The sequence below is a fragment of the Dryobates pubescens genome, assembly GCF_014839835.1.
Source record: "Dryobates pubescens isolate bDryPub1 chromosome 41 unlocalized genomic scaffold, bDryPub1.pri SUPER_41_unloc_1, whole genome shotgun sequence".
In the NCBI taxonomy this organism is placed as follows: Eukaryota; Metazoa; Chordata; class Aves; order Piciformes; family Picidae; genus Dryobates; species Dryobates pubescens.
Window position 1 is genome coordinate 487,931 of NW_026530685.1, and position 127,872 is coordinate 615,802.

The 127,872-nt window shown below is 67.1% G+C and overlaps 14 protein-coding genes across 23 annotated transcripts in view; 6 read left to right on the forward strand and 8 right to left on the reverse strand.

The window, feature by feature from the left end:
• EFNA3 (ephrin A3) overlaps window positions 1-7,247 on the reverse strand; it is a 9,946-nt gene extending 2,699 nt beyond the window's left edge. The window contains exon 1 of the mRNA XM_054179140.1: window positions 7,064-7,247. Within this exon, the coding sequence (XP_054035115.1) occupies window positions 7,064-7,173 (110 nt within the window). The 5' untranslated portion in view covers window positions 7,174-7,247. The remainder of the gene's footprint in view (window positions 1-7,063) is intronic.
• Window positions 7,248-17,923: 10,676 nt separating this feature from the next.
• EFNA4 (ephrin A4) lies at window positions 17,924-22,803 on the reverse strand. Its single transcript, XM_054179148.1, has 6 exons — window positions 22,676-22,803; window positions 19,716-20,008; window positions 18,960-19,028; window positions 18,742-18,801; window positions 18,403-18,663; window positions 17,924-18,298 (listed from the first exon to the last, which is right to left on the reverse strand). Exons 1-5 carry the CDS (start codon window positions 22,786-22,788, stop codon window positions 18,575-18,577), a joined length of 624 nt encoding a protein of 207 aa, XP_054035123.1. The 5' UTR covers window positions 22,789-22,803; the 3' UTR covers window positions 17,924-18,298; window positions 18,403-18,574.
• A 1,432-nt stretch (window positions 22,804-24,235) lies between these two features.
• On the reverse strand, window positions 24,236-32,206 carry ADAM15 (ADAM metallopeptidase domain 15). The gene is made up of 25 exons (XM_054179170.1): window positions 32,008-32,206; window positions 31,183-31,286; window positions 30,432-30,508; window positions 30,093-30,171; window positions 29,928-30,004; window positions 29,606-29,783; window positions 29,470-29,532; window positions 29,317-29,385; window positions 29,040-29,209; window positions 28,867-28,951; window positions 28,650-28,798; window positions 28,378-28,555; window positions 28,121-28,213; window positions 27,810-28,005; window positions 27,629-27,737; window positions 27,399-27,549; window positions 27,254-27,331; window positions 27,064-27,175; window positions 26,798-26,936; window positions 26,148-26,201; window positions 25,772-25,877; window positions 25,249-25,317; window positions 24,883-24,954; window positions 24,605-24,726; window positions 24,236-24,308 (listed from the first exon to the last, which is right to left on the reverse strand). Exons 1-25 carry the CDS (start codon window positions 32,087-32,089, stop codon window positions 24,266-24,268), a joined length of 2,655 nt encoding a protein of 884 aa, XP_054035145.1. The 5' UTR covers window positions 32,090-32,206; the 3' UTR covers window positions 24,236-24,265.
• A 729-nt stretch (window positions 32,207-32,935) lies between these two features.
• Window positions 32,936-38,713, reverse strand: DCST1 (DC-STAMP domain containing 1). The gene is made up of 15 exons (XM_054179132.1): window positions 38,647-38,713; window positions 38,435-38,560; window positions 38,054-38,182; window positions 37,825-37,964; window positions 37,539-37,716; window positions 37,193-37,336; window positions 36,928-37,049; window positions 36,690-36,847; window positions 36,363-36,462; window positions 35,091-35,186; window positions 34,156-34,282; window positions 33,800-33,916; window positions 33,524-33,666; window positions 33,308-33,421; window positions 32,936-33,181 (listed from the first exon to the last, which is right to left on the reverse strand). The coding sequence occupies exons 1-15, from the start codon at window positions 38,711-38,713 to the stop codon at window positions 32,936-32,938; spliced, it is 2,007 nt and encodes a 668-aa protein (XP_054035107.1).
• A 168-nt stretch (window positions 38,714-38,881) lies between these two features.
• DCST2 (DC-STAMP domain containing 2) lies at window positions 38,882-43,193 on the forward strand. The gene is made up of 15 exons (XM_054179133.1): window positions 38,882-39,179; window positions 39,278-39,448; window positions 39,655-39,756; window positions 39,856-40,050; window positions 40,155-40,220; window positions 40,338-40,551; window positions 40,651-40,808; window positions 41,324-41,488; window positions 41,600-41,767; window positions 41,866-41,966; window positions 42,045-42,178; window positions 42,307-42,419; window positions 42,520-42,613; window positions 42,720-42,959; window positions 43,049-43,193. The coding sequence occupies exons 1-15, from the start codon at window positions 38,882-38,884 to the stop codon at window positions 43,146-43,148; spliced, it is 2,319 nt and encodes a 772-aa protein (XP_054035108.1). The 3' UTR covers window positions 43,149-43,193.
• A 939-nt stretch (window positions 43,194-44,132) lies between these two features.
• ZBTB7B (zinc finger and BTB domain containing 7B) lies at window positions 44,133-59,935 on the reverse strand. 5 transcript variants are annotated; one of them, XM_054179174.1, is made up of 3 exons: window positions 59,718-59,935; window positions 46,224-47,227; window positions 44,133-45,385 (listed from the first exon to the last, which is right to left on the reverse strand). In XM_054179174.1, exons 2-3 carry the CDS (start codon window positions 47,216-47,218, stop codon window positions 44,962-44,964), a joined length of 1,419 nt encoding a protein of 472 aa, XP_054035149.1. In that variant the 5' UTR covers window positions 47,219-47,227; window positions 59,718-59,935; the 3' UTR covers window positions 44,133-44,961. The 5 variants fall into 5 exon arrangements, with proteins under 5 accessions (XP_054035149.1, XP_054035147.1, XP_054035146.1 ...); XM_054179172.1 differs by lacking the exon at window positions 59,718-59,935 and adding an exon at window positions 57,797-57,880; XM_054179171.1 differs by lacking the exon at window positions 59,718-59,935 and adding an exon at window positions 56,028-56,101.
• Window positions 59,936-60,967: 1,032 nt separating this feature from the next.
• LOC128899593 (mothers against decapentaplegic homolog 6-like) lies at window positions 60,968-63,558 on the reverse strand. The gene is made up of 4 exons (XM_054179151.1): window positions 63,457-63,558; window positions 62,677-63,078; window positions 62,422-62,535; window positions 60,968-61,517 (listed from the first exon to the last, which is right to left on the reverse strand). The coding sequence occupies exons 2-4, from the start codon at window positions 63,056-63,058 to the stop codon at window positions 60,982-60,984; spliced, it is 1,032 nt and encodes a 343-aa protein (XP_054035126.1). The 5' UTR covers window positions 63,059-63,078; window positions 63,457-63,558; the 3' UTR covers window positions 60,968-60,981.
• A 2,360-nt stretch (window positions 63,559-65,918) lies between these two features.
• On the reverse strand, window positions 65,919-69,520 carry FLAD1 (flavin adenine dinucleotide synthetase 1). The gene is made up of 7 exons (XM_054179176.1): window positions 69,371-69,520; window positions 68,492-69,251; window positions 67,916-68,063; window positions 67,625-67,723; window positions 67,341-67,530; window positions 66,893-66,966; window positions 65,919-66,096 (listed from the first exon to the last, which is right to left on the reverse strand). The coding sequence occupies exons 1-7, from the start codon at window positions 69,518-69,520 to the stop codon at window positions 65,961-65,963; spliced, it is 1,557 nt and encodes a 518-aa protein (XP_054035151.1). The 3' UTR covers window positions 65,919-65,960.
• A 437-nt stretch (window positions 69,521-69,957) lies between these two features.
• On the reverse strand, window positions 69,958-71,130 carry CKS1B (CDC28 protein kinase regulatory subunit 1B). Its single transcript, XM_054179122.1, has 3 exons — window positions 71,023-71,130; window positions 70,228-70,355; window positions 69,958-70,155 (listed from the first exon to the last, which is right to left on the reverse strand). The coding sequence occupies exons 1-3, from the start codon at window positions 71,079-71,081 to the stop codon at window positions 70,103-70,105; spliced, it is 240 nt and encodes a 79-aa protein (XP_054035097.1). The 5' UTR covers window positions 71,082-71,130; the 3' UTR covers window positions 69,958-70,102.
• A 155-nt stretch (window positions 71,131-71,285) lies between these two features.
• SHC1 (SHC adaptor protein 1) lies at window positions 71,286-82,090 on the forward strand. 5 transcript variants are annotated; one of them, XM_054179119.1, is made up of 14 exons: window positions 71,286-71,472; window positions 73,485-73,565; window positions 77,298-77,459; window positions 77,540-77,610; window positions 77,927-77,990; window positions 78,210-78,329; window positions 78,752-78,805; window positions 78,898-78,949; window positions 79,169-79,295; window positions 79,426-79,594; window positions 79,782-79,842; window positions 79,958-80,125; window positions 80,690-80,952; window positions 81,596-82,090. In XM_054179119.1, exons 2-14 carry the CDS (start codon window positions 73,554-73,556, stop codon window positions 81,722-81,724), a joined length of 1,452 nt encoding a protein of 483 aa, XP_054035094.1. In that variant the 5' UTR covers window positions 71,286-71,472; window positions 73,485-73,553; the 3' UTR covers window positions 81,725-82,090. The 5 variants fall into 5 exon arrangements, with proteins under 5 accessions (XP_054035094.1, XP_054035096.1, XP_054035095.1 ...); XM_054179121.1 differs by lacking the exon at window positions 73,485-73,565; XM_054179120.1 differs by lacking the exon at window positions 71,286-71,472 and having other exon boundaries at window positions 73,337-73,565; window positions 79,961-80,125.
• Window positions 82,091-82,870: 780 nt separating this feature from the next.
• On the forward strand, window positions 82,871-84,472 carry PYGO2 (pygopus family PHD finger 2). Of its 2 annotated transcripts, XM_054179153.1 has the most exons (3): window positions 82,872-83,089; window positions 83,177-83,226; window positions 83,326-84,472. In XM_054179153.1, exons 1-3 carry the CDS (start codon window positions 82,966-82,968, stop codon window positions 84,403-84,405), a joined length of 1,254 nt encoding a protein of 417 aa, XP_054035128.1. In that variant the 5' UTR covers window positions 82,872-82,965; the 3' UTR covers window positions 84,406-84,472. The 2 variants fall into 2 exon arrangements, with proteins under 2 accessions (XP_054035127.1, XP_054035128.1); XM_054179152.1 differs by having other exon boundaries at window positions 82,871-83,226.
• A 1,302-nt stretch (window positions 84,473-85,774) lies between these two features.
• Window positions 85,775-88,796, forward strand: PBXIP1 (PBX homeobox interacting protein 1). Its single transcript, XM_054179134.1, has 8 exons — window positions 85,775-86,084; window positions 86,213-86,315; window positions 86,461-86,961; window positions 87,045-87,068; window positions 87,158-87,231; window positions 87,326-87,451; window positions 87,544-88,538; window positions 88,642-88,796. The coding sequence occupies exons 1-8, from the start codon at window positions 86,025-86,027 to the stop codon at window positions 88,697-88,699; spliced, it is 1,941 nt and encodes a 646-aa protein (XP_054035109.1). The 5' UTR covers window positions 85,775-86,024; the 3' UTR covers window positions 88,700-88,796.
• Window positions 88,797-89,401: 605 nt separating this feature from the next.
• Window positions 89,402-91,222, forward strand: PMVK (phosphomevalonate kinase). The gene is made up of 5 exons (XM_054179161.1): window positions 89,402-89,505; window positions 89,907-89,970; window positions 90,347-90,499; window positions 90,610-90,739; window positions 91,049-91,222. The coding sequence occupies exons 1-5, from the start codon at window positions 89,423-89,425 to the stop codon at window positions 91,183-91,185; spliced, it is 567 nt and encodes a 188-aa protein (XP_054035136.1). The 5' UTR covers window positions 89,402-89,422; the 3' UTR covers window positions 91,186-91,222.
• Window positions 91,223-92,252: 1,030 nt separating this feature from the next.
• On the forward strand, window positions 92,253-110,694 carry KCNN3 (potassium calcium-activated channel subfamily N member 3). Its single transcript, XM_054179166.1, has 8 exons — window positions 92,253-93,106; window positions 96,089-96,184; window positions 100,336-100,754; window positions 105,779-105,920; window positions 107,940-108,050; window positions 109,060-109,187; window positions 109,310-109,379; window positions 110,292-110,694. The coding sequence occupies exons 1-8, from the start codon at window positions 92,378-92,380 to the stop codon at window positions 110,586-110,588; spliced, it is 1,992 nt and encodes a 663-aa protein (XP_054035141.1). The 5' UTR covers window positions 92,253-92,377; the 3' UTR covers window positions 110,589-110,694.
• The last annotated feature ends 17,178 nt before the right edge of the window (window positions 110,695-127,872 follow it).

A 127,872-nucleotide genomic window follows, 5' to 3' on the forward strand; every position in this document is an offset into this window, starting at 1 on the left:
GCCGTAAAGGTTGGCCCTGGGGGAGCCTCATTTACATTGATTAGGAGCAGCAATCCCCTCAGATCCACTCAGGAGAGGCTCCGCTGGCTCCTAATCCGCGCCCGGTGGAAATCCCGGCCGCGGTAATCCTCACTGCCGGGCTGACCCCACTGCTCCTGCCAATTAATTACGAGCCAACGCTGCCAAGCACCGGCTTTGCACCGAGCTACTGTGGCAGCGCCCACCCTGACCGGACCTCGCTCCTGTGTGCAAGCCCCCACCCCCCCGCCAAGTCTCGCTGCTTTGGGGGTCCCTCACCTGGCTCCCCCAGGACATGGACGCAGCACCCTGCCTGGGCTCACCCGAGGTGGACTGCTCCAGCTCGGGGTCCCTCTCCCCACCTTGTCAAGGCAAATCTGGGCTCAGGAGTCCCTGACCCGGCGCTCTGGACGTACCTGCCCTGCCCCAATGCCCTGCCCGCGGTGAAGTCGGCTCCCTGGGTCTCCCTGGCAGGGCAGGCAGTGGGCAGGACAGAGGGTGCGGACACCCCACCTCACACAACCGCCCCTGGCGCTGTTTGGGGAGCCCTGGCATCCTGCCAGGGCCCGTGGTACCCCAGTACACATCATTCCAGAAGCTAGGCTCCAAGAGAGAGACCCAAAGGGGCACCCAGTGTCTGCTGGGAAAGGGGGACCCCAGCAGCGCTGCCTCTCCACTCGGGCTCGCTGTGGCCAGCAGGGGCCGTGGAGGGCCTACAGCAAACGTCGTCACCCGCGGGGCAGGGAGCACAGCCCCACATGGCACCTCCCTTGATGCGCAGCCGCTATTCCCTGGCCCATCCCAGAGCCCGCTGGCCACCGGGCAGCTCCCTCCACCAGCAAGGTGCTGAGGCAGCCACCCTTGCTCCGCGGGGCGCCGGGACCTTTCATCTTCCTCCTTTGATGTGGTTGGAAGAAGGGGGAGAAAAAAAAGCTTATTATTAAAGAAATGGCCCGGAGGAGAAAATTGCAATTAACTCCGTGCAGGACGCAGGGCTGGGACGCCAGCGTGCCCCGAGCCAGCTGCCCCAAAGCAGGGTGGGTGCTGGCAGCTGGTGCTTGCCATGGCCGGGTTGTGGCTGTGCCAGGGGGAGAGAGGGACTGGGGGAAGCACGTTCCCCCGATTCGGCCCTGGGTTTCTGCATCAGCGGGAGTGATGCCAAGGGAAACCCTGTACTGAGGTGCCAGGGAGCTGTAACTCCCCACTTGCCCCTGTGGCACTTATCACTGAGGCATGCACACACCCCCTCGGGACCCCGTACTGGTGCTCGTTAAGGAGTGTGGCTCCTGATAAACAGCCTCACTAACGACCTCTGCCCCACACGGCACCAAGGTGTCCCCCTTGGGCTGGGGCACACCAGCACCAGGGGAGCCCAGGTACTGTGATGGTCTCCCCATGGCAGCGAACCTCACCGGCACCGCTGGTGGGCGGGACTGGAGAACAGCGCCAAGCGGGTAGAGCCATGGTGCCACCGTGGCCCAGGGCACATCCAGGGACCTCTGTTAGCAACCTCAACCACAACACTGCTGTGTCCTGGCCACGCTCAGCTCCTGCACCGTGGCTGCCAGTCCCATGGGTGCAGAGCAGCACCCCACACAGCTGCATGTCCCCGAATCCCAGCAATCCTGATGTTGTCACTGGAGTGCCCTGGGCTCTATTTGTGGCACCACCTGGGAGGGCAGGCCAGGCAGAGCCGAGTGCCCGGCCCAGCCCCAGCTAGGGGACCCACGGGCCCCTTTTCAGGTGCGAGGATGGGAACACACCCGGAGTGAGGGTCTCAGCCGCTTTTTGTCACTGACACACATTGCAGAGCGGGCAAGGGCTGCCCAGTCCCTATCTGCTCCCACAGCTGCCAGAAAACCTCAGCGGTAGGTGCCATGGGTCAGGACAGACCCTCCAGGCGCGGTGCAGCCGGCGGGGCACGGCAGGCTCCGGCAGTGCCCGAAGGGTTAAGTGCAGGAGCAGAACGGGCAGCATCACTTCTGCACGACTGCATTTTTAGAGCAGGGCTTTGAAAAGCAGTGGTACCTTCCAGCAGCCTGTCGGCTCTGGGCAGATGGATGTCCCCCTGGCAGAACTGTCCCAAGCACAGGCTGGGCTCCGTGCCCACCGTCCCCGCACCGGCGGGACCCCGACTACCTGGCAAGCCGCAGCCACTGGTGAGCTGGGCGGCTGTTCTGCTCCCATCTGCTGTGATAAATCTGGGCTGAACGCCGCACGCTCACTCAGGCACTGCTCGGGAGCGCCTGGTGCACTGCAGCACGCCCCGGCAGCAGCCCAGACCCCCGCCTAGACCCCCGGGCTGCGGGGACTTGTCCCTGCGTAGAGGCTTGAAGAGTGGCATAGCTGGAGCGGAGCTCAGCATCCCACGTTGGCAGCGCCATCGGTGAGGACAGGAGCAATCAGAAGGAATCCCCCGGTGCGGCTGATTGCATGGTGCCCCCCAACACCGGGTTCCAGGGTGGACACCACCCCCTAGCACTGACGGATCCTTTGTTTGGCTCGGGCAGCTTCGCCCTTTCGGCACATCCGGGGCCATCGATCAGCCAGGGAACAAAAAAAGTGCCACCGGTTTGTTCGGCTCCTTCCACGGGGATGGGGTGCCACGAGGGGTGAAGGCGTTAGGGATCGCCGTGGTCAGTCAGCTCCGATGGGCAGAGGGACAGACAGAGCGCCCGCCTGCACCCACCGCTCGCCGCTGGGGGAGACTGGTGGCTCAGCCTGGGCACCCCCCGCCCCCTACCCCGTGCCAACCCTCCCCACGCAGGCAGCGCTGCACAGTCACGGCACCCAGACGGCCTCGCACACGCGCGCTGGCTCGGCAGACAGCGCCAGCGACGCAGCCCACGCACACGGGTGGCACAGTACGGCTCCCCCCTTCCCTCCTACCCCAGCACCCCCCTCTCCCCCCCAAATTCCCTTGGTGCAGCCGCAAGGTGCGGGCGCAGAAGGCATCGCCGGCACACGGTGTCTCCGGGGGCCACCTCCCCGCTCGGTGCACCGGAGCTCCTGGGGAGACGTGGGGCTGCTCCCTGGGGACACGGTGGCAGGAGAAGTCACTGTGGTGCCACGAGGCAGCACCCACCTCGAGGTGGTTGGCACGGCCTCGCTCGAGCACCCCGGGATCCCCAGAAGAGATGCCCCGGCTCCCCCGTCCCCATCGACAGCCTGGCGATCCCTTTAATCCCGCTAAAGCCCCGGACCTTCCCGCTTTGCTAACAAGATCAATGAGGTTTCTAATTGGGTTTTAATTAAACCATCAATCTGCAACCAGTGACTCAATTACCAGCCCGGGCAGGAGCGGGTGGCCCCGGCCCTGTTGCACCCCGGGACAACTTCCGCACCCCGACGCCGTGGCCCCTTCTCCCACGGGAACCTCGTGGGCCCCGGTCACGCTGCCGGGGCTCGGTGCCGCCCAGCGCGGTGACTCACAGGGCAAGGCACCCCCTGCCCCCAGGGCAGCAGCTCCAGCCAGCGCTGCAGCCAGCACCCATGGGTGACTGGGGGCTCTGTGCCCCACAGGGACCCATCTGGGGGGCACAGCTGTGGGAGAGGTGGGGGGGCAGAGCTCCTCAGCCCACCTAAGAACTCTGCAGGCAGTGAGGTTGGGTAATTAGCTGCTGAGAGATGTAATCACCACCTTCCCCAACCCGGCAGGGCAGGGAACTGCCCCTGGTCGGGTAAGGGCAGGGAACTGCCCCTTGCCCTGCAGCACCTCCTGCTGAATGCCCCTGGGACCCACTGGGGTGGGAGCATCCCTCCTGCCACAGGTGATGCCATCCCCAGCCTCGCAGGTGCCAGATGTGATGCAGGGATCTGGCCGGGCACAGCGCCGGTGTCAGGGTCTGGCATCCACGGAGGACTCAGAAACCTGGGCACCCCCAGCCCCACCCCCCGGCGGGCACAGAGCACAGCTGTGGCTGCTTTCCCGAGTGAGAGGCTCCCCCCAGGAGAGGAGGGGAGTGCTCTCGAGAGCCTGCTCCAGCTCTGGCTGCCTGGAACACAAAGTCAGCCAGATAAAAGCTGTCGTGAAGAGGGCGACCGTGGTGGCAGTGCCGGCGGCTGGGGGGGGACCTCGCGGGATGCTGGGCACTCCCTGCATACAGGTGGGCTCTGACACGCCTGCCTCAGCCAGGCACCAGCTTCTCAGGTGCTCCCTTCTCACAGCCACTCTGCTCTGCCCTCTCCACAGCCCTGGGCACCCCGAGGCCTCAGGCATCAGCACTGCCAGTCCCCACACTGGAGCCAGGCATGCAGCGTGTGACCTCTGTGTGTCACTCCAACCTGTTCTGGGGGGCTCCCAGGGGCAAGAGTGGCATCAGCCATGTCAGGCCGATGCTAGGGGACGAAATGCTGCCTCCACCTTGGCATCCAGAACACCCTGCGGGAAGATGGCACCCTGCATGCATTGGCACACTGAGGCCCGAGCTGGGGACACCTGTAGGAGCCCCTGGCCACAAACCATAGGGCCCCACAGGGGTGCATCCTTCCCTCCTGAATGCCAGCACTAGGTGGCAACCCTCGACCTTCATCCTGTGCCACCAAGCCTGTTCCCGGCAGGACTTGGGCGTGGAGGGAAAGGACCAGCCAGGGATTGTCCTGTGCCCCCAGGGCTCGCCGGCTGCCACCAGTGGAGCTGATGGGACAGGCAGGGAGCGCAGCCGGATCAACCCGGCCGAGCAGGAGCAGGCACCTCCGGTGCCCTGAGCCTCTGACACCACCTCTAAGCTTCTCCCGGGGCTTTGCCATCAGCACCTTCCACCTGCTGCAGGAGGGGTGCCCTGCTCACTCCGTGGCACTCCTGCCCCCTCCCTCCCCCGCCCAGCACCACCACCGTGGTGACTTGAGGAGCATTGCCATGTGCCCAAGAGGGATGAGCCACCACCAGCTCACGCTCCCCGAAGCAATACCAAGACCCTAGGTGCTGTGGTTGGGCTCCGCAGGGCAGCCCCTCGCCCTCTCCTCCTTCGCCAGGGTGCCCAGGGCGACGCAATACACGCCTGGGGGTGCCTGTCGCAGCTCTGCCAGGAGCAGCCCCCAGCTGAGCCCTCCAGCATCCCACCCCTCCCCGGAGAGCCCCAGGGGGGCCGTGCAGGGCTTGTTTATTGCTCTGATTGCAGCGGGGTTGCTGGGATTTGCAGGCTGCGGCCCAGGGAGCCCTAATTCCCCCCATAATTTATCTAATCCAGACACTTTGCCGCGCGGCTATAATTGCGGCCGAGCTGCCGCACTGCCTAACAATAAATATCAGCTCCGGGAGTCCCTGGGACACGTCTCTGCCGCAGCCGCCCCCACCGTGCGCCGCCCGTGCCCTGAGCTGGACGCTCGGAGCCGCGCCAGAGACGCGTGCGCAGCGGGCACGGGCGTCTGGCTGCGACACCCCCCCGGCTTGGGCACGGTGGGCACATGGCTGGCACCCCCTCCACCCAGTCCCTGGGGGGGGGTGGGGTGTGGAGGCAGTGCCAGGCTGTGGTACACGGTTGTGAGTGATACGGTGAGGGAGAGGTTGCCCCTTGCTGGTGGTGGCACTTTGGTTGTGACGGGGCGAGGGCGGGGGGCACTGGACTTGCCCCCCTCTCCCCACCTCGAGGTCCTGGCAATGTCACAGCGTGGGGGGCGAGGCTGGTAGGTGAGAGGGGGGGTGCAGCTGGAGGAGGGGGGTGCCGAAGCACAGCGGGGTGAGCCAAGCGCCTCGCCATTGTGCTGCGCCTCGGCACGTCGCACACACGCACGATTTATGGGGCCCAAGCTTCCGCCTGGCGACACAAAACCAATGGGAGGGGGGTGGGGTGGAGGGGCTGCTGGGGACGCTGCTCCCCGGCAAAGGGGTGCAGGGCGGGGGGAACCCGGGGGAGCCCTCACGCCGATGGGTAGCAGGGGATGCTCCGGCTGGGCTCACGTCCTCGCCACACCCCTGTGCGCTCGCCCCGGCGACGGAAGAGGAGCTGGACGCTTGCAGCAGGCACAGCTCCTCGAGCCCCACAGAGGGGTCCCTGGACCCGCCGTGGACTCGCAGCCTCGAGGGGGAGCCCAGCCGTGCCCATCGTCACCCCAAAACCTGTGCAGTGCCCGCTGCCCTCTGGCGCAGCCGTGCCAACCCCAGGTGTGGGTGTCATGCCCCTCACGCCACCGGACAGCCCTCCGTCGGGTGTCCGGGTGTCCGCAGCCCCCGGCACAGACATGAGGGAGGTGTCGGGGGATCACGACCGCCGACCGCCCGAGCTCCCGGTGGCCGTGGGCGCGACAGCAGTTTCCACACCTCTACTCGCAACCCCCGCCTCGCCCCGACAACCCCCACGGGAGCCCTCGGACCCGCCGTCCGCGGCTTCTGCTCCGGAGCTGGCACCGCTGCCCGCCCGAGAGGCGGGGGGGTGGCGGGCACCCGTCGGGCCCCCCCCGCGCCGCGCCGCCGGTGCCGCTCCCGCTCCCAGACAGGCGGGGGGCGCGTCTGGCGGCGGGGTCACCGCAGCGGGACCACCAGCCCTAGCCGGTACCTCGGGAAGGAGGTGGGACACCAGCCGTGCCCTTCCCGTGGCACACGATGCCCACCGCGGAGCGGGTCAGCGCAGATAGGGAGAGAAGAGGCTTGGTTCCCTGTGCCCCCGACCCACCCGCGCCCGCACCGGGAGCCGCCGAGCGCAGCTCCACCGACCCCGCCGGTGCCCGCGCCCCGCCCGGCAGCGCAGCCCCGGGTACCTGCGCCGGTCGGGTCCAAACCCACCCTCGGCTCCGACTCCGCGGGCAGGGCGAGGTGGGGGCAGCAGCACCTACACAGGGGGGGCCCGGCAGCCCCATCCGCACGGGGGCGCCTCGCGGACACCGGCACCGGGGGGTCCCGCAGTCCCGGCGCGCGCGCCCCCGGCCCGGTGTCGGCCCCCCCCCGCCGCTACTGCGCGCATCCTTCAGCGCGATCCCCGGCGCGCTCCCGCCTCGTCCTTTCCTGCGGTTCCCCCCGCCCGGTCCCGGGGACATCAACCCCGCCACACACACAACACCCGCCTCCCGGTGCCGGTATCGGTGCCGGTACCGGCGGCCCCGCACTCACTGCAGGTTGGAGCTGTTCCAATGCACGGCGTGGCGGTTGCCCAGGACCCCCGGCGGTCCCCGGCCCGGCAGCAGCAGCAGCAGCGGGAGCAGGGGCAGGAGCACAGCCATCCTGCCGCCGCCGCGGAGCCCGCCGCGATCCCGATGAATGGAGAACCGAGCCCGGAGCCGCCCGCGCCCCGCGCCCCCGGCGCCCAGCTCCGCCCAGCGCGCGCCCGCCGCCGCCGCCGCGCCCCCGCGCGCACTCCCGACACCGCCCCGGGCCCGCCTGCTCCGGCACCGGCATCGGCACCGCGGAGAGGGGTCGTGCCGGGTTTGGGCTTGAGGGTCCCCAAGGGCGACAACACTGGGGTCGGGTCCCACCAGGATCAGGTGTCACCGGGGCACCACCGGGGCCCCAAGTGAGAGGGGGCACCAGGGTCATGTCCTACTGACATTGGGGTCCCTGTGCGTGGGACCGCTGGGGCTCGGGGCTCGACGAGCCGTGAGTGAGGGCTCAGGGTCCCAGAGGGTCCTTGTGACCCCAGGACAAGTCACAGTAGGGTTTGGCCACCCTGGGAACCAGTGGGAGCCGGTGGAAGGGAGGCCACCGTGCCAGGGCAGCCTGGGTGCTGGAGGGCTACAGCCACAGTTCCAGGCTCTACCACCTGCCCTCTTCTGCCCCAGGAGCCTTCACGTAGCTGAGCACCCACCCATGGGGCTGCTCCCTCGCCCCCTGCCTCATTTCAAGGGTCTGTGGGGCACAGATACCCAGGCAGCTGGCAGTAGCTGTGGGGGTAGTGGGTGCTCCTCAGGTGCCAGTCCCCACCAACTATGTGGGAAGGGATTGAGCTTAGGTGCCAGCTCCAGCCACCCATCCTCGTCAAGATCCCTTAGCAACTACCATGTGGCACCGCCCAGCGTTCCCCGTGTGCCAGGTGATCCCTGCCCCGGCACACGTGTGCAACACACGGGCACGCTCATGGCAGCGCCAAGCATGGAGCTGCCAGGCGGGAGCGCGCCCGAGCACATGCACACACCTCGGGCACCGACCCGGCGAGTCCCTAGGGGCTCTGGCAGCGCCGGCTTTGCTCATGACCCCGGAGATGTGGCAGCCCGAGGAGCCTGCAGACGACAGTGGGAGGCCATGGAAAGCGTGGCCGAGCTGGCGGAGCTGGCCCCGGCTGCCGCCCCAGCCGGCCCCGGCCGCTGCCCGTCCCGATGGGGTGCTGAAGATGGGTCGTTGCCATGCCAAATGCCACGTCCCCGGTGCCCTGCTGTCCCCCACAGCAGTCCCCAAGCCTGGGCTTGGGCTATCTGCTGCCCAGTGCCCAACGCTGGGAGGGTTTTCTGGCTGCCCAAAGCTGCTGCCAGGGAAGCTGCTGGCAAGTGTGGAGCTGCTCTGCTTTCAGGGCCCCTTCTTCGGGCTCCCCATTGCCCCTTTGGACGCGTGCATGCTGCCCCAGCCCATGCAGGGTGGTGGTGGCCAGGCTCTTGCTGACACCCCCCCCCCCCCCCCCCCCCAAGTCATTCTTAGCGCTGTCGAACGTCAGCGATGCCCATGGAAGGGCTGTGCCCCAGCACCCCCTGCCCCCATCCACTCTGGCAGCACCGGGGGCCCAAGCCCTCACCAGATCCCTGCCGGGAAGGGGGAGGGGGCTGGCGGAAGGGCCCGGAGGACCAAAAAAAGCCTCAATTAATTATTCATCCAGAGAAGTGAAGTGGAGAAAACACAACACGTGGAAAAGGGCTCTGGCTGGCCCGGGGTGGGGGGTAGGCAGGCACGGGGGGGGTGGGGGGTGGGTTGCTGGGAGGCAGGAGGGACTTCAGGGGCCGAGGCACCAGGGTGCCAGGGCATGTTGTTGCTGGTGGCGGCAGCAGCTCTCTCCCGGTGTGCCCTGGGGCTGGGGCATCCCGAGGGGGGTGGTTCGCACCTCTGGAAGGGCCCAGCGGCACGGCGCTGCCACCATGGAAACGCTTTGGCTCAGCAAACCCATGGCAACACAACACCTCCACATGGAAACCCCCAGCTCATGGCAACGCACACGCTGCCACCAGCACCTGCACGCCGCTCTGCTCGCTGCGGGGACCCCCACACTGGAGCACCCCAACGTGGGGGCCCACAGCGGAATGCACCCACGGCAGGGGGGGACGGGGACAGAGGGACCCAGGCGGCCAAACCCACCCTGAGCATTGCTATGTGCACCCACGTGTGGGTGCCAGCACCCACCAAGCATCACCCCTTGGGGCTTCAGGATGGGTCCCAGCTGTGGCAGCTGGCACATGGAGGGTTTGGGCTGGGTTTTGCAGACCACGGCAGGAGGTGGTGTCCGTGGTGGGGGCGGGCAGCTGAGTGGCTTTGCTTCCAGGACATGAGAGGCCTCGAGTGCTCCAGGAGAGCTCGGGCATGAGGCAAGGCTGGTTCCTCCCCATTTCTGTAGCCTCTCATCTCCTCCACCCCACGCCTGGCACGCTGAGGGCCAGCAGGTTTCTGCTTTGAAAGCAGAGGGGACCAGAGCAAAGCCCCCCTCGAGTGGCTGCCTGGAGTGCGCAGCTACGAGCAGCAGCCACGCTGGCTGCCATGCCCAAAGCGAGGTGGGGCAGAGGGGTCCATGCCAGCTGCGTGTGCCTGGCAGGGCAGGGGACCCGTTCTGCCCGCCCTGGTTAATATTTAACCGCGGCTTCCTGTGACAGCATGTCGCAACCGCAGAGCAGAGCCGGCATTCAATAAATCATCGCGCCGGGCTGGGAGCCGGGGCGGGGGGGAGGAGCGGGGAGGGGGCCAGCGGCGGAGCAGCGCCCAGCCGAGCGAGAGGGGGAGCCGATAAATAATTCATTAAATAAATAAACATGGCGAGAGAGCTGGGTGGGAGGCAGGAGTGTAACCAAGAAAGGGCTCGGTGAAAACGTGGGCATTAAATATTCACCAGCCACACCTACACGGCCCCAAAGGTGCTGAGCTCAGGGCTCCTGACCCGCCGGTGAGAGCCAGGTGCTGGCACGTCTCCAGCCAGACATGGCAAGAACATGCCAATGACACACGGAGGGGGTGGACAGGGCCGCGAGGAGATGGCACTCGGGTCGAGGCGCAGGTAGCCAGGGCACGTCTGACAGAGCTGAACAGCCCCCCCCCAGCTCCTGCCAGCTCCTCCTGGCAGCACGAATCGGGCAGCCCCACGCAGCCCTGCGCGGGTGCCCGGGCACGCTGCTGCCCCTGGCCAGGGAGCGCGCCCGGCCGGCACGCCCGGAGCAGGCTCCCCGCACGCCGAAGGGCTCGCAGCCGCCCCGCTCCTGGCTGCCCCTTTCCATTTTTATCCCTCTGTCGGTCTTTAAATTTGAATGAAGGCCTCACGGATGGTCGCACCGCGTCAGCGTCTCGGTGAGCATCAGCCAAGCGCCGCCCTGCTGAGGGTGTGGGGTGCTGAGACACCCCCCCCGCCGCTTCCTACATCCGAGGAGAGAGGGGACTCCCAGCCTTGGAAGCATCCCGTGGGACCTCCCGGGGCTGCTTTGTCTCTGGGTTTGGAGCCGTGGCAGCACGAGGCAGGGTTGGGATGTGACACAAGGGAGGTGAGCAGGGGTGGCAGTGCCACCAGGCACCAGCCCACCTCGGCAGTGAGCCACAGGTCCAGGTCAGAGCCACCAGCCACCATCTCACCTCCCCAGTGAGCCACAGGGACAGTCAGTGGCCTCACGCTGTGAGGGGGCCGGAGGTGAGCCCGGCTACTCCGACGGCTATGGGGGCGATCCGTTAATTAGCACCTGAATGGCTTGAGTTAATTGATGCGGAGCTCGATGGCGCAGGATCACAGAGGAGGGTTAATTGCCAGCACAAAGCTGGCCACCAGCAGCCAGGCCACGGCCGCAGGGGGGTGGCTGCCCCGGCTGGCACTGGCGGTACAGAAAGGGCTGTCGGAGGAAATCAGCTTCCTTGTGGAGCTGGCGGATGAAGCCGTGCGTGGCTCTTGGCCCCGGTGCCTGCCAGCTCTGGGCTGGCCTCACGGTGCTGGGACTGCTCCTGCTGCCCAGTGGGGAGGAAGCCGCAGGGTCCCAGCCCTGGGCGCCAGGCGCCTGCTTGACGGAAGCTTGGCTCCGTCGGGCTCTGCTGTGCCAACCACCACCAGCCCTGGGTGGGTGTGGGGGCACCCAGAGGTGCCGGGTGGGAAGTGCTGCCAGCCAGCTCCTCGTGGTTCCCACGGCCCAGCAGCCGTGCTCCCCGCATGCCACCCCAGCTTGTGGCCATGCTGCTAGTGGGTGAACCCCGGGTGGAAACCACACTGCGAGGCACAGGCCAGCACCCACGCACATGCCAGTCTCACCTTGGGCCACCCTGCAGTACCGCGAGAACTGGACTGGGCTGCCAGGCGGTGCCAGGGTCCTGGTTGCCCCCTCTGCTGCACGCTGTGTGCCGGCAGCCCACGCACCGGCGGCAGGGGCTACCTGGCAGGAAGTGCCTGAGTCAGCAGCTGGCACTGGGTGACTCAGCCAGCTCCTCTCCTCTCCTCTCCTCTCCTCCCGCGTGGCAAAGCTCCCTCCTGGCCTCAAGATCACTCCAATATCATCTCCCAGCAGCAGCCCCGGCCTCGCTGGCCCCAGCCCAGCCCCTCCTGCTCCAGCATGGCCACGGCGAGGGTGTGCCGTGGGCGTGAGGGTTGTGCCGGGAGAGAGCCGTCCGACGTGGGCAGGGCGAGCGTGGCGGGGGCTGGCACCCAGCCCCGCTGCAGCATGGCAGCCACAGCTCCCTGGGGAAGGGACAAGGACATGGAGCTGCGTCTGCAGCCACCAGCCTCAGCCCTTGGCTCCCCACTGACCTCATCCCTGTCCACCCTGGAGCCTGGTGCTCTGCTCACCCCAGCCTTGCTGTCTCCTGCACGGTGGTCGGGGGTTGCAGAGGCTGCAGCAGGCACTGTCTGGGGTGCAGGCTACAGCCTGCTGTCCCCCCAGACCTGGGCATGGATCAACAGCAGTGGGCAGAGCAGTGATAGAGAACCAAGCACGGGGCTGATGGCATCTGCAGCCGGGCCACCAGGAGCCATCGGCACCTTGCCCCAATCCCACAGGAGCACCCAAGCATGCAGCAGGTATGGGGACATCGCATCCCAGCTCCACCAAGGCACCCACAGCCCAGACTTGCCCTCACCAGAGCCCTGTCAGAGCCTTGCAGCATCCCCAGGGCTCAGCCCTGCTCAGCTCCAGTGCCATCTGCCCTCTCCAAATGCTGCCTGTGGCTGGGGCATGCCAGCTCGGCTACCGCTGCCCATGCCCAGGGCACCACATGCAGCCTGAGGGTGAGTGCCCAGGGTGTGCACAGGATCATGTGTGCCAGGGCTGTCGCTGTGTACCAGGGCTCCCTGGTGTGTCACCATGGCAGCAGCTGCGTGCACAGTGCCATGACCCTGGCGTGTTTGGGCACAAGGTGGCTCCGTGGTGGTGTCAGGAGAGGTTTGAGAGGCAATGGAGATCTTGGGACTGGGCAGGGAGCTGAGCAGGTTGAACCCAGCACCCATGCTGGTATAAGATGGCAGCGCTGGAGCCTGCCCCGGGGCCGGTGGCAGATCTCTGTGGTGCCCGTTCCCGGTGCCTAAGTGACGTTAATCTGGCCAAGGGGTGACAGGCAGCATCGATATCCTGCTCCTGCCGCACATGGATCACGCTGCAATTAGTGTCTGCGGCCACCGGGACCAGCCAGGAGTGCTGGCAGAGGTGGAAGGGGGTGGGCACACCGAGGGGTGGTGCTGGCAGAGGTGCTGGCACACAGTGGGATACCAGGCTGGGAGTGTTGGGAATAGGTCCCTGCTGTGACCTGCTTCAGGTTGTCCTCATGCTCCTTGCAGGTGACAATGCCAAGGGAACTGCAACACCTCAGTGCCAAGCAAGGACTGGGGATTTGGCACAGGGCTCCAGGGACCAATCTCAGCACCAATCTCAGCAGTGTGAGGCTGCTCCAGCGCTGCCCCAGGGATGTGTGCCATTGCCCACCCACCCTTGGGGACAGCCCATCCCTGTCACAGCCTGGGCGGGAGCCACGGTGGTGGATGACCCACCCCCCACCCCCACCACGAGTGGGCTTGGGGAGAGGTGCCAAGCATGCACGGTGACCGTGCTGCTCTGTGCCCTTGGTGCCAGGCAGAACTGCAGGGAAGCAAACGAGCTAATAAATTGGGGAGGCAGCAGGGGGAGGGGGCTCAGGATGAAGCACGCAGGAGAAGGAGATTTCAGGGCCTGAAATATTCATCAGGTTTGATGCGGTGCCGCTGCCAGGCCGGCCGTGAGTGATGGCACAGGGGTGGGTTTAATAATGCAAAGGCTCAGAGAAGGGCTGGGGGCGCGGGGTGTGGGCAGCCACGGCTCACAGCTTGCCCTGCGGGGACCACGCTGAACGCAGGGCACCCTCTGCAGGGTGCAGCCACCCCAGCCCCCTGCTGCTGGCCAGGCAGTGCCGTGGTGCTGGATGCCCAGCAGGGGACAGAGCAGGTAGCGGTGGCACCACCTGGGCGCAGCCTGGTGCAGCACAAAGAGATCTGATGTGCCCCATGCCTCAGCATCCACCACCGAGAGGGGTGGCAGAGGATCCTGGGCAGCTGCAGTGTCCCTGCAGCCTGGCAGTGGGTGCTTGTTTGCCCTGTCTGGGCTAGGTAGGGCTGGGGGTCCCATGCCCAGCTGCGAGTGTGGTGTGGTGCCCCCTGTGCAGGGGGTTGTGCTGCAGCTGCTTCGTGCTCTCCAGCTAAATAATTCAGAGCATCGATCCGCTCCTGCTGCGCCCACTTCTGGCCACGGGCTGGCCACTGCCCGGCCGTGCCACACTCCTGCCAGCCCCCAGCATCTGCCTGCCCCTGGCCCTGTCCCCAGGCTGGCACCAGCAGAGACGTGAGAGACAGCGGGGGCCCAGGAGTTTGCCTGTGGTGGAGCTGGGCACAGCAGCCCCCTGCCCAACAAAGACAAATGGTGCCCAGCATGGGGCTCTTGTGTGGCTAACGAGGTCTCTGCCAGGGAAGCTTGTTAGCAGCATGGTGATCAAAGGAGCACAGGGCAGCTCAGTGAAGGTGGGTAGCTGGCACAGAGGCAGTGCAGGGCTCCTGGGCTGGGGTCCCTGGCATGAGGAGGGACCCCCCGCCAGCTTCACCCCAAGGACTTACCTCTGTGCTGTGCCTGGGCATCACACCTGCAGCTCCAGCCCTCGATGCCGGGGCCCCTCCATCCTTGGCAGCATCCTCCCAGCCAGACCCATGCCTGGAGGGGGACAGATGGGTGGCCAGGGCTGTGCTCATGGGACACCCAGGGATCCAGAGAGGGTCCCAGCATAGGGCACAGTAAAGCCAGTGCCAGCACCATGGGCCCTTAGTATGCAGCAGGTGCAGGCAGCACTGAGAGCTGGCAGCCGAGCTGTGCTGCTGCTGCTGCAAGGGCAGCTCCTGCCCATCCCAGCGCTGGCACAGCAGGATTATTGTCCATCAGGATTACAGCAGCCTCGGGGCGGGCAGCCCTGCAAAGCTGCTGCTGGCACCCTGGCAGGCACAAGGGCAGGGATGGACAGACACCCAAGACACCATACCCCAGGTGTGCAAAACCCTACCGGTGCCCGGGCTGGCGAGCACACCCCCCCCCCACGCTCCCAGTGCCATCCCCGCGGCGCCAGCGCTGCCCTGGCACCAGGCCAGCGGTGATCAGCGGCGGTGACCTCTGCTGTGACCTGGCGCTGGGACTCGGCCAGCTGAGCCGCAGCTGTGCCCCCCCAGCACCCAGCCCTGGCCCTGCAGGATGCTGGCAGCATGCGATGCCCCCTGCACGCCCGCCGGGTGCCACGCTGGTGCGAGCTGGCACGCCCGGTGCCCGCCGTACCTCATTGCTATGGCAGGTGCGGGCTCGGTGCGTGCCGCTCTGGCTAATTAGCGGCAGGGGGCAGCTCCCTGCGAAGCCCCTGCTGAGTGCTTTGCTAAATGATAACCTTGACGATGCACATCAGCAGGCAGCAGCTGGGAGCCAGCCCTGCTCCGGCCCTGCGCACCCAGCGCTCAGCACCAGCGCAGTGCTGCAGAGCCGCCCGGCTCGGGTGGCACCCTGCTGGGGGGGGGGGTGGCATCCCGCTGGCCCCCGTGATGGGGCAGCAGGACCGAGGCGGGTGATGGGCCCCGTGGTGTGGCACCGATGTGCCAAAGGAGGCAGTGGGCAGTGCCTGGCTGTGCTGTGCATCGTGCCCGGCGCTCGTCTCGCCCAGCGCCGCGCTCCTCGGGGCTCTGCACACGCGTGCCCTCGGCTGGCATGTCCCCTCGGCATGGCGAGCCGGTGGCCCCGTTTCCATGGCGACACGGAGCCATTTCCTATCTCCAGGATGCTCTCGGCAGCTCTAGGGTGGGGGTTGCAGCCGCTGCCCTGCGCCCATGGGAGATGGGCAGGGATGGGCTCCAGTGCCCGGGGGGCAGCCGTGCTCCTCCCATCCAGTTGTCTGGGGGCGCTGCCCGGGCCCCGTGTCCCACCCTGTGTGTCCTGGAATGGCCACAGAACCCAAGCTCACCCCCCAAGCCGGGGTGGTGAGGGGTGTCAGGGTGTGCCAAGGCTCCTGTTCCAGCATGGCTGTAGGTGGGGGGGCCCTGGCAGCACAGACAGAGGGAGAACCCAGTGCCAGGAGCTCTCTTGCACACTTCTGGGCACACCACAGAGCTGGGGGCCAAGTCCCCGGGCTTGTCCCAGTGCCAGGGCGCATCCACGGTGCCCAGCCCAGCAGTCAGCTGGGATAATGTGCCGGGCACAGCCAGGTCATGCCATCAGCTCGCCTCCCACCATGCCGCTGTGCCTCCCGGGCTGTGGGCAGGGTCGGCTGCCCCTTTGCCCCCCTCCTCACCTCAGGGCTGCCTGTTGCCATTCCACATCGGTTTCTGTTCCTGACGATAATTTTTCCTTTCCCACTTTCCGAGGCTTTAACTCCCACCCGCCCGCAGCACCCAGCGCTGCCCCTGTGGGGCACGGCCCCACGGGCTGAGGCCACCGGGACGCCCCCCACCCCCGGCCCCCACCTCCTCCCCCAGCGGGACCTGGATCTCTCGGCAAGCTCTGCAACTCGGTCGGTGTGGGTGGCAGCGGGGAGCCGGGGGTGGGGGCTGGCAGTGGGGCTCGGGGGGAGGGGGGGGGCCGAGGTGGGGAGACTGCGAGACAGAAGGGACGGGGCTAATGGAGCCGATTCCTTTAATAGATTCAATTTCTGCCGCGGCTGGCTGCGGGGCGCGGAGCCATCAATTCGATTCAGGGGCCGGGGAATCTGATTTGGAGCGGCCGTGCCATCAATTAGCTTTTATTGATGGCATTGCTCATTGGAAGTCGATGGGATTTGAAGCCGGCAGCGGCTCCCGCATACCAAGCAACCCCCGTTCAAGGACAGGGCCCCCCGCCACTCCTGGACCTGCCACCCACCCCCGGGGCTCCAGAGGGACACCCCCTTCCCCCCTTAGCCTCACCTGGGAAAGCCTTGGGGAGGGGGTGTGAGGCAGCAAGCTGGGTAGCACCCCAGAATCCCTCCGTGGGGGTCCTGCTGATCACAGCCACCCCAGAATCCCTCCGTGGGGGTCCTGCAGGGCAGCATCGCCCCTGACACCCCTGCGTGGGGGCTCCTTTTGGGGGCTGTCCCTACCCAGCATCTCCAGATGAGGGTCCCTTGGGACACGGTGGCCCCCAGCACCTCACACGACATCCCTTTGGCGTGTGCCCCCCTCCTCAGACGATATCGTGCTCACCTGGGTGGGGGTCCCACAAGGCACAGCCCTCCAGCACCCGCACAACGGGGGGGAGGGGGTGTCGCACAGGGCATGTCCCCCCACGCATACCAGGCAGTCTCTGGGTCCCATTGCGGGCCCCACGGTGGGGCCAGGTCCCACTGCCCACCGTGGTCTGGGGTGCCCCTGCCCGTGAGCGGAGGGGGTGCGGGGTGCAGCGGGGGAAGGGCAGGCAGCAGCGCGGGGGGGGAGGGGCGCGGTCGATGCTTTTTGCTCAGCCTCTTGCCAAGCAGCTTCTCCCGAGAAGCCATAAAACCTGTCTGACGTGCCCAGCACCACTGCGGCAGGCAGCCGGCAACGCCTGGGAGGGGAGGGGGCTGTGGGGGCTTGGCTGCTGCTGGCCCCATGGCGAACTCAGCCCCAGCTGGGCCCCCCATGAGGAGGGGAGTGGGGGTGGGGGGGCGCTGCACCCTGGGGTGAGAGGGGGGACGAACAAACCTCCCACAGCCCTCCCACCCGGGGGGCGAGCCCGGGGCACGATGCTGCAGCTCTGTCCCACGGCTGTGACCCCAGCAGGGACCTGGTTGTGCCATGGGATCGGCCCTGGCAGCAGCCTGGGTACCGCACTGGCACGAGGGTGAAACCCCAGCTGTGCCCCCCCTGCACCCACTCCCCCACCCCACCCCCCGCATCGTGGTGCATCCTCGGGGGGTATGCACCAGGGTGGAGCATCGCTGCCCCACGGGCAGCCCAAGGGCAGTGAGAGAAGAACTATGGTGCCCAGCTGGGGGCTCTGGCTGAGCCACCCACCCCCAACAGCCCCCCGTCCCCCCCCTCCCCTTCACCACGGGCCCATCCCAGGCGCCAGCGGCCGGCCCTGGGTCTTACTGTCAGGTGCTAATTGCGGGCAGCTCGGCTGTAATTAAAGCTCTCCCTGTGACATGAGCTGAGGTCTCAGTATCAAATCGCTGCAATTAAACCCCCCCCGGCCTTAAAGGTTGGGAAGGGAGGCACAGGGACCCCTGGGGGGGGGCTGGGAGGGCGAGCACCCCAGCATCCCTGCGGGGAAGGGGATTTAGGGCAGGTGAGCAAAGGCAGGAGGGGACTGGGGGTGGGTGGGCACAGGCGGGAGGGGGACTGGGGGTGGGTGGGCGCAGGCGGGAGGGGGAATGGGGGCAGCGCGAGGCCAGGGGTGGGGGCTGCACAGCCCAAGGGCGCAGTGATCTTGCAAACACTGTATTGCTCGGCTCAGTCACTACCAGGGGTTAAAACCAAACCGTAGGAGCGTCTTCCCAGAAGACAGATCGGTGTGTCCTCGCCGGAGGACAAGGCAGCGGAGGGGCCAGGCGCCTGCCTCCATCCGGCAGCCCTGCTCCAGGGCCTGGGGGGGAGGGTCCCCGGCCCCCCGGGGTGGGGATTCCATGGGGGAAGGCACTAGATGAGGCGATAGCCCTGGGGCAGCGCAGGCGTCTGCTGAGCTGTGGGGTGCCCAGTGCCAGGGCAGAGCAGCCAGCGGGACCCGTGCCTGGTGATGCCAGAGGGAAGCGAGGTACCTGAGAGGGAGAGAGCCCCATCAGGGGATGATGTGGCACGGCAAGGGGCACCAGCCCCTAGAAGCACCGAGCACAACAGAGCCCCTCATCCACCTCCCCCTCACCTTCCAGCCCAGAGCTCCTGGCCCCAGCTCAGCTTTGAGGAGGTCTGGTGGGTGAGTCATGGCCCAGGGCTGCCCCACAGGCTTGTGGCAGGGGGATGGCAGTGGATGAAGAGTCTGGCAGTGGGCAGCAGGGCAGAGGAGTCTGCGTCCCTGCCGTGGGCAGCGCCGAGGGTCAGATCCAGAGCAGGGCCAGGAGCATGAGTACCAGGCACAGGGTGTGGGGCTGCAGCGGGGCCACGATGCCCCGGGCGGGCACTGCATCTGCCAGGGTAGGAGCAGAGGTCAAGCTGAGCCATCTCCTGGGCTTCCTCCCAACCCCCCTGCCAACCCCATACTCACCCTCTGACCCCCCACGCCCGTGGGGCTGCGAATTGGGAACCTCTGTCGCCGCCTCCGGTGCTGAAACAAACCCCGAGAGTGTCAGCGACCAGTTCCTCCGGGGCACACGATGTCGCCCCCGAGGCCCCGGTACTCCCAGCGGGAACCAGGCAGCCCCACTGGCAGGCGATGGGGAACCCCAGACCCTCGGGGCACAGCCACCCCCGAGCTGGACTCACTCGTGCCTCTGCAGCAGACGGAGACGCGCAGCTTCAGGCAGCGCCCGGCGCTCTCGGGGCTGGGGACAGCTGGGCAGATGCGGAACTCATCAGCGGCTTCCCCCCGCCACAGACCCCCGACGGCCGGGACCCCCCTCCCGCGACGGCCGGGTGGGAGCAGCGCCGGGCTTGGGGCTCCCCCTCCCGGCGGGCTAAGGGGTCGGCACCGCCCGCGTCCCCACCTCGGGGCACCCAGGCTCCCCCGACCCTCCCCCGTGCACCCCAATCTTTGTTGCATCCGGATCCCCGGGTGCAGCTGGACCCTCCCCTCCCATGCACCCCAACCATCCCGACCCCAAGTGCACCCAGACCACCCTGCTCACCCCAACTCTGCTTGCATGAAGAGCCCTGATGAGGCCAGACACCCCCAAACACCCCAACCCCAGCTGCACCCAAATTCTCAGTGCACCCCAACCCCTCCATGCACCCCAACACTCCCTCATGTACCCCAGTCCCTGCGTGCATCCAAACCCTCCCTCCCAGGCACCTCCACTCTGGCTGCATCCAGACCTCCCAGCCCACCCCAACCTCCGCTCCATCCAGAGCCCTGTTGGGGCTGGACCCTTCCCCACATCCTCATCCCAGCTCTGCCCAGACCCTCGCTGCAGCTTCCCATGTGCCCCAAACATGATTCCTGGTGGGACCTCACACCAGCTGCCCCCCCAGCTGACCCTGGCTGACCGCAGCCCCGCTCCGGGGGGTGGGTGGGGGACTCACAGTAGTAGTAGTAGGTCTCCCCCGGCTGGAACTCGAAGCCCAGGGGGAAGGGAGTGAAGCGTTGGATCTTCTCCGAGAAGCGGATGGGACCGAAGGGTGCCCAGGGCCGGTTGCACTCCCAGCGCTTGAAGGCACCTGGGGTCTCGTAGCAGCCTCTGTAGCCCGCCTGGTCCACCATGAAGAGGGTGAAGGTCTCTACCCGGCCGGCGGGCACGGTGCCCTCGTAGTGGGGGCAGTAGATGTCCAGGTAGTCATTGATGGCCACCTGGATGGCGTAGTTGTCCCGCAGGAACCTGCCGGGCAGGGCAAGCTGTAGAGCTGGCACCACCACGAGTGCCGCGGTGCCCCCAGGAGGGACAACACCCCCCACCTCCCTAACCCCCCCCCCCGCTGCCCTGCGCTAGGACAGAGCCAAGATGCTGCCAAAACAGCTGCCAGGCTCCCGCCCGCTCCACACCGGGAGGCATCAGCATGGATTAGCTGCAGACCGCTGGAGCTGAATGAGCTCTGCCGCTGGGGCCGGGGCGGGTCCGAGCGACGCCGGTCGGGGCACAAAGCCCCCCGACCCCAGGCGCCCTCCTCACCGCCCTGGCGCTGATTGGCATCGACACCCCCGTGGGGGTACTTCCTGCACGCCGCCTCCTGCACCGGCATATGCTGGCGGGGGGGCGGCTGGGGAGGGCAGGGGGCACAGGGAGCTCTGCTGGCCGTGGGGGCAGGGGGAGGGGGCCCAGCCTGGGGACCTGCAAGGGCAGGCAACGGAGTCAGCTCATGGCTGTGCGAACAGAGCGTGCGGCCAGGCTGGGGTGGAGTTGGCACCTCTGCGGGCACACACGTGTGCAAACACACACATGTGCAAACACACACGTGTGCAAACACACACGGGAAACCACACACGAGTGCAGACACACACATGTGCAAACACAGAGAGGAAAACACGCAGGAAACCACGCACGAGTGCAGGCACACTTGCATGCAAACACACTTGTGCACACACATGCACACACGTGTGCACACACACACATGCACACACACACATGCACACACACACGTGTGTACATGCTGGGTGCAGCAGCAGCCCTGCTCCCCCCTCCCCAGCCCTGGCAGGGCAGCGACCTCCGCCCTGCGCCCACGTCTGCCAACCGGCCGGATCCTGCCACGGCCTGGGCACATACCAGCCCGGCAGCGCCCTGGCCTCGCTGGCAGCGGCGTGGCAGGGCTGGGACTGCCAAGCTAGCACCTGGCTTGGCAGGGTCACCCTGGCCCGCTGGGGAAGGGGCCGGTGGTAAGACCTTGGCCGGTTCCAGCCCCATCCTCCTGCCCTGACGTGGGCACAGCCCCTGCGCACCCCATGCAGAGTCCTGGCAGCTGTGGCAGAGGCTGCTGCGTTCATCTTGGTGCCAGCAGCTCTATAAGCCAGGAGGGGCACGGGCCCCAACCGCCCCCCACCCAGGCTGGGGGCTCTCTGAGAACAGGACCAGGCACAGGCTCCGGCTGACTCAGCGCATCCCACTGGGCGACGCTGGCCAGGGCGAGCCTGGGCACGGCTGAGGGCTGCCAGGGACGGGGGCCCTGTCTTGACCCTGCAGAGGGCAGAACGCAGCCCTCCCTTTCCGGGGCACCCACGGGTGGTGGCTTCCCACGGTGCTCATCCACAGCTCCCCACTCTCATGGGGAGTAATACAGTGCTGGTGCCCCCCAGCCTGCCGGTGTGTGCCCACCTGTCCCAGTCCCGGTCTGTGGGCCCAGGGCATGAGACCCTTGAGGAAGAGCAGAGACCTCAGACCCCCAGCACAGCTCCCCCCGACCCTGCTCCCCACTCCCACCAGAGCAGGAGCTGCCCAGAGCTGGGAAATACCTAAAATGGAGGAAACCAGGAGAGGGGCTGGGGCCAGCCCCCAACCCAACGATGATTGGCAGAGACTGTGGGCAGCTGCCCTGGCCAGGCAGGGGCTGAGCTGTGCCCAGTGGTCCTTACCAGCAGGGCATCTGCCATGGGAAGCAGCGACCCAGGCAGTGCCACCCACCAGCTTGATGCCACCTGGGCTTGGTACTACAAGGCTGCCCACCAGCCCCAAGCCCAGCAAGGGTACCCAGGCCTTAATGCCACTTGAGGATGCTGAAAGCTCAGTACCACCAAGGCCACCGAGGCTCAGAGCAGGTTGGTACCATCGGGGACTTGGCACCATTGGGAGTGCCCATTGGCTTGGTGCCTCCTAAAGCTTGGTGCCTCTGGGGCTGCCCACCCGCACAGCACCACGCAGGGCTCAGGACCACAAAGCACACGGTGGCTTTGTGCCACTGGGGATGCCCAGGGGCTTGGTACCCCTTGGGGCATGGTACCACTGGGGATGCCCAGTGGCTTGGTACCCCCTGGGGTGTGGTGCCACTGGGGATGCCCAATGGCTTGGTACACCTTGGGGTGTGGTGCTGCTGGGGATGCCCAGTGGCTTGGAACCCCCTGGGGTGTGGTGCCACTGGGGATGCCCAGTGGCTTGGTACCCCGTGGGGCGTGGTGCCACCGGGGATGCCCAATGGCTCAGCACTGCTGAGTGCTCTGCACCATCAGACCTCACCAGCTGGGGAACGCCCAGGGGTGCCCAGTGGCTTGGTGCCACCGGGGATCCTCACCTGCTCACTGCCACCGGGGGCTCGGTACCGCCGGGGATGCCTGCTGGCTCGGTACCACTTGTGGGTACTCACCGGCTCGGTATCCCCCAGAGGCACCCGGTGGCCCGGAACCACAGGGGAGGTACTCACCGGCTCGGTATCACCCGGGTGGGGGGGGCCCGGTAGCACCAGGGCTGCCCGTGGCTCGGTGCCCGCCAGCCCCGCCCCGCCCGGGAACCCACTGCCCGGCCGCCCCGCCCCGCTCCGTTCGTCCCGGCGGCGCGGGCCCGGGGCTCGGCGGGGCCCGGGGCGCACAAAGGCGGCGGGGCCGGCGGGGGAGGCGGCGGTACCTGGGGTTGCTGCTGTTCCAGTGGATGCCGTGGCGGGTTTCGCGCACCGGCGGCGGCGTCGCCCGGAGCAGCGATGCCCAGAGCAGGAGCCCGAGCAGCGGCGCGGGGCGCATGGCTCCGCCGGGGCGGGGGGCGGCGGGGGGCGGCGGCGGCAGCGGCGGAGGCGGCCCGGCCCGGCGGGGCTCGGCACGGCCCGGCCCGCCCCGCCAACTTCGGGCCAATCCGCGCTGCGCCGCCGCCCGGCAACTTCCCCGAGTGCCATTAACCCTTGGGGGGCGGCCCCAATACCGACACCGGCACCCCAGAACCCACGCGGGACTGGGAACGGCACCTCGGAACACCCCCCACGCACCCCCGAGCACCTGGACCGGTACATTCGACATCCACCAGCACCGGAACCGGCAGCCCCGCCCCCAATCCGGCACCCCCGGCACCGAGCCGAAACCCTCCCGGTAGCCCCACCCCAACTCGGCCCCGCCTGGGTACCGTGGACATCGGCAGGCACCGGCACTGCCCGGCACGGCCCGGACACGCGGGACTAGCAGCACCGGGTGGTCCCCGTGCCCACCACACCCCTGGGCGTACACCAGGACCCACCGCCCACCGGTACCGGCCAGGGCCAGCGGAACCGGGAGGGGCAGTGCCGGCCCGTGCACAGGTGGCAGCTCCTGCACACGCGTGTGCACATGTGTGGAGACTCCTGCACGTGTGTGGCACGCGTGGGGCGGCTCCTGCACACACATGTCCGTGTACATGGCTGTTCTTGCACACACGTGTCCGTGGCCATGTCACCTCCTGCGCACACACCTCACGTCCCTGCACACCGCCCTGCACACCGCCCTGCACACGCGTGACACACATATGTGGCACCTCCTGCACATACATGTACTCCTGCCCACGTGAGCTCCCACTCCTGTCCACGTCCCTGTCCCCTGACACATTCCAGTGTCCACCCAGGCCACCTCGCACATGCGTGTCCCTACCCTTGTCCATGTCACCTGCACACACACGTATGTCTGTGTCCCCGCACACGCATGTCCGTGTCACTGTCCCTGCCCGTGCCCACGTGCCCTCACACCCCCCCGTATGTCCCCTGCCCACGATCCCTCACACACAGATGTCTGTCCCTTTCCCACCGCCACGCATCTCCGCCCCTGCCCCTGCCCCGGTCCCGGTCCCGGTCCCCTCCCGCCCGCGCCCACTCCCGTGCCCACGGGCCGGGTCCCGCACGTGCCCATGCCCACGTGGCTCCACGGGAGGTTCCCCCCCCCCCGCCCTCCCTTCCTCGCTCCCCAAGCGGTGGCGTGGCGCAGAGCCCCCGCCAGGGGGCGCAAGAAGGGACAGAGCCACTTCCTGCCACCAGCCAGGACTCGGGGCGGGGGGGGGCCGCAGGGGATGCTGGGAGCTGTAGTTCCGCGGCCTGCGCGATTCCGCCCCTGCCCCGCATCACGACGCCGGTCCCGGTGCCCTGCTCCGGCGGAGGCAGCACCAAGGCAGCTCACAGCCCTTTTATTGACGCTGTACAAGCGGGCGGCGGGGGACCGGCCCGCGGCTGCAAGACGGCTGCGGCGGCGGCGCCGGGCCCGCGGCTCAGGCCTCCCGCGGGGCCTCCTCGGGCGGCGGCGGCGGCGGCCTGCGGAGGGAGAGGAGGGCAGGGATGGGGCCGGGGCCGGCTCGCAGCGCCGCGCTCAGGCTCCCCTGCAGCCTCGGCTGCCCTGCTCGGGATCCCTGTGCCTGCTGGGAGCTCTCTTTGCCCCCACACAGCCTTGCACTCGGCTCTCCCACCCTGGGCCCTGGCTCTGCGCACAGAGGACACCTCCCCTCCCCCCAGCACCCCAACTCTGCTGCCACGTTGCCCCCCTCCACCTGGCACCCCACCCCCCATGCTGGTACACTGTTCTGGACCCCTTCAGGCCTGGCCCTGCTCACCTGGAGGGGATCACCGTGACGTAGGAGTGTCCAGGGGGGGTCTCGCTGTGGCTCTGCGAAGGTCCCAGGGGGTGCAAGGGCAGCGGCCGCTGGGGTGGGGGAGGCTTGGCCAGACCTGGGGGCTGCAGGGGAACTGGGGGGGGTCAGAGCTCCGCTCCGGGTCGAACCCCCCCCCCCCTCCCCCCTCGATGCGTTCAGGGTGGGCTCAAACCATCTCCCATGCCCAGGCTCACACTCTCCTGCCCCACACGCCGGTGCCGCCGCTCTGATGCCATTACCTGAGTGCCTGGCACCATGGGGTCCGCGGGCAGCGGGCGTGTGGGGGGGGGCGGCCTGTCCGGGGGGGCAGCCTGGGCAGAGAGAGCAGGGACAGTGAGACAGCTGCGGGACAGCCAAGACAGCAAGGGGCAGGGGGGGACCAGTGGCCACAGGGACGAACCTCCCCCCAGGCAGGAGGCTTTTAGGGAGGCCGGGGGGGGGGGGGGCAGGGCTTTCCCCCTCGGCAGTGCCAGCTGGCACTGGGCACGGGGAGATGTGCCACAGAGGCCACAGCCCACAGGTCCCCGGGAGCTGGTGCGCAGCCAGACATGCAGCAGGGGCCGGAGAGGTGCTGCCCGGGACCCCCACCCCGGGCCGGGCGTTACCTTGGGAGCAGGGTCCGGCGGGAGGGGCCGGCAGGGTGGGTCGGGCCGGGCTGAGCTGAGGGCAGCCGGCTGCAGAGAGAGGGAGAGGGGGCAGGCAGCCATGCAGCCCCGCAGCGGGGGCAAGCCGTGCAGCATGCGGAGACCCCCCTCCCGCCGCCAAGCACAGACCCCCCCCAGCCGCAGGCAGCTCCAGGACTCAGCCCTGTGCCAGCACCCCCGGCCCGGATGGCCGCTGCAGCCCCCGGCCTGGCACCCATCCTGGAGATGCATGGCCCGCGCTGGGCACCAAAGCGGCGTGGCCCAGGGCTGTGCCAGGCTGCTCCTGGCCCGAGGTGGTGCCACGGAGTCGAACCACCCAGCCCCAGCAGGCAGGGAGGCTGGGAGCTGGTGCCCAGGGATGCCTCCTCAGCACCAACCAGACCGAACCGCGGTCCCCACGGCAACCACCGGCAGTTACCGAGGCGACAGCAGCGCCAGCAGCCCCCTCCCCCCACCCCAGCCGCCTGCTCCCCCTGGCTCTCACCTTGCTGCGGTGCATGGGCTGCAGCTCCGTGGCCTGGCGCCACTGCGGGGGCCGGGGCCGCTCGGGGGGGCCCTGGCTGCCCGACCTGGGCTCCGGTTGGGAGATCCTGCAGAGAAGAGGCAGGATCAGGCCCCCCCCAAGTCTGCTGCAGGCAGGCAAAGGAACCCCAGGGGCAGCAACCGAACCACACCGGCACCAGCGGAAGCCAAGAGAAACGAACCCCTGGGCACCAGGAGAGGCAACACCCTGCAAGCCCAGGGCTGCCCTACACCCCACGGGGGCACTGCCAGGGGAAGAGCGCAGCACCAGGAGGCCTTGCGAAGCAGGATGGCTGAGGGACAGCCCCACGGTGCCCAGGTGCCAGCTGTGACGTTACCCTCTCCGGCCGTCTGGGGGTTCTGGACCCAGGAATGGCACCTGGGGCTCAGCGCTGTGGGGAGAAGAGTTGGGGGCTCAGCCTTGGGGGGGCTGCAGGGGGGCGGCCAGCAGCGGGGAGGGTCCGGGGTGGCATAGGGGCACGTGGGGTGGCATGCCAGGGGCTGCTGCCTATGCTGGGGGAAGATGCACACAGGCACACACACAGACTGGCACCTGCTGGGGGATGTGGGCATGCAGCATAGTGCCTGGGCAGCCTCCACAGGGCACCTGTGCACTGGCACAGGTGTGTGCCCAGCTTGCCCACCCTGCACCGGTGTGCCCACATGCAGGCAGCTCTGGGCACTGCCAGGACACAGGTGATGCACACATGCAGCAGGCAGCCACAGGCACTGCCAGGGCACAGGTGTGTGTCCCCCTTACCCACCCTGCACCGGTGTGCCCACATGCAGGCAGCTCTGGGCACTGCCAGGGCACAGGTGATGCACACATGCAGTAGGCAGCCACGGGCACTGCCATGGCACAGGTGCGTGCCCAGATTACCCACCCTGCACCGGTGTGCCCACATGCAGGCAGCTCTGGGCACTGCCAGGGCACACACATGCACACACAGAGGTGTGTGTGCCACCCGTCCACCACCAGCTTGGTTACCTGTACTGGCAGGAGGTCCTCTTGCTGAGCTGGCAGAGGCGTTTGTGCAGCCCAGCCCGGCGGGCACAGCCCAGCCCCAGCACCAGGGCCAGCCCCAGCAGGGCACTCAGCAGCAAGGCGGTGGGCAGGGCGCTGCCCGCTGCGGAGAGAGAGGCATCAGGGCTCCTCCCCCTTGCTGCACCCCATGCCAGCTCTGGCAGTGCCAGCCACACAAAGCCCCATTCTCTGCCTGGCACTGGCAGCCTCCCTCCTGCCTCTGCCCTCACCTCGCTCCAGGGCAGCAGGGCCGCTGTCCTGGCTGCCCCCCGCGCCAGGGCTCTCGCAGGTCGGGGGTGCCCAGCCCTGCTCACAGTGGCAGTGCCCGTGGTTGTTGCACACCTGAGTGGGTGACACGGAGCCTCAGCACCGCCTGGCAGGTGCCCACCGCCAGCCCCCACCCCTCGGCCTTGTACTCACCCCATGCCCGTGGCATTTGCTGTGGCACTGCTGGTCACCCAGGGCAGAGACATCCTGGCACCGGTGCTGGAGGCACACCTGTAGGGCACAGGGTGTCAGCAGTGGGCAAGGCCCCTGCCCTCTTTCCTGCTGCCCTGCCACTCACCTTGCCAGGGCCACAGGCGGTGCCAGGCAACACCATAGATGCATCACTCACATCCTTGTCCCAGGGCAGAGGGGTCCCTTGGCAGGACCCTTCTGGCGTGTACCCACGTGCATTGGCACGTTGGCACTGCAGCATCCCGCAGCCAGCGTCCCTGCAGAGACAGAGAGGAGGTCAGGAGCAGGGGGCAGAGGGCACAGGGAGGATGGCAAGGGGGAAGTGGCAGCACTCACTGCTGGGTGCAGGCAACGTAGGAGCCATTGGGGAGCTGCCCGCAGTGCCCACGCTCATCCCCGTGCCCGTTCAGCGATGCCATGCAGGAGCTGGAGACAGGGCCAGCACCTGCAGCAGGGGAGCAGCAAAGCTCAGCACCCCCTCCCCAGCCCCCCAGCCCCAGCCCTGGCCCTGCCGTACCTGGCCCCAGCAGCTGCTGGCACTGCCCTTCGTAGGTGGCACAGGCGCCGCCGTAGCAGAGGGCCTGCCCGCTGGCACAGGGCTGCCCGTCCTGCAGGAAGCTGTCAGGTGGGCACAGGGGCGAGAGCCCATCGCAGAACTCGGGCAGGTCACACTCGCCCAGGGGGTCCCGGCAGCGGTGCCCGGCGGGGCGCAGCTGCAGGGGGGGCACAGGCAGATGAGTGGAGAGCGCCCCCCACCCCCCCGAAAGACGACCTACCCCCGGGCAGCGGCTGCGGTGCCAGCACTGCCAGCTGCCCATCCCCACACACCTGGCAGTCCTGGCAGCAGGCGTCCCCCGCGGTGCACTGGGCGCCGGGCATCAGCTGGCAGCTGCTGCTGTTGCAGCAGGGATCGGTGCACTCCTTCCAGCAGAGAGGCAGTGGTGAGCGGCTGGCACCCAGGCGGGTCTGGGACATGGCACCCCTGGCACAGAGCCACGGCACAGGCAGCCCCAGGCCCAATGGTTTGGCTGCTGCGGGGAGCCCCAGCCCACCCAGACCCTCCCGCCCCCTCCCCCGCCCCGTACCATGCTGAGGCCACAGTCACAGCCCTCTCCTGGCTCCAGGAAGTGGTTCCCGCAGCGGGGGGTCCCTGCCAGGCTCCGGGGCGCGGGCACGTTGGAGAGGCACCAGCCCAGCCCCTGGCGCAGGCTGCGCTCCAGGTCCTGCTGGCTGCAGTTGCTGAAGCTCAAGCCGGGAGTCAGCCTGAGGAGCCAGCAAGGGGTCGGTGAGGTGAGAAGGAGGGGGAGGCTCAGCCCCCCAGCCCTCCCCCTCCCCAGAGCCCCGCCTCTGCCCTCACCCCGTGGGCGATGCCATGATGCAGCCGCGGTCCTGCCGGAGGTCGCTGCAGTCGCAGGAGCGCCTGGCACCGTCGTGCCGCATGCCCAGGTTGTGCCCCAGCTGATGTGCCACGGTGGAGGCGACGACCAGGACGCTGATCGAGTGGTCCTGTGGGACAGGGAGGGTCAGGGCAGGCAAGCAGCAGGGGCACAGGGGGCACCACAGGGGGCACTGACCATGCTGACTGCCCCGGAGCGGTTGGAGGAGCACATGGAGGCTTGGGTGGACATCCCCACTAGGACGTCATCGAAGCGGACACCCCTGGCAAGACAGAGGTGCCAGGGTCAGGGTGTGGGGAGGGGCTGCCTGCACACCTCATCCCCTGTCCCCCATCCTGTACCCCACTCACGTGAGGAGCTGGGCATTGTCATGGGGCAGCCTGGGCAGCAGCTCCTCCTGGCGCCAGCGCAGGAACCGCTCCAGCGTAGCCCTGGCACTGCCACCCACCGGGAAGAGGTCTGCCTCGCTCCACACCTCCACTGCCAGCAAGGCCACCCGCACTCCCAGCGGCTGGAAGAACTGGGGAGGGGCACGGGGGATGGCATTAGAGACTCCTGGGACCGTGGCAGTGAGGACACAGCCAAGCTGGCACGGATGGTGCCCAGCAGGTCCGGGCAGCGACTCACCGCATCCACCTGGTTGGCAATTTCCAGGGTCCGGGTGCGGACGCGATGCAGGTCAGGGTAATTCTGGGCCTGGGGGGCACAGGGAGGAGTGTCAAGGGGGCTGGCAGGGGAGCTGGGCAGCCCCTGCAGCTGGCACACCTGCCCAGCACTCACCGCAGCGTGGTCCACCACCATCACCAGCTCCACGAACCTCTGCTCTGCCAGTGCCCGCTTGCCCTGAGGGAGAGAGGGGGTCAGGGAGTGGGCAAGGGGAACCTCCCCCGTGGGACAAGACCCATGGGTGACCTACCCTCTGTGGCCAAGGCAGCTCTGTCTCCTCTGCCACGGGGGGCCCTGGGGGGCCCTGCCCACAGGCCCGTGGTGCCAACCAGACCTCCCGCGGCTGGTAGGCGATGTGCTGCCCTGGGGGGCCGCTGGCATCTGGCTCCAGCCCATAGCTCCTGGTCTCTGACAGCCAAATATGGCCACTGGGAAAAGGGAGAGGAGGCATCAGCGGCGTGGTGGCAGCCAGTGCCAGGCACTGCCAAAGCCAGAGGCTCACCTGAGTGCCAGGCACTGCCAAAGCCAGAGGCTCACCTGAGTGCCAGGCACTGCCAAAGCCAGAGGCTCACCTGAGTCCGGCGCAGGCGCAGAGGCTGGCCCAGGAGCTCGGAAAGCCCTGCACCGTCCCCCGGTAGCAGCAGTGCTCCTGAGGCAGAGAAGGGGCTTCAGGAGGCAGCCCCTTACCGGGGTCAGCTCAGGGACACCACTGAGGGCACCACACGCCTGGCACCTACCTGCTTGCTGGCCTCCTGCGTCACCCTCGTGCCGTTGGGCAGATAGTAGAGCAGTGCCCCGGTGCCCAGCACCAGCTCCCTGCCAGAGGCATTTGTCACCCCCACGGCAGCCATGGGGAGAGAAGGGGAGCAAGGGACCCCCCTCTCCCTGTGCACCAGAGATGGAGAGAGGGTTCCCCCAGCCCCCCCAGCCCCAGCCCCCCACCCCTTGAGCACCGTGGAGATGGAGACGGAGCCCATGGGACCCCCATCTTGCGTGCACCATTCGTGGACACAGGAGTCCTGGGACACCCCCCCACCCCCCACTCCCACCCGGCTCTGCCCCAGCCAGCGACTCACCAGTTTTGCTCCAGCTCCAGCACCAGCTGCGTCCCCTCCAGCTCCAGCAGCACCCGCAGCTGGCTGGGGAACCCCCCCTGCCACAGGCAGCAGTTACAGGAGGCCCCCCCGCCCCAGGGTACCCAACCCTGTGCCAAGCTGCGGCTCCCCTCCCGTCTCCACTCACCCTCTGCGAGACCATGACACCCCCCACCCCCCCCCCGGAGGGTGTCAGGAGACCCGCCTGGCCCTGGCGCGTGCCCGGAGGGAGGGAGGGGGCGGAAGGGATCCCCCTGCCCACCCCACCCCCCCACCCTCACACCCCGCAGGAAGCGTCCCTCCCTCCAGCTCATTGTGCCGGGAAAGGGGAGGGGAGGGGGTTGGACAGAGCCTGGCTCCCCCACCCCCAAGCTGCCCCTTGCGCTTCCTGCCCGGTGCAGCGCGGCGGAAACGTCGGAGAGACTCCCAACAGCCGCGGAGCAGCCGCGGAGCAGCCGGGCCCTTCCGCCAGCCGGGAGCAGGGTGGGTGCCCCTGGCACAGCCAGCGAGCTCCTGGCATCAGGAAAGGTGGGGAAGTGGGTGGGGGGTTTGCTGGGGCCCCTTCCTCAGAAGCTCTGGCTGCTCGCCCCCTCCAGGGATTTGGGCCAGGGGACCTGGGTGCCAGGTTTCGAAGGGGGCAAGGGAAGGGGGGGGGGGGGGTAGGCAGCCCCCAGCCTACTGTCACAAGCCCTTACGTGGCACAGGCACCCCAGGGGCACGGGCAGGAACTCACCTGAGTCACCTGTGCCAGGCTGAGTGTGTGGTCACCCTGCAGGACCTGCGGGGTCACCTGCCAGGAGTGTCCCAGTTCTGCGTGGTGCTGTGGGGAGCTGTCACCTGCACGGGGCACAGAGCTGCTGTCACAGCTTTGTCACACCCCCGTCCCCCACGGACACCCCAGCACACCCCAGACCCCCTCCGGCCACCCCAGCACACCCCGGTGCCCCTTGTCTCCTAGCCCCCTGTCACATTCTTGTCCCCACGGCCACCTGTCACAGCGCAGCACCCCAGGGCCAGGGTCTGGGGTTCTTGGGGGGCGGGGGGAGCAGGACCGAGATCTCCCCCGCTCACCCCGGTAGCTCCCGGTGTGCCCCCGGACGCATTTCCCGGACGCAGCACACAGGGCTGAGTAGGGGTGGGGGGATGCTCGGAGGTGACCCCCGCGGTGGGTGAGGGACAAGGGGAGCGCTCGGTCCCGCCTCGGGATGGACTCCCCGGGGTCCCCTGTCAGGCCTTGCGTCAGCTGCCCAGTGCGGGGACCGGGGCAGGGCTGGGAGGCCCGGCCCGGCTGACTCAGAGCCCCCCCACGCCCCCGCAGTCCTCCCCTCGTCCACCTGGACCCGGCCGCGCTCCCCGGGGCACACCGAGCATCCCCGCGGGGCTGTGATGCCCGGTCCCGTCCCTGGTCCCGATTCACAGACGAGCTGCACGGCTCCCCCCACCCCTCCCCGGTCTCCGAGGGTCCCTTTGCCATGTCCCGAACAGCGGCGAGGAGCGGAACCTCCCCGGGCTGGGGGATCGACGACCCTCCCGGGACACTCCCACCGTCCCCGCTCACCTGCTCCGCTCCAGCTGACTCCGGTACTGGCGGCGAGCAGCAGCGCCGCGGCGAGGAGCAGCCGCCGCGCCCGCGGCCCCATCGCCCTCCCGCAGCCCGAGCGGGGCCCAGCGGCCCCGGGCAGGCGGCTCCCGAGCTGACCCCCCGGCGCTCCCGCCGCGCATGGCCCCGCCGCCACTGCCGCCGCCGCCCGGTCCGACCCGGCCCGGGAGGAGGAACTTCCTGCCCGGCCCCCGCCCGGCTCTGCCGCCCCGCCCCGCCCGGCGCCGGGGAGCTGGGGAACCGGGACGGCCGCGCTTCGGGGGCTGTTCCGTGTGCGCCGGGAACCGGCTTTCCCTGCCCGGTGCGCTGCCCCGGAGACCCCCTCCCTTCCCCGAGAGCGTGGAGCAGGACCCCCGGCTCCTCCATCCTGTGCTCCGGAGTCCCCGGCGGTCAGCACTGAGTACAGCAGAGATCTTCTCCTTGCCCATCCCAGCTCCGGAGACCCCCTCCGCCTTCAGCACCCAGCACGCTGGGGACCCCCAGCTTCCCCATCCCGTGCTCTGGAGACCCCTGCTTGCATTATCCCCTCCAGTGGAGGCCTTCACCCTCATTTCCCCAGGCACCAGACACTCCTGCTTTGCACCAGAGCCCCCCACCTGCAGCCACTCTTCTCACTACCTCCTTCCGTGGAGACCCCTCCCCAGCTCCATTACCCCTATCAAGACCCCTGCTTGCCCCAACCCATAATTCAGAGACCCTTCTGTTCACCATCCCATACAGGAAAGACCCTCCAGTCCCCCACCCTCATCACCCTCGCGTCTCCTTTCACCTCTCTGTGCACCAGAGACCCCCATCCCAAACAATGCACCCCACGGACCCCACTTCAAGCCACGCACGAGTTTGGGGGGGGTCACAGCCTTTATGGTGGGGGGCGGAGGGGGCTCCCTCAGGCCACGTAACTGATGTCCTCCTCGCTGCTGTCCTGGGAGAGGCTGCAGCGCCCGGGGGTGCAAACCAGGCAGATGCCACCTGCCTCCTTCCAGCACGGCCCACAGAACCGAGCCTGGCAGGTGGGTACGGGGCACAGCCGGTCCCGGGGGGTCTCCGCTGCCTCACACACTGTGCACCTCCGCCGCATCCAGCGGCGCAGGCGAGGCCACCGCTGGCAGCACCACTCCAGCGCCGATCTGCCCTGCAGTGGGGAGGCGGGGACGGAGCCCTCTGGGGCTCAGCGGCTACCACGGAGGGGAACAGACCTGGGATTGGGATGGGGCGATGTCCCCAGCCCAACATCCCTGCCCCAGCTCCACATCCTCACCGGTGCTGGCGGCTGCCGTGCCCTCCGGGCGAGTCGCCGCCGCTGCCGCTGGACGAAGTGCTGGCGCTGCCGCAGCAGCTTGTTGTAGAAGTAGAGCACTCGGCTCTTCTCCCGCTGCAGCAGCAAGGAAGGTGAAGGGGGGCGAGGCCAGGGGAACCCCCCAAACCAGCCCCTTGAGCCAGGCTGAGCCGGGCCAAGCCCCCGCCGGCCGCTCACCTTGGGGAAGTAGAAGGCGGCGATGGCGCGGCGCAGGCGGTAGGTATAGACCTGGGCTAGGCAGAGCAGGACCAGCATGGCCATGGGCAGGCAGCTGCTCACATACTGCTGCCTTGTCATGCCCTGGGGCCGTGGCAAGCAGGCTAGGGACAGAGTGACAGCGCTGAGCCCACCTGGGGAAATCCCTGTCCCAACCCCAGGCCCCTCTCGTAGGCAGGTACAGGCAGGGCATAAAGCTTGGGGGAGGGAGGGATTCCGTCTCCTGAAGGGGCTCACCGAGGTTGGAGGTCTCCATCTGGGTGCTGGAGGAGGTGTTGAAGGCCCCAATGGTGCTCCGCAGGAGCTGAGCCATCAGGGATGTGCCTGACACATGCACAGCCAAGTGGTGGCTACCTGTGGGACAGCAGCACACGGGAGGGGGTTGTCGGGCTGGGGATGTGGGTGGAGGGTAGGGGAACAGCCTTGAGCAACTGGGCTGGTGGGAGGTGTCCCTGCCCATGGCAGGGGGCTGGAACTGGAACTCCCAACCCATCCCAGTCTAGGACTCTTTCTGGACACCTCACATTGCTGCAGGGCACAGTGGGGCCGTGGGGTGGGGGCTGCTGCAGGGGGCTGGGGGGAGGGGGGCTCACTGTGGAAGGAGTACTCCACAAAGGAGTGCTTCTGGATGACGTTGAGCATGGTGAAGAGTGTGTGGTCCAGGCCACAGGTGAGCAGGAGGAGCAGCAGGGGTGGGATGCACTCCAGCAGCTCCAGCACCTGTGAGGAGCAGGATCTGTCACAGCCTGACCCCCAGCCCCAGTTCTTCCCCTGTTCCCTCCCCCAACTCCCTGCCAGCCCCTGTCATAGTTTTAGGCTGTGGCTTTCCAATTTTCCACAGATCTTGACCAGAAAGTGGTAGAATGTGAATGAATCCCCACTGGGTGTAAAAAGTTGTAGAGAACAAGAAGGTCTCCCCTGAGCCTCCTCTTCTCCAGGCTAAGCAACCCCAGCTCCCTCAGCCTCTCCTCACAGGGCTGTGCCCCAAACCCCTCCCCAGCTTTGTTGCCCTTCTCTGGACACCTTCCAGCGGCTCAACCTCTTTCCTGAACTGAGGAGCCCAGAGCTGGACACAGGACTCCAGGTGTGGCCTCAGCAGTGCTGAGCACAGGGCAGGATGAGCTCCCTGCTCCTGCTGGCCACACTGTTCCTGATGCAGGCCAGGATGCCCTTGGCCCTCTTGGCCTCCTGGGCACACCGCTGGCTCAAGTACTAAACCCCAATCCTTTGCTCTTCTCTTGCCCCTTTGTGTTCAGGGGTGGCAAGGAGGGGAGCAGGGAAGGGAGCAGCTCCCCTGGGTTTTGGCCGGGGGGGTGGGCTGGGGCTGCTCTTGTGCTGTTTATAAGCTACAGACACCTGTAAATAGATGTCAATATTGTCTGCTTTCTGTATATTCCTTGCGGGTCAGAGTTTTGCTTTCAAATGCAGCTTCGTTGGCTCCCAACCAATTGGGCTGGGCTGGCAATGTAATGCTGGGGGAGGGGGCGCGGGGGCGAGGTGAATTGCTCAACCCAGCACAGCCCCTTACCACGTTCCGCAGCTCGGGCAGCTGCATGGCCAGGCGGCATGGGAAGACCACAGCAGAGACCTCTGAGCGGTGCAGGGGCAGCAGCGTTCGCTTGCGCTAGGGGAGGGAGGTTAGAGAGTTTGAAGGGGGGAACTTCAGGCCTGGTCCCCGGCTGCGAAGGGCTGAAAGCAACATAAATGCCCATCGGAAGCAGAAGGCAAACAATGCCGAGGTCTGTAGGCAGTCATTGGATTGCTAATGGCGATACAGAGCAGAGCCATAAAGAGTTCTTGCTCTCTTTTCTCCTCCTGTCTGCTTGCAACTTTCCTCTCTCTCTCCCTCTCTCTTTTCGGGATCTCTGTTTTGACTCCTGAGGGAGGGAATGGGAAGGAGGGAGGGAGGAGAGGAAGAAACGAGCAGGTCCCGCCCGGGGGGCGGGGGGCTTGATGAGTTTCTGTGTTGCATCTGTCTCTGTTTTCCATCTCTTGGGTATTTTTTTGGTACAGATCCACTGCATTTCGGCTTCGTAGATTTTAGTTTGATTTTTTTTTTAGAGTTTAGTTTGCTCATAAACAGAGTTTAGTTTGCTTTTAAATACAGCTCCGTTTGCTTTCAAATAGAGCTCCGTTTGCTTCCATCCCGAACCGGGCTGCTCTCAGCGATTTGCTTTTGGGGGTAGTTCCTCCGAATTAATTGGGGAGGGTAAGTTCCACTCAGCAGGAGCAGGGCAGCTCAGCACAGCTCCCTGAGACCCCCTTCTGGGGGTGGGGGACTGCCCTCCCCCTCTCCCCTGGAGATCCAAGAAGGATCTGCAGGTGTTGGAGCATGTCCAGAGAAGGGCCACGAGGGTGAGCAGAGGGCTGGAGCTGCTCTGCTATGGAGACAGACTGAGAGAGTTGGGGTTGTGCAGGCTGGAGAGGAGAAGGCTCCCAGGAGACCTTCTGGTGGCCTTCCAGTGTCTGCAGGGGGCTACAAGAAAGCTGGGGAGGGACTTCTTAGGGTGTCAGGGAGTGACAGGGCTGGGGAGAATGGAGCAAAACTAGAAGTGGGGAGATTCAGACTGGATGTTAGGAAGAAGTTCTTCCCCATGAGGGTGGTGAGACACTGGCACAGGTTGTCCAGAGGGGTGGTGGAAGCCTCATCCCTGGAGGCTTTTAAGGCCAGGCTGGATGTGGCTGTGAGCAACCTGCTCTGGTGTGAGGTGTCCCTGGCCATGGCGGGGGGGGGTTGGAACTGGATGAGCCTTGAGGTCCCTTCCAGCCCTGACAGTTCTGTGAGTCCCCAACCCCTCACCTGCTTTCTGCGGCGGGCATCAATCTGGCAGAAGTAGGTAGTGATGTAGAGGTTGTCGAAGCAGATGTCCTGGCAGTACTGCTTGGTGTAGTAGAAAGCCCTGGCAAGAGTGGGGAGGTCCAAGGGAGCAAGAGACTGCCCCCAGGACCTGCTGGGAGGGCTCTCCACCTGCCCCAACCTCCCTGCTGCTGCCCCCGGAGGTCTTCATGCCCACCCCCCGAACCCCCCTCCCCCCATGGATCTTGTCACCAAAGGAGGCCTCCAGCCCTTTACCCTGTGGCTGCCGCAGAGCTGCCCCCATTGCCCACCCCCCACCCCGAGGCTCACGAGATGAAGACGAGGATGAAGGTGAAGGAGAGCAGCAGGCGCAGGAAGGAGATGGTCTGGCTGATGCGGGAGCTGTGCTGCTGCAGCTGGGAGGTCACATCCTCCACCAGCTGTGCTGCCGACACGTTGATGCCTATCAGCATGTCCTGGTGCTTCTCCTGCGGCGAAAGGGCCGTGGCACCGGGCAGAATCCGGCCCTCCCCTCTCTGCCCTGTGCGCCAAGGGGGCGGGCACCCACCTGGTAGACGACCCTAGCGCTGAATTCCTGGCTGAGGCTGGCCACAGACTTGTTCACCATGTCGTACATCTGCCCGAAGTTGCCCTCCACGGGGATGTTGTTCCAGCACCAGACGTGCATGGCTGGGGGGGAGGAGGGGGGAAGGGCAGTTCTAAGAGAGCCAGGACAGGCTGCGGTGCCACCCTGAGGCTGCAGAGCAGCAGAGCTGGAGCTGCCCCCGGTGAGAGAGGACGAGGAGCGGCGGGGGGAGCCAAGCAGGACCCACCCTTGACAATGTGGCAGAGAGCAGTGAACTTCATGGGCAGGCAGAGGAAGTGGCTGAGCACAGGCATGAACACTTTTGCCATGCAGGCTTCGTACTTCTCACTGAACCAGTCCCGGCAGCGCTGCATGCCCAGCTCGATCAGATCTAGGGGCGGGAGGGGGGTGGGGAGGTGCCAGCAGCTCTCAGCTGCCCACACCCAGCACCACCCAGGATGCCCTGCAAGGCTGGCGTGGGGGCCCGCGGGCAGCCACATCCCCTTGCCAGCAGCTGCCAGCCCACACGCTGCCAGCACCATGCCCCATGCCCCCGCTCCCTGCGCCGCCAGCCCCCTGCCCTCCCTGCTCACAGGTACAGCGCAGTTTGGTCTTCCTCTCGAACAGCTCCTGGGTGCTGGAGGCCCTCTGGGGGTCTGTGTGCGGGTTCTGGCGCAGGTCGTACCCTGCCTTGCTGACCACCTCCTCGTTCAGCCCCACGAAGGCGCGGGAGATGTTCTGCATCTCTGCGTTCAGAGTCTTCCCGCTCCGCTGCCAGGGGTGGGGAAACACAGACAGAGGCTCAGCCCTGCTGCCCCCTCCCGGCCCACCTCGCTGCCCACTTCGACCCCTCACCCTCCCCCCCCGCCCCGATCTCACCTCCATGTCCTCCATCACCCTGAGCATTGGAGCCATCGACACCAGCCAGAGCTGGCGGCTGTGGTTGACCTGCAGCTCTGCGATGCAGCCCAGGGAGCGAGTCACCTCCTCCAGGTTGTGCCAGATGTTGGTCACAGGCCCTACATGACAGCCGGGTGGGGCTCAGACCTCACCAGCCCTTTGGGACCCTGCTGGCAAGGGGCGAGGCCATGGTGGGGGAGGACCCTACCGTTGTAGATGGCAGCAAGGACAAAGGAGAGGACGTAGAGTCGACCCTCCTTGCCCAGGAATTTGGGGGCCATAAGCAGGCTGGCACAGCGAAAGTGAGGGGACGTGGCCCAGCCCAAGGCAGTCACTCCTGTAAGGAGCAGAGAGATGTCCTCGCGGTCCCTCCGAGACCCCCAGGGGGTCTCCCGACAGCTTCTGTCAACCCAGCCCCCTTCCAGCCCCCTCCTCACCGGTCAGCCCACAGGAGAGCTGCACCTTGTGCGTGTCGGTCATGTTCGTGGGAATGATGAGGAGCTGGCAGAGCCCTGAAACAGCCACAGATGTGCCCTGAGCCCCCAGTGCCACCGGCCCCGGGCCGTGCCCAGCACTGTGACACACTCACCCAGGCCAAAGAGCAGCCCCACACCAGCGCCCAGGAAGAATTTGCTGGCACGGTGCTGATCCGGCGAGCTCCAGAGGAAGCGACTGCAGGGGGCGGGCAGCAGCGAGACCACCACACGCTTCAGGGCTGGGCGGGGAGGGCAGCGTTCAGCCCTGCCTCTGCCCCTACCCACGGGCAACCCTGGCTAGGAGTGGGGCGGGAGGGGACCTCACTCGTGTTGGGTGGTTTCTGCCTCCTGCCTGCCTCTGTCGCAGCCGAGGGCTCTTGCCCAGGGTCCATCGCTAGCTCCGTGGCTCGTCCTGGCAATAGCAGGATGCTCCCTGGGAACCCCCCGCCGTGGGACGCTCCCCTGGAGACGGCGCATTGTGAACCGCCTGCTCCCTCCCCGTATCCCAGCACCCGCGGCCCGGGACAGCAGCTGGAGCTGAGAGAGCCTCCTCCCGAAGCATGGCGCTGGCCTCGGGGCAGGGACTGAATGCCCAGTCTGGGCACAAGCTGCCGCGGCTGCTGTGCCAGGCAGAGGAGGGGAGCCAGGCGCTGGAACTGGCCCGCAGCGCTGGTGGCTTCGTGCTGGGCTTGGTCCTGGCCAGCCTGTATGGTGCTCTGGTGCTGCTGGTGCAAGGCCACAACATCTGGTACTGCCTGGCCACCACCATCAGCCTGGGAGCAGGGCTGGGGCTCAGCATGGCCTTCTCCAGCAGAGCACGGACCACTGTGCTGCTGTCGCTGCCCCAAATCTTCACCAGTAAGCAGCCATCGGTCCCCGTGCTGGGAGCTGGGGAGGAGGCTGCTGGGGAGATGCTGGGTCCCAGCTGAGCCCCCAGGGCCACGCTGTCCACACAGGAGAGGGCAAGGTGCTGATGCTGGTGCTGGTGCTGGGCATGGCCGTGCAGGGCCCTTGCACCAACATCCTGCACAACTTCTCCCGGGCTGCCGAGTCGCTGTCGTGCGGGGCCGAGCTCGCCCTCAACCAGACGGCCGAGAGAGTGCAGGCTGCCCAGGAGCCGCTGCTGAGTGAGAGCAGGGAGTGGGGGGATGGGGTGGTTTGGGACGGTCCCTGCCCAGGAGCTGCTGCTGAGTGAGAGCAGGGAGTGGGGGGAGGTGGAGGGTTGGGAGGGTGCCTTCCCCAGGGTGCACTCTCCAGCCCCAGGCTGCCCTTGCCCAGCAGGCGATGGTGCGGGGGTGATCGGGGGGTGGTCAGGGGTCCTCCCTCTCTGCAGATGCCCTGTCTGAAATCAAGCACATCGCCCAGAAATCCAAGGCTGTGAGCGACCACATCCGCAAGTTCTTCCGCTCCATCATGGACTCTGTAAGCCACGTTGGTGAGTGTGGGAGGGGTCCTCCCCCAGTCTCCTTCCCCCACAGCACCCTCCAGCACCCTGCTTTCAAGTCTGTCCCTTGTTCCCGTTCTCCGCCCGCAGGGCGAGCCCTGGGCAACGTCTGGACGTGGCTGCTGAACATGACCGACGTCTGCAACGAGGAGCTGGGCAGCCCCTACCAGCGCTGCCTGCGCCTCTTCGACGACGCCAAGGAGAACTGCGACCGCAGCCTCTTCTTCTTCGCCTTCCTCTGCTACACCATCGTCCCCTTCAGGTCGCTCTGTGGATTGGCCAAACGTATGCAGGTCCCTGCCCCCTCTCTGGAGTGTGTCTGCGGGAAGGCGGCAGACCCCTGCCCGCCGGGGGGACCCCGTTCTGGCACAGGCTCCCTCTTTCCACAGTTGCCCTCCTCTTCTGCGTCATCCCGCAGTACCTCCAATCCTTCCTTAAGAAGAACATCTCGGCCCGTCAGTATTTTGGTGCCACGTGGGGGCCTCAGGGGTCGCCCTCTCCCCTCCCTCTGCCCCCACTCGCGTCTCTCGCCCTAACCCCTAGGATCACGCACTCCCTTGTCACCCCCACAGCCCTGGAGGAAGCTCTGAACAAGGTCCGCCGAGAGTTTGAGTTCAACATCTCAGCCGTGCACTACTTTGACGTCCAGCTCAACGCCAGCAAGAGTCTGGGGGAGGTGGCCTTGGACATCATGGAGAATGTGGGCGAGCTCCTGGACCCCATCCGGGAGGTCCTGGGGCTCTTCACACACCTCTCCTTCCTTGCCGTCCTCTACATGTACCTCCAGTGAGTGGGCTGCGGTCTCTCTCTGGCCCCTCCCAGGGGGACAAGGGGAAGGGGTTCCTGGGACCAGCGTCCCAGCATCCCCCCACTACGTGTCGCCAGGGCGCTGCGGTACCGTCGCCAGTACCTGCAGGATGACTCCTTCGACAACATCTACATCACCAGGCAGTTCGTGGCGCTGGACCTGCGGCGGGCACAGCAGGGCAGAGCCACCGTGCTGCCCCTGACCGCCTGGGAGAACCGCCGCTACATCCCCCCAGGTCAGCCCCGCGCCCGGGGGGCATCACACAACGTCAGGGGCTGGAAGGGACCTCGAAAGCTCATCCAGTCCAACCCCCCCCTGCCAGAGCAGGATCAGCTAGAGCAGATCACACAGGAACGCATCCAGGCAGGTCTTGAATATCTCCAGAGAGGGAGGGAGACTCCACAACCCCCCTGGGCAGCCTGCTCCAGGGCTCTGTCATCCTCACAGGGAAATAATTCTTCCTCATGTTTTCCATGGAACTTCCTCTGCCTCACCTTCCACCATTGCCCCTTGTGCTGGCATTGGGCACCGCCGAGCAGAGCCTGGCTCCAGCCTCTTGGCACTCACCCTTCATATATTTATAAACACGAATGAGGTCAGCTCTTAGTCTCCTCTTCTCCAAGCTAAAGAGCCCTCAGCTCCCTCAGGCTCTCCTCGTAAGGAAGGTGTTCCCCTGGTACAGCCCCACGCCAGGGAGCCCATAGGGCCCTGTCTGGTCCCGCCGGCCTCACGGTGTCCCTGCGTCCCCAGCCGCACCGTGGATGACACAGCGGGAGCGGCGCCTCTACGGGCTGCAGCTGGTGGGGGTCCTGCGCCACTTGCTGCTGGGGGTCTGCGTGGTCATGGCTGACTACAGCCTCTTCTGGCTGCTGGATCTGGTCCAGCACCACCTCCAGGGGGAGATCGTGGCCAGAGGTAAGGATCACCCACACTGCGCCGGGGCAGGACCCCTGGGTGCTGTTGCCGCCTGGAGGCTGGGGCTTTGGGGGTGCCGGGTGCCACAGGACTGAGCTGCTCGCCCCACAGCGCCAGTGGAGCTGGGCATAAGTGTCAGTGGCACAGGTTATGCCAGCGACATCTTCCGGGACTTGGTCTCTGCCTTCGACACGCTGCAGAAGGGCAACATCTCGGTGCTGTCCCAGCGCTGCCTCCTCCAGCCCATGGAGCCGGACTACAGCACCTACCTCACCATGGGTGACCGGGGGTGCTGCACCCTCTGTGTGCTGGCTGGGTGGGAGGCTAAGGGGGGGTGGGTGGGACTGACCTTTTGTGACTTGTGCTCTTCCCACCAGGACTCCTCTATGGCATCTGCCTCTTCATCACTGTCTTCGGTGGGTACGTGGCACGGCTGCGCCGGGCGGTGTGTGCTGCCTACTACCCTTGCCGTGAGAAGGTGAGAAGCTTCCCCTCCAGCCCAGCTCCCCACACCCCTTCAGCAGCCACCTGCCCTCACCCATCCTCCCCGTGCTAGGAGCGCATATCCTACCTCCACACTGCCATCCTGGCACGGAGGGAAGTGCTGGCAAATGCCCTGCACCAAGCTGCCATGCGGCGTGTGGCCGACACCGGGAAGACCAACCCACGCCTCCACCTCCTCCTCTCCAGGTAAGCTCCTAGCCAAGGTCTTGGAGCCATCCAGACCCCATAAGCACCCTTGTCAAAGGGCAATGCCACCCCTGGGAGTCCCCTCAAGGGTGGCATTGCCCTATGGAGCATCAGCTCTGTGCCTGCAGGCTGCCTGCCTTTGCCTGGCTCGCTTGGCTCTTGGGCATCCAGCAGAAGTGCCTGGCCTGTGGGGTGGCACAGCAGCCAGACTTCATCAAGTGCCTCACACCTGGATGCAAAGGTAGGAACCCCTGCTTAGATATGGGACATTCCCCCTCCCCCTTACCCACCCTTCCCCCCCAAAGAATCTCCCACCCCTCTCACGGCCTCGTTGTGCCCAGGGTTGTATTGCAGCGAGTGCCACCAAACCCTCAGAAACATCTGCTCCGTCTGCATGGGCCTCCTGACCTACCCCGACACCGAGGACAAGGAGATGTGAGCAGGGGAGGGGTTGCAAGAAGCCCACCAGAACCCCCGGGGGGCGCTGCAGCAGGGTGGGAGGGAGGCTGCAGCCCATCCCCCCCCTGCCGCATCCCCGCAGGGACTCCAGCGATGAGGAGACGATGGAGCTGTGGCTGGGGGCTGTGAGGACGCTGCGGGGACAGGAGCGAGGGCGGCTGCTACGGCAACGCATTCAGGAGGTGGCAAAGGGCCAGGGGGGTGCCCGCAGGTTGCCCTCCAAGCTGGCAGCCCGGCTGCAAGCCCAGCTGAAGCAGGAGGAGAGTGGAGAGAGCGAGGGGGGCGGCAGCGGTGTGGACAGCTCAGACTGCTCCTTGCACAGGTGACAGCAGCCGACGGGGGGTGGCGACGGCCTTGGCACCCCCTGGCACTGGGGGTGCTGGTCCCTGACGCTGATCTTCCCTCTCGTAGCGTGGACTTCGGTTACCAGGAGCGGGCAGAGAGCAGTGGCAGCGAGCTGGAGGAGGTGGTGGCAGTGAAGCTGCCCAAGAGCGAGGGCAGGGCCCGGTGACGGCAGGGTGGTGCCACGCGGCGGAGAGGACACAGGGCCAGGCTCCGGAGACGTGGCTGGAGCCTGAGCAACAAGCTTGAAGCCAGGACTTGCCGGGGCGGGTGGGGAGGGGTTGGTGAATAAAGCACCCAGTTCTCGAGGTGCCAGCACCCCAGTGCCCTGAGCTGGCAGCTGGCACCTCATGGTGGTTCCGACCTTGTGGTGCCCACAGCCCCATGTTGCTCCTGGTTCTATGTCTGCCATGCCCTTAGCCCCACAGTGCCCCTAGCTCCTCAGTGCCCCCACGCCCCCATCTCCTTCCCTATGGCACCCCCAGCCCCTTGATGTCTACATCCCCAGCCCTGTCGTGCCCCCATCTCCATGCCCATGGTGCCCCCAGCCCCTCAGTATTCCCATTCCCATCCCCGTGGTGCTCCCATTTTTATCCCCATGGTGCCCCTAGTCCTGTTCCCACGGTGGCCCCAGCCCCACGGTACCCTTGCCCCCATCCCTGAGGTGCCCCCAGCCTCATGGTACCCATTGTCCCCAGTCCCACGCTGCCCCTAGCCCCACAGTGCCCTTATCCCCAACCCCAGGGAGCAGGGCACAGGACAGACAGACAGCCGGGCACCGTAGGGGGGGGTCCCTGCTTCTCCGTTTATTACCAAGCAGCCTTCGTTTAAAAAAACAAACACAAACAGACAGACAGACAGACAGAGGCGACCCGGCGGGGCGGGGGAGGGGGGAGGGGGACAGACACACAGCCCGCCCGCCGATGATTCGTTTGGTTCCTGACACCAGAGAGGTTCAAGTAGCCGAAAAGTTTCAAGTTCACCATAAGGCACTTTTTTTTTTTTAAAGCCATGACGGGGAGCCCCTCCCCCCCCCGCCGCCCCCCGTCCCCACGACCCCCTCCCGGCACCCCACGGCAAGGGACAAACGCGGGGTGGGGGCCGGGCAGCGCTGGCGGGCAGCAGCGGAGGGGCCAGGTGGGGTCTTGGGGGGGGGGGGGGAGGGGGAATATATTACATCATCTTTTTAAATATAGATAAACTCTTATTTTAGGCAAATAGTGCCGGTGCCCTGCTAGCCCTGCGGGGTAGGGGGGGCTGCGCCCTAGGAGGAGGCTGGGCATGTGCAAAGGGCAGAGAGGTGACCGCTGGGACCCGGCCACCCCCGGGGAGAGGGAGATCCCACAGGGCCGGGGTGGTTTTGGGGGGGGTGGGGGGTGTCGAAGGGGTGGTGAAGGGGGGGAGAGGGGTGGGCTCACCCGAATAGTGCAACCGAGAGAAAGCAGCCGGGAGTGCAGGGGCGAGGGGGGGCTCGCCGGGGAGGGGCTGCTCGGGATGGGGAGGGGGGATGGTGGGACAAGCTATGTACAGCGCGGGGCGGCTGGAACACCCTCCCCCCGCCCCCCAAAACCGCCACCAACGGGGGAGAGCATGGGGCGGGGCCGCCAGGGGGCGTCCTGCCGGCCCCGCCTCGGTTTTAGCGGTGGCGGCGGGGTTGAGGGGGGGCGGGGGTTCGGTCCAGGAGCGCCCCCGCTCGGTCCCGGCCCCGCTGGGGAGGGGGGAGTGGGGGTTGTGCATCCACGGGAGGTTGCGGGGGACACACAACCGGTCCCGTTTTCCTCCCCCTGCTCCCGCTGGGGCTTTGCCACCCGGGCACGGGCGGGGGGCGGCGGGGACATCCCCCTCACCCCATTGTGCAAATCAGCCAGAGGGGGAGTTTCCCCCTTTGCATAACTGGGAACGAACCGTGACGGGGAAAAACGGGAACAGAAACCCCGGTGGGCACGGCACAGCACGGCACGGCACCCGCCGCGGCGGCGGCCCTACGCCGTCTCCACCACCGGCACGGCCTCGTCCGGCTGAGGCCCTTCCTCTCCCTCCGCCTCCTCTTCCTCCTCCTTAGGTTGTCCCGGCCCCCAGAAGCGGCTGATGGAGAGACGCAGCCCCTCCAGCCGCCCGTTGGAGAGGTCGAGCCCCGGGGGGCCGGCCGGCGGCGGCGGCGGATCGTCGCGGCGGCGGCGGCGGGTCCGCACCTCCAGGCAGTTCTGGCCCTTGAGGTGCCGCTGCAGGTGGTCGTCCTTGGCGAAGGCCTTGTGGCAGCGGCAGCACTCGTAGGGCCGGGCGCCCGTGTGCAGGTGCATGTGGTTCTTCAGGTCGTAGCTGTGCAGGAAGCGGGCGCTGCAGTGCTGGCAGGAGTAGGGCCGCTCCCCCGTGTGCTTGCGCATGTGGATCTTCAGCTTGTCGTTCCTGGGCGGGGGGGTGGAGGGGGGGAGGCACAGGACAGACAAGATGTTGGCATCGGGTGGCCAGCACCCCTGGGGAAGCAGCCACCCGGCCCGCGGCAGGCAGGGGATGGTGCCAGCAGCCCTGCGGTAAGGGTCAGGGCACCACATCCTGGCTGCCTTTGTGGGCTGTGTGGGCACCGTTGTGGCATTGGTGGGGGTAGGGAAGGGGTCTCTGTGTTGTAGCACACCAAGTGCCGGCAGTGGAATGTCCCCAGGGGGTGCTGCTGGGTACCCCGGTGGGCAGGCGGGGGGGGTCCATCCAGCAGCACTCATTGGGTGCAGGAGACTCCCCTTGGACCTGCCCCAGCAGGGCTGCAGGGGAAGTGCCATTGGGGATGCCACCAGGTACCCGGGCAGGATCCACCTGGCAGTAGTCACGAGGTGTAGAAGACCCTCCCCCAGGTATGCACTGCGCCACGCCAGGAATATGGTCGGGCACCATCAGGCCTGGCAGAGGAGGTGTCATGGGGGAGGGTGCCATCAGGTACCCAGCAGACAGGCAGGACCCACCTGGCAGCACTCATGGGGTGTAGAAGACCTCCCCCACCACCACCCCATCCCCCACCCCAGACACAGAACCAGAATTGTTATGGTTGGAAGTGACCTCAAGGACCATCCAGTTCCAACCCCTCCCCGAGAAGGGACCTCCAGGATCATCCAGTTCCAGGGGCAGGGACACCTCACAGTACATCGGGATGCTCAGAGCCACATCCAGGGCTGGCAGGGGAGGTGCCACGGGGGGGTGATGGGGGGGGGGGATGCCATCGGGCAGGGAGGATCCTTGTGGGGACAGCACTTACCGTGTGAAGCGGACCCCGCAGACCTGGCAGGCGAAGGGCTTCTCCCCCGTGTGCGTGCGCATGTGCCGGGGCAGCTTGCCGGCCCCGTGGATGACCTTGTGGCACACAGGGCACTCCTGGGGCATCTGCGAGCGGCGCTTCCGCACCAGCTTGTCAGGGCTGTCCAGCCCGGGTGCCAGCGCCTCGTGGTGCAGCGAGCTCAGGTACGCCATCAGGTCGGGGTCGATGGGGTCCTCGTCAGAGGCGGCCTCCTCGGGGGACAGAGGAGGCTGGTAGGGGAAGGGGAAGGAGTGTGGGGGCAGCTCCTCCTCCTCGGGCATCTCGAAGCTGTCATAGGGCAGGGGCAGCTCCTCCGGGAGCGGAGGGGAGGGCATCTGGGGGGGCGGCGGGGGGCTGCCGCAGCCCTCGGCCTCGGCGGGCGGCTCCTCGGCGTGGTTGTTGAGCCTGGCACCACGAGCCTGCAGGAACTTGCGAGTCTTCTTGCTGCGGCGGGCAGCGGGGCGAGGGGGCGGCGGGGCGGGCACCTCGCCCTCGGGGAGGGTGGCGAAAGCCTCCAGGTAGCGCCGGGCGCGCTCGCAGTCGCCGTCGTCGGGGCCAGGCGCTTCCATGCCGCTGCCCTGCAGGATCTCCACGCAGGCGGCGATCACGCAGGGGATCTCCAGCAGGCGGGCGGCGCGCAGCACCTCGCCCATGTTGGCGCTGCTGATGGTGAGCGTGGCCGTGTAGGCAAACTCCAGCAGCGCCCCCAGTGCCTCCGGCCCCACGAAGTCCAACTCGCAGACCTCCTGGCCCGGCCCGGGCCCGGCAAAGAGCTTCTTGAAGTAGCGGCTGGAGGCGGCCAGGACGGCGCGGTGGGTGCGGTACTCCAGCCCCTGAGTCTTGATGGTGACGTCGCAGAGCAGCCCCAGCTGCCGCTGCTCGTTCAGGCAGCTCAGCAGCTCGCTGCTGTGCTCGGGGAAGGGGATGCCGATGAGGTCGTCCTCCGGGCTGGCCATTGTCCTCACCTGCGGGAAGGATGGGATGAGCTCACCGACTGCCACGGGAAGCGACCCAAACAGGGACAGGCAGGAGAGGCGCCAGGGGCTCCAAGCATCATCAGCTCTGCTGTGCCGCTGGGGTGCGAGGGAAAACCTCCATTGTAACAGGGCTGGGGGGTGGTGGTGGTGGCACCGCCAGGGACTGAGGTTTTGGTGGGACACCAAACTGGCAACCCAGCTCAGCCCCCCATACCCCACGCTGAGGTTGGCAGGTGGCAAGGCCCCCCCTACCACAGACCCCCACACTTCCTCTGCCACCAGCACCCGACTGCCCGTGCCGCCCACCCTGTGCCACCACAGCAAAGGGGGAAATCTCGGCGCGGTGCCTTTGAACGGTGCCGAGGTGCAGCGCTTCCTGTACCAGCCCACCCTCCACCCCCCTTTCCCCAGCCCCCCGGCACGGCCGGGCACAGCCGACGGCTCCCGGCAGCCCCATCCTGGGAACGCGGTGCCTCGCCGGCGGCGGGCACGGGTGGGCGGGTGAGTGCCGGGAAGAGGGCCCCGAGGGCCGGGGGCCGCCCCACGGAGCCCAGCCGGGCTGGGAACGGGGGCCACGCTTCCTGCCACCGCAGATTAGGATCAGCACCCGCGCCGCCGGTTCCTGCCCCCGCTCCCAGTGGGGGCCCGGCCCCCTCCTTCCCCCTTTGCCCCAGCCCGGGGCCGCTCCTCGCCCAGCCAAGCCCTGCCTGTGCGAGCCGGCCCTTTCCCACGCTGTGGCTGGCAGGGCTTGGCCTCAGCTCTTAAGCCTGGCACTGCCAGCACCAGCACATGGCGTCCCCACAGGGCTGCACTGGGAACCTGCTTCTCCCCATGCAGCTGGAGCAGGTGGGAGATGGAGCATGGGGGAAGGAGCCCACTGCCCAGCTCCCAAGCCACAGGCAGGGCACAGGCAGCAGGTCTGCAGCTGCAGCCCTATGCCCAGCCACGGGTAATGGCCTCCTGGCTGCCCAGCGCTGCTGGGTGCCACTGCGGTGGGGAGGTCCTTCTGCTGGCTGCAGCCTGCCTGCGCCCCGGGCAAGGCCGTAGGGGAACACAGCACTGCCACGTCCAGGCTGTGGCTGCTGCCAGAGTCATGCCACACCGAACCAAGCCAAGCCAAGCCATGGCACATAGTGGCAGGGAGGTTGTGGAGTCTCCTTCCCTGGGAGACTTTCAAGCTCCCTCTGGATGTGTTCCCGTGCGACCTGTGCTGGATTCCATGGTCCTGCTCTAGCAAGGGGGTTGGACTCGATCCAACCCCTCTGCTAGAGATCCCTTCCAACCCCTAACATCCTCCTGTCCTATGTGACACTGGACATGGCCGAGCCACACCAAGCCTTGCTGAGCCATGCCAGACCCATCCACACCGGGCCCCGCCACGCCGTGCCGGCCTGTGCCAAGCCAGGCTGTGCCGTCGGCGGGCGCGGGGGACGTGCCCCCTCTTGCCCGCGGAGGGGCGGCGCGGCCGGCGGCCCCCGGCACATGAGCCCATCCCCGAGCCGGCCGCTCCCTGCGCTTGGGCAGCCGCCAAGATGGGGCTGCCTCGGCAGGCGGCTGGGAACGGCCCCGGAGCAACCGGCTGCGGAGCCGCCCCAGCCGCTGCCGAGCAGGCCCGACCGGCAGGGCAGGCGGCAGCCGCCCCTGAAACTAGGAGCCGGGCAGTGCCGACCGCCTGGGATGCTGGCGCCGACGCCAAGTGCCCATGGCCGTGCCCCTCTCGCTTGCCAGGAGCCCGTCCTGCCACCAGCCGGGGTCCCCACTGCTGGCTGGGGCGGGGGCGAGGGGATTAGGGGTGATTAAACCATCAGAGCCCCGGGAGCCAACAGGCAGCGACAGCCCCCGGTGGGATTAGGCAGGATTAGCAGCGGGGGCAGGATTAGGGGAGGCAGGCACCCCGCGCCATGCCTTGGGTGGCTGCAGGGGGACGATGGGGACGTGGCGCCTGCCGAGGGCAGCCCAGGGCCCTGCGGGTCCCCAAGGCCCGTCAGAGGTGGTGGTCCTGGGAATAGGGTGGCACCAGTACCCTCCTCCATTGCTGCCTGCCCCAGCTAAAACCCAGTGGCAGTAGGAGGGACACCCTGGTCCCGCGAGGGACACCTGGGCACAGGGTGCTCATGGGGCAATTCCTCCTGGCAGGGTCAGGGCTGGCACCCACTGGCATGTGCCCACGTGAGGACTCCTGCACCAAGGGAGTGAGTGCCCAAGCCCAGTGCAGCAGCAGGGCTGGTGGCAGGGTGCTCCGAGCAGCCGACATGGCCACCCCCAGCCCTACTGCACCACGGCGCCGGTGCCAGCAGCCCTGCTGCTGCCGGGGCCACAGAACTCGCTGGCAGAGGCCTCGCTCAGCCTGGACACGGAGCCACGGACCCCTGCGAGCCGGCACGGGGCCGGATGCCTGCGGACGAGGGTGGTGGGGCCCGGGGCAGTGCCGGGGTGAGGCGGTGGCGAGAGAGGGATTTTCCATTGCACCGAAGCGGCAGCGATGGCTCCTTCCCCCGACACCCCCACCCCCCGCGCATCCTCCCCGCTGGAGCGAAGTCACATGCTGAGAGGGCGCTGCCATCGAGGAGATCACAGCACTGATAAGGAAATGGGGGGGACGAGGTGTGAGGGAGCCAGAGACACCCCCAACCCCCCCCCCCAGCCGTCCCTGGCCGGCACCGCAGATGATGGCACAGGGAGCGCAGGCTGGGGAGGGGGCTGGTGGCGATGCCTGTGCCCCCACCATGCCAGGGCTTCCCTTGGTTGCACCAGGCCTCTTTGGGCTGAGGGAGCCACAGGGGGCTGGGGAAAGTGGGGGACGCTCCCCATGCTGAGCCAGCTCCCATACCAGGGAGGGTGGCATGGAACAATGCCTGCTCAGGTCACCCTGACATCCCGTCGCCAGCCTGTGCCGCCTGGCACAACTGCAGCCAGCCCTCCTTCACCTGCCCTCCCACCCCCCAACCCAGCCCTGGGGGGGGGTCTGGCTGGCCTGGCACAGCTGCACACCATCCCTGCAGCACTCACCCTGCATGGAGACTGGTTGTGCCCTGTACTGCCCAGCCAGCATGGCACCTGGGCACAGTGCCAGCCTGTGCCAGCACCAGCCTCAGGTTGAGGACAGTAGAGGCTGTGGAGCAGGGGGTGGGGGTGTGTGTCCTTTCAGGGTTCCCCCTACCTGCTCCCCCATGAGGAAGGGGGGCAGGGGTCCCAGGGAGTGCAGCCCCCACCCCAGGCTGCTGCTGAGTGCCGCTGCTCGCAGTCACAAGTGACAAACGCTGTCGAGGGACTTCACAGCTGCACTGGGGAGAATGAGTCACCCAGGAAGGGGAGTGCAGCACCAGCCACAAGCATGGCCCCCAGCCCCTCGCCCTGCCAGGCCCCTCACCTTCAGGGAGCCGGGAAGGACACCCAGATGTCTGGGCATGCATCGCCCTCCCCCCCAATACCCTGCTCAAAGCTGGCAGGGAGCAGCAGTGGCACCGGTGCTGGCTGCCCTGCTGCGGGGGGTGGCATGGCTGCAGGGCTGGGGGCTGTGAAGCTCCTCTGCCTAGCCGGTGGGGAAGGCAGTGGGTTGGGGTCTGGCTGGGCTGGTGGCCCTGGAGTGGGCACATGCCAGAGTTGTGCTGGGGGTCTCGGTGCTGGGGGGCAGGCGGCTGGGGGAAGCGGAGCCGCTCTGAAAGGAGCAAACAGCCGGCAGAGACAAAAGGAAATGGCTTCAAGAGAGAAGAGGATAAACAGAGCCCCCTGCCCCACGGTGCCAAGGAGTGAGAGCCATGGCACCACCCCAGCCCTGTACTGCCACTCAGCTCCTCATGCCCTCGGTGCCAGCCAGGGAGCTTGTGGTGTTCAGGCACCCCAAGTGCCTCAGTGGGCACGGCTGTGTGCCACGGCCGAGGCAAGGCAGCCACTGGCACCGAGGAAGGGGGTCCAGGTGCCACAGCTCAGCTCTGCCTCCGCACCCAGGCGGCACTGCCTGGTGCAGGAACTGGGGCCCGGTGCCAGCCCGGCACGATCGCTGGGCTGGAGGATGGGCACAGGCAGCCCTGCCATGGCGGAACGGGAGGCTGCAGGTCCGGTGGTAGCCCCAGCACCAACCCAGCTACCTCCAACCAGAGCCAAGCAGCTGCTAGCCCAACCGAGCCCCCAAGCCAACCCCTTCCCCACCAGCCCGATGCTGGCATCACAGCTCCCTCCCGCTGCCAAAAAACTTCCCTGCTGCCCAAGCCAGGCAGAGGCACGTCCGGCTGCCTGGCATTGCTGACACAGGGTGCGGGCCCTGCTCTGCCAGGTCATAGTGACCCAGACCTCTCCACCTGTCCCTTCCCTTCCCATCCCACCAGCAGCGAGGGCGGCGCAGGGCTCAGGCGACGCCAGCATCCCGGCAGCCTCCCGGCTGGTGCCATAGCCAAGCCCTCCCCGTGCCCGCCGGTACCACACCGTCTTCCCGTGGCCCCCAGCACCTTCTCAGCCGCCGGGGCGGGCTGCCGGCGACAGGGTGGGCACGCAGCTCACCTGGCGCTTTTTTTTGGTCCCGGTGTGGCTCCGACGCTGTGGCGCGGCCGGGTCGGTGGCCCGCGAACGGCAGGGAGGGGAAGACAGAGGTGGTGCTGTGTGAACTTGGCCCTGCTCCCCGCTGCACTTGAGCGCAGGATCCCACCTCAAAAGGAGTCGACGCCCACACCCCGGGTCACGCACCTCCCAGCCCCGCTTCCCAGAACACACACCGGCATTAACCCTTGGCGGACGGTGCCGGGCCGTGGGGTGCCAACCCGGAACCGGCCAAGGGGGGCACCCCCTGGCTTCCCTCCTGCAGGAGGAAACTCCCAGCGCCGGCAGGACGGGCACCCAAGTGCCACGGGCATCCCCTCCCTGCCACCAGCATCACTTCCCTGACACCTGCCCTGCCCCCCCCACCAACCCCCCACCCCGTGCCAGGGCGTTGGATGGGCGCTTGCTCTATCACCGCCCCAAGGCAGGGTGCTGGGTGCTGGGCACTGGGCATTTGTTTGCTGCTGGTTGTGGCCAGCCCAGCCAAGCCAGGAGGGTGCCTGGATTCGGTGGGAGCGGGGCTGTCACCGCAGGGCTGGGCTTGGTGCGGCGTGCCATGGCCTGCCTGGCCAGCCCTGGAGCCACCCCCCAGCCCTGCAGTTGCAGCTCCTGCTCTGCCCCCACAGCAGCTCCTCCAGGTCCCATGGGGGCTGTGGGACATTCTGGCCCAGGGAGGGGCCCTGGCTGGATCGTGTTACCTGGTGGCCTCTTCTCTCCCTGGGCAGGGTTACCAGTGGGCCACAGCCCCCGCAGCCCCCTGGGGGCTGGCTGAAGGTGCGCTCAACCCCCTCCCCCCTCCCCTAATTACACCTTCTGCGTCCCCAGCTAAACAACAATTAGCAGCCGGGCAGCACTCCCCACACCCCACCGCCAGCACCCAGCATCCGCCCCAGCCGCCCACACCAACCCGGCCAGCGCCGCGCCAGGGCACTGCGGTGGGGCTGCCCACCAGCCAGGCAGGGGAAGCCCCAGCGCGGCACCCCGGCACGGCTCTGGTCGGGCTCTGGGCAGCTATGCCAGCGGTGCCAGCAGCAGAGGGCCAGGCAGAAAGGGGAAGAGCCCCGCGTCAGAGCGGCCGCGCAGCCGGGCTGGGAGGGGGCCTCCGGCCCCAGCAACGTTCACGGAAAGGGCTGCGTTGTGCAAGAGCCCAACCACACGGGCGGGCACTGGCGATGGCAGGCGGGCAGCGGCTCTGTTGGCATCTCATCCGTGCAGGCCGATGCACCCTGGCACAACACTCGCCTCCCCGCTCCCCCAGGACACCGGGCAGGTGCTGGCTGTGCCACCACGGGTCGGCCCCGATTGCCAGAGCCAGCGGTGGAGCAGGCAGCCTTGCCCACCACAGTGCCATGATGCTCCAGGCTGGGCGGCCACCCTGGAGGGGGCACACTGCTGGGCATGGCCCCAGGCCAGCGTCCCCAGGAGAGAAAGAGGGACGTGGCACCTGCCTGCCAACCCTCTGCCTGCCCTTTGCTCCCCATAAAGGAGGGGAATGGCGCCAGCCCCCCCTGGCCCAGGTGTGCCAGGTGCTAAGGGCGGGAGATAAGGTGGGCGAGGCGGGCAGGGAGGGGCACAGCATGGGCACGCAGCCCTGACTCAGGGTTCCCGCTGGTGGCCAGGCCCCACTGGGGTGAGTCACCAGGTCCCCCCACCCTGGGGGTGTTGCAACCACCCACACGCTGGCCACCAACTGCTGCTCACCTTGGCTGGGGGGCACTGAGGGTGCCCACCCAGCTGGGACCGGGCAGTCAAGGTGCTGCCCTTTGGGGAGGATGGGTTGACCTTCATCCATCTTCCTCTATGCTCCACCCTTGCCTTAGCCCCTGCCACCCCTGACCAGTGGCACCAGAGAGGGGACCCAGCCCAACCCTGCACGAAGCCAGGGCAAACTCCAGAAGCATCCTGGCTCCTGCATGGCACCATGGCACCCACATGCCCTTCTCCTGAGGGCAGGACAGGCACCTCAGCCATGGGCATCCTCATGCCCTCCACCATGAGCCAACACAGGGTACCCTGACCTGCCAGGACAAGGGGTGCCACAGTGCCCTGCTCACCCATGGGTAGCCAGGACAGACGTAGCCAGGGACGTGTGGCCTCTCTGGTCACCCTCAGGCTCTGCTGCAAGCGTCGCTGTCCCCAGTGCTGGGAGAGGCCACTCGAGGCCGGACGTGGGCTGTCCCCAGCTGCTCCCTGCCAGGGCGGCCTGGGGAGTGGGGCCACGCACAGGCAGGAGCAGGCAGAGGGAAGGAAGCAAGGAAAGGGGAAAGAAAAGAGGTTGCTGAAATGGAGCTGGGGGGAGTGGGGGGGTGGAGCAGGCAGGAAACAGCAGCAAACCCCACGTCTGATCACCCCAGAGTGGGCTGAAAGCCACCCACAGGTCCCCCAGCAGCCAAGGGGCCAGGGCCGTGTCCAGGCAGGCAGTGCTCAGAGGGGTTCTAAGTCTGGCTGGTGCCCAGGGCACCCCTGCCAACACTGAGAGAGGCATGGCAGACCTGGGCATCGTGCTTACACCCCAGCTTGCACAACCCAGCCTGGACAGGACTCCAGTGGGATGAAGAAGACTTGGCTGCAGAGGCACTGAGGTAGCCTGGGCCTGGGCACAGGGGTGCCAGTGGCAACAGAACGAGGCTCTGCCAGCCTTCAGCCTGGGACAGATGGGCTGGTTCCACTCACTGGCCTCAGGGGGAGCCAGCTCTGGTGCTGCTCACCCTGCAGCACGCAGTCACAGGAGCCCCTTGGAGAGCAGCCAGGCCCCCTGGGTCCTGCCGTGCCACACGGCCCCAGGGCCCCCCCCCAGGCTGCCGGCTCCTCCTCCCTGATGTGGGGTCCCTGTCCTCATGGCACCCCGGGGACTGAGCACCTCAGCTGGCACCGGAAGGCCTACGATGCTCCATCCTGGCACCAGGGCGGTGCTGGTCCCAGTGGGGTCACCCAGCAAGGACAGTGCCAGCCCACAGCCCCCCCTCCACACCCCCCGAAATAGCCCAGCTTCCGCCCCCACGGCAGCTGCCTGCTGCCAGCTCCCCGCTGCCCACGGCTGATCCCGGGGGAGGGAAGGGCGGCGGGGGGAGGGGGGGGAAGCAGTCATCTCTAATCCCCCCTGAGCCCACATAGCTGCCAGCGAGGCCGTGCCCGCCGCAGCCTCCCTGACCCACGCAGCACCACGAGCAAGACCCCGGCCAGCCCCGTGCCAGGAGAAGATCAAACAGCCTCTACCCCGCAGCCCCGTGGTGGAGCAGAGCTCAGGACAGGTGGCCATGGAGCCCCTGCTGGGCTGCTTGAGGCTGTCCCCAAACTGTCCCCGGCCCCGAGCCCCACCGGGATGTCCCCACTGTGCCAGCTGGCTCAGCGCAGCCCGAGCGGGACAGGAATCCCCCTTCCCCTCCCCTCCTCAGCCCCACAGCTGGACCAAAGTGGACCCCCCCTGCCCATCCCCACCGCAGCCCCCATCCCCTTCTCTCCCTCTCTCTCGCGAGGGAGGGTAACCGAAGCAAAACTGCCAGACTGGCTGCTGTGCCCACTGTGTGCCAACCAGCCTGGCCGCGCTCCCAGCGGCTGGCACCCACCCTGCCAGGGACCCAGCACCTGGGAGCAGGAACCCTCCCCCTCCCGTACTCACCGCCCCCTCCAGCCGCTGCCCATGGGGCCTGGGGACGCGGTGGGGACAGCCGGGGCAGAGCGGAGCGGAGCACGCAGAGCAGCCGAGGCTGCCGGGAGAGGCCAGCGCTCGCCTGACCTACTTCTCCTTCCGCATCACCTGCTTTCATTTTCCCTCGCCCGCCACGGCTCCGGTCCCCCCCGCCCGCCCACAGCCAAGCCCCGCCGAGTCACGCCACCGGCTCCCGGTGGCACCGGGGCACCCAGGGCCCGTGGCTCCCACCCCGTCGGTGTGAACGCAAACTGCTCAGCCCCATCCCCGGAGACGGAACGCGGCTTGGGCACCGGAGTGCGCTGAAGGTCACCAAGCCGTGGGCACCGGCCAGTGGGCACGGCCACCTCCCCCGCCGCCGCGCGGCCACCCAAGCGTCACCTCCGTGGCACGAAGCGAGTCGGACGGGTCTCGGCCCAGCCCCTCACTGGTCCCTCCGGCTGCCCCAGGGCTCGCTGGGGTGTGGACATGCAGCTCCCGGGGCATGTCGGGGACGCCAGCTCTGCCGCAGGGAGCCAGGCGGGCGCCAACCTCTCCCCCTCGGCCCCCCCCTAGACAGGGCGGCCTCCCCCGCCAGCACCCCGCTGGCTCCCGCGGTGGGGTTACCATGGAAAGGCGGCGGCGGCGGCGCAGGGGGAGCGAGAGCTCCCGGGGGCTCCCGCCAGCAGCCCGAGCGCTGCCAGGAGAGATTTCTCCGTGGTTTCATCATCCGCCGCCTGCCCCGAAGGAGAAGTTCCAGTGCTCCATGGAGTGGGGCAGTGGCCACCCCGTCGAGGGCCGGGACAGAGGGGCTTGAGCTGCCCTTCCCCCCTCCTCCCCGCTGCACCCACTGCCCGCTCCTGCCGCGCTCAGGCCCTTCGCACTCTTGCCACGTGTGCACCGAGGGTGCCCGGCACCAGCTGGCAGAGCCACGCTGCCACGGCCTCGGGCTCAGCACCGCAGCAGTGCCAGCAAGGGGGGTGCTTGCCAGCCGGTGCCCAGGCATGTGGTCTCAGAGGGTCCCCAAGACCCAACGCTGGCGTTCCCCCCTCCCCCCCCCCCACCTGCCTATCGCCTGTGCCCGCGGACTTCAGCTGCTCTTCAACCTCATCCTCACCAAGGGCACCCCTAGCCCCAGCCCAGCCCCAGTCCTGCTGCCCCACACCCTCCCCTGCTCCACAGCTTCCCCTTCTCCACGCACCCACCTCAAGTTCCTGAGCCCAGCCCCTCCCTCGGCAGCCGGCACCGGCAGCACCACCGCAGCCTCAAGCCGCCAGCAGCTGCCGTGTGCCTCTGCCGGTGCTGGGGGATCCCAATCTGTCCTCTCCAGCCTGCTCCTCCGGATCCAGCCGGCCCGGCTGCGGCGGGGGGGAAACTGAGGCACGCTGAGACTCACCCCACACCAAATCCAGCACCACTTCCCCTGGACCCAGCGAAAGCAGCTCTGGGTCAAGGGTGGACACGTCCCTAGGCGACGGGGGCGACGGGGGCGACGGGGGCGACGGGTCTCCTGTGGCGCGGGCCACGGCGGGAGGGTAAATACCGCACCCCGCCCCGGGCAAACAGCCGGCTGGGGGCAGCCAGCCGGGGGGGGACAGGTACAGCAGGGCTGGGTGCGTGCAGGGCAGAGTCCACCGGTGTTTGGCGGGTGCTACCAAGACGCCAGGCCCAGTGGGCACCCCTGTGTGGCCTCTTGCCAACGGCAAGCGGCGACGCACCCACCACTACTGCCAGCGTGCCAGGCCCAAGCGGGTCACTGCCATGGCACAGAATGCTGGGACATGAGGACACCCACCCTCGTCTCCCGGCTCTACCGGCACCGGTGCAGCAGTGGAGTTCCCGAGCAGCTTTCCCACTGCCGTAATGCCATCCCTGCCCAGTGCACCCGGGGATACGGCCGAGTCGCTCACCAGGCCAGGAAGGGCGGTGGGACAGCGGCAGCACCCTGCCACCTATGGGGTGAGCCCGCGGGGGGGACTTCGGTTGGATGGCAGCAACACAACCGGATCCCCGCCAGAAGCTTAGCAGCTGCCCCGGGAAGCAGCGGGGACATGCAAGTGCCACCGGTTTCCCGCAGGCCCGCGCGGAGGGACCGGAGAAAGGCCATGCGTGACCACCCCCCACCCCCCACGGACGACGCGTTCACCGGCTCCGGCGCGGAGGAGCAGCGGCGGGTGTGCACGGTCGGGACGCGGAGCACCGTGGGCTCCCGGCAAACGAGAACCGACAGTGCTCCGCGTCCCGACCGTGCACGCCGGTAGCATCCCGGATCCACGCGACTCACCGCAACCAGGCTGCAAAAGCAGTCGCCGTACCGGTCCCGCTACCGGTCGGTCGATCCCTCCCGTATAGACCCCGTCGGTGGGTCCGTCCGATTCCCACCCTCCGCCGCTCACCTGTAAGCCCCGCCCGAGCCACGGGCCGGTCCCGGGGGCCGCGGCCCCGCCTCCGCCTTCACCTGCCGCCGTCGTGCCCCGCCCGCCTCCCCCCACCCCACCCCACCCCGCCCCCCCCGGTCGCTGCCGCCGCCGCCGGGGCTCCAGGAAGCGCCCGCCCCTGTCTCGCTCATTGGACAGCACACCGGCGGTCCGGCCTCCTATTGGTAGTGGGGACCGCCCATCAACTCCGCCACACCACCCACCCCTCCGGGAGGGCGGGGGCCATGCGGCCAACCCCCCCCCGGCTCCCCCAGCGCCGGGGTGCGGTGTTGGGGGGCGGAAAGAGCTGAGTCAGAGGCTCGGGACGGCGGCGATTAACGGGGCTGCGCCGGGAGTGACCCCGGTGTTGTGAAGGAGGGAGCCTGGTGAGGCACCCACTCTTCACCTCCCCCCCACCCCCGGCGCCTCGCCCGGTGCCAGGCGCCGAGAGCGCCCCGCCCGCTGCGGCCGCCAAGCCCCGGGGCCGGGCAAGTCCCGCTCCGCCCCGCGGGCATGGGGAGGGGGCGGGGGAACCGGGCACGGGAGAACTGGCAGCGGGAGGGGGGATGGAGGACTGGGCACTGAGAACCGAGCACCGGGGGGAGACGGAGAACTGGGTACCAGGAGAACAGGCACCGAAGCAGCAGGGAGGGATGGTGAAGTGGGCACCGAGAACTGGGCATCGGGACACCCAGTACCGAGGAGGAGAACGGAGTACCGGGCAGTGGGGGATGGAGAACCAGGCAGCGAAAACTGGGCACGGAGAACCGGGCATGGAGAACCGGGTACCGAGAACCGGGTACCGAAAACAGGCCACCGGGGGAGAGGGGAAATGGAGAACTGAGCACAGAGCACAGTGCGGGGGCTGCGTGGAGGACTGGGCACTGATAACCGGGCACGGGGGGGGGCTGGAGAAACGGGGACGGGAACGGGGTCGGGGGGCTGGGGAGCCGGGCACGGGGAGCCGGGATTCCAGAGGGGCGCGGCGGGGCAGCCCCTCCCCGTTCCCGGCGGCGCTGGGGCTGGGCGCGGCGGCCCCCTTCCCACCCTCCCCCCCCCCGAGCGGCCCCTCCGCAGGTGCCTGGGCGGGGACCCCGCGCAACCTGTTTGGCGGCCGCCGGCCCCCGGGAGGCAGCGGCGGGGCCCGGCCTGGCCCGGCCCGGGGCTCACCTCAGCTCACCCCGGCCCCCTCCCCCCTCCCCGCGCCCGCCATCCCCGCTACTGACTCAGAGCCCGGCCGCTGCCCGGCGCTGGCGGAAAGTGTGAGGAGCCGCTGCCGCCGCCGCGGGCTGCCAAGGCAAACACCGCCCCGGCAGACGTTATGTCACCGGGCGGGCGGCCGGGCCGCGCCGGGGGGCACCGCTCCAGCGCCGGGGCTGCACGCTTCCCCTGCTTCGCTTGCCGGTCCCCGGTACCGGGCACCTGCCGCCGCGCCTCGCCCAGGGTGCCCGTTTCCTCCCCGGGCCTCGAGCTCTGTTTCCTTCCTTCCTCTCCGTCCGTCCGTCCACCTGCCTCACATCCACACACCCCCCCCGACCCCCCCACGCGGCACCGCTGCCACCTCCCTCCGCACACCGTCCGTGCACCTGTACCGCCGCCCGCCGGCCCCTGCCTGGCCACGCCGTGGGCATCGACCCACCGGGCTCTGGGCGGCGGCGGGGGAGGGGGGAAATCCCCCTGCCCCCCGCCACCTGCCCGCCGGCGCCCCGAGCCCTGCCCCCCCGGCCACCGGCCTGAACACGGTCCCCAGTGCTCCCCGCGCAGACCCGCCCGTCCCTACGGGCCGCCGCTGTCCGTAACGGCGGCGTTACGCCGGTGCCGATGCCCGCGGCTGCGCTCCCGGTGCCGCCCGCCCTCCCGTTCCCCCGGGGCAGCCCCGACGGCGCAGCGCCCCACTCACCTCCTGCCCGCGGGGACGCGGCGGGGCCGGGGCCGGGCGGAGGCCACGGAGCCGCCAGGCCCGTCTCAGCCGGGCCGGCGGCGTGGCAGGAAGGACCGGACGGTCATCGCGGCCCGGGCGCGTCCGCCTGCAGAGGGCACTGCCGGTCCCCGAGCTGAGCCCCGCGGCCAGACCCGCGCGGTTCCGAAGCGCGTGGACACATGGGGGAGACTGAGGTGCCGGTGGCACCGTTTATTGGGGTTATAAATAACAGACACAGCCCCGGGCACCCCGCGACCTTCAAGGCTGTGCTCGCCCCGGGGGGAGCCCCGCGGTGCCATGGCGGTTGGAAGGGCCCAGAGTGACCCGGGCCGGGGACCGGTTACAGGAGACACTGCACTGGGCCCAGTGTCCGGCCCGGGCCAGCCCCAAACTCACCTCCCAGCTCTGTCCCGGTGCTGCTGACCCGGGCCAAAATCTGCCCCCAGCAGCCAGACCTGGATGCTCACCTGTCCCTGCACCCCTCCCACGGGTGTTCACCTGCCCCTACCCCTGCCTCTCGCTCATTCCCGCTGTGCTCACCTGCCCCACATCCATCCACAGTTGTGCTCACTGGCCCCACATCCATCCAGCTGTGCTCACCTGCCTCACACTCACTCCAGCTGTGCCTACCACACCCTCGCCCAGCTGTTCCAACCTGCCCCATATTCCAGCTGTGCTCACTGGCCCCACCCACCCCTGCCGGGCCAGTTCATTCCAGTTCCTCCCTGACGGCCACGACTCCCTCTTCCCTCCACCACTCTTCTCCATCATCTCCTGCTCCCCTTCAGCCTCCTGCACATCTACCCAGCTCCTGCTCCCCCTCCCCTGCCTGCCCCGGGCCTGGGGCTCCTGCCTCGGGCTTGGCTTTTTCTACAAAAATAATATAAATATAAATTAAAATAAATTTAACCATTGAAATAAAAAAGAGAGAGAGAGAGAAAGAGATTAAATAGTGCCCTGCATCAGCCTCAGGCTGCGGCCAGGGGCGGCCAGGTGCTGCCAGGGCTGCGAGCCAGGCACAGAAGGGCACCACCAGACTGCCCAGGGGCTGGGGCAGAGGGGTCCCAGTGAGGGTCTGCTGGGCCAGGATGACCCTGCTGCAGCACAGCCCTGGAAGAGAGAGGCTGGGGGACAGCAGAGAGGGCCCTCCCCCCCCAGCTTGTGCCCCTCTCGCAGGTGTTTTGGGAGGGGGATGAGCTCCCTGGCACCCCCCCCACGCACACCCCTTCTCCCCACCAGCCCCTCAGCGTGGCCCGTTGAGCAGGACCTCCAGCCAGCAGGGGCAGGAGGTGATGAACTGCCGCGAGTAGCAGGGCCCCCAGCCCTTGGCGAAGCTGATGCGAACGCAGTGGGGGTCGCAAGGGCCCTCGCCGGGGATGCGCCAGCCCCCCACGCCCCCTGCCCGCTCGTAGTCGAACACCTTGGCCGAATAGCCGGGCAGCACCTTGAGCACGGGCAGCTGGCGGGCACCAGGGGGCCCCATGGTGGGCGAGCTGACGAAGATGGGATGCTCGCTGCGGTTGTAAGCCCAGACCCCGCCGGGCTCGCGGCTCAGCAGCAGCCCCCGGCCGATCTTGCCCCGTGCCCGGCGGACGGCGCGGCTGCGGTGGGCGGCCGGCAGCTGCCCCAGGCAGAAGCCGCTGCCCCGCGGCAGCTCGCTGAAGATGTTCACCGAGGCCTCGTGGACGGCGTAGAGGCGACCCACGCGGGTCCGGTGCTCCCAGTATGCCACTCTGCACCAGCAGCCGTCCTTAATGGTGCTCCAGGAGAGGCTGGTGTCTGGGGGGGGAGGGGGAGAGCAGAGATGTGATGGCCAGGCAAAGGTACCTGCTGCTGGCCGGGGCACAGCTATGCCACACAGAGGGGCCATGGGGAGAGGGGATGGGGATGGTGTGGGCATAGGGGGGAGTGCCCTCCAGTGCCCAGGCACAGCCAGAGGGGCCACGGGGGGGGGGGGGGGGGAAATGGGGATAGAGTGGGCATAGGAGGGGGTCCAGGGCAAAGGCAGCCACTGTTGCCCGGGCACAGTCATGCCACACAGACAGAGGAGCCACAGGGAGAGGTGATGAGGATGGAGTGGGCACAGGTGGGGGTCCATGCCCCCAAGTTCATGCAGGGGCCAGTGGAGCAGACAGACAGGCAGATGGACACAGGGCTCCAGGGATGTCTGAGCGCAGGCTTTGGCACGGGACATGAGCTAAGGGAGCTGCTGCACGTAGAGCCAGGCCATCTCCGGTCACCGTCCCTGGGGACCACGGTGAAGGGGGGACCCCAGGCTCAGGGAAGGTGGAGCCCTGGCGGCCTGGTGGCCAGCAGCCAGGCTGGAGCCGCGGCTGTGTGCGTCAAGGCACATTGTGTGTGTCCCCGTGGGCAGCGCTTCCTCCGGCGGGGAGCCCGGCGCCGCCAAAAATAACAGAGGCTGGAGGGGGCGGGGGGGGGGGGTCGGGCCCAGGCTGGTCCCCCGGCAGGAACCCCTCGTCCCGCGCGGGGGCCGTTCCTCCCACCGGGAACGGCTGCCGGCTTCGCTCCCCAGTTTTCAGGCTCTGCATCCCACGCCTCGGCCCTGACCAGAGGCGGGCTGGGGGCAAGAGCTTGCCTGGGGGTGTCAGCCCTGCTTTGGTGCCCCCCCTGCTCACCGGGATAGGGGAGCTGAGCAGCCCCCAGCACGGCGGGACCCTCTTACCGTGCCAGTCCCCACCATTGCAGCTGAACTCCAGGGGCTGGGTGCCGGGGTGCTGGGGCACATCTGGCCAGAAAGGACCGCAGGACACCTTGGAGTAGGGGGGCGGCGGGGTCTCTGTTGCGGGGAGAGAGCGGGGTGAGGGGCTTAGGATGCGCATCCTTGTCCCCCGCAGAACGCTGACCCGACCCCGGGGGCCAGAAGTCAAGAGGGGGAGCGGGTCGAGAAGGGGCTCCGGTGGAGCTCCGCGGCACTCACCGGGCACAGCCAGGCGGCTGAAGTGGTGAGGGTTACAGCAGAGAGCGGCCAGGTCCCCGCAGCCCCCTCGGCCCCCCGCGCAGTAGCAGAGGGGTTTGAGTTCGTGGGGCTGGCGCAGGTCGGGCCAGCGGTAGAGGCGGCAGAGCAGGACCTGGGGGGGCAGCGCCTGCTTGGCCCCCCGTGGCGCCCAGACGCAGCCGGACTCGCAGGCACCTCGGCTCTCCACCGCCTGCACCAGCAGCTCCAGCTCCTCGTCCTTCAGCTTCTTGAAGAGGGCGTGAGCCGCCGGTTTGAGGGCACCGGGACCCTCCTCGGGGCCGGCCGCCGCGCAGCGCTGCCGCCACAGCCGCCTCACCAGCCCGGCGCGGCGTGAGCGGAACATGGGGGGACGGCAGGGACCACCTATGGGACAGGAACGATTGTCACCCCCTCCTCGCACCGCGGGGGTCCCCGGTGGGGAGCTGGTGCATCTTCCCATGCCGCAGAGCTGGGACCCTTAGCATGGCCACCCGGCAGCTGCCTCTTCCCCGTGTCCTTGCAGAGGACACAGCGCTGCTCCCAAGGAGGGGGTGGGGGGTGGCCCCAAGGTCACAAGCGATCGGACCCCAAAACCAAACCCCCACCCCCCCCATGCAGGAGGAACCTGCCTGTGCCGAGGTGACAAGGGCAGGGGTCCGCATGCCCTTCCTCACAGCACCCACCCGCCCCCCTTGCCGCCCCTCCGCGGTGCGGGGCTGGGCAGGGGGTCCCTAGGGAAGGGGGGGTGAGGGTCTCACTCACGGCGGGTGGCAGAGCTGGGTGCGAGGAGCCGGGGCTGCTCATGGGGCTGTGCTGTCGGGGCGGCCGGCTCCGCTCTGCCCACCGAGAGCTGCTGCCAGGAGCTTTTCCTGTGCCGGGACACTCTCCCCACCCCCGGCCCTCCCCGTTTGGGGAATTCATTGATTCGCCCCGCACTGGCCAGCCCCGGGGCCGAGCCGCCGCCGGGGCTACGACGTGGTAGCAGCAGCAGGGCAGGCGCCAGACGCGTGGACTCCCGTGGGCAGCGGTGCCCAGCACCATGCTACTAGGGCTGCTGGAGCCGGCTTGGCTCCATGGGCATCCGGGCACAGCTGCGAGCTTGGATGGCACCGGGAACCACACTGGTGCCTGGTCCTGAGCACAGCCAACAGCCTGGCTGGCACCAGTGCATGCTCCCAGGGCAGGATCTGGCCGCAGGAGCCGAGCCTGGGCGACGGGGAACCCCCGGGTGCAGGGGCAATGCACAGTCCTGGTAACCCCCATACCAGCCTGTGCCCACATGGTGCCCCCAGGCAGGGGGGGGGGGGTCCTGCCACCCTCATCCAGCCCTCTCCCCCCTCCACGCCGTGACCGGAGTCCCCCACGGGGGATGGAGGGGGCTGGGTGAGGGTGGGAGCCCAAGCACAACAAAAGCAGCTAAAGTAAACGGGACCCTTATCCTGCGCCGGGCCGCGCTTCCTGCTGCCGACTTCCCGCCAAGATAAGGGCGGCCGAGCTGGCGCCAGGCGCGGCCGCCCCAGCCCGGGGCCCTCGGAGCTTCCCCTGCGCCGGGGACAAGGGGACGGGCAGCCCCCGCAGCGCCGCTGGGCACCGGCAGCCAGCTGGCACCGCCAAGCACCCAAGGCACAGTGGGCTCAAAGTGCTGGGGGGAGGGAGGGGGCAGGGCTGCAAAAAGCCACCCCCACAGCAGGGTCGCTGTGCCCCCATGTGTCCTGCTGGCCGTGACCTTTGCTGCGGCTCCAGGCAGGTTGGGCTCTTGGGGGACGTTTTGCTTTGGCTGCTTCCCTGCTGGCTTTTGGCAGGGTCGGTGCTGGATGGGCCTGAGGGGGGCAGGAAATGGCCTGGAGTGGGGACAAATAGAGACCAAGAGGCTGAGTCACAGGCAGGAATAAACCCGGGGGAGGGACAGGCAGGAGGTGCAGGCAGGTGATGGCTTTCCCACTCCTGCCCCTTGGCCCCAAGGGGCTTGGGGACCCTCGGCAGCAGGTCGAGTTGATGTGTGGGCTGAAGTGTCTCAGCCCCACCTGGTGTGAGGGTTGGAGGTTTTGGGGGGGGTGGATTGTGCTCCCCAAACCCTCCTCCCCCACCCTACACACACACAGAGCCAGTCAGGTGCTGCTCAGGTTTATTGGGGTCTCTATAACCGAGGGGAGCACAGGCTGGAGTGGGGTCCTAGTGCTGGGGGGTCCATCAGCTCCATCACTACAGGGTAAGAAGCAGTCCTGAGGAGGGGAGAGAGGCACAGGAGGTGAGGAGCCCTTGACCAGCACCACAGCTGCACCCAGGTCACCCAAGAAACACCACAGCTGGGTCCTTGCCACCCCACCCCCCCCCAAGCAACACAGTCAACTGAGCATCACAACTGAGACCACTCCTGCCCAGCAACACCATGGGCAGACCCCCTTCACCCCCTGGCACCACAGCCAGGGCCTTGTTACAGCCACAAACACCATGGCTGGGCCCCCATCACCCCCCCAGGCACCACAACCTAGCCCCTCATGTTGCAGGAACAGACCCCATCACCCCTCAAACACCACACCCAGCCCCTTCTTACCCCCCAGGACCACCACAGTTGGACCCCTTCAAACAGGCAGGGCACTCACCCACGGCACGGGGGCAGGCAGGAGGGGCCAGGGGTCCTTGGGTGCCGGGGAGGCACATTGCCTAGTCCAGCAGCTCTCGGATGCACCAGCTGCAGAGCAGGAGGTAGATGCACTCCCGCAGCAGCCGCAGCAGCCAGGAACCCAGGCGCAGCCCCAGCGAGGCGTTGCTGGCCGCTGGCAGTGCCACCATCCGTGCCCTTCGCCTCGGAGCGCCCGGCGGGCGGGCAGCTGCCGTCCCGAGCAGGCACATAGCCGCTGGGGGATCCGCAGCGGCTGACGCAGGGAGGCGGCGGCGGCGGCGGCGACACGTGGGGCTCCGGCGAGCGCTGGAACCTGCTTCATTCTCTAGGCTTCAAAAAGCCTCCACAATAGCAGGCACGGGCGAGGGGGGCACTGCCCAGGGCCCCTTTTGTTCCGAGGCAGAGTTGGCCTCACCCCCGCCCCGCTGCCGCTGAGCCCCGCGGGGCCCGCAGGGGTCAGCAGGGCCGAGCACGAGTGCGACGCAGACACAGGCTGAGCGCAGCAGCTTTATTCAGCTGCGGTTTATTTTCGGTGTCACCCCCGGCAGCGGCGGCAGCAGCAGCAGCACCGGGGGTGCCCTCAGGGGAGCCAGCTGCTGGCTGGCACCGCAGAGCCCCCCCCGCCCCGGCCCCCGGAGGGCCTTCACCGGCGGGAGGTGCGCTCCTCCTCCTCGTTCTGCAGCTCGTAGGCAGGCCGGTAGGTGTCCCGGCCCCGCTCGTCGGTGAAGCGCAGCGCTGGGTTCTTCAGCGTGTTGCTCATGCTCCCCAGGGAGGTGTAGCTGTGGAGGGAGAGGGGGGGCTGCAAGGCTGTGCCCACAGGCATTGGGCTGTGCCCATAGAGTTGTCAGGGTTGGAAGGGACCTCAAGGATCAGCCAGTTCCAAGCCCCCCTGCCATGGGCAGGGACACCTCACACCACAGCAGGCTGCTCACAGCCACCTCCAGCCTGGCTGCAAACACCTCCAGGGATGAGCCTTCCACCACCTCCCTGGGCAGCCTGTGCCAGGCTCTCACCACCCTCATGGGGAACAACTTCTTCCTAACATCCAGTCTGAATCTCCCCATGCCCCCCAGCCCTATCACTCCCTGACAGCCTAAGAAGTCCCTTCCCAGCTTTCTTGTAGCCTCCTTCAGATCCTGGAAGGCCACAAGAAGGTCTCCTGGGAGCCTTCTCCTCTCCAGCCTGCACAGCCCCAACTCCCTCAGTCTGTCCTCACAGCAGAGCAGCTCCAGCCCTCTGCTCCTCCTCGTGGCCCTGCTCTGGACACCTTCCAGCCCCTCCAGATCCTTCCTGGCACAGAGGCTCCGGAGCTGGACCCAGAGCCCCAGCTGTGGTCTGAGCAGAGGGGCAGAATCCCCTCCCTGGCCCTGCTGGCTCTGCTTCTCTTGCTGCAGCCCAGGCTCTGCTTGGCTCTCTGGGCTGGCAGTGCTCACTGCTGGCTCATGCTGAGCTTCTCCTCCCCCAGCACCCCCAAGGCCTTTTCTTCAGGGCTGCTCTCAAGCCAGTGGCTGCCCAGCCTGTATCCCATAGGCACTGGGCTGTGCCCAGCAGGGAGGGCAGTGCCCAGGCACTCACCCCTTGTCATAGAGAACGCAGTAGGGCACAAAGAGCTTGCGCAGAAACTCCCAGATGTCTCGGTAGGTCCAGTCCTGCTGGGCAGAATTGGGCAGGGGTTGGCTGCAGAGGCAGGTGGGCTGCCCCCTGGCCCTCAGGGATGCCAACCAGCCCCACTGAGGGCATATGGGAGAGCCAGCTCTTCCCTGGGACCCCCATCCCTCCCAGCACCTCTCCAAAAGCAGGAAAAGCCCCTGGCAGGCAGGAACAAGCCCTGCCTGGCAGCAGCAGGCAGCTTGACTGCAGCAAGGGGCACCCACAGCCACACCACAGGGCTGAAGAGCTTATGGGGAGAGGGAGAACTGGGAGGGGAGTCCTCTGGGTTGGGGGTAGGTTGGTCCTGGTTCCCAGCCTCATCACTTGAAGCTGCCAGGCTGGGTGGGGGCCAGGGCAGGCGCAGGCCACGCACCAGCAAGGGGTTCACCCTCATGTACTGGGGCCAGTCGGGGTCTGTGGGGCACATGGGTGCCAGGGTGCGTGAGTAGGGGTCTGTCCTCCGTGTCCCCATCAGGACAGCCTCCAGCTGGGGCTGCTGCTCCTTCAGGCGGGCCAGGGCCTCCCGGATGGAGCCTTCCACCGTGCAGAGCTGGATCTTGTACCTGCAACGGGGAGCAGGGGTGGCTGCTGGCAAGGCAGTGGGGGAGCACTGCTCACCCCCCTGCCTGGCAGGGTGCCCCTCTCTGTGCCCCATACCTCTGGACAGTCGCCTGGATGAACTGCTCCATTTCAGGGAAGGGGGAGGTGATGCGGATGTAGAGCACTTGCAGCTTCTCCTGCCTCGCTGGGTAGCGCCTGGGGAGAGACCTGGTGGCAGCTGGGCTCTGGTGGATGGAGACTGGAGGCAGGGCAGCCACCCAGTCCCTGTGAGCAGGGCCCCAGGGATCTGCTTATTCCCCCGGAGCAGGGCAGGGAAGAGCCCTGGGGGCCCAGCTGGGGCCCCCTCGCTCCTCTCCCAGGAGCTGGTGGAGCCTTGTGGCCAGGTACCTCTCCACAGCAGCATGGACGAGGTGCAGCAGGGCCGTGCAGTCCTTGCCCCCATTGAAGCCCACACAGAGCTGGGCCAGGCTGTAGCGATCCAAAGCCTCCTCGATGGTTCTCAGCGCTGCTGCCACCTTCTGCCCCAGGGCCGAGCCTGCTGGGAGGGGATGGTTGGTGCCTGCCCCGGGGCCAAGCTGCCTGCAGCACCTCACCCTCCAGGCCCATCTTGTCCCCAGCCACATTGCAGAGCCACCACCTGCACCGCAGCCTGGAGCCAAGATCTCTGTGCCAGGGTTCCTGCCTGGACCGGGCCCCATGGCACAGCTGCTCTGATGCATGCTGCACTCTCAGAGCCTGGCACTGGCTGGCCCTAACTGGGGTTATGAGTCCCTCTCTCATCTGCGTGGGATGAAGCCCACTGCAGCTGCAGTGCCAGCAAAACCTCAGCACCCACCAAGCCCCCCCCCCAGCACAACAAAAAAGGCAAGCTCTGCTCCCGGGTCGCTCTTCCCACTGCCCCAATCCCTGCCGGGCTGCAGGAGCAGCGTGGGGGTCCCCGAGCCCTCCCTGCACCCCCTGTACCTGACTCAGCCAGGCTGTACACCTCCGTGGCCGCCAGCGCGATGCAGTCTGTCACCAAGGGCACCACCACGCCCGCGGGCAGCTTCTCCATCAGGAAGCGATGAGCTTCCTCCAGGTCCCCCTCCGACTCCGAGTCCAGGGTCAGCTTCACCCGGTAGTAGTTGTTGGCCCAGTCCGGGTAAGAGCCCAAGCTGACACGGCCCTGGAAAGCGGCGTCGGCCTGGTCCAAGGCAGGAGCAATGAGGATCTCGTCGGCTGCCACGTAGATGGTGCGGGAGTGGAAGCGAGTCCCCTCGTTGCGAAAGACGTGGGCAAGGCCGTCCAGGGCGCGCTCCATCAGCGCCGGGATGCCGGGGAAGATGTAGACGTTGCGGACGCTGACCAGCGGGTACTTGAAGGCGCTGCCCGTGCGCCCGTCGGTGCCGTAGTTGAGGCGGGAGGACGCGGGCACACGAGCCAGCTTCATCTCGGGGCACTGCTCGTCCCTCCTGCCGAAGAACTTGTGCACCAGGGCCACCAGCTCGGGGTGGGGGGCGACCCTCTCCCCAAAGGCTTTGGCGACGGCCTCGAAGGTCACGTCGTCGTGGGTCGGGCCGATGCCCCCCGAGGTCAGCACGTAGGTGAAGCGGGCGGCGAAGGAGGCCACCTCGCTGGCGATGGCCTCCACCTCGTCAGGGACCACCGAGATCCGGGCCACCCGCACGCCCAGCGCACGCAGCCGCCGGCACATGAAGAAGGAGTTCGTGTCCTGCGTGTGGCCCTGAGGGGGGGACGGAGACACCCGTGACGGCGGCACCCGTGACGGCGGGGCGACCCAAGCCCACCGGGACCCAGCCCAGGAGCAGGCCCCGGCCCGCCCGTTCCCAGCCCCGGCCGCACCTTGAGGATCTCATCGCCGATGATGATGATGCCGGCGGTGGCGGCGGCTGCGTCCCGAGCCGCTGTGTGGCCGGAAGCCGCCATGGGGCGAGCGGCGGCGGCGCGCAGAGCCCCGCCCGCCCGCAGCGCCCCCCGCAGCGCCCCCGCCATGGGCCGGCCGCCTCCGCCCGCGCAGGCCGCAGCACCTCCCCCGCGCCCCCATTGGCTGCGCCGCATGCCGGTCACGAAGCTCTGCCAGCGCTGATTGGTTGGGAGCCGGGAACAACAGAGATTGCGTCCAGCCCGCTCTGCCGCTCTGGGTCAGCCCGGCCGGCAGGGGGCGGTGTCATGGCGCCCCTCGGGGCACTGGCAGCTCCGCCTCTCCGGTACCGGAGCCTCCCCCCCGCCCCAAGGCGCCTTCCTACCCACCCCTCCCCCCTCCTCGCACCCGCACGATGCTCCGAGGGTTCCCCACCCTCTCTCAGACACCGGGAGCCTGTCCGCATCAGCCGGGCAGGCTGCTGCGAAGCACCGGGAGCCCCTTCTCAACCCGCTCCGCGCTCTCCCCTCCCAAACAAGCAACACAGGAGCTCCCAAAAGTTCATTTATTGAAGCTCTAGAGGGTGCTCAGGTGGGGAGGGGAGGGATCCTCAGCAGCGAACTGCTGTCCAGGTGGCAGCGGGCCGGGAATGCCGAGGAGCAGAAAGAGGAAGGTGCTGTCTCAGCTCGGGTGGTAGAGCTCCCGTGAGCCACTCACTTCTCCAGCTTCTTCGGCAGCGGCCGGCGGAAGAGCAGGATGTGGGGTTCTGGCAGGGGGCAACGAGAGGTTGTGGGTCAGGCCGGGCCCGGCGGCCGCCGCCTCCCCTCCCGGGGCTCACCTGGCTCGTGGATCATGTAGTGGACCCAGCCCTGGCTCTGCTGCACGCCCAGGTTCCGCCACTCCGACTCCGACAGCAGATGGGTCTTGGGCACCAGCTTGGCGATGTCCTTGGGCAGCATCACGTGCCTGCGGGCCCGCACCCTCCCTCAGCCGCCACCGGGGTACCCGCGATCGGTACCCCGCCGGCAACTCTCCATCCCTCCCCACACCCCCACGCTGGAGATTCCCCACGCGGGAGCTGCCCCTGCGACCTCCCCCACCCACAGGGCAACCGTTAGCGGGGGAATTCCTCTCCAGCCCGCTCCCTCCCCAACAACGATCCGTTAACGGCCTCCTCAGGGAAGCGTTAACCACACGACTTCCATCCCGCTCCGCCGGGGAACAGTTCCCGGGACGCCGTATCTCCCCACCCCTTACCAGCAGCCGTTACTCTCACCGAAAAACCGTTACTAGAATTCTCCTTCCCCCTCACCCCCCCACACCCCTGTGGACGTTACCGGGGCAACCCCCTTCTGCCTCACCGGGGAACCGCCTCCCTCCTCCCCCTCCCCCCCCCGCAAGCAGCCGGTACCGGGCCACCCCGCCCTCCACTCCTCCCTCCCCTGGGAAACGTTACCGGGACAACCCACTCATACCGAGCAGTCGATATCAAACTTTTCCCCACCCCGCGCCACCCCCTCAGGGATTTGTTACCAGGACGATCCCCTCCCGCTCCCACCCCCCAGAAAACGACCACCGGGGCACTCCCTCCCTCTCGGGAGCCGTTAACCAGGCCCCCTCTAGCCCACTTTACCGGTACTCGAACTCCTCGTCGTCGTACTTGTCGGAGTAGTAGATCTGCTTGTGCGCCATGCCGGCGCGCCGCCCCCTTCCCGGCAGCCCCCGCGCCCCTCGCCTCAGCGCCCCGCCGGGCCGTTGGTGCCCCCCTCCAGCCCGCCCCCCACGGCCCTTTCAAACGCCGCCGCCCCGCTCTCCCATTGGTCCGCGCGGCGCAGCGGGCCGCGCGTCACGGGGCGGCGCGAGAATCCATTGGTCGGCGCCCGCGCGGCGGGGCAAGGCCGCGGCGCTGTTTCCCCGCGGGTCGCGCGCGGGTCGCTATTGGCCCGCCCTGTCACGTGACGGGGGGCGCGGTGAGGCCGCGCTGGAGGGCGTAGGCCGGAAGTGAGTGGCTCGCGGCGGGGGGAGGGCGGGCGCCGCGGCCGCCGGGACCGCAGGAGACCGGCGCGAGACCGATGGTGCCCCGGTGAGCGCGCGGGCCGGCCCGGGGCGGGGGGGGCCGCGCCCGGGGGGGCTGCTTTGGGGTCAGCGCCGCCTGCGCAGCCCCCACGGGAGCGGCTGGGCTGTGCAAGGCCCCCGGCGGCTGCGCAGGCCCCAGGCTCCCGGGGCGGGCCGAGGCCCCGCGGTGCTGGGCCGTGACCCGGAGAGGCGCTGCCGCCGGGGCCGGATCCTCCCCATGCGCCGGTGGGCATCACCACTAATACTTTACGCGAAGCGAGCTTGGCGGGGGGGCTGCCGCAGCCGCCCCCGAGGCCTGGTGCTGCGGCCACCGGGCCGCCGGTTCCCGCTGTCTCTGTGTTCCCGCCGTGGGTTCGGAGCTCCGTGAGGTTTGTCCCCTGGGTGGCCTGGTCGGAGGCGGTGCTGGGCTGTGCTGGCCGCTTGATTGTCTGCAGGCGTCGGGGTGACTCCGGTGCTTTGGGCCTCCCCAGCGTGGTGGCCGCTGAGTGTAGCCAGGGCTCACCGGGCTCCGGCTCGCCTTGCCCGGTGCCGGGCAGTCAGCACCGTGTGCCGATGTGGCAGGAGAAAGGGAGGCTTCAGGGATGTGGTCGGGGGCCTGAGGAAGACTCCCACATCCCAGGAGTGCTCCCCAGCAGGGGCTGGGCGCTGGCTGGGTTTGGAGCAGGGCTTGGTCTCCACGGTGCCTGGGTGCAGCCTCCTGCCTCCAGCCCTGCTTCCTTCCAGCCTTTGGAGAGAGGCAGAAGGCAAATATCCTGACTGGACCAGGCTGCTGTGCTCGGGGTGGATGTTCCCCTTGCAGGGTGTTGTGTCTGTCTGTCTGCCTGTCACAGGTGGTCTCTGCTTCTCCAGTTGAGTTTCTTGGGTGAGTTGCCCACACACTCTCCGCTGCTCTGGGGCGACTCTGGACAGAGCTACCAAGGAAGTGTGAGCTGGGCCCTGCCCAGTGGGTGCTGCAGAAGCCTGTGGGCAAAGGTCAGCTCTCAGCAGCAATCCCTGGGGACACTCTGGCCTTGGCTTCTTCCAGTGAGGGCAAAGATGCTGTCTCTCCCCAGCTGAGCTGGGCCTGAGGAGTCAGCCACAGCCCTCTGGTGAGGCAGTGGCATGGCTGGAATCTGTGCAGGGCAACATTTCCTCCTTGGCAGGGACGCAGCCGAGCCCCAGAGGGGCTTTAGTGAGGCTGAGCACCCCGGGTCGGGGTGCTGATTCTCCTTGAGTGCTACCAACCTCAGCCACTGGAGTCCAGAGAGCCTCCTCCTTGCCTTTGCTTGGCAGCAAGTGACCTGATAGGTGCTGCCAGGCCCTGTGCTGCTGTGCTTGCCAAGCTCTGGGCCCTCCTTATCTCTCTGCCCCATGAGCTAATCATGTTAGCTCCTGCCTGAGCTCTGGCACAGCTTTCATAGGCCCAGATAAGGGCACAATTGCTGCAAGGAATAAATCATGGTTGCTGCCTGCCTGGCCTGGCCTTGGCTGGGAGGTGGGGATGGAAGGGCAGGGGCTCCAGAGCTGCTCCTGTTTCATTTGCCTTGTTTTCCTCTTGCAGAGCTTCCTGCCCTTCCTGGCTTCCTTCTTGTAGCCTCTTTCCATGACTCCTTTTGTTGCTTCCCTGGGGAGGAGGGGGCTGCAGCCCTGAGGCCTCTGCTTGTCCTTTTGCAGCAGGGTGCCAGGTGGCTCTGCCTCCCTGGGCCTCCTCCACTCTCCCCTCTTGCATTTGGTGTCTGGGCAGCGGCCGTGAGGCTGGGGGCCGGCTCCGACGCTCCGCCTGGGTCGCTTGGTGCCCTCCCAGCTCTGCTGGGGGGGGGCAAGGTGTGAGCAGGGCCAGGCTCAGCCTCCTGCCCTGCTGCATCCCAGCTCCGTCCTTCCCGGGAGGGGAAGCAGGAAGCTTCCCTGCCCTGGCAACGCGTCGTGGGGGCTGCCACAAGGCCTGTGGAGGAGCGAAGGGCTGCCTCTTGGTGCCGGGGCCGCTGCCCCGGCGGCGGGGGCCGGGGCTGCCCTAACTCCCTGTTTGTCCCCGAACCGCAGGTCGGAGCCAGACGAGAGGGGCTGTGTCCTTCTGTTCCCTGCCTGGGGCCTGCCCTGCCCTCTGCAGCGATGGAGTATGTGGTAAGGACTTCGGTGGAGGGCTAGGTGGCTTCGGTGGTGGATCCTGCCTCCCCTCCCTCCCCAGTGAGGGCCTCAAAGCCTCCTCCTCAGGTCTCTCGCCGGCATCTCCCAGCCCTCCTTCCGCGCGCCGCAGGAACGCCTCGGCACCCGGCGATGCTGCTAGGGCATCTTGGGGGGGAACAACAACACCCCCCCCCCCCAGCTCTTGGCTAGGTTTTGAGTGGTTTCCTTTGCTGCCTCTCAGCCTCAAGAGGGTTGGGAATGGCTGCACCAGGGCTGCAGGGGGAGCAAGGAGGGTCCCCAGCCTCCCCCCGGGCGCCTACGTGCGGCAGCGGCCGGCCCGGGGCTGCCTGCTCCTCGCCTGTGACTCCTTGCCAAAACCACCGGCGTGTTCCAGGTCTCTGACTCAGCTCCCAGTTTGTGTTTCCTGGGAGGATGTTGGGAGCTGGCCTGGCAGCCAGGCCTCCCCTCCAGCCTCCCCTCTCTCGCTCTTGTGCCTCGCCGCGGGCGCCGCGCACCGAGCGCCAGCCCCAGGCGCCCAAAAGCAGCCCTCCTGCCGCTGCCGCCCCGGCGAGGAGCTGGCTGGGCCGGTGCCTCGCCTTGCTGCCAGGGCATGAGGAGTGGCAGGGCTGGGCCCTGTCCCCCCAGCTCCTTGGGGGTGGTGCTGGCTTGCTCCGCTCGTCCTGCGCTGAGGGGGCAGGAGCTCGCTGCCAGCCTGCCTGGCAAAGGCTCAGGGGCTGCCTGCTGGGGCAGGGCAGCTCTGCCCACGCCTTGGTTTTGCCTTCTGCACTCTGAGCCTGCTGGGCAGGGAGGGCTCTGATGCCCTGGGGTGGGCTCTGGGGCTGGGGGCAGCTGTGGCATCGAAGCCTCTGAGGACTGGGAGCAGCTCTAGGTCTTGTCGCCGGCTGGTGGCCTCGGGAGGGGCTGATAACATCAGGAATGATTCCATCTGCTAAAAGCAGAGGCCTGGCTGAGCCAGGGGGCTCCTGGGGCGTGCCAGCCCCTCGGTGCATGCCAGGGGCGGCTGCTCCCGAGTCCTGCCGCTGGGGAGGGGCCCGAGGAGCCCCTGCTGCCCCATTTCCTCCTGCTCTCCTCCCGGCAGGAAGGGTTAGGGCTCATTGAGCCTGTGCTGGGAGACCCCAGCTCCACCTCCGCCAGCGACCGAACCCCTTGTGGGCAAAGCCACAGCCCTGGGCGCGTTGGACGCCGCCCAGCCGGGTTCGCCCCCCGCCCCCCCGGCAGCTCTGGTCCCCTCGGACCGGGCTGGCGGCTTCCTGGCTCCCTGGCCCCCGGCTTCCTGCTTTTCTTTAGAGCAGCGGCGCTGCCGGCCAGGGGAAGGTCACCACCAAGTGGCCGAGGGGCCCTCGGTGGGGACGAGCGCTCCGCGGGACGGCTGGCACCGGCTCCCTGTGCCCGCGGGATCACCGCCGGCTGTGGCTGAGGTGGGGCCTGGCGCTCGGGGAGGTGGCAGGAGCGGCCGGGGCGATGCCCTGGTGCCAGGCTGAGGTGGGTGATGGACCCCCTGTCGTGAGCTGCAGCCCCCCCCTGTGCCGTGCAGGAGGCTGTTTCCAGCTCCCTCCTGGCTTCTGTGCCTCTGTCCCCATGGCTGTGTGCCAGGGTTGGGGAAGCAGGGCAGGGAGCCACCAGCGCCTGGCAGTGGGTCCAGGCAGGGAGAGCCCTTCCCTTGGGCTCGATTTTACCCGGGTTTGGTTCGGTGCTTGGCTTTGTGGAGCGCCTGGTGGCCCGGGAGGAACCTCCTGGGCAGCTCAGAGGGGTTGAGCACCGCAGGGCTGCCTGAAATCCCTGCCTCAGCCCACGGGAGGTGGAAGGGAGAAGAGCTCCTGCCCCCTGCCAGGGAGTCTGGTGAGGAAGAGGGTTTGGAGAACGGCGTGGGCAGGCCAGCCCGAGGTGCCACCGGCGTGCCAGTGTGCTGAGGATGAGGGAACAGGGAGTGACCCCCCCCCCGACACCTCCTCTTTGCAGGTGGGGGCTCTGCCCGGCTCCCCGCAGCGAGGGGGCCGCGGTTTGCCCCCCGGCGTGCGCTCGCTGCTCGCTCCCGCTCTGGCTCCGCCTGTGACCTTGATTTTTCTGCTCCAGATAGGAGCTGGGTCCCCACCCCTCGCCCCTCCTGCGCTGCGCTCCAGCCCTCGCAGCCCCTGCCCCGCCGCCCGTGAGTCAGCACGGCCCTGCCGCTCGGCTGCAGCCCCTTCTGCTGCTGCTTCATCTCCCGGGAGCAGCCGATGAGCTGCGAGCCCCTTCTCTTCCCCCCGGGGTGGAGGAAACAGCAGCAATTAGCCGCAGCCGCCTCTCCTGCCAGCCCCCCCGCCATGGCCGGGGGTCCCTGCTGAGCCCTCGCCTCGCCCGGCGGACAACCCACCTGTATCCTGCTCCGAGCATCCTCCTCCTCCTCCTCTTCCTCCCGCCAGCCCTCCGAGCCAGACCCGCGCCCAGAGCCTGGCGCTGGAAGCAATTGCATGTCCCTGCATCCCGGTGGCATCCCCCCCCGCCCCGGCTCCGGGCACCGCTCCTCCCGGCAGAGCCCCGGGAGCCAACGGCGGCTGCCCGCTGCCGGCACGTGGGCTGCGTGGCGCTGGGCACCACAGAAAGGACCTTGTTCGCTGCTGGCCGGGGCTGGGAACGGGGTTGGGCTGGGCTTGGATGTGCTCTGTGCCTGCCTTGTCTGACGCCGTTAAAATATTCATGCTTCTGGTTTCCGCTTAACGGCCGGGGCGGGCGGCGCGGGGCCGGGACCGGAGCGGGCGGCGGGGCCGGACCCGGCGCTGGGGCAGAGGGAGCTGGAGCCGGATCTGCCTGAGGACCATAGGATTTGTTGCTGGCCCGGTGCAGGAGCGCTGTGGGAGGGGGGAGGGTTGAGGACCTCCGGGCTCGGGCGTTGAGTGCGCTGAGCCCCGCTGCCGGTTGCCGGTGGCTTCCCCAGGGCGTCGCCGCCGCCCCGTTTCCTCCCCGCCGCGGCGGGAGCGCGGGGGTCACTCCGCATCTGGCCGGATCCGCGCATCCTTGCTGACGCCTGTGGCTATCGATCGGCTTGCAACGGGCGGGGGAGCTACAGCCGGGCAGCCCCCGCGCCCCGGACCTGCTGCCTCGGTGCCCCGGTGCCAGCGCTGCCGGGCAGCCATGCCAGGCTGGCGCGGAGCTAACCCCCAGCGTGCTTGAGGCTCCTGCTGGGGGGCAGCTTCCCGGCGGCTGCAGGGGGCTCGGACTTTCCATGGGCCCCCCGTGAGCCCCAGCCGGCTGCCTGCACTCCCCCCCACCCCCCTGCTGCTGCCTGGGACGGGGCCAGCCCTGGCCCCCTGGCCCCTGCCGGGCATGGATCTGCTGCAGAAGAGCAAATACAGCCACCTGCGGAACGAGTCTGTGTCCTCGCTGGAGGAGGCTGTGGGGGGCCTGGGGGTCTTGGCCTCGCCGGTGGAGTCCCTGGCAGGCACTCGGTCTCTGCCTGCTTCCCTCTCCTCCTCCTCCTCTCTCTGCCCCGCGGCGTCTCTCGGGGAGCTCTCCCCCGAGTCGGAGGACAGCCCCACCACCCTCTGCTCCTTCTTCCCCAAGATGGCCAACCTGAAGCTCGCCAACCCTGCCAACCTGCTCAGCCTGCGAGGCTCTTCGGCCGGCGGCAGCCCCGCGGAGCCCAGCGCCGCCGGGACGGCGGCGGCGGCGGCAGGGGGAGCTGCTGCTGGAGGCTCGGCCTCAGCGGGACCTGTCCCTGTCTGTCCCCAGGATATGAACAAGCTGAGCTGCGGGAAGAAGACGCGGGTGGAAGGCGGCCAGCTGGGGGGGGACGAATGGACCAGGCACGGCAGCTTCGTCAATAAGCCCACCCGCGGCTGGCTGCACCCCGATGATAAGGTCATGGGCCCCGGGGTCTCCTACCATGTCCGGGTGAGTGCTGGGAGCTGGGAGGGGCGTGTGGGGAAGGGTCACATGCCGGGCTGACCCTGCCCCCTCTCCCCCTCCCCCAGTACATGGGCTGCGTGGAAGTTCTCCAGTCCATGAGGGCTCTGGATTTCAACACCAGGACACAGGTCACCAGGTGAGTTCTGCTTCTCCCTGGGGGGGGATTCTGCTGGGAGGGGAGGGGGAGGGTGGTGGTCTGAGCCCCTTGCAAGCCCCAGGGAGGGGCTTTGGGTGGGCCCCAGGCTGCTTGCAGCCCCATCAGGCTTCAGCAGCAGCTCACAGCAGCTCTGCTCCCACCTTGAAGACACCCCCCCAGGCAGTGCTGCTTGTGGGCTTGTTTGCCACTCTCTGTCCTTTCTGTTCTCATTCTTGGGGTCCTCAGCCCCGTGGCTTGGGGTTCACAGGGGAATGGGGAGGGCAGGAGCCTCTGACATCCTCTGTGCTCCCTGCAGGGAGGCCATTGGGCTGGTGTGTGAGGCTGTGCCCGGTGCCAAGGGAGCTGTGCGAAGGAGGAAGGTGAGGCTGGGCTGGGGGGCTGCTGGGGGGAGCATCCTTGGCCACCAAGCTGAGGGGCAGACCCCAGCTGTGCCCTGCTCTCCCATCCCAGCAGAGCTGGGCAGGTGCTGAGGGGGAGGTGCCAGTCTCTGCTGGGGGTGGGGGGCAGCCCTGTCCCTGCTGTAGCTGGGCTGTGCCCGGCCCGGGGAGCCCCTTCCCCATGCTGCTGTTTGTCCCCAGCCCTGTGGCCGCTCCCTGAACTCCATCCTGGGCAAGAGCAACCTGAAGTTTGCTGGCATGCCAATCACCCTGACCATCTCCACCAGCAGCCTCAACCTCATGGCTTCTGACTGCATGCAGGTGAGGGGGGGAGGGGGGCTTCAGATGAGCAGGAATCCCCCATGTCCCCCAGCCCAAGGGGCAGTGGATGTCCTCAGCCTCCCTAAGGGATGTCTGGGTGGGCTGCATGACCTGCTGAGCGCTCCCCCTAGCTCCCTAGGGGTGCAGAGATGGGAGCAGTACCCCCAAATGGTTTGCAGGATTTGGCCTGGAGACTCTCAGCCCCAAGTCCTCTGGCCACAGGCTCAGGCCTCCTGGTGCTGCCCCTGCTCCCAGTGTCCCTCTTGGTGTCCCAACCCTCTTCCTGCAGCCCTGTGGCTCATAACCAGAGCTCCAGAGGCTCCTAAGCCCCCATGCTTGGGAGGAGACTGGCAGGCAGGTGGTGCCACCTCTGGCTGGGCACAGAGGAGCTGCTGCCTGCATGCCACAACACTCTCTTGCAGATCATTGCCAACCACCACATGCAGTCCATTTCCTTTGCTTCTGGGGGAGACCCGGTGAGTACCCAGGGGCCCTGCCCACCCCTGCCTGTCCCCAGAGCCTGGGGCTCCCCAGCAGCTCCATCTCACCCCTGGTGTCTTGCCCCCAGGACACAGCTGAGTACGTTGCCTACGTTGCCAAAGACCCTGTCAACCAGAGAGGTGAGGCTGCTGCCAGAGCCTGCAGTGCCACAGTGCCATGAGGTGGCTGCTGGGGCACAGCTCAGGGTGGCACTGGGTGCCCTGCCAGGGGAAGGGAGACATCAGGTCCCCTGTAAGGCAGCTCTGGGGTGCATAGGGCAGGCTGGAGGGGGGGAGAGTTTCATGCTGGGGTTCCACAAGCCTCTTCCCACCCCTCACCCCACCCCCTTCCCTCCCCAGCCTGCCATATCCTGGAGTGCCCTGAGGGCCTGGCACAGGATGTGATCAGCACCATCGGGCAGGCCTTCGAGCTGAGGTTCAAGCAGTACCTGAAGAACCCCCCAAAGCTGGTGACCCCCCACGACAGGTGAGGGCAGGGCTGTGGGGGAAGGGGGAGGGTGGAGGGAAGTGCCTGGGGAGGGTGGTTTGGTGGGGGGGCAGGATGTGGCCCCGGCTGCTGCTGCCACAGCTGCTCATCCGTGCCGCACCCCTCCCAGGATGGCAGGGTTCGACGGCTCTGCCTGGGATGAGGAGGAGGAGGAACCAGCCCCAGACCATCAGTATTACAATGACTTCCCTGGCAAGGAGCCTCCCATCGGGGGGGTGGTGGACATGAGGCTGCGGGAGGGAGCTGCTCAGACCCCAAATCACTTGGGGGCCACTCTGGTAAGGCTCTGGCCACATCCTCCTGTGGCCAGGGAGGTGGAGGGGGCCCCAGGCCGGGCTCTGGGCTGCGTGCTCAGGGCTTTGGCCGCCACGAGAGCCACGGCAGGGGCGTCCCAGGCACCTGGAGCAGGCAGGGGTGGTGGGGGGGGAGAGCACAGTGGGGTTCAGCAGCCTCCTCTGCCCGCAGCCTGTCGGCCAGTCGAGCCCCGGGGACTACGAGGCCCGGAAGCAGCACCCTGCACCCCAAGGTAACCCAGTGGGGCGCGGCCAGGCCCCGTCCGCTTCGCTGGGCTCCAGGTGGTGCCAGCAGCGGGCACTGGGGCGGGCTGGAGCTGTGCTGGTGAGCATCTTGCCCTTGGTTAGCAGGGAGAGAGAAGTACCCAGCGGCGGGGGGCACCCCCGGGCGCACGGAGCTGTTCGATGACCCCTCCTACGTCAACGTGCAGAGCGTGGACAAGGCTCGGCTGGCATCGGCCGCGGGCAGCCCTGCCACCCCCAACGGCAGCGCCCAGAGGGACCTCTTCGACATGAGTGAGTGCCACAGCCAGGCCTGGGGGGCTGCAGGCTCTCAGGATGGTGGGAAGGGAGCTCTGGAGATCCTCCAGTCCAACCCCCACCCCTGCCAGAGCAGCAGCACAGGGCCCAGCACAGGGCCCCCAGGAGCACCTCCAGAGGGGGGACTGAAAGTCTCCACAGAGGGTGGTTGGGAGCGGTGCCCACAGCCAGCTGGTGCCACAGGATCAGCACAGGGGGTGAGGGGCTGGAAGGGAGCTCTGGAGATCCTCGAGTCCAACCCCCACCCCTGCCAGAGCAGGAGCACAGAGCCCAGCACAGGTCCCCCAGGAGCACACCCAGAGGGGGCTGGGAAGTCTCCAGAGAAGGAGACTCCACAACCTCTGTGGGCAGCCTGCTCCAGAGCTCTCTGAGCCTCACACTGAACAAGTTCCTCCTCATGTTGAGTTCCCATCCCTTGCCCCCTGGCCTGTCCTGGGGTGCAAGTGAGCAGAGCCTGTCCCTGTCCCCCAGCCCTCAGATACTTCTCCCCTCTCAGCCTCCCCCAGCCAGGGTCAATCTCATTCCCCCTCACCCCGGCAGAGCCCTTCGAAGATGCCCTGCGTGTGCCCCCGTCCGTGCCCCTGGGGCTGCCTCCCAGCCAGGTGTTGGCCTCCATGGAGGAGCAGCTGAGGAGGGAGCCCTGGTACCACGGGAAGATGAGCCGCAAGGAGGCCGAGAAGCTGCTGAAGGTGAACGGAGACTTCCTGGTGCGGGAGAGCACCACCACCCCCGGCCAGTACGTCCTGACCGGCCTGCAGGGGGGGCAGCCCAAGCACCTGCTGCTGGTGGACCCCGAGGGAGTGGTGAGTGCATGGAAGCAGAGCTCTGGGCACAGAGCTTGGCACGGCCTGGGCAGGGTGGCCCCGGGGGCCGCAAAGTGCCACCGGGGCGCTGGGCTTCAGCATCGCTCTCCAGGCAGCAGCTCTGGGTTGGTTTGGGGGCTGGGGGAGCTGGAGGGGGGGGAGGGCTGTGAGGTGCTCAGCGTGTGGAGCCCTGGTGCCTTTGGCTTCCCGTGGGCATGGGCAGCCAAGGAGGGGAGGAGGCAGCCCCATGGGGCACAGACTGGGGCACAGGCAGGGCCTCTTCAAAGGGCTCTGTGGAGAGAGAGGTGTGAGGGGAATGCAACTGACCCTGGCTGGAGAAGAGACTGGGGGAGGGGATTTAATAAGTGTTTGTAAGCACCTGAGGGGCTGGGGGTCAAGGGGGAGGGGGCAGGGACAGGCTCTGCTCAGCTGCACCCTTGGGGATAGGCTAAGGGGCAGTGGACATAAACTCCAGCCCAGGAGGTTCCACCTCAACATGAGGAGGAACTTCTTCAGCGTGAGGCTCGCAGAGCCCTGGAGCAGGCTGCCCAAGAGAGGTTGTGGAGTCTCCTTCCCTGGAGCCCTTCCAGCCCCCCCTGGATGTGTTCCTCCTGAGTGCCCCTTCCCTGCCCCCCTCCCCCAGGTCCGGACGAAAGACCACCGCTTCGAGAGCGTCAGCCACCTCATCAGCTACCACATGGACAATCACCTGCCCATCATCTCGGCTGGCAGCGAGATGTGCCTGCAGCAGCCGGTGGAGAGGAGACTCTGAGTGCCCCGGGGGCTCTGCTGCCCAGCCCCCACCCCCACCCCCCGGGCCCTGCTCCCCACCCAGGGAGCCTCTGGACTCTTGGCTGGGCGCTCCGCTCGGGACTGAGCGTGGACTTGGCTGGGGATGGGGCCTGTGCCCCCCTGCCACGTGGAGCTGGTGGCCCCGCAGCACGGTGTGAGCTGCCTGCAGCGCTGGGGGGGGGGCTCCTCCTGCCAAAGCCCCTCTGCCCCCCCCCTGCTCCCCACGCCAGCTCCAGCCTTTGCACAGCAGCTCATCTCCTACCAAAACCGGCCCCGGGGCTGGCGGAGCCGAGCTCCCCCGAGCTGGGGGCCAGCCCAGCCTCGTCCCCTGCCCACAGGCCGGGGGAGGGGGTGCTGCAGTGGCGGGGGGGGGCTCTGCTCCCCCAAGCACAAGGCCCGGCTGGCCCCACACCGACTGTACCCAATCACTTTATGTGTTAACTCTGTGCCTTGACCCCGCAGGTCCCACACTCTTATGCAATTTGGGGGGGCCGGGGGCAGAGCCCCCCCCGTGCTCCCAGCCCTCACCGTGCCCCTTCCTTCCCGGGACGTGCTCCACCGCATCCCCCCCTCCTTGCCCACCGCCCCCGGGGTTCCGGCTGGGTATGGCCGGCTCCAGTAGCCCCCGGGGGGCCGTGGGGGAGCAGCGGCAGGACCCTCCCCCCATATTTCCTGCCCCCCCCTCCCCCCGCATGCACGGTGTTACTGCCCCCAAGCCAAAGCGCAGCCCTGCCCCGCACAGCCCCGGGTCCCCCCCGGGCCCCGCTATACCAAAGGAAGCGGCGGTTGGTATTAAAGTTGGTATTTCTCTAGGCCCTGGCTGGTGTGAGGGACAGAGGGGGTCGGGACGGGACCCACCGGGCACACGGTTCCCCCCCCGCCCCGGGCCAGCGAGGCCTCTTCTATCGCCGGATGGTTCCTTCCACACACCCCCGCTCGGGCCGCTCTCATGGTACGCTCCGCGTCCTCCCTCCCCACTCCCCGCCCTGGCTTCGCTTCGTTCCCTTTCCACCCCGGGGCCTCGCACATGGTTCGCCCCAGATGCCCTCCCCCCGCCTTGCGCTCCGCTTGGTCTATTCCGAGCTGCCCCCTCCCCCTCCCCCCCGCTAAGCCCCGCGGTGATTGGCCCCGCGCGGCCTCGGCTTCCGGTTCCGGCCCAGCGGAGGAGCGGCGGCGGCGGCGGGGCTGTGGCTATGGCGCCGCGGCGGCTGTGAGCAGGCTATGGCGGCCCCGCACACCGAGAAGCTGGAGGGAGGCGTCCCGGCCCCGCCGCCCCCGCCGGGGCCCCCGCACCCCGCGGGAAGCGCCGCCACCGGCGGGCCCGGCCGAAAGCAGGGGAAGGCAGGTGAGCGGGGGCGGCCGCGCCGGTGGGAGCGGGGAAGGGGGACGCACACACCGACCCCGGCTGATGCGGCCCCGCTTGTCCCCGTAGGGCTGCAGATGAAGAGCCCCGAGAAGAAGCGGCGCAAATCCAACACGCAGGTAGGGCCGGGCTTGGGGGGCGGCACCGGGGGTGGGGGCGACACCGGGACTGGGTTCCGGGAGGGGGCCGCAGCCTTGACCGCCGCCTTCTCCCCGCAGGGTCCTGCCTACTCGCACCTCTCGGAGTTCGCGCCGCCGCCCACCCCCATGGTGGATCATCTGGTGGCCTCCAACCCTTTCGAAGATGACTTCGGGGCCCCCAAGGTGGGGGCGGCCCCTGCCCCCTTCCTGGGCAGCCCGGTACCCTTCGGCGGCTTCCGCGTCCAGGGAGGGATGTCGCCGCAGGTACCCCCCGGTTACGGCGGGGGTCCACAGCCCCTGCGGAGGCAGCCCCCTCCCTTCGCCCCCGGGCAGATGGGGCCGGCCTTCGGGATGCCTCCCCAGAACCCCAACTACGTCCAGCCCGGGGGCATGAGCTTCCCCGGGCAGCCCTTCAGCCAGCCCCTCGGACAGAACTTTAGCCCCCCCACGGGGCAGCTGATGCAGGGGCCCGTCGGGGGCTTCGGGCCCATGATTTCCCCGACCATGGGGCAGCCCCCGCGGGGCGACATGGGCCCCGGGCCGGCCCTCAACCCCCCCGGGGGGCCAGCGGTGGCTCAGCGCTTCAGCCAGCCCGGCAGCCTCTTCGGACAGTCGCCCATGCAGCGCCCGGGGCAGAACATGCCCCCTCTGCCCCCCACCGCCAGCCCCTTCCCCGGGGCCGACCCCGGCTTCCCTGCCAGCGGCGAAGAAGGGGGCAAGAACCTCAACGCCCCCCCCAGCACCTTCGCCCAGGAGCAGCACTCGGGCTCCCCGGCCGCCGTCAACGGGGCCCAGCCCGGCTTCGCCCCCGGCGGCGCCAGCCGCGGCGCCGGCACCCCGGAGACCAACAGCCTCCCTCCGCCCGCCCCCGGCAAGGCAGCCGGCGGCTCCGGGCACCAACCCCCCCCGGGGCTGGTGTACCCCTGCGGGGCCTGCCGCAACGAGGTGAACGACGACCAGGACGCCATCCTCTGCGAGGCCTCCTGCCAGAAGTGGTTCCACCGGGAGTGCACCGGCATGACGGAGAACGCCTACGGGCTGCTGACCACCGAGGCCTCGGCCGTCTGGGCCTGCGACTTCTGCCTCAAGACCAAGGAGATCCAATCGGTCTACGTGCGGGAGGGCATGGGACAGCTGGTGGCTGCCAACGATGGCTGAGCTGCCCTCCCGCCGCCGTGTACAGCCTCCCCCTCCCCACCCCCCTGCCCCCCACGCCGGTTTAGGACCAAACCTCCTTCTTTTTGTTAGTTGCCAACCCCCCTCCTCCTCCCTCTCCCACTCTGTTGGCTGGAGAGACAGTGCCAGGCACCGGCTGCAGCCCCTCTCCTGGGCACCGGCTGCAGCCCCTCTCCTGGGCACCGGCTGCAGCCCCTCTCCTGGGCACCGGCTGCAGCCCCTCTCCTGGGCACCGGCTGCAGCCCCTCTCCTGGGCACCGGCTGCAGCCCCTCTCCTGGGCACCGGCTGCAGCCCCTCTCCTGGGCACCGGCTGCAGATCCTCTCCTGGGCACCGGCTGCAGCCCCTCTCCTGGGCACCGGCTGCAGCTCCTCTCCTGGGCACCGGCTGCAGCCCCTGCGTTGGGCACCCGATGCCACTTGGACCTGCTGTGGGCTCTGGGCACCAGTGGTGGCCGTGCTGCTGCCAGCCCTTTGCTGTGGGGGAGGCTCCAGCCCTGCTGCAGTGACCCTCGGGGCACCCTCCCCGGTGCCACCCAGGCTCTGCCAGGTGGGGGGGGGCAGTGCCGTGCAGGGGGCTGGGGGACGGTCCGGTGCCCCACGGCCATCTGTGAGCCCTCTGGAGCTCTGCAGCCAGTGCCCCCTCCACGTGCTCGGGGTGGGCCCGGTGCTTCCCGTTCACCTGTCCCGGTGCTCGGGGTGCTCCCGGTGGCTTCCCCTTTCCTCCCCCCCCCCCCTCGCCCCCGGTTTATTCGATCGTTAATGGAAACTTTTGTACCGTGGCTATAAAGCTCTGAACCGTGCGTGTCGGTGTGTCGCTCGCTCCCGACGGGGATGGGGAGGGACGAGGGAACTGTCCGGTACCGGAGGGGGGCCCCACGCGCCCTGCGCTCGGAGCCATCCCATTGGTCCATCGGGGCCGCCGCCTGCTCCCATTGGCTCTTCGCGTCACGTGCCGGCCCCTTCCCGAGGGCGGTGACGGGCATCGGGGAAAAGTTACCGGAGAGACCGGAGAAAGTTACCGGCGGGATTGCTGCCGGCGCCCGGCAGCCGCACCAGGTACCTCCCGTTCCCCCTCGCGGCCCTGGGGACCGCCCCGGCGCCGTTCGCGACCCCGGGCGGCACCGGGAGCGGAGCCAGGCCGGGGTTGCGCAGTAGGGCTGCTGGCACGGCTGGAACGGACATCGCCCGGTGCCGCGGCCTCGGGGAGGGAGGGAGGTTGGCCCCGGTGGGCCGCTTCTGGGTCACTGTGGGGTACCGCGAGCGTAGCCCTAGATACCCCTCCTGGTCCCGCCGTCTTCCAGCGGGGTCTCGGTTTCCCCGTGTCGGGCCCCGCGTCCCACGACCACCTGCCGGGCGGCATCAGCGGCTAAAAATACCCTTCGGCGGCAGCTGGTGCCCGGGGACGGACACATGAGAGGAGGTTCGGTCGTCCCGGGGCCGCTCCCTGCAGCAGCCGGGGATCCGCAGCCGCGGGCACGGTTTGGGGACCGGCCGTCGAGGGGACCGCGGCTCTCCCTGTCACATCCCGGGGGCACCGGGAGCTGGGTCACGGCGCTCCGCCCGTCCGTTTCTTTTCGCAGGTGGCTCTGGGGCCGGCCCCATGGCGGAGAAATCGGCGTCCCGGGACTCGGACAGCAGCTGGGTGCTGGCGGGCAGCGAGGTGAGGGGTGGGGGAGGTGGGGCAGCACCCCGGCGCCCGGCAGAGCAGGGAAGGGCTGCGGGCAGAGCAGGGCAGCAGCGGCTGGGGCCAGCGCTGCCACTTTACCGTAGGGGTGCCGCTTCTCCCAGGGTCTGCAGGTCGACACGGTGGGTCCAGAGCTGGACTCAGTCTCCCACGGGGCTGAGGATGAGGAGCTGGAGAAGAAGGGAAGCAGCCAGGACACTGACGCAGGCAGGCAGCAGCCGTAGGGCTGGGGCAGGCCCGGTGCTCCCCTGTGCCATGGCTCACTGCTGCTCTCTGCCCTCTCCCCAGCTGCCAGCCCCGGCCTGACCGAGTGCCCCGAGGGCAGCAGGCAGGGGGTAAGCCTGGGAACCAGGGGCTGGGGTCCTGCTTGCGCTGTGGGGACGTGTGACATCCCAGCACCTGTGCCCGCAGGACCAGGACCCCAAGGCTGGGGCAGTGCCCACCCCGGATGGCTCCGTGGAGCCCTGCGTGCCCGACGGGGGGGAGCAGGAGGAGCCCCACGCCGAGGTTGAACCGAGCCCCTGCCCTGACACCCCCAAAGCTGGTGAGGCCCACGGAGGGCGCCAGCAGGAGGGGGGCCATGCTGGCAGAGCTGGGGTGCAGACCCTCCCTGTAGGTCTCCCCCGTCCCTCCCCAGGGCCACCAACGGAGGAGGGAAGCTGCAGCAGCAGTGAGGATGACCTGGAGGGGCTGCGGCGGAGGCAGGGCCATGAGCCTCGTCCTGGGCCTCCCCTCCCCACACCTGCCCTGCACCGGGGGGCACCGGACGCCGGTGACGTGGAAGGGCTCAGCATGAGCAAGTACCTGCTGGGTGCCTTGGCACTGGTGGCCGTGGGGCTGCTGATTGTCTCTGGTGAGTCCTGGGGCAAGCTTGGGGATCCAGGGCCAGGCCTGGCACCCCCCACCCCCTGCAGCATCCTTTCCTCTTCTCCCCAGGTGGCATCTACGACCCAGTGGATGGTGAGTGTGGGGGAATGCCCTGCCTGGGCACCGTGCCAGCCCTGTGGCAGTGCAGATGTTCAGCCGTGGTTGGATGTCCCCAACCTCAGGTCCCTTGGAGGCTGTGGTGAGCCGGGACGTGGTGATGGGGGAGCCGGAGTCACCTCTGCCTGCTGACAGCAACGTAAGGAGGGGTCTGCAGTGGGCTTCAGCCCCCAAGGGAAGGCAGCATCCCCAGTGCCTCCCTCCCCCAGGACTCCCACCCTCCCCTTCCCCAGGACTCCCATCAGAAGCCCCCCGTGTCGGACACCAGGGACCCCCAGAGCCTGCAGTCTGTGAGCTTGCTCCTGGACAAGCTGGCCAAGGAGAACCAGGAGATCCGCCTGATGCAGGCAGAGCTGCAGGTGGGTGAGGAAGCCGAGTGCTGCATCCTGGCTCTGCTCTCCCCCTCCCACCTCGCTCACAGTCCCCTCTCCCCCGCCTCCCCCCGCCCCAGGCCCACAAGGAAGAGCTTCAGGCCCTGCTGCAGAAGAGTGAGGGCGCAGCGGCAGCGGCCGGGGCGCAGCAGCAGAGCCTGGCCGCGGAGAACCAGCGGCTGCAGGCAGCTCTGGAGCAAGAGGCTGCTGCGCTCCGCGATGCCCGAGCCGAGCTGCAGCGCCTGCGGGCTGCGGGGGCGCTGGGCAGCTCCGGGGCCAGGCAACCGGCGGCGGAGCAGCCTCCCGGCGCGGGGGCCCCGTCCCGTGGCGAGGACGCGGCGCGGCGGGAAGGAGCCCGGCGGCACGGCTGGCTGGCTTCGGTGCAGCAGGAGCTGGCGAGTGTCCTGGAGCGGGCGCGGCGCCCCGGGGGGCTTGAGGGGCTCGTGGAGGAGCTGAGCGCCCTGGAGCAGCGCCTGGGCCAGGAGCTGGAGGCCGAACCCTTCGCCGGGTCCTGGAAGAAGCCGTTCAAAGCGGAGAAGAAGGAGAGCAAACGGTACAAGCGGCACGGTGCCGGCCCTCCGCCCCACGAGCGGGAGAAGAGGGAGCAAGGCAAACCCCACGGGCACGGGAAGGACTCCCGGCACCCCCGGGAGCACAAGCAGGGCAAATCCTGGGGGAAGTCATCCCACGGCCCTCCCCAGCGCGGCCCCCGAGAGCTGTTCAGCCAGTACCGGGCACCTCAGGGCTGCTCGGGGGTGGCCGACTGCGCCCGCAAAGAGGGCCGGGAGCTGCTGGGGGCTGCGCTGGAGCCGGTGCAGAAGGCGGAGTTCCTGCGGCTGCTGGAGGGCTTCATGGGGCGGCTGGGATGGGGGAGACGCTTCGAGGGGCTGGCGGCGCGGCTGGACGGTGCCTTCGGGGCCGATGGCAGCTTCGCCCACGACCGCCTGCGCTTCGTTGACTTCGTGGATGATGTGGAGGAGCTGCTGGAGGAGGTGGCGCGGCAGGAGCGAGGCGACGAGGAGGCTGCCGACGACTTCGAGGAGTTCGTGCTGCGGCACTACGCGGGGGACGGCAGGTGAGCCAGGGCAGGCAGCGCCAGGGCAGGCAGCGCCAGGGGGTCCTTGGGGGTGGGGGGAGCAAGGCCCAGCGCCCCGTCACGGTCCCCCCTTCTCTTGCAGCACCTCCAGGAAGGAGTGGGACCGGAGAGCCCCGCGGGAGCACGGCGCAAGGGGGTAGAGCCAAGGGGCAGAGCTGTAGTTTGCCAGGGCGGCTGCCCCACCACAGCCTTCATCCAGCACCCCCCAAGCAAGGGCTCCCCACAGGTCGTTTGGGAGGGAGGGGGGAGTGGTTTGAGGGCTGCTGTCACACCCCGGGGGTCCGGGTAGGGCCGGATCCCCGACCAGATGCACTGAGTGATGTTGCACTGCCACTGTCTAATAAAGTCACCGCTGGGCTGAGCTGCGCCCTGTGTGAGGAGAAAGGGGGTCCTGGGGGGTGGGGGGGAGCAGGGGATGCTGGGGGGCAAATGGGAGGAGCAGGGGGAGGAGAGAGTAATGCAGGGGTGCACAGGAGATGGCGGGAGGGGAAGAGGGAGGGCTACGATAAAGGGGGGAGAGGGTTTGGGGGGGAGTGGGCTACTGGGAGGGAAACGGGGGGGGTCACAGGTGCCGGAGGGGTTCCGGGATCCCGCCCTATCCCCGACGGCTTTTGGGGGTTTCCTCCCCTCAGCGGCGCGCAGACTGTGCCGGCCCCAGCCTGCAGGGGGCGCTGCACCGCAGGAGCCCCGCAGGAGGAGGGGGCGGAGTCAGTGGTTCGCGCTCCGCCCCACTCCGGGCCGTACCATTCCGAGGCTGCCGGGGGGGGGAGGGGGGGGGGGAAGGGAGGTGCGGGGCGGGGCCGGGCTCCCCGCGCCATGGGCGGGGCCGAGGGTGGGGCCGAGGGGCGGGGCCGGGCGCCGGGATGGCGGCGCCGCGCGTGGTGCTGCTGCTGAGCGGGAAGCGGAAATCGGGGAAGGATTTCGTGGCCTCCGAGCTGCGGGGCCGGTACCGGCAGGGACAGGGCTGGCAGCGGGAGGGGCGGGGACGGTATCAGGGGCGGGGCTGAGTCGGTACCGGGCGGGGCAGGGCCGGCATCGGGGGCGGGACCGGCTCCGGGAGGGGCGGGGCCTGTACGGGGAGGGGCGGGGCTGGGCGGAGCCGCTACCGGGAGGGACGAAGCCTGGTAACGGAGGGGGGTGGGGCTGGCATCTGGAGGGAGCGGCGTGGGTGCGAGGCCCGGGGCTGAGTCGGTACCAGGTGGGGCAGGGCTGGCGTAAGGGGTGGGACTGGCCCCGAGAGGGACAAATCCGGTACCAGGGGGCGGGGGGGGGGCCGTGTCCTACCCAGTGCCAGTGCTGATGCCAGTCCCGATGCCACTGCCAGTGCCAACGAGCCCTCTCCTGCAGGCTGGGCCCTGACCTGTGCACCATCCTCCGCCTCTCTGCACCCCTCAAGGAGCAGTATGCCAAGGTACCCCGGCTGGACCACACCCTGCCATGCCCTGCCACACTCTGCTGTGCCACACTGCCCCACACCTTGCTATGCCAGGACGTGTGCCATCCCGTGGTGTGCCATGCCATGCCTTGCCATGCCCAGCTGTGCCATCCTGCACTGTACTGTGCTGAGATGTGCCGTGCCACGCCGTGCCATCCTTCCCTGTGCCATCCCAAGCTTCACAGTGCTGTGCCACACCACCCTGTGCCACGCCACGCTGCACCCTGCTGTGCCATACCGCACCTCGCCACGCTGAGCCGGGCTGTGCCGAACCACTTCGTGCTGTGCTGAGCCATGCCGTGCCCAAGCCCCCTTGGCAGGGGCTGTGCCCACTGATCCCTTCTGCCCACAGGAGCACGGCCTGGACTTCCAGCGCCTCCTGGATGCCAGCCCCTACAAGGAGCAGCACCGGCAGGATATGATCCGGTGGGGGGAGGAGAGACGCAGCGCCGACCCCGGCGTCTTCTGCAGGGCTGCGGTGGAGGGGGCGGCGCAGCCGGTGTGGGTGAGCGGTGCAGGGGGTGGGGGTGGGGGTGGGGGGAGCCAGGTGGGCACTGATGAAGCCCCCCCACCCCGGGGGGGCGCAGGTGGTGATGGAGCCTCCCGGGGGTGCAGGTGGTGAGCGACGTTCGGCGCCCCTCGGACGTGGAGTGGTTCCGGGAGGCTTACGGCGCCGCGGTGCAGACCGTGCGGGTGGTGGCCAGCGAGGAGACGAGGAAGAGGAGGAACTGGGTCTTCGTGGCAGGTGAGGCAGCCAGCCCTGCTCCCCTGAGCGTGGCACCAAGCCTGGTGCTGAGCCTGGCTCCCTAGCTGCGGGGCTGGCACCGTGGCTGTGCCCCTGGTGTGGCTCTGCTGCCTCTGCTGCCTCCACTGCCCTGGCTGCAGGGTTTAGATCAAGCTGCCCCCCAGCTCCAGAGGGCTTAGATCAAGCTCCCCCCTTTAGAGCCACCCCGGCTCCTGTGGGGGTGAGGCTGAGGCACGGGGGGGGGGACACACACACAGATGGATCCTGACCCCCCCTCAGGGGCCTCACCTGGGCTCTGATGCTCCCCAGGGGTGGACGATGCTGAGTCCGAGTGTGGCCTGGACCAGGGAGTGGCCTTTGACTGGGTGATCACCAACGATGGGGACGAAGGGGCCCTGGACGAGCAGCTGGGGGCGCTGCTGCGGGCGGTGCGTGGCAGGCTGTAGCCTGTGCCACTCTGCCAGGCCTGGGGCACTGTGTGCCCTGCCCTGTGGCATCCCCACCCCCTCCCCTCGTGCCTTGTGCCAGCCCTCCCTGCCTGGCCAATAAAGCTCTGCCGGGGACCACCTCTGCCGCCCTGCCTCTCTCTCATTTCCCTGGGTGGCACCGACACACGTGGCCAGGTGGCATGGGCAATGCCCTCCTGGCTGTGCCCCCCCCCCGCCCCCAGTCCCCAGCTTTGGGGAGGGAGAGGGTAGAGGGGCAGCTTAATTCCCTCTGCCTGGGCAGGGGGTCAGCAGCTGGGTGCTGCCTGGTCTGCTTCAGTGGACTTCCAACAGCCAATTCCCTGTGGCTTATCCACTTCCCAAGCTGCTCCTCTCCCACAACAGCTGGGCACATCTGGATGGGGGGGGGGAAGAAGTCATTGGAGGAGGGGCTGTGAGAAAAAGGATGCTGGGCTGGGGAGGGGGATGAAGGCCTTTATCCCATTCCCCCCTCCAGACCCCATCATTGTGGGGGTACAGCATTGACACCCCCACCTCCTACCTTGGGGACAATCCCTCCCCCCAGTCCCCCATCCCACCCCCTCCAGTTGCCACCAGCAGTCTCCAGTTCCCCAGGGGTCTGCTGGGGTTTATGTATGGCTGGGAGGCAGCCCCTGGAGGTGGGGGTGGGTCTGGGGGCTAGAGGGGGCTGCCCAGGGTCCCCTCTATGGTGCTTCAATCCCCTCCATCGACGGGAAGCTCGGTGGGTGCGGGGGGTGGTCTCCAGGGGAGGGTGGGTGGGCGGAACCGGTGCGGGATCGTTGGTGATTTGTAGTCCACCGGAGAGCACCGACGGCCGGTACCGGCGGTTCGCAGCTGTACCGGCCGTCGGTGCTCCTCGGTGGACTACAAATCCCGAACGACCCCGCAGAGATGCAGGAACCGGGGGCGCGGGGGGGGTGGGATACGAAGCGGGGAGCGGGCGGGGATGATGTCAGCCTGCGGGGAGCCCCGGCGCGGCCAATGGCGCGGCGGGGCCGGGCCAGCGGCGGCGGCGGCGGCGGCGGGGGCGGCGGCGGCGGCGGCGGTGGCGGCGGCGGCGGGCGACGGTGGTAGCGGCGAGCGCTCGGCGCCCATTCATGATCCAGCTTGCGGGGCCGGTGACCGGTAAAGCGGAGCCGGTGCCCGGTAAAACGGCGCCGGTGCCGCCGTTATGGAAACATCGGGGCATCTCCACGATTCGGGCGTGGGGGACCTGGAGGAGGACGGTCGGTGTCCCTGCCCCTTACCGGGGGATGAACGGACACCGGCACCGGCACCGCCGCCTCCCGCCGCCTTGCCGCCGCTCCAGCACAGCCTGTTGCACTCCTCGCCCGGGTCGTTACGGGCCCCTCCTCCTCCTCCCGCCGCCCCCGCCGCCCTCCACCCTTCCTCCCGCCACGGCAGCCAGCTCAACCTCGGCGACCACCCGGCGGGCTCCGGGGTGGGGAGCGGCAAACACCGGCAGCCCAGCCCCTTGGTTCACCGACGGGACAGCAACCCCTTCACCGAGATCGCCATGAGCTCCTGCAAGTACAGCGGGGGGGTGATGAAACCTCTCAGCCGCCTCAGCGCATCCCGCAGGAACCTCATCGAGGCCGAACCGGAGGCTCAACCTTTGCAGCTTTTCGGGGCCACCGGACCCCCGGAGATCGTCGTCTCACGGGAGGACAACCACGCGCCCGCCGCCCACCGCCCCGACCGCCCTCCGGCCCGCCCGGCCCCGGCCGCTTTTGCCAAGGGGCCCAAGCGCAAAGCACAGAACATTGGGTACCGGCTGGGGCACCGCCGGGCACTCTTCGAGAAGAGGAAGCGGCTGAGCGACTACGCTCTCATCTTCGGCATGTTTGGCATCGTCGTCATGGTCATCGAGACCGAGCTGTCCTGGGGGCTCTACTCCAAGGTACTGGTGGGTCCAGGGCGGTGGGCATAAGGATGGTGCCCGATGGGGCGAGCGCGGAGCCGGTTGCGTCCCGCGGGATAAGGACGGAGCCGTTCGCCCCATCCCGTGTGGGACCGGGAGGGGCAGCACCGGCTGGCCGGGGACCGACGGGACGGCCCCGGCGGCCTTCCGGGGACGCCGCTCCCGCAGGTGTCAACCGCGGCGACACCGTTGGCCTGGGTGGGGGCCACCGGGACCACGTGCCCGGCTGCTGGGTGCCAGGGTGGGCGCTGCACCGGAGCTGCCCCATGTGCCAGCAGCACCGAGGGCTGAGCCGCTGGGCTCTGTGGTGCCCGCGGCTGGGCCCTCCTGAGGGCACCGTGCCCTCAGCGGTGCGGCGGAGCCCACTCCCTCCTTCCTCCTCCTCCTCCTCCTCCACACCCCTTTCTTCCCTTCTTTTTTTGTTCTTTTTCCTTCTGTTTTTTCCCAGGACGGGGCCTTTTATTTATAATCTTCCTCCCCCCCCCCCCCTCCAGCCGCCCCTTCCAGCTCCTGCTCCCGGGCTGAGCTGGTTGGCAGCGATATGAATAACTCTTTGTATAGACATCTGTCATGTTATTTATACCTATCCACAGCGGCATCGGCACCCGGCAAGGGCATGCGTGGCACCCATGGGCGTCAGCGGGACGGGGCCGGTAGGGTCCCCGTGCCACACGGTGCCCGCTGGGTGGAAGGGAAGAGGGAGAGCGGTGGGAAGGGGCTGCTCCGCTCGCCTCTTCCTGCCATTATCCGGCACGGGCGGCGGCGCGGGTGGAGGAGGAGGCGACGGAGCTGGAGCAGGTGGAAGGAGGGAGGAAGGGAGGGATGTGGTTGGGGGGTCCCACGGGGTGTGTGTGGGGCACCCCGCTGCCCCCCCGTGGAGGTTGCCTGGTCAGCGAAAGGGGGGCTCGCAAGCCCCGGCTGCCTGCAGCGGGTGGGGGGAGAGCTGCCGGCAGCGGCTGCCGCCGCTCCGGGTGAGGCAGGGGGATGTGGATGCTGAGCCTGCATCCCTGACCCCCCTGCTGAGGAGGAGGAGGAGGAGGAAGCTTCGCTTTGTTCCACTGCCGGAGCCTCTTTCCCTGGCGGCTCCCTCTCCCCTTTTGACCGTGCCAAGGCCAAATCTCTGCCCGCTCCTGTGCCCGCTACCTGTTGAGCCACATCCTCCTTTGCTGGGCTCCCTGGGCCCTCGTGGTTGGCACCGGGGAGGGACCAACTGCCCTCACCAAGCTGCTGGCACCGCCGCTGCCATCCTTCGCTTAGCCCCCGGCACGCCGAGCTGCTGTGTCAGCTGGGGAAGACCCCCCTCCCCCCCCGTGAGTCAGCGCTGCCGCCGTGCCGCCGCCGTGCCACCGACCCCTGCCCTGGCACCTGCCGCCATGCCCCTGCCAACAACCGCAGGGTACAGGGAGGGGGAGGAGGGTTCCCTGGCTCCCAGCTGCCCCGAGCTGCTTCTAAATCCCCTCCGGCAGGGCTGTGGCCGTGAGCAAAGGAGCAGCTGTCGTGTTGGTGCTGCCGGCCCTGGCACAGCTCCGGCCCTGGCACGCCTCCAGCTCTGGCAAAACCACGGCGTGCTCCGGAGAGTGCCGGAGCTGAGCCGGAAAGCCAGGATGCTGGAGGCTGTTTTTCGCCTGTCCCTTGAGTCTTGGGCAGGATGGGGGCCTCCCTTGCTTCCCAGAACTTCACGCAGCCTGCTTGGCACCACCGCGGTGCTGCCAGCGGGGGGGATGGGGGCACGGGAGGGTCGCTGGGTCCCCGGGAGGCGCAGCCGCCGCGCTGGCGGCGGCTGCGCCTCCCGGGGGACCCAGCGACCCTCTGAGGTCTTGGTGCTTTTGGCAGGCAGGATTAGGCGTGTTGGCACAACCCCCCCCGTGCCAGGCTTTGCCTATGAATAGCCTTGGCACTTCTCTCGGCACCAGCCCCAGCCATTATATCCACACAATTGCGTGGCCGGAGCCAAGTCGTTAACAATGCGCCGCCGCCTCCGCGGCAAATAGTCCCTTTCTCCGTGCCGAAAAGACCCCCGCAGGGACGAAGGAACACGAGGAAGGGGGAGGGGGAAGAGGGAGAGGAGGGAGGCTGAAGGCAGCCCGGCAAGCCGAGGATGGCGGTGCCCTAGAGGTGCCAAGTCTCAGCGTGCCACAAGCATGCCAGGGGTGGGGGAAGGCTCTGTGTGCCGTCAGTGTGCAGGGGCTTGGCAGGCTGGTATGGGGTGGGTTGGTGAGGAGAGAAAGCAGTTGGTGAAGGGTTGCCAGGGCTTGGTGGCTTTCCTGGCACCGGTGGGGCTGGAGCGTGGCATTGGCAGCTTGCTTAATGGGGTCTGGGGGGGAGGGAGCCCAGGGGAGGGGGAGGCTGAACCTTGCTCTTCCCAGTGGGGTCCTGGGGAGCAACCACTTTGGCCTCCAGTGGACGAGGGGCTGGTTTAATCTACGCCGAGCTAATTAGCAGGAGGGTCTAATTAGGCCATCCCTGAGGGTGCCATGGGGTTGGGTTGAGGTGCCAGGGGTTGGGGGTCCCCAGGGAGGGGAGGCTGTGGGGTTCCACCTGGGGAATCAGACTGCAAGTATATTTTGGAATGAGGACTGCTCTGGCTGGTGGTGCCCAGGGTGCTGGTGGTGCCCAGGGTGCTGGTGGTGCTGGTGGTGCCCAGGGTGCTGGTGGTGCCCAGGGTGCTGGTGGTGCTGGTGGTGCCCACGGTGCTGGCAGTGCCCATGGTGCTTGGTGCTACTGGTGCTGCACATGGTGGTGCCCACGGTGCTGCCCACGGTGCTGGTGGTGCCCTCACTGCCTTGCTGAACTGCTCAGGGTGGGAGCTGGGGCATCCAAAGTGCCCATGGAGGAGGAGGAGGCAAAGAGCCGTGGGGGGCAGCATCTCCCTGGGCACACAGAACTCAGCGCTGCAGCCATCCCCAGCGGGGTCCTGTGGGCACTGCCCCCTCTAACACCTGCCCTTCTCTCCCCTTGCAGGACTCCATGTTCTCCTTGGCCCTGAAATGCCTCATCAGCCTCTCCACCGTCATCCTGCTGGGCCTCATCATTGCCTACCACACACGGGAGGTGCAGGTAGGTCCCGGCGTTGGCGACGCCGAGCGAGGGGCTGCCAGGCTGGGTGGCTGTGTAGTGGGGGGAGAGGGGGCTACGGGGGTTTGCCAACCGCCCCGGTGGGATGTGGTTCCTGAGCTCACAGCCTGCAAGGAGCCTCCTCCTGCTATGCCAGGTTGTCTGGGGGGCAGAGAAGGCGGTCGGGGGGCACGGGGGAAGGGTCTGGCCGGGCACAGAGCTGCTGGTGGCTGGGGGGAGGCTGCAGGCAGGAAGGGTTTGGAGCAGCCGAGGTGCCAAGGAAAGCTGTGAAACGCTTTGCTAATCAGGGGCTGCCCACTCTCTTCCTCCCTGCCTGCCCTGGCTTTGCTGGGAAGTGGAAAGGCTCTCAGTTCGCTCCCGGAAGGCTTCGCTTCCCTGCGGGCTCCGGCTCCGGCTCCGTGCCGATGTGCCTTGGAGACCGGAGGAGCAAACGCCTGGGCAGGAGAAGGAACATCCTGGCAAAGGGGCACCCAAACCCCAGCTCTGAGTGCCCATTGTTGGTCTGCACCTAAGATCCTACCTCACCCTGCTGAAGGGGGAGGGTGGAGGCTGATCCTTTGCTCCCTGCTTGTCCCCTGCCCTCAAGGGACCTTCCCCGGAGCCACCCCGCGGGCTCTGCGCAGGGACCGAGCCCGGGGCAGGGTTGCTCAAAGCAAATATTTGTCAGGTTTGGGCTTTGCTGCAATATTTTTCCCTGGCTGGGGGTCAGCCAGGCTGGGCTGTGGCTGGTGCTTGCCAGCTTCCTCTGCTTGTTGTTGTTGGGAGCAGGTTGTGCACACACGAGGCCAGCCCAGCGCCACGGGGCTGCCCACGGCTGGGGTTCCCACTGCACCTCACCAGCGTCCAGCCCCAGCTGCCCTGCTGGTCACCCTGACAGGGATGAGAGTGAGAGAGGTTTGAGCTGGTTTGCTGTGGACAAAGCCTGGCTGGCTGCTGATCACCCCTGGTGTCTCTGAGGTGCTTATGAAGGGATTGGTGATAATCCAGCTGGGTTTGGGAGCTGCAAATCCTCAGCTTCTCTGCCCTCCTGCCCAAGGGGGGGCTGTGCTCACCTTGCCATGGCACTGCTAGGCCTCCCTGACCTCCAGGAGAGACCCAACAGCAGCCTCAGCCTCTTCCCTCAGCACTGTGTTGAATCCTTTGCAGCCCTTCCCATGCCTCAGTTTCTCTGGTCTGTCCCTTCCCTCGCTGGCACTTGCTGGGTTGGCACAGTGAGGTCATCAGGGCATCCCTGTGCCCATCACTCACCAGCCAGGGCTGCAGGTGGCCAAGGTCCTCCTGCCCTCCCTGGCCTCCCAGCTCTGCTCTCTGCTGCTGTTAATTGCCTGAGTCACTTCGTTAGGCTGCTGGGTCCTGCCCTCCCTGTGCCCTGCCCTCCCTGTGCCCGCAGGCAGAGGCACTGGGCTCAGTGGTCTGCCCCCTGGGGCAGGGTCTGCCCCTTCTGCAGTGCCCCAGGATGATGTGGAGCATGGAATCATCAGCTGGGATGTGTCGGAAGGGACCTTAAAGGTCATCTTATCCCCAACCCGCCCCCCACGGACACGATGCAGCCCAGTGCCAGCAAGGCTCCCAGTGCCAGCTGGGGGGCTTGAAGGGGCACAGCTCTTCTCACCCCTGCTCTCGGGGGTGCCCAGGGCTCTCGGTGGCATTAGTTAGGTGAAGCTTTTTTCCTTCTTTCCCCTCCACGTGGCTTCCGAGGAGCTCTCCTTGCGCTGGGCTCGGCCGGAGCCGCCGCGTCCGACCTGCCTGCTCCTGGCCGGCTGCAGCCGGCGGTGCTGAGCACGCTGGGGATGCCCCCGCTGGGTACCGCTGGACCGTGCTGGGGGTTTCCATGGCAACCCGCAGCGCTGCGCCTGCAGGTGCTTGGGCTGAGAGGGGTTGGCGCAGGGAGAACCTGCCTGAGCCTCCTCCTCCTCGCTCCCTCCCTCCCTTCCTTCCTTCCTCCCCTCCCCTGACGCTTTGCTCCTTCCCTTCCCCGAGCCGGCCCGGAGCAGACGCCCCAGAGGCAGGCAGGAGAGAAGGTTCTCTGCCTCTTTCCTCTCGCTAATTCCTCTATTTTTAACACCCTTTTCCAGGAAGGGAAGGGCTGGCAGCCTGCTGCCTGCCTGAGGATCTCCCCTGACAGCTTGGAGCATTCCTCTTTTTTATATATATATATATAAACAAGTTCTGAAACAAAGCAGCTCGGAAGGAGCTTTCCCGACACAAAAGGAGGTGGCCACCGACGGCCGCTCCGTGACTCAGCCTTGGCAGGCCGGGGCTGGCCCCAGGGGACAGCGCCGTGTGCCCTGCCTGGCACAGGTGCATCGGGGGGCCCACGGCGAGGGTTGTGCCCGGGCACGGTGCCAGCCGGGGCTGTGCTCCCGGGCGGTGCTGGGCTGGAGTGGCTGCGGGGAGCTCCCGGCCCCGGGGTGAGCCGGTGCCACTCTGTGCTTCGCAGGGTCGAGGACACCCCGGTGAGAGTGGCACCAGCTGCCACATCCCCCTTGGATCCCTTCCCGGCGGTGCCTTTGCCAAGTGCTGCTCGTGGAGAGTGCCCTGAGGGTGTCCCCCACGGTGGCACCGGCGTCCCTCTCACACCAGGGCCACAGAGGCCGGGCAGGGAGGGTGACCCCAGGGGTCTGCCGATGTCCCCCCAGCTCCTGCAGAGACCCCAACTCCATCTGAAGGGTGGGAGAGCAGCTGGCACCCAGCATGGACTGGCGGTTGCCATGGCAACCAGACCCCATTGCCTGCCAGCAGCCAGGGGCGCGATGCCAGTCCTCCTCCCCGCCCCCCCCCCCAGAGTTACCCTGGCACTGGGGGCACAGTGGCTGCTGGTGGCACTGGTGCAGCTCCAGCAAAGGGGCTGGGGTGGCTCTGTGGTACCACAGCTCCCTCGACTCAGTGCCCCAGGCCTGGAGGCTGTGCCAGGAGTGGGTCAGAGTGAGGTTTCCCCAGGCTGGGCCTGGGTCTGCACTCAAGGCTGGGTACCCTGAAGCTCCCTGGGGTGCCCCCAGCTCTGTGGCCATCCCCTGGGCAGTGCAGAGGAGGGGATGCTGAAGGCTCATTCCCACTTTTTCCTTCCCCAGCCATCCCTCAGCCTCCTGGCTGAAGCCATTCCTGGCTCTGCAGGCCTGGGGTGTTGCTTGCCCAAAGCTGCCCGTGGTGGGGGGTGCTGGGGTGTGGGGCTGGGGTAGGTGATTCTCCCCCTCTGCTCTGGTGAGACCTCACCTGGAGCATTGTGCCCCTATGACAGGAAGGGTCTGGAGGTGCTGGCAGGAGGAGCAGAGGGCTGGAGCTGCTCTGCTATGGAGACAGCCTGAGAGAGTTGGGGTTGTGCAGCCTGGAGAGGAGAAGGCTCCCAGGAGACCTTCTGGTGGCCTCCCAGGATCTGAAGGGGGCTACAAGAAAGCTGGGGAGGGACTTTTGAGGGTGTCAGGGAGGGATAGGACTGGGGGGGATGGAGCAAAACCAGAAGTGAGGAGATCCAGATTGGATGTGAGGAAGAAGTTCTTCCCCAGGAGGGTGATGAGAGCCTGGCACAGGCTGCCCAGGGAGGTGGTGGAAGGCTCAGCCCTGGAGGTTTTGAAGGCCAGGCTGGAGGTGGCTGTGAGCAACCTGCTGTGGTGTGAGGTGTCAGGGCTGGAAGGGACCTCAAGGATCCTCTACTTCCAAGACCCCTGCCATGGCCAGGGACACAACCTGGTTAATTCCATTCCATTCCATTCCATTCCATTCCATTCCATCCCATCCCATTCCATTCCTTCACCTCCTACTAGATCATAGAATCAGAGTCATAGAATCAGTCACGGAATGGTCAGGGTTGGAAAGGATCTCAGGGACCCTCCAGTTCCAACCCCCCCTGCCGTGGCCAGGGAGGCCTCACTCTACATCAGGCTGCTCCGAGCCACATCCAGCCTGGCCTTAAAACCCCTCCAGGGTTTCCATTTGCTTCCAGCTGAGCTGCTCTGGCAAATTCCGTGTTGGAGGGGTGGTGGTGGGGTGGGGTGTGTGGGTGTGTGTGTGGGGTGTGTGTGTGTGTGGGGTGTGTGTGTATGGGTCTGTGTGGGGGTGAATTTTCAACCCACCACAGGGGCAGAGCTTTGTGACCCTGTGGGTTTTGCCTCCTTCCCTCCCCCTGCTGCGGGCAGCTCTTTGTGATCGACAACGGGGCGGACGACTGGCGGATAGCCATGACCTACGAGCGCATCCTCTACATCAGCCTGGAGATGCTGGTCTGTGCCATCCACCCCATCCCTGGGGAGTACAAATTTTTCTGGACAGCTCGCCTGGCCTTTTCCTACACCCCTTCCCGGGCAGAGGCGGACGTGGACATCATCCTCTCCATCCCCATGTTCCTGAGGCTCTACCTGATCGCCAGGGTGATGCTGCTGCACAGCAAGCTCTTCACCGACGCCTCCTCGCGCAGCATCGGCGCCCTCAACAAGATCAACTTCAACACTCGCTTCGTCATGAAGACCCTCATGACCATCTGCCCCGGCACCGTGCTGCTGGTCTTCAGCATCTCCCTCTGGATCATCGCCGCCTGGACGGTTCGGGTGTGCGAGAGGTGAGGGGAAAGGGGGGGGAGCAGGCCTGGAGGAGAGGTGGGGTGGGGCGAGAGAGGGCTTGGGGTGTGAGGTGGTTTGGGGTGAGAGATGGGTTGGGATTGCAGTGGTTTGGGGTGAGAGATGGGTTGGGATCTGCAGTGGTTTGGGGTGAGAGAAGGTTTGGGATCTGCAGTGGTTTGGGGTGAGAGATGGTTTGGGATGCTCAGTGGTTTGGGATTGGTCAATGGTTTGGGACTGGTCAATGGTTTGGGATTGGTCAATGGCTTGGGATGCTCAGTGGCTTGGGATCCACAGTGGTTTGGGATGTTCAGTGGTTTGGGATGAGAGATGAACTGCGATGAGAGATGATTTGGGGTGAGGGATGGTTTGGGGTGAAAGATGGTTTGGGATGCTCAATGGTTTGGGATCTGCAGTGGTTTGGGATCTGCAGTATCTGGGGATGCTCAGTGATTTGGGATGTCAATGGCTTGGCATGCTCAGTGGCTTGGGATCTACAGTGGTTTGGGATGCTCAGTGGCTTGGGATCTACAGTGGTTTGGGATGCTCAATGGTTTGGGATGTCAATGGTTTAGGATGAGAGATGGCTTTGGGATGTCAGTGGCTTGGCACGCTCAATGGTTTGGGATGCTGAATGGTTTGGGATGCTGAATGGTTTGGGATGCTGAATGGTTTGGGATGCTCAGTGGCTTGGGATGCTTGGTGAAGCTGTGATGTCCCACCACCCTGTGGGAGTGATGGAGGGATGTGGGGGCTTGGCATCTATGGGTTCCCTTCAACCAGCCCCCATCATGGGCAGGATGCCCAGGGATAGCCCTGGGGACAGGCAGGATGCCCAGCTGAGGGCACAGTGTACAGTGCCAGCTGACATGGGAGTGCCAGGAGGGCAGGTGGGGGACAGAGGCAGTGGCAGTAGCTGGGGGGGCTGGTGGTGCTGCCAAGCTGGCAGTGGCTGGCTCAGGCTCTGGCAACGCTGTGAGCCACTGCCATGACAACACTGTGGTGACAAACCCACTGCCGGATGGCATCACACTGGCATCGGCACTCGGAGCGAGGGTTGCTGTGGCGACCGGCGCCGGTGGGCACCGCCGAGCCTCCCTCTCCTGGGGTCCTGCCAGCACCCCTCTGCCCCCTGAGGGGAGCTTTAGTGGAGCTCCCCCAGCCCTCCCAGGGCTGTTCTGGGAAGGTTTCTCCCCAGCTGTGCTGCGAGGTGCAGGTGGTGCCCATCTATCCCGGGGCAAGGGGAGCAGCTCCCTCACAGGGGGTCCTGTGTCCTGTCCCGGTTGGGAGCTTCGGTGGAGCTCCCCCAGCCCTCCCTGTGCTACGAGGTGCATGTGGTGCCCATCCGTCCCAGGGCAAGGGGAGCAGCTCCCTCACAGGGGGTCCTGTGTCCTGTCCCAGCAGGGAGCTTCGGTGGAGCTCCCCCAGCCCTCCCTGTGCTACGAGGCGCAGGTGGTGCCCATCTATCCCGGGGCAAGGGGAGCAGCTCCCTCACAGGGGGTCCTGTGTCCTGTCCCAGCAGGGAGCTTCGGTGGAGCTCCCCCAGCCCTCTCAGGGCTGTTCTGGGAAGGTCTCTCCCCAGCTGCGCTGCCAGGTTCTGGCGGTGCCCACCCAGAGGGCAGCTCCCTCGCAGGGTTTCCTGTGTCGCTGTCCCCAGGAGGCTGAGCTGGGTGCTGTGCCAGGCTCAGGACAGCGCCGGTGCTGTGGATTTTGTGTTTGTGGATCAAGTGAAGCAGGAGGAATCCCTGGGACTTGCTGCAGCAGCTTTGTGCCATCCTCGGAGCCGAGCTGCGAGGATTCGCACCTCCCACACCGCGGCGTCCCCTGGGACACCCAGTTTGCTTCTGGGAGGGCTCTTGCGAGGCAGGAGGAAGGCCACTCCTCCTCTTCCTCGGGGCAGGGTTTTGTGGTCACCCCCAGGAATGGCTTTGAGCTGGGAGAGGAGGAAGAAATTCTCTCGGGTGAGAGTGGGGGAGACCCTGGAACAGGTTGCCCCAGGGGGGTTGTGGCTGCCCCCTCCCTGGAGGTGTTCCAGGCCAGGCTGGGATGAGGCTTAGAGCAACCTGGGCTGGTGGGAGGTGTCCCTGCCCGTGGCAGGGGGCTTGGAACAGGCTGAGCTTTGAAGCCCCTTCCAACCCAACCCACTCTGCGGAGGGGCAGCTGTGGGGTGTGGTGGCAGCGAGGCTGAGCCCCAACGCCGAGGCTGCTTCAGCAGCTTCTGCAGGCTGCTGCCTTCCGGCCGCCCTTAACGATGCTCTCAGGATGTGCTGGAGAGCTCCTCCGGAGCTGCCTAATTGTGTTTGGGAGATGCTCATTTGTGCCTCTGAAAGGAGCAGCAGGGCGGGCAGGCTCCCCGGGGGACAGGCTGGGGCTTGGATGCTGCACCTTCGGCGGGGTGGGGGAGGCTTGGGCTGGCAAATGCCAGGGAAATAGCGAACCGAATGTGTGCCCCCCCGAGAGATGACGCAAAGGAGGCTCTGCCCGGCACTGGCACCGCAGCCACCACCCTGCTGCCACCTCTCTCTGCCTCTGGAGGGACACACACGGACCCGGGGACAGGCTGCTGGCTGGGCTTGGGGACACAGAGCCCGGGGAACCGTGGCACAGTTTCGTGCCCAAGGGATCCGCCATCCCTGGGCACACCCCGGTGCCACCCAGGGCAAGTCCCCCTCAATGGCAGGGTGCTGAAGCAGCTCTTGGAAAGCCTGTTGTGGGTGGTGGCACCGTCCCCCAGGCATCACCTGCTGGCACCTCAGAGGGGTGGGCGCCACTCCAAGGTGTAGTCGCCAGGCTGGGGTGGCACACGGGTGGCACACATCTCCCCAGCAGCCGTCGGGCTGCTCTGGGGCCCGCTGCCACCAGCATGGTGGCTGCTGGGCACCCTCCCGTGCGTGCTGGGGGGCTGCAGCACGCCGGGAGGCAGTGAGTCGCTTAGCAACCTCGCCCTGCCGCCACGCAGAGCTGCCTGCGGTGCCAGCAGCGCTGCCGGCCCTGCCCGCCGGCGCCTGGCACGTGTGCCCGCACGGGTGCCCGCACGTGCAGCCAGCCCCACTCCCCGGGGGTGAGGCTGCAGCCAGCCCCACAGCCCCCAGCTGCTGCCGCCCGGACTGGAGGGGTCGGTTTGGCCCGGCCGGTGATGCCACAGCCCCTGGCATGGCCCTGGCACGGCATCGGCCAGGGTGCTGTGTGGGGCAGCTCTGCTGGTGGGCAGTGGCTGTGCCTTTGGTGGGGGCAGGTGGATGAGGGAGTGATGGAAGGCAGTGCTGGGGGCTGACAGGTAGGGGCAGCCCTTGGCATGGGCAGGCAGCCCCTCTCCTGCCTGTGCCAGCCGCGGTGTGTGCCAGCCCCTCTTGTGTATCAGCTCCAAGTGCTTCCTGGTGCTGTGACCCCTTTGCCCAGCAAGATGCTCCTGAGGGCATCCCCACGGCTGGGATGTGCTGGGCTTAGCCTTTCCCAGGGCAACATGGCATAGGGACGGGGAGTGCTGCTGGCACCAGGGTTGGGCAGCCCTGTGTGGCTGCAGAGACTGGCACTGCCTCCTCTGGGCAACCCTGCAGCAGCTCTCACCATGGGTCTGGAGCACAGCTGGTGAGGAGCGGTTGAGGGACTTGGGGTTGTTCACCCCGGAGAAGAGGAGGCTGAGGGGAGACCTCCTGGCTCTCTACACCTCCCTGAAAGGAGGTTGGAGCCAGGTGGGGGTTGGGCTCTTGTGCCAAGGAAGGAGGGACAGGACAAGAGGAAAGGGACTCAAGTTGCCCCAGGGAAAGTTTAGGTTGGATGTGAGGAACAATTTCTGCCCCTTGAGGCTTGTGCCCAAGCCTGGCCCAGGCTGCCCAGGGCGGTGGTGAAGTCCCCATCCCTGGAGGGGTTGCCAAGCCCCCGGAGCTGGGGTGCTGAGGGCCATGCAGTGGTGGTGCTGGGGCAGTGCTGGGTTGAGGGTTGGACTCCATAGTCTGAAAGGTCTCTTCCAACCCAAACCATTCTGTGATGCTGTGCTGGGGGCACTTTGTGCTGCAGCAGGATCCCATTCAAGTCCTCACTTACTCGGGGCTGGGGGAGGAACGTTGCAGAAGAGGAGACAACCCAAAGTGCTGCGGGAGCGAGGAGCTGGGATGGACTGGGTGGGATTGCCAAGAGCTCCATCTGGTTTCCCTCTCCTGGTTTCATGAGGAGGCTGGGAGCAGCCTGCTGGGAAGAGAGGGATGCTGCGAGCACCCTCGGTGCCCATGGTCCTGCCCCTGGCAGGGCAAAGGCGCTGCTCACCCCGGGGCTCGGAGCAGGGCCCGGAGGCAGCGCCGCATCCACTCGGGGAGCATCCCCTGAGGACCATCCCCGCACGGCTCAGGACTGGAGAGTCCTCAGCAGCTGGGCGGCAGCCAGGGCCCCGGTTGCATGTTTGCCGGAAGAGGCTCAGCGGCTGCCGTGGCGGTCAGGGCGGTCGTGACCTCGCAGCTCGGCGGGGATGAGGCCGGGGAAGGTTTTGCAGCGTCCCCGGGGCCGCCGCCGCCGCTCCAGGTGCGCTCCGTCTGCGGCGTGTGAAGCGCTCCCGGGCGCCGTCCGGCAGCCAAGGACATGCCGGAGGCTTGGCAGCAACCCCTTGCCGGGGCTCTGTGTCCCCCTCCCGGGGGTAGTTCAGGGGGGAAACCGCGGCCGCGGGGGGGATGCGGAGGAGGCTGCTGCCGGCGGCTCTGGCCCTGCTCAAGCCGCAGCTGTTTCTGCCATCAGCAGGCTCCCACCGCCGCGCCGCGCAGCGCCCGGGGGACCGAGGGATGTGGTGACAGGTCTGAGGGAAAGCAGAAGCCCTTCCCGTGGCGTTTCTGGCTCCGGTTTGCTCCGTGAGAGTTTTCCTGTGCCAGGAGTTGCGCAAGGGCCGCTGCCGGGGGGCGTCCTGCGGCGCTCAGCTCCGCTCCCCCCGCGGCGCAGCGCAGCCGCCCTGCTCGGCTTCGTCCCTGCGGCTCCCCCACAGCTGTCCCCATCCCCCCTCCATCCCCTGCTGTGACACCGATGCCTGTGTCTCTTTGGCAAGGTACCACGACCAGCAGGACGTCACCAGCAACTTCCTGGGTGCCATGTGGCTCATCTCCATCACCTTCCTCTCCATTGGCTACGGGGATATGGTGCCACACACCTACTGCGGGAAGGGAGTCTGTCTGCTCACTGGCATCATGGTAAGGGCCGTGCCGAGCCGGGCAGCTGTCCCCTGGGCTCTGCCGAGCCCTGTGGTGGCAGCAGGGCCACCAGGTTTTCCCAGCTGGTCCCATGCATGAGGTGTGGTGGCTTCAGCTCGGAGGTCTCACAGCCTGGGGGCTGCTTGAGCTGCTGCTGCGGCTCCTGGGAGCACAGCAAGTGGCAGACGCTGTGGTTTGGCTGGGGAGGTGGTGGTGCAGGCTGGGTGGGTCCCTGCCTGGCATCTGGGGCACAGTGTGGGACGCCCAACCAGTCCCCAGGAGTGAATGCAGAGTGGATTTGAGCCTGTGTTGGGTGAGGGAGAGGGGAGCCAGACATCAGCAGGGTCAGGGGTGTCCCCAAGGGCTCCTGAGCATCCCTTGGCTGTCCCTGTTCACACCACCTGACATCCATCACCCAGAGCCATCCCAACTGCTGCTGGCTCCTGCTGGAAGGCTGGGACCAGCTGGGAGCCCTCTGCCTGCCGGCATCACCTCACTGCTGCAGCTTCATTTCCTCACGGCCGAAAGGTCACCATCCGGAGGGGCCCCTGAGACGTCCCAGCCCGAGAGGCTCTCCAGCAGTGCCCGAGGGCCCTCCAGCCCCAGCTCCTCCACGGAGCCCCTCAGCAGCCCAAGCTCTGCCCAGCTCCAGGCCCTTGGGATGGATCCATCCCACTCTGCAGCTGGCACCTGGCACCAGCTGGGCTCCGCTGGGTGCCCCACGAGAGCTGTCAGGTTATCGACTGCAGATTGAATTCAGGTCTTTGATCTGGCTCGTGCCAGGGCGGGCAGCTGCCAGCCTGATGCTGCTGGTGGAAGCCAAGAGAGGGAGAAAATCCCTGCTGGGTGGAGGAGGGGGGGCACAGGGAGGCTTCTCCCAGCAGGGCAGGGGAGCAGCCACTGCTCTCAGCTGAGGGGGTCCCAGAGCTTCCCCCAGCCTGTGGTCACTTTGGTCTGAGAGCGTCTGGCAAAAGGCATCCTGCTGCTGGTGTCCTTTTGGAAGCTCAGCCCCCACACTGGGATGGGGACCCTCCCCTATGACTGTCAGGATAGGGACCCCCCCATGATGGCTGGGGGCTCCCCTGTGGCTGCTGGGATGGGAACCCCTCCATGATGGCTCGGGCTGGGGAGCTGCCCTGAGAGGAAGAGGGAAGCAATGGGAGCTGAGAGCAGGCAGCAGGAGCTTGGGGGATGCTGGAGGATTGGGCTGGGAGCAGGATGCTAATTAATGACTCTTTAATACATGGAGGAGCATTTGCCAGCGCTGGGAACCTCTGCCAGGGAGGGGGGCAGCAGAGGAGGGGGGAGCAGAGGCCTGGCACCTTCGCTTCCCAAAGGCAAATCCACTCCAGGAGCCTTTTCTGCAAGGCCAGGCCGAGAGAGCTGAGGTTATTCATCCTGGAGAAGGCTCCATGGAGACCTCCTGGAGACCTTCCAAGGCTGAGAGGAAAGCTGGGGACAGACTTTTGAGCAGGGCCTGTGGTGCCAGCACGAGGGGGGGATGGTTTGGAACTGCAAGAGGCAGATTGGGAGTGGAGAGAAGGAGGAATTGTTGATGCTGAGGGTGGGGAGAGCCTGGCCCAGGCTACCCAGGGAGGTGGGGGGTGCCCCCCTGGCTGGCAGCGTTGCAGGTCAGGCTGTTTGGGGCTGGCTGGGGATGTCCCTTGCTGACTGCAGGGGGGTTGGGCTGGAGATGAGCTTTGAAGGTCCCTTCCCACCCAACCCAGTCTGGGGTTCTGTGATTCTCTCATCACTGCTGACCTCATAAATCAGCCCCAGCCTCTGCTGTTAATTACCCAGAAGAGCAGCAGCAGCTCCAGGCCGTCCAGGCTCTCTGATGTCTCCTCATTAGGATGGTGATGAAGGGCAGGGGGAGGGAAGGGGGGGGATGGAGCCTGAGTTAATGAGGGGCTTGCAGTGGGGAGGGGTGGGGGGGATGCTGCTGTTGCCTAGGTGCTGGGAGGTGACAAAACCATTTCCCCAACTGAATGTCCCCCTCCCCTCCTCCCCCCCGTGCAGGGTGCTGGCTGCACAGCACTGGTGGTGGCTGTGGTGGCCAGGAAGCTGGAGCTGACCAAAGCTGAGAAGCACGTCCACAACTTCATGATGGACACGCAGCTGACCAAGAGGGTGAGGTGCCACCAGGGGTGGCAGGAGCTGGGCATGAGGGGTACCATGGTGGGATGAGGCTGTCAGCACCCCTGGGAGTAGATCCTGTGGGTGCCATGGTGGGATGAAGGTGTTGGCACCTCTGGGTATCATGGTGGCATGAAGGTGTCAGCACCCCTGGGTAGAGATCCTGTGGGTACCAAGGCAGGATGAAGGTGTTGGCACCTCTGGGTGTGGGTCCCGTGGGTACCACAGTGGGTTTCGGCACCACGGCCATGGATATGGATCTGCAGGGTCTGTGCCAGGCAGATGGTGGCAAACTCCTCTTGGAGTGAGCAGCAGAGCTGGGGTTTGCTGGGGTGCCTGGGGAAGCCACATCCTGGCACTGGCAGCACAGCCAGGCCCTGCCAGGAGCAGCAGATGGATGTGGGAGCCTAGCAAAGTTGGGCATCTTGGCTTTCTTCTTGAGGCAGTGGGCACAGCTCTGCACACGGGTGATGGGCACAGCCCCACATGCAGGCAGTGGGCACAGCTCTGCATACGGGTGATGGGCACAGCCCCACACGCAGGCAGTGGGCACAGCCCCACATGTGGGCAGTGGACACAGCCCCACATGTGGGCAGTGGGCACAGCTCTGCACACGGGTGATGGGCACAGCCCCACATGCAGGCAGTGGGCACAGCTCTGCATACGGGTGATGGGCACAGCCCCACACGCAGGCAGTGGGCACAGCTCCACGTGTGGGTGAGGACCCCGGCGGTGGAGCACCGGCGCGGGGTGGGATGAGGCTGCCAGCACACCGGGGACCGTCTGGAGCTCTGCCTGCCCTGGCTCCCATCGGAGCCGCCCCGCGGTCCCTCCGGAGGAGCAGGAGACGATGCGGGAGCGGAGCCAAGCGCCTCGCTCCAGCTGCCACCAGCCGAGAGCTCCTGGCACCGGCTCACGGCGGAGCCAGCCCCTGGTGTCCCGGCGGAACGCTGCCTGCCGGGGCCGGTGACCGGCGGCCAAGTGTCTCCCTCTGCTCCCGCAGATCAAGAACGCAGCAGCCAACGTCCTGCGGGAGACGTGGCTCATCTACAAGCACACCAAGCTGCTGAAGAAGATCGACCACGCCAAAGTCAGGAAGCACCAGAGGAAGTTCCTACAAGCCATTCACCAGTAAGGGACCCCCCCAGCCCCAGGGGGATGTGCCCAGCCCCCGGCACAGGGGCGCTGACCCTGCCTGCAGTTCGCTGGCGGGGAGGGACCGCAGCCCTGTCTGCGTTTTTCCTCCTCCCCAGGTTGCGCAGCGTGAAGATGGAGCAGAGGAAGCTGAGCGACCAAGCCAACACCCTGGTTGACCTCTCGAAGGCAAGTCCCCGCCGTAGACCACCCCACCCCCCTCCCCCCATCCCCTCACCCCCGCCCCCGGGCTCGGCCAGCCTGCTCCGGATGTTTCTCCTCACCGGGGAAGGGCTGCGGAGGACCTGGCTGACCGCGGGGTGCTCCGGCGCGGCAGATGTCAGCCGGGAGGAGCTGCCGTGGGATGGCTGCGGGAGGGAAAACAGACACAAGCCAAGGGCTGGGGTTGGGGGTTCCCCTTCCCCTTGCTTCCAGGAAAGGTCTTTGCCCCCTGCACCCCAGGCAGGGGAACTCTTGCTGGGCAGCACAGGGCTGGCTGCACCTTTCCCCCCTGCCTGCCCGGAGGCAGCTTTCACAGGATCCTCGAATCCCAGCGTGGCCAAGGTTGGAAGGGAGCTCTGGAGATCATCTCCTTCCAACCCCCCCTGCTCCAGCAGGGTCACCCACAGCAGCTTGCCCAGGATCACAATGGTCGAGTGGGGTTGGAAGCTCTCTGGAGAAGGAGACTCCTCAACCTCTCTGGGCAGCCTGCTCCAGGCCTCCAGCACCCTCACACCAAAGAAGTTTCTCCTCCTGCTCAGATGGAACCTCCTGGGTTCCAGTTTGTGCCCCAGGGCTCTCAGCACCTTCTCAGCCTCCACTGGGCTCTCTCCAGTCTCTGTTCAAGTGGGGAGACCAGAACTGGCCCCAGTACTCCAGATGTTGCCTCCCCAGGCCAGAGCAAAGCAGAGGGGGAGGAAAACCTCCCTTGACCTGATCATTTCAGTGTCCTAGGACAAGCCAAGCTGTTGCCTCGGTGCCCAGGGCGGGCACCTGGGTGGCTCTCGGGGCTTTGCTTGCAGGAAGGGGTTAAGGGGCTTGGCTCTGCGCGAACCCCCTCCGAGCAGCCGCGCTTGACCTCTCTGCTTGTCCCCTCGGCAGATGCAGAACGTGATGTACGACCTCATCACCGAGCTGAACGACCGCAGCGAGGACTTGGAGAAGCAGATCGGCAGCCTGGAGTCCAAGCTGGAGCAGCTGAGTGCCAGCTTCAACTCGCTGCCCCTGCTGATGGCCGACATGCTCCGGCAGCAGCAGCAGCGCCTGCTCGCCGCCGTCCTGGAGGCTCGGGGGGTCGGCGTGCCCGTGGCCACCCCCCAAACTCCTCTCTCCGAGAGCCCCATCGGGGTCAGCTCCACCTCCTTCCCCACCCCTTACACAAGCTCAAGCAGCTGCTAAGACGCAGCCCCTCGGCGCCAACCCTCCCTACCCCCTACCCACCCACGGACAGGTCCCGAGGTCTCCACGGAACTTTTCTTCTGGTCCTCGAGCCGCCGCCGCCGCTGCCGCCGCCGCCGCCAGGACCCTTCGGCCGGAGCCGGTGGGGGACCAGCAGCGCCCGAGCCCTGCTCGGAGCTTCGCCAACGCCTTGGTCTCGGGAATCGCATCCCCGTTTCAGGTGCCTCTAGACGTGGAGAAGGAAGGGGACGGGAGGTGACGCCTCGGGCGAGCCCACGCCGCGGCGTCCGGTGGCGGATGGAAAGCCCCACGCTCAATCTCAGGTCTTCACATTTGAAAACAAACCGAAACAGAACAAACCACCAAGGGAAAAAACAAAACCACACAAAACCACCGACGAGTCAGCAGCGCTGAAGCAACGGAGACACCAGAGGGAGAATCTTCCTCCCCTGCGTGCACCCCGGTGGGGAGGGGGGGGCCCGGGGCGCTCCCTTTGTCCCCTGCCCTGCTCACCATCGCGAAGCCCCCTCTGGGGCAGATGCCAACGTGGTGGTGGAGGTGGAGGCTCCTTGCACAGGCTCTGACCAACGCTGCCCAAGCTCCATCCCAGCTCCTGACCAGGACCCACACCGATCCCGCCCCCACTCCCACCACCTCTCGTTGCTGGGGTGGGTGGCAGCGTTCTGGCCGTACCCTGCCCGGGGGAAGGTTCTCCAGAGCCGTGAGTGTTTCTGCCCGGGCAGAACGAGGGAGACTTCTTCTCTCTCTGCTTCTTGGTGTCCTGCTCTGCCTGGAGCCCCGGTGTGGGAGCGGGGCCGCGGGGCCGCTGGCGAGGGGCCGGGCAGGGCGGTGGCGGTGGAGGGGCTGCGGGCCAGCCCCTGCGCTGGGGCATCGCTCGGTGCTCACATCGCCGCCTTCCCATGAGCCCGGCCCCCAGCCTTTTAGGAAGCCAGGGGGGCTCTGCTACAGCCCCAGAACTGCCGGCTGGAGACCCCCAGCAGCCTCCAGCCGCCGGCACCGGGATCGGCCGCGCCCCAGCCCCGCCGGCAGCGCCGACTCCGCCAGGGGGGGGCGGCAGGGGCTGGCTGGAGGGTGGTGCAGTGGTGGGGGCTGCTTCATCTGTTTAAAACAAAGCCCATGGCCTTCGTGCTGCTTCTGCTGGGTTTGGTGGGGATCGGCAGCACCATCCGGTGCCACCTGCGTGACGGTGCCAGCGCCTGGCATATAGCCCCCGCCTGCCAAACCCTGGGATGGGTTGGTTTGGAAGGCAACTTTAAAGCTCATCCAGGCCAACCCCGCTGCGTCCAGCAGGGACATTCTCAACCAGAGCAGGTTGCTCAGAGCCCCACACAACCTGATCTGGGCTGGTGCCAGCCAGGGAGCATCTCCCACCTCTCTGAACTACCTGGGCCAGGCTCTGCCCACCCTCAGCAGCACCAATTTCTCCTTCTCTCCACTCTCTCTTTTGGAGTCTCAAGCCATCCCCTCCCCTCTTTGTCCTGGCACAACAGACCCTGCTCAAAAGTCTGTCCCCAGCTGTCCTCTCAGCGCTGGAAGGTCTCCAGAAGGTCTCCCTGGAGCCTCCTCCAGGCTGACCTCCCCCAACTCTCTCAGCCTGGCCTCGTAGCAGAGGCTCCAAAGCTCAGCCCCTCGTGGGTTTTTTCCTCCTGTTTTTTGGTGCCAGCATTCAGCTTCCTGAGCTCCCCTCAGCACCATTTGGCTACTTCAGGAACCAGCCATTTTCTCCCTCTGCTTTTACCATTTCCTCCATTTTCTCCCCCCCCCTCCGCCAAGTTCAGCCCCGAGGTGGTGGTTGGGGCTCCGCTGGTGGCTTGCACAGAGCCCAGCTCCGGGGGTTGGTGTTTGCTGCTCTCAATGAGAACCCAGCAGAGGCTATTCTGTCTATTTTTAAACAGATGAAGCAACCGTGTAATTACTCCACGATATTAATTACACCTCGCCCAGCAGTGTCAGTAATTGTAATCAAAGTCACTGTGTTACTCCAGGTATACTCAGCCTGTAATCTGCTCCTTTGTAACTCTTCCCCTTCCATAAATAACTGGCGAGGGGTGGGGGGTGGGGTGAGGGGCGAGGTGGGGGGTCGGTGCATGGAGGCAAGGACGTGCCAACCCCGTGCCAGCCCCATGCCAGCCCCGTGCCCAGAGATTGCGGTGTGAAACCTTCCTTGCTGCTGCTGCTGCTGCTGCTGCTGGTGGGTGGTTTACTCCCCGTGCCCTGCAATTAAAGTTCCACAGAAAACAAGCAGCAGTTAGCGAGGAACACCCAACCCCCACCAGCCCCAGCCAGCGGCAGGAGGAGGAGGAGGAGGAGGAGGAGGAGGAGGAGGAGGAGGAGGAAGAGGAAGGCTGCAAGGTGACAGCGGGAGGGCTGCAGAATGAGCTCCTGGTGGTGCTGCAGAGGTGGCCGAGTTGAGGCTGTTGGTGGCAGGGAGTGAGCCCTGGTCCTTCCCCGCTGCGTCGAGGGAGGAAGAAGAGGCAGGAGGTGATGGCTGCCAGCCTGCTCTGCTCCTCAGCTCCTGGCAGCCAGGGGGTCTGCCTCTCTTCCAAGCGCTTGGCACTGTGCTGCTGCAGGGTGGGCAGGATGGATGGGGGAGATTCGCTGCCTTGGCAGCCCCCCAGGATCTGTTCTTAGCCCTGCTGCTGCCCCCCTGTGTGCCTACAGGTGACCTCCCCCCCTTGCCCAGCCCTACCTCCCCGGCAGGAGAAGCTTCTGCCTGGCTCTGTGAGGAGGTTTCCAGCACGGCAGTGGAGGAGAGGAGGCAAATCCTGCGAATGAGCCTGAACTGAAGCATCTCCAGTGGGCTGTGGGCAGCCAGAAGCTTCCACTCCTCTCCCGGGATCTGGCAGGAGCAAAACCATCAGGTGCAGAGGGGCTGCGCACAGGGAGAGGTGAAGAGATGGATCCTGGGGGGCCAGAGAGCCAGAAGGAAGTCGCCAAGCTCGAGAGTCGATGTCGCCAGCGGGAAGCTCCCTACAGGCTGACGATCAGGGCTGGGAAACCAAACCCAACGAGCCAAGACCGGGCACTGCCAGCCTGCTGGCACCCGAGGTGCTGAAGGGGAGTGAAGGACCAGCGGCGAGAGCCTCAGGATTGCAACTGGTGCCAGAGGTCCCTGTCCTGAGGGCAGAGCTGCAGCTTCAGCACCGCCTCAGCACCACTTCACCAGGGCTGGTGGCAGCTGGGCTGAGCTGGGGTGGTCCCTGCACCTTGCACCCCACACCCTGCGTCCCCCCAGCCTCGGCCCTGCTCAGCCTACACCCCGAACAACCTCTCTGCCTGGGACCTCGTGGTCCTGGCTCTGCAGCCTACGCTCTGTGCCTTGCACCCTGCATCCGGTGCAGCCCTGCACAGCCTTGCACCTCCCGCCCCGAACCCCATGCACCCTGCAGCCCTCCCCCCACGCTGCTCCCCGCACCCCCATATTGCACCCACGCCCCTGCTAGTACCTCTGCACCGGCGCTGCTAGCCCTGACCTGTTGCCCCGACCTGACCGGACCCCACCGAGGCCAGCACCGGGACTAAGCCCCCACCCAGCCCTGCTCCTGGGACCAGGCTGGCAGCGGGGGGAGTCCCCAGCACGGTCCAGCATCCCCTGGTACTGGAGGCTCTCTGGGTGCCAGCCTGGAGCTGCTGCTCTGCTCCCAACAAGCGGATCCTGGTCAAGAGCTGGAACTTCCCAACCCTGGCAGCTGGCAGGGCTCCGGTAACGGCTGCGGTAACGACTCCGCTCAAGGTCCCCCCGCGGCCGGTGCTGTCTGCACCCCCACCCCGGAGATCATCGCTTTGGAGCTTGCAGCGATCAGGACCCGCGGAGAGAAGAGCTGGGACCAGCCCCCGAGGCGCGGAGGAGAGAAGCACAAGAACCAAACTGCTCCGCAGAGATCAAATCCCAAAGAGTCGCCGACCTCCCCCTCCCCCCCGCGCCAGGACCCCTCCCGCCCCCGCGCACCAAGGGGGCCGAACCCCCGCAGCCCCTCCAGGACCCCTCCCCCGGCCACAGCCGGTCTCATTTTCTTTTGCCACAGCCTCAGGTTGTGTCCGGTTGGGGTTTTGGGTTGGGGTCTTTTTTTTTGGGGTGGGGGGAGGTTCCTCCCTGCGCTGCCGGCGAGGAACCCCCCCCCGAAACCTCCCGGAAAGAAAACCCCAACCCCCAACCACATCCTCTGCAACCTCCCAGCCCCTTCTGGCCAGGCTGGGGCGGGAGGGGAGGGGGGGGAAGGGGAAGCTTCGCCCTGGGGGTTTTGCATATATTTGGTTTGGGTTTTTTTGCCTCTGTACTGCTCGCTTCGATTTTTTTTTTTTTTAACAAGAGGGGAAAGCAGAAAAGTTTATTTTAACTACGGAAAAAATATATAGAATTGCTATTATATTCTAAAAAAAAATGAAAAATAGAAGAAAAAAAAGGGAAAAATAAAAGGGGGAAAGGAAAAAAGGGGGAAAGGAAAAAAGGAAAGAAAAGGAAAAAAGAAAATAAAAGAAAGAAAAAGAAAATAAAAGAAAGAAAGAAAAAAGGGAAAGAAAGAAAAAAGGGAAAGAAAGAAAAAAAGGAAAATAAAAGGAAAATAAAAGGAAAAAAGAGAAAAAAAAGGGGAAAATTGAAAAAAGGGGGGAAAAAGGGAAAAATTAAAATAAAACAAAAAAGGAAAATAAAAGGGAAAAGAAAAAAGAAAAAAGGGGGAAAAGGAAAAGAAAAAAGGAAAACAAAAGGGAAAAAAGGGGGGGAAGGAAAAAAAGGAAAAGAAAGGAATAAAGGAAAATAAAAGGAAAAAAGGGGAAAAGGGAAAAAAGGGGGGAAAGGAAAAAAGGAAAATAAAAGAAAAAAGGAAAATAAAAGAAAAAAAAAGAAAAAAGGGGAAAAAAGAGGGGGAAAAAAAGGGGAAAAAAGAGGGGAAAAAAAAGGGGAAAAAAGAGGGGAAAAAAGGGGAAAAAAAAAAAGAAGGGGAAAAAAAAGGTGAAAAGGTTCCTGGAACTTTTCCATTATGGTTTTGTATCTAACCCCCCCCCGTGGGGCAGCAGGCAGCTGCCCCCCCCCCGCCCCCCAAATGTCTGTTTCTGAGTACAGCTGCTGCTCCTGGTGGGGGGAGAGAGGCCAAGGAGGGGCAGAGAAGGGGCACAGGACCCCAGCGAGGAAGTCTCCCCCTTGCTCCTTAGCTTTAATTCCCCTCCCCCCTCCCCCCCAAAGGTTTTTGTTCCCATTACCTGGAAGCAGGTCCAGATCCATGCAGCCTGCTGGCACCTTTGTGTCTCCCCAGGGAAAGTTCTGCCCTCATCTCTCTCTCCCAAGGTCTGGAAAGCCATCACCCTCCCCCCCTCCCCCCCCCCCCCCCCCCCCAGGTTGTCTCCCCCAGAGGGATTCAGCTCCCTGGGCCACAAGCTCTGCCAGAGCCCCAAGTTTCCCCCCAGGACAGAGGCTCTTGGGGGAGAATTGGTGCAGGCTGTGCTGCTCTCCTCCTCCAGACGGACTTCTGGCACAGTTTGGCTCACAGCAGGGCAGGATCCAGCAGGCTTTGATCCAGGGAATGAGCTGTGCCTGGGGAAGGGTGAGGGTGTGAACACCGAGTCGTGGAGCAGGAGCCCAGACAGGGTTGGGTTTGAAAGCACCTTCCAAGCTCCTCCAGCCCAAACCCTCTGCTGCAAGCCAGCAGGGACAGCTCCAACCAACCTGAGCTGGGATGGTGCCAGCCATGGGGGCATCTCCCACCTCGCTGGGCAGCCTGGGCCAGGCTTTCCCCACCTTCAGCAGCATCAATTTCTTTCTCTCCAGTCTGACTCCCTCCCTGGCAAAGCTGCTCTGTGTCTGGCCTGGCAGGGCTGGTCCCGGTGGCTTTGCCTCCCTGGCTGTGCTGTGCTCCTGGGTGCTGCCCAGGAGCAGGCAGGAGGGAGGAGGCTGCTGCTGCTTCTCAGGTCACCACTTCGTTTCTGGGGTGGGGGTAAAGGGCAGCCCTGCCCTGGTGCCTCCACACTCCCATGGGGGAATTGCCTTGAGGGAACACAGCCACACCGTGCCCAGGAGGTGCCCTGCCCTGGGGAGCTGCAGCTGTGGCTGAGGTGCTTTAGGAGGACAAAGCCCTTGAGCAGGAAGGAGAAACACCTTGAGGCTGCAGGGCCTGCTCCAGCTCAGCCTTCCAGCTGCTGTGCTCCTCGTTCCTCTGAGAGCATCTTGCTTCCACCTCCAGCCCCCGAGCTGCTGGGCCTGGTCTCTGCTGGATGAAGGTTTGTGGGCAAAGCAGCCTCAAAAATGCTCTTTGTGCAGCCCTGATGCTGCCTCCTGGCTCCAGGTCTGGGAACCAGCAGCACCTCCAGGACCAATTCCTGCTGCTTTTGTCCGGAGAAAGCCTGAAAGCCTCACACTGCCTCTGCCCCACCAGGGTCTCAGTCACTGCTGTGCTGTCATCCTCCTCACCACCGTCACTGCTGAGGCTCTGCTGACCCTCCCAGGCCACTTAACCCCAAGTAGAGTCAGGTCGCAGCAGCAGGGAGCTGCCAGGAGCTCCAGCGGCTCCTTGCTGGCCTCTAGACTTGAAGTCCCAGGTGGGGTCCCCTGGGGCTCCTCCTGCCCAGCACCTCTCGGGTGGCTCCGAGCCGCTGGCACCAGCTGGGGTTGCTGCAGGGAAGGGGAAGGTGCTGCTGGGAGGCTCTGCCCTGAGCCCAGCCTCTCTCCCTCCTGAAAGGCACCCAGAGGGCTTGGGGGAAGGGGCCCGAAAGGGTGAGGAAAAGCTGCTCCGTGGGATCAGTTCTTTGCCCCATGGGATGAGCCACCTCGGAGCCCCACCGGGCACCGGGCACGGCCCTGGCACCGCCCGCCCGGGTGGCTGCCCTTGGGCCGGGGGCTCCGGTGCTGCGGGACACGCGTCCGGCTCCGCTCCTTCTTCTCGCCCGAAGTGTTCTTCCCCTCGCTGAGGTCTCGGCGCACCCCCGAGCTGCCGCCGTACCTTCTCTGCGGTCAGGATGCGACCCCCCCCGCCCCCCGGAGCTCACATCCTCCTCCGCCTCCTGCCGGCCGGATCCCCTCGGCTGGGGCCGGGGAGGGGGAGGGGAAGGGAGCAGGGGGCCGTCCCCCCGCAGCGCTGCCATAATCCCGAGCCGTACCCAGAAACAGGCATGTTCGACACTTATGGCTTTAACCTGTTCACTGTAAAAAGTGCCTTGGACTTTACTCCGCAGAGGTCAGTACCTATCACTATTTACCTGTGCGCCGTGCGAGGTCGCAGCTCTGTGTATGGTTACACAAATATAGGACACCGCCGACAGCTGCTCCTGCCTCAGAGCCTCTCTTCCGCTCCCCCTGCTGGGGCTGGGTGGCGGGAGGGGGGTTGGGTCTGGTCGGTGGGGTCGGGGAGGTTGGGATCTGGTTAATGGAGTTGGTGGTGATGGGATCTGGGTGGTGGGGTTGGGACCTGGGTGGTGGGGTTGGGATCTGGTTATTGGGGTTGGTGTTGTTTGGATCTGGGTGATGAGGTTGGGATCTGGGTGGTGATGCTGGGATCTGGTTGGTGGGGTTGGGATCTGGTTTTGGGGGTTGGCAGGGCTGGGATCTGGTTGGTCATGTTGGGATCTGGTTGGTGGGGTTGGGATCTGGTTATTAGGGTTGGTGGGACTGGGACCTAGGTGGTGGAGTTGGTGGTGATGGGACCTGGTTGTTGGGGTTGGGGTTGGTGAGGGTGGGATCTGGTTATTGGGGTTGGTGGGGTTGGGATCTGGTTGGTGGGGTTGATTGCCTCCTTGGAAGAGACTTCAAGACTGAGTCCAAGCAAAACCCAGCCCTGGTCCTGGCACTCCCAACCCTTGCCAGGAGTCCCTCCCCAGCTCCTCTGGAGCCCCTTCAGGTACTGGAAGCCTGCTCTGAGGTCTCCCTTGGAGGCTTCTCCTCCGGGCTGAACATCCCCAGCTCTCCCAGCCTGTCCCCATGGCAGAGGTGCTGCTGCCCTCTGATCACCTCCCCTCTGATCACCTCCCCTGGCCCTGCTCCAACAGCTCCAGGTCCTCCTTGTGCTGGGGGCCCCAGAGCTGGACACAGCACTGCAGGTGGGGGCTGAGCAGAGCAGAGGAGCAGAATCCTCTCCCTCCTCCTGCTGGCCTCACTGCTTTGGATGCAGCCCATCAGAGCTGGGCTGCTCCCCCCAGGGGCTGGGTTCATCTTTCCACCTCTGCAGAGGGGAGGAGGGAAGCAGCCTGGGTGCAAAGGGCACCAAAACCACTTCCCCGGGGGGGCACAAGAGAAGCTGGAGCTGCTCCTGCTGAGCGCTGCTGAAGCCAAGGGACCCCTCCAAAGCCTCGCTCAGAGCCTGGCAACGCTGTGCCTCCAGCTCTGGCTCACTCCACCAAGCGACCTGGGGGAGCAGCTGGCCCAGAATGGACCCCCCCAGGAGGATGCCAACAGGCACAGCCCTCCCCCTGAGCTTAGCCAGCGTTGGGTGTCGCAGGGCCAGCGGAGGAGGAGGAGGAGGAGGAGGCAGGGGGGGTGTTGTGCAGTGCCTGAATCATGATGAATTGATAAATTGGGCTCTTTATGGGGTTGAGCTAATACCTGGAAAGCCTAAAAATACCTCCAGCAGCCTGGGGGGGACTCTTTGGAGGGTGATTAAAAGCCTCCCAGCTTCGTTCCAGGCATTAGTGGCTTAGTTGCAGCAGAGCCCCGCAGCAGCTGACCTCCTGCTGCTGCCCACGGAGCCCCCGGGGCAGAATTGGTTTAATCTTTGCATGTGCCACCAAATCTCTTTTGATTAGCAGCCCTGGGATTAAGGCTTCCCTGAGCAGGAGGAGAATCTGTCCTCTGCCTCCCTGTGACCCTTTGGCCATCCCTTCCCCAGCCCAGGGAGGGAGGGAGGAAGGGAAGGAGGGAGGATGCTGTGTCTGGACATCTTCACCCATCCCAGTGCCCCATGGCAGCACCCAGGAGGGGAAAGGGGGGAGGGGAGAAGACCCAAATCGTTGGTTTGCTCAGCAGTTCCTTCCAGACAGAGCTCTTCAGCAGCAGTGGGGACCTGATGCCTTCCACGAGGCAGAAGCAAACAGCTCTGCAAGGCACTGCTTTGAGTGGGCACCTGAATGGGCACCTGAACGGGCACCTGCCTGCTGGAAGCAGGGGCGGGGTGGGAGGCAGCTCCTGGGGATGAGGAAGAGGAAGGATCAGGGACTCTGGACCAGGCTCTGCCTTTGCAAGCAGGCAGGAGAACAGGTCCAGTGCTGAGCTGCAGCCTCTGCATGCTGGATTGTGAGCCCAGAGCCTCTCACCCTGCAGGGCAGCTTCGGCCTCTGAGGGGAGGGCAGGGAGGGAGAGAAGGGCAGGGAGTGAGGGCAGAGCTTTGCCTTCTGAGGGAAGGGCAGGGAGTGAGGGAGGAGCTGTGGCTTCCAGCTGGGCAGCTCAGGTCCATGGCTCCTGAGCCCAGGCAGAAACACCACAGAGCCCCAGAAGCATGGAGCCGGTGAGGCTGGAAGAGACCTTTCAGATCACTCAGCCCAGCCCAGAGCTCACACTCCCACTGCTGCCAAGCTGCTGCCACCGAGGCAGTGGTTTCACTTCCCTCAGCACCACCTCCAGGGCTGGTGACTCCTCCACCTCCCTGGGCAGCCTGGGCCAGGGCCTGAGAACTCTTCCTGGGAGGATTTTTGTTCCTAGTACCCAACCTGGCCGCCCCCTGGCCCAGCCTGAGGCCATTTCCTCTCATCCTCTCACTTGTTGCATGTGAGGAGAGCCCAACCCCCGCCCGGCTGCAGCCTCCTCTGAGGGTGATGAAGCCTCTCCTCAGCCTCCCTCTTCTGAAGGCTGAAGCAGCCTGGTCGCTCTTCACCCCCCTCCTGCACTCCCTGCCAAAATCAGGGGAGCTGGGGGCCTGCCCTGCAGCGATTCCCACCTCGGGGTGGGGAAGGCAGGGCAGAAGCTGCCCAGCTGCCAGCCCATCAGCCCAGCCTGCAGGCGCCCAGGGGCTGCTTCGTTAGCGCTCGTTATGAGCACCGCAGTGTGAGGGCTGCAGGGCTGCTCACACCTCCGGAGAGCTCTGTGCAGCATCAGCCAAAGCCTGGCTCTGCCAGAGCTGCTCCTCAGCACCTCACCCACCCCAGGGCCTTCCCTCAGCACCTCACCCACCCCAGGGCCTTCCCTCAGCACCAGAGCAGAGTCAGACTCCTGCCAGGTCTGCTGGGGATGAACTGTTGGCGGCAGGAGTCCCCCAGGGCCACAAGGACCAAAGGCTGAAAGCCCAGGGGGTGGCACCTCCAGAAGTGCTGAAGGTGTGGGCTGGGTCTGGATGTGCCTGGCAAAGCCAGCACCTAACTGGTGGTGCCAAACCCTTTGGTGCAAGGCCTTTGATGTCCCTTCAGCAAGGCAGGAGGCAAACAGCAGAGGAGGAAGGTCGCCGACAGCAGAGCTGAGCTCCTTTCTGTTTGAGAAGTGAGAGGATTTGGGGGGTGAAACAGGGAGCAGCTCCCCAGCCAGGCCAGGCACAGGCACAGAGCCCCCTGGCATGGTCCCATCCAAGCCCCTCGAAGTGGCTCAGGGTGTGACAGCACCCTGGGACGGGTTGGGCTTGGAGGCAGTCTCCAAGCTCATCCAGCTCCATGGGGCAGGGACGCTGCCTCCCACCAGCCCAACCTGCTCAAGGCCTCTTCCAGCCTGGCTTCGAACACCTCCTCCGGGGAAGGGACATCCGCAGCCGCTGGCTCTCCTGCTTCCTGCTCTTGCTGCCTGGCAGGAGGTGGAGCTGGAGGTGGCCTCAGTTCCCAGGTGCTGCGAGAGGAGGCAGCGCCAGCCCCGCACCGCTCCCTGCGGCTCCCTCCGGAACACGGAGCCGGCGCTGGCTCGGGGCCGGGGAGGATGCTGCCGGCTCCGAAGCTGGCACTGAGCATCGGTGGAGAGCAACAGGTTTCTGTACTAATTAAAGAGGAATCAATTAGGCTGCAAGATATTCAGCCACCTGGTGCTGCTGACTATTTTTTCCCTCCTCCTTCTCTCTCTCTCTCTCTTTTCTTCCCCCCTCCTTAATGCGCTGCTGCTGCCTCCAGGGAAGCCATGAAAGCAGCAAGACACGTTCCAGTTTCTGGCTCTCTTTGAGATGATAAGGGGAAGGGGGGGAAAAAAAAAGCCACCAAAGCAGCGCTGTTCGGGAGGAAATCTGTGCAGGGCAACCAATTGAAGTGCTGCTCATGTCCCCGAGATCTGCAGCCGGCAGCTCCGGTGCCATCCATCACTGCCTCCGAGCCGCCCGCCCGCCCGCCCGCCTCGCCGGCAGCGCCGCCGCTGCCGCTGGCAGCTGCTTGGAGCTGCCTGAAAAGGGGAGGAAAAAAAAAGAGAATTCACAGCCTAGAAAGCAAAAAGGAGGAAAAAAAAAAACCTGGTGAAGGAGGTGGGAAAAAAGATCCTGTGGGAGGCACAAAGGAGCCCTGCATGTGAGGAAGCCCTTCAGAGCCTCGGCTGTGCCAGGCTTCCCCCTGCGAGCTGCTCCACCGGGGGGAGGGCTCCCTGCGCCCAGCAGCACCCACGGCAAGAGGAGGGAGGGAGAGCCCCCAGCAGCCCTCCTCCTCCTCCCCCCCCCACCCCAGGAGCTTGCTGAGCGCTGACCTTGAGGACTGTGGGGGTCACAGGAACGACCCCCTGCCCCTCCCCACCCCGGCAAGAGCAGTGTGGGGGGGAAATAGGACACAGGAGTGGTGGTGAGGCTGTGGAGTGTCCTCCTTTGGAGGCTTTCAAGCCCCGCCTGGATGTGTCGCTGTGTGACCTGCCCCAGGGGGGACCCTGCTCAGGTCCCTTCTGCCCTCCCCAGAGCTCCTGGGAGTGGCAGGGGAGAGCTCTGGCCAGGGATGCCATCGCCCCTCGGGTCGAAGCTTTCTTCCTCCAGAGGAGGAGGGGCTGTGAAATCCTCTCACCTCCTCCTGAGCACACTCCAAAGCCCTCCTGCAGATAAATCAGATCTCAGATTAAATATGAAAGGGAACAGCAAAGGGCAGGAGGGGGGAACCTGGGCTTGGGTGGCAAAGTAAAGGTCACAGGAGCTGGAGTTAATGCCATGGTCAACTGACAGCTCTCAGGAAGCTCCTCGACTCCTGGCATTAGGGAGGATTCATCAACCCAACTGCAGCAGGCAGGGCAGCAGAGCTGCAGCTCCCCCCTCGCTGGTCCCCCCCCCACTGAATGAGCCCTGAGAGGTGCTGGGCAGCTCAGGACCTGTCTTGAGGTCCCCCCCTGCCACCATGCTTTGGCCATCACCCAAGAGATGCCAACTCACCAAGGGAGAGGTTGGAGCCCAGGAGCAACCCTGCCCCGGGGTGGGAGCTGCTGGACCTCTCCCAGGCCCCCTCGGAGCTGCTGGAGCTGGGAGGGTCTCTCCCAGCCTGGTCCCACCACAGCCTCCTGGTGTGGGAGAGACCCTCACAGTGTAGCCAAGGGCAACCTTGAGGAGCACCCAAGGTGAGGTCAGACAAGGACCCCTGAGCAATCCCCTCCAGGCCCAAGATGACCTTTGAGGGTCCCTCTCCAACCCTTCCAAGAGGCTGTGCTGGCTTCAAACCAAGGGTGGATGAACCCCTGGAGCAGCCAGGGGCTGTGCTCATGTGGCACCCCCTTGGCAGCAGGCAGCTGCCTGCTTCCCTCCTCTCTCTCTTTCCAGGGTACCTTTTGTACCAGCCAGGATCCAACCACTGCTGCTGCTGCTTCCCACAGCTGCAGCTGCCGTGGGAGTCACCACCGTGCCAGCTCCTTCCCCTGCTGCAGCTGTGCCAGCCTCACCTTGCCTTCCCCTTGCCCTGCTCCACGGTGGCTTAGGGCTGAGGAGGAAGGCCCTGGCACCTCACCCTGGCACCCCTGGAGCACGCTGATACCAAAGGGGGGTAAGGGTGGCACGGACAGGGGTGCCAGGAGGTGCAGCAGAGCTTCCCCCCCTTTCTTCTCTGCTCCTCTCCAGATGAGTGACTGCTGCTGGCACCTGGCAGGGCTGGCACCTGGCAGGGCTGGCACGGCAGCTGCTGGGGCTGCACCCAAGCTCAGGGCTCCCTCCTTCAGCAGGGGGTGAGGAACCTCGGCCGAAATAAACCCCCGGGCAGCTCAGCTGCTTCCTCAGCCCCGCGGGGAGAAGAAGGGAGGAGCAGAGAGGGGGACAAAGGAGGTGGGGGGATAAAAATCATCTTGCTGGCACCGGCAGCTCCTGCAGTGCCCAGGCTGGAGCGGGGGGTGGGGGTGGGCTCTGCCGTGCCACCAGCTGCAGGAAAACATCTGCCGGAGGAGGATGAGAGGAATCCTCCCCTCCCAGGGGAGGTTTCCCAGCCCGGCGTCTGCAGCCAGGCACAGCGAAGCGCAAGGTTGGCACTGCCCCACACCTGAGGAGCTTGAGAAGCGCTTGGTGGGCACCGAACCCTGCCCCCAGCCTCCCTTGGCGGCAGGAGGGCAGAGCTCGTCCCTGCCGGGGGGGGAGGGGGAAAGCGGGGCAGCGAGGGTGGTGGTCGCGGAGCTGTCCTCCGGGGTTAAGCAAAAACACCAGCACAGAACTGCAGCCCCGGGAGAGCGAAGCGCAGGTCCCCTCCGCAGTGAGGCCATCAGCCCGGGGTCGCTCCGGGAGCAAGAGGCTGCTGCGGCAGGGGCGAGGGAGAGAGCTCCGCGGAGCAGAGCAGCTGCGAGCGAAGCGCTGCGGAACAATGGCCCCGGCCGGGGGCTGGCGGAGGAGGAGGGGGCGTCGGGGGCGGGGGCTCCGCTGCCCGCTGGGTTTCCTTCTCCTCCTCCTCCTCCTTCCAGCAGGGGGGGGGGGGGAACAAAGCCGGAGAGGGCTCCCGAGGCCGGCGCCGGAGCTTGGGCGAATGCTGCCATCGCGTGGGGGAAGCCTCCGCCGGAGCCCCGCGGTCGGCCCGGGGGAGCCCCCGGAGAGGGGCAGGAGGGAAGCCTCCAGCTCGCCCTTAGCTCACCCTGAGCTGGGGGGAGCGTCCCTCCCGCCCCCTCCATCCTCCCCCGGGATGATCGAAGCGTGGAGAAGCCCTGCGAGACCTTCAGCCCAGCCCCACCGTGGCCACCAGACCCTGCCCCCCACCCCCGGGGGCCGTGGCCGCAGGCTTCTCGCACAGCTCCGGGGGTGAGGACTCCACCACCTCCCTGGGCAGCCTCTGCCGCTCCCTGACCACTCCTGCCGGGCAGAAATTGTTCCTCACGGCCAACCTGGACCTCCCCTGGGGCAACTTGAGGCCATTTCCCCTCTTCCTCGGCAGAAGACCCCCAACCCCCTTCCCCCCCCCGGCTCCAGCCTCAGGGAGCTGCAGAGAGCAAGGAGGTCTCCCTCAGCCTCCTCACCCCCAGAGCTCCCTCGGCTGCTCCTCGCCAGACCTCTTCCGCAGCCCCTTCCCCACCTTCCTTGCCCTTCTCTGCCCCCTCCCCACCCCCTCAGCGTCCTTTGGGCAGCGAGGAGCCCAACCCTGCCCCCCCCGGACTGCAGCTGTGCCCTCCCCAGCGCCCAGCCCAGGGGGACAATAATCCCTGCCCTGCCCCTGCTGCCCTGCTCCCTGCCAGGCTGCTTCCTGCCAGGCTGCTGCTGCCCTCTGGGTACCCCCTGGGCCCCCCCTGGGCTCATCTCCAGCTGCCGTCGACCAACACTCCCAAGCCCTTCTCTGCCCCCCCGGCCTGGAGCCTCCGTGGGGGTTGTTGTGACCCAAGGGCAGGACCCAGCACGGATCCCGGATCCCAATGGATCCCGGATCCAGCCTGGCCAGGACCTTCTTCCCCCCCCCCCCCCCCCCCCAGCTCGCTGCCAGCTGCAAGCTCAGGGCAAAGATCAATGCTAAAGACCTCGGCCCAGGTGATCGATCACCGATGCTAAACGAGAAGCAGCCCCAAAATCCCGGGGCGGGGGGGGGGGGGGGGGGGGAGGTGGGGACGGGCGGCGGCGACCACCCCCCAGCTCCTCATTTCCAGCAGGGGAGGTGGGAGGGAAAGCCCCGGAGCCGGTGTGGGGGGAAGCACCGGAGCCGGTGTGCGGGGTTGGGGGGGGAAGCACCGGAGCCGGGGCGGGGGGAAGCACCGGAGCCGGTGTGCGGGGCGGGGGGGAAGGACCGGAGCCGGTGTGCGGCGGGGGGGAAGGACCGGAGCCGGTGTGCGGGGCGGGGGGGAAGGACCGGAGCCGGTGTGGGGGGAAGCACCGGAGCCGGTGTGCGGGGGGGGGAAGCACCGGAGCCGGTGTGGGGGGCGGGGGGAAGCACCGGAGCCGGTGTGCGGGGGGTGGGGGGGAAGGACCGGAGCCGGTGTGGGGGGAAGCACCGGAGCCGGTGTGCGGGGGGAGGAAGCACCGGAGCCGGGGGGCAGCGAAGGCTGCGGCCGCTGCCTGCGTTCCCACCGGAGCCCCCCCCCCGGCAGCCCTGCGGCTCTCCCACCCCGGTTCCCATGGAAACAAAGCAGGAGAGGGGGCAGAGGACGGAGCCCCCTCCCCCCCCATCCATCAGGCTCCTCTTTGTCACACGCTGCCTGCCGGCAGCCCCCCGGGGGGCGCGGGGGGAAGCTGAGTCCCCTTCAGCGCCACCGGATCGGTGACTCCCACCGGGCAGAGGCAGCGCCGCGGGGGGGGGGCAGCGCCGCGGAGCCTTCCTCGGTGCCGGTGAATCACGTTCGGATGAGCAATTAAAAGGGAGGGGGGGAGGGAAAAAGAAGCCTCCTGGAGCCCCCACCCCGCAGAGCCGGAGGGGCTCAGAGGCTCTCGCGGTGGGAGGGAGACGCTGCCGGCCGCCCCCCGCCCCGGAGGGGAGGGGAAGGGAGGTGGTGGTCGGGGGGGAGGAGGAGGAGGTTGCGCCCCCAAATCCCTTCTAGGAACGAAGCTGTGCCCATTGCAGCTGGTGGGAGGGGGCTGCTTTATAGGAGGGGGTCTCCTCCTCACAGCAAACCAACCGCCCCCCGCCCCCCCCAAAGCCTACACCGACATCGAAGTGGGGAAGGGCAACTCCCCCCCCCCCAAAGCAAAACAAAGACAACAAACAAACAAAAACCACACCCACCCCCCCAAAAAAAGCCAACCCCAGACCCCCTGAACCCAGAAATCAGCTCAGCCCACCCCCAGCCCCCCCAGCCCTCAGCACCCTCCTGGGGGCTCAGCTCAGCCCACCCCCAGCCCCCCCAGCCCTCAGCACCCTCCTGGGGGCTCAGCTCAGCCCACCCCCAGCCCTCAGCACCCTCCTGGGGGCTCAGCTCAGCCCACCCCCAGCCCTCAGCACCCTCCTGGGGGCTCAGCTCAGCCCACCCCCAGCCCTGCTCTCCATCCATTCCCTGCCCAGCCTGGAGCTGCACCTTGGGTCTGACCTTGCCCCTGGCTTCGCTGCCCCCTCCCAGCTCCCTTTCCCCCCGCCCCAGACAGGCAGAAGAGGGGTCGGGGACCCCCATTACGGTGGTCCTAGGCGGGGACAGACGCTGGGATTGCCTCGACCCAGCTGCAGGACCCTGCCCTCGGTCTTGTTGAGCCTCAGGAGGTTGGCTTGTGCCCAGGCCCCCCCGGATGGACCCTTCCCCCCAGGTCCCCCCGGATGGATCCTTCCCCCCAGGTCCCCCCGGATGGACCCTTCCCCCCAGCCTGTGTCTGCCCCACACAGCTTGGTGCCATCAGCAGACCTGCTGAGGCTGCACTCAGTGCCTCTGCCCCTGGCACCCACAGCGCTGCTGCCCAAGCCCGGTGCCAGGGCTGCTCCCTGAGGGTCTCTGCCTGCCCCTGGCCGCCGCTGGGACCTGGACCCTTGGGCAGCAGCTCCCTGGGGGCCAGCTCTGTGTGCAGCCTGTGCTCTGCCCACCAAACCCGGGGGTCACCGGGGCGTGGTGCGGGGACACAGCCTCCCGGCCGCGGCACGGGGAGGGTCTGCAGCCCTCTGCCCTCCCCCGGAGCCTCCCCTCCCTCCCCCCCCCCCCCCCGCGGCGCTGCCCTGGCCAAACATGGCGGCCGCGCTCCCCGCGAGCCAAGATGGCGGCGGCCGCGCGGCGCCGTGCGCACGGCGCGCCGCGATGACGTCATCACCCTGCGCCGCCCCTCGCGGCACGAGCGGCGGCAGCGGAGGGGGTAAGGGGGCGCGGGGGGGGCTGTGGGGGGAGGGGGAGCGGGAGCGGAGCGGCGGCGGCCGCCGCCGGGGAGGGCTGGGCCCGGCTCGGTTCGGTTCCGGGCCTCGTCCCGCCGGGCGCCGGGGCAGCGCCGGTTGGGTGGAGCGGAGCCGCTGCCCCGGCCCGCGGGCGTCCTGCGGTTCCCGCCGGGCCTGGCGGCGCGGGAGGGGTTGGGGCCGCGCCGGGAGCAGGCCGCGGGTCGGTCTCCGGCGTCGGGCGGCCTCG

What these genes read in the sequence shown, in the direction of transcription:
- DCST2 (XM_054179133.1), top strand. Translation starts at nt 38,882, where the DNA reads ATGGCGCTGGCCTCGGGGCAGGGACTGAATGCCCAGTCTGGGCACAAG. An exon ending in TGCCCAGGAGCCGCTGCTGA is followed by an intron (nt 39,449 to 39,654) that starts GTGAGAGCAGGG and finishes CCCTCTCTGCAG; the next exon opens with ATGCCCTGTCTGAAATCAAG. An exon ending in CCTCACACCTGGATGCAAAG is followed by an intron (nt 42,420 to 42,519) that starts GTAGGAACCCCT and finishes CGTTGTGCCCAG; the next exon opens with GGTTGTATTGCAGCGAGTGC.
- CKS1B (XM_054179122.1), bottom strand. Translation starts at nt 71,081, where the DNA reads ATGGCGCACAAGCAGATCTACTACTCCGACAAGTACGACGACGAGGAG. An exon ending in GACGAGGAGTTCGAGTACCG is followed by an intron (nt 70,356 to 71,022) that starts GTAAAGTGGGCT and finishes GCGGGCCCGCAG; the next exon opens with GCACGTGATGCTGCCCAAGG. An exon ending in CTACATGATCCACGAGCCAG is followed by an intron (nt 70,156 to 70,227) that starts GTGAGCCCCGGG and finishes GCCCCCTGCCAG; the next exon opens with AACCCCACATCCTGCTCTTC.
- KCNN3 (XM_054179166.1), top strand. Translation starts at nt 92,378, where the DNA reads ATGGAAACATCGGGGCATCTCCACGATTCGGGCGTGGGGGACCTGGAG. An exon ending in ACGGTTCGGGTGTGCGAGAG is followed by an intron (nt 100,755 to 105,778) that starts GTGAGGGGAAAG and finishes CTCTTTGGCAAG; the next exon opens with GTACCACGACCAGCAGGACG. An exon ending in TTCCTACAAGCCATTCACCA is followed by an intron (nt 109,188 to 109,309) that starts GTAAGGGACCCC and finishes CCTCCTCCCCAG; the next exon opens with GTTGCGCAGCGTGAAGATGG.
- ZBTB7B (XM_054179171.1), bottom strand. An exon ending in TGCGGGGTCCGCTTCACACG is followed by an intron (nt 45,386 to 46,223) that starts GTAAGTGCTGTC and finishes CCCCCCGCCCAG; the next exon opens with GAACGACAAGCTGAAGATCC.
- ADAM15 (XM_054179170.1), bottom strand. Translation starts at nt 32,089, where the DNA reads ATGGGGCCGCGGGCGCGGCGGCTGCTCCTCGCCGCGGCGCTGCTGCTC. An exon ending in AGTCAGCTGGAGCGGAGCAG is followed by an intron (nt 31,287 to 32,007) that starts GTGAGCGGGGAC and finishes TGCCCCGTGCAG; the next exon opens with GTGACAGCTCCCCACAGCAC. An exon ending in GCAAATGCCACGGGCATGGG is followed by an intron (nt 27,176 to 27,253) that starts GTGAGTACAAGG and finishes TCACCCACTCAG; the next exon opens with GTGTGCAACAACCACGGGCA.
- EFNA4 (XM_054179148.1), bottom strand. Translation starts at nt 22,788, where the DNA reads ATGCGCCCCGCGCCGCTGCTCGGGCTCCTGCTCTGGGCATCGCTGCTC. An exon ending in CGTCTGCTGCAGAGGCACGA is followed by an intron (nt 18,802 to 18,959) that starts GTGAGTCCAGCT and finishes GGTTTGTTTCAG; the next exon opens with CACCGGAGGCGGCGACAGAG. An exon ending in CGGGCGTGGGGGGTCAGAGG is followed by an intron (nt 18,664 to 18,741) that starts GTGAGTATGGGG and finishes CTACCCTGGCAG; the next exon opens with ATGCAGTGCCCGCCCGGGGC.
- PYGO2 (XM_054179152.1), top strand. Translation starts at nt 82,966, where the DNA reads ATGGCGGCCCCGCACACCGAGAAGCTGGAGGGAGGCGTCCCGGCCCCG. An exon ending in GGCGCAAATCCAACACGCAG is followed by an intron (nt 83,227 to 83,325) that starts GTAGGGCCGGGC and finishes TTCTCCCCGCAG; the next exon opens with GGTCCTGCCTACTCGCACCT.
- PMVK (XM_054179161.1), top strand. Translation starts at nt 89,423, where the DNA reads ATGGCGGCGCCGCGCGTGGTGCTGCTGCTGAGCGGGAAGCGGAAATCG. An exon ending in GCCTCCGAGCTGCGGGGCCG is followed by an intron (nt 89,506 to 89,906) that starts GTACCGGCAGGG and finishes CCTCTCCTGCAG; the next exon opens with GCTGGGCCCTGACCTGTGCA. An exon ending in TCAAGGAGCAGTATGCCAAG is followed by an intron (nt 89,971 to 90,346) that starts GTACCCCGGCTG and finishes TTCTGCCCACAG; the next exon opens with GAGCACGGCCTGGACTTCCA.
- SHC1 (XM_054179117.1), top strand. Translation starts at nt 76,893, where the DNA reads ATGGATCTGCTGCAGAAGAGCAAATACAGCCACCTGCGGAACGAGTCT. An exon ending in ACCAGGACACAGGTCACCAG is followed by an intron (nt 77,611 to 77,926) that starts GTGAGTTCTGCT and finishes TGCTCCCTGCAG; the next exon opens with GGAGGCCATTGGGCTGGTGT. An exon ending in TGGTGGACCCCGAGGGAGTG is followed by an intron (nt 80,953 to 81,595) that starts GTGAGTGCATGG and finishes CCCCTCCCCCAG; the next exon opens with GTCCGGACGAAAGACCACCG.
- FLAD1 (XM_054179176.1), bottom strand. Translation starts at nt 69,520, where the DNA reads ATGGCGGGGGCGCTGCGGGGGGCGCTGCGGGCGGGCGGGGCTCTGCGC. An exon ending in TCGGCGATGAGATCCTCAAG is followed by an intron (nt 69,252 to 69,370) that starts GTGCGGCCGGGG and finishes TCCCCCCCTCAG; the next exon opens with GGCCACACGCAGGACACGAA. An exon ending in GTACAGCCTGGCTGAGTCAG is followed by an intron (nt 68,064 to 68,491) that starts GTACAGGGGGTG and finishes CCCTCCCAGCAG; the next exon opens with GCTCGGCCCTGGGGCAGAAG.
- PBXIP1 (XM_054179134.1), top strand. Translation starts at nt 86,025, where the DNA reads ATGGCGGAGAAATCGGCGTCCCGGGACTCGGACAGCAGCTGGGTGCTG. An exon ending in CATCTACGACCCAGTGGATG is followed by an intron (nt 87,069 to 87,157) that starts GTGAGTGTGGGG and finishes CCCCAACCTCAG; the next exon opens with GTCCCTTGGAGGCTGTGGTG. An exon ending in TGATGCAGGCAGAGCTGCAG is followed by an intron (nt 87,452 to 87,543) that starts GTGGGTGAGGAA and finishes CCCCCGCCCCAG; the next exon opens with GCCCACAAGGAAGAGCTTCA.
- DCST1 (XM_054179132.1), bottom strand. Translation starts at nt 38,713, where the DNA reads ATGGACCCTGGGCAAGAGCCCTCGGCTGCGACAGAGGCAGGCAGGAGG. An exon ending in TTCATCCTCGTCTTCATCTC is followed by an intron (nt 36,463 to 36,689) that starts GTGAGCCTCGGG and finishes CACTCTTGCCAG; the next exon opens with GGCTTTCTACTACACCAAGC. An exon ending in CACGGCAGCCGCCAGCACCG is followed by an intron (nt 33,182 to 33,307) that starts GTGAGGATGTGG and finishes TCCCCACTGCAG; the next exon opens with GGCAGATCGGCGCTGGAGTG.
- LOC128899593 (XM_054179151.1), bottom strand. Translation starts at nt 63,058, where the DNA reads ATGTTCCGCTCACGCCGCGCCGGGCTGGTGAGGCGGCTGTGGCGGCAG. An exon ending in CAGCCGCCTGGCTGTGCCCG is followed by an intron (nt 62,536 to 62,676) that starts GTGAGTGCCGCG and finishes TCCCCGCAACAG; the next exon opens with AGACCCCGCCGCCCCCCTAC. An exon ending in CAATGGTGGGGACTGGCACG is followed by an intron (nt 61,518 to 62,421) that starts GTAAGAGGGTCC and finishes CTCCCCCCCCAG; the next exon opens with ACACCAGCCTCTCCTGGAGC.